General features: G+C 40.3%; 1 protein-coding gene across 2 annotated transcripts; it reads right to left on the reverse strand.

Annotated features, from left to right (window-relative positions):
* Window positions 1-18,719: 18,719 nt before the first annotated feature.
* LOC131234310 (probable sodium/metabolite cotransporter BASS4, chloroplastic) lies at window positions 18,720-89,117 on the reverse strand. Of its 2 annotated transcripts, XM_058231094.1 has the most exons (14): window positions 88,851-89,113; window positions 86,140-86,245; window positions 58,916-59,023; window positions 58,757-58,824; window positions 54,388-54,466; window positions 53,959-54,017; window positions 53,803-53,871; window positions 52,695-52,808; window positions 39,663-39,684; window positions 38,542-38,609; window positions 37,013-37,098; window positions 23,111-23,240; window positions 19,135-19,236; window positions 18,720-19,052 (listed from the first exon to the last, which is right to left on the reverse strand). In XM_058231094.1, exons 1-14 carry the CDS (start codon window positions 89,028-89,030, stop codon window positions 18,978-18,980), a joined length of 1,266 nt encoding a protein of 421 aa, XP_058087077.1. In that variant the 5' UTR covers window positions 89,031-89,113; the 3' UTR covers window positions 18,720-18,977. The 2 variants fall into 2 exon arrangements, with proteins under 2 accessions (XP_058087077.1, XP_058087078.1); XM_058231095.1 differs by lacking the exons at window positions 18,720-19,052; window positions 19,135-19,236 and adding an exon at window positions 35,371-35,413 and having other exon boundaries at window positions 88,851-89,117.
* Window positions 89,118-144,179: the final 55,062 nt, after the last annotated feature.

Consider the following 144,179-nt stretch of genomic DNA (forward strand, 5'->3'; position numbering starts at 1 on the left):
CCAGACATGTTTGACTCAATTTCGAGCCATTCTCGTCCAACGAGTTGTGTTCTGATCGCAAATGCTCCAATGATTGTGTGTCTTCAGTAAGTTGTGGAGAAACTTGACTTAGAATCGAGTTAGGTTCAAAACTCAATCGGTCGGGGCACTCCACGCTTTGCCGAGTTGACTCACTATATTCCATTGAGTCTATGTTGGGGCTAGGGCGTTATGCAGGTCGTGTGCTAGTGGAGTTCGGTCCAAGCATCTAAACTTTCTTCCGGATTTGGGAGCTTCAATACATGAAGAATGTAGACTTCATTTGATCTGAGTTAGATTTATTTTAGTTGTTTTATTCTAAGTTGACTCAGTGAGCGGTTGAGTTATCACTTGATTTGGAATCTGATTTCAGTTGATCTTGGTCCAACAAGCAACGGCAGGTCCATAGTTCTCATATTGTCACTAAGTTGATTCCGAGTTAAGTTCAGGTTAAATCAAGCCAACTCAAGTTGGGAAATCAGGTCAATTGAGGTATGTATTCTATCTAATCTCCTATGGGATTCAAATTAAAGATTAACTTAGGTTTAATAAGCTTTAATTTTCTGATTGTATGTAGGAATTAGGATCCCCAAAATTACCACCTTAGAATTCACCTATTCAATCTAGTTCGAATCAATTTCATAAAGGTAAATGAATTTATCTGAGGTGTGTTTATGTGTAAAGCCTCTTATTGAGCCCTAATTAGAGTTCAATCATGTTTTAATGAATTTTAATTTAATGTATTAAATAGAAATTTCCAAATTATGATGTTAAAGATGTAAGTGCATATGTTTGTCAATCACGTAGGGAAGTGTGTCTGTGGGTCGGTTGAGCCCTTTGGAAGCTAAAGACCGAAGACACATAATTGAAGCATTAAGGAGCGAAGAAATATATAAATTGAGATGTCTTAGCATAACCTAACTCTTACAACCATTTAGTTCAAAAACAACCTACCATTAGATAGCTTGATCTAAATAGGAAAACCTTAAGTCATCAGGTTAGTGCCTGCTAAATCATGTGCAAAATACTTAGAAAGAAAGAAAAATGTACTGCACGAGTTCGATTGGTCTTCAATCCAATCGAGCAACCTTCAATCAGTCTCGATCGATTGAAGGTGTGCAAAGACATCAAGCAACATTTTGCCCCTAAATCAATCGATTAATACTAGTCGTTATATGACCGTTGGAGGTTTTTCTCTATAAAATCAGTATTCGATCATTTGTGCAAATGATAATTTTGGTAGAATTAGAGCTTAAGTGATTCCCTACTCTTTATCCCTCTTCTAGACTCACAACCAATGAGATTCATACTCCCTTCTTATGATTAACACTCTAATGAGCATTCCAAGCTTCATTATGAAGGTGTTCTTGAACTCTTCCTTTTTTTTAGAGATTAGACACTAAATCTATAGGTAAATCTTTGTCTACATCATTTCGAATACCTATCTACGTGAATCCCCATTTGGAACCAACTAACACCATTAGTTATAGGAGATTTAACCAAACTCTAGTTACCTTGCCATTTCAATAGGAAGATCATTACCGGTAACCGATTCAAGTAAGTGAAAGAAGATCAACTTCAAATATTGGGGGAGCACAAGAGAAGCATATTTAAAATTGAAGACGTATCTCAAAGGCACTACAAAGGGGATCATCCAATTAAGGGTTATTGGTTAGAGTTTACAACTCATTGTATACTATTTTTCTATGAGGATTTGAATATAGAGTTTTTAACCCAAACTCGAATTCACCAGACACATGTATGTATGTGTTAGTCTCAGTGAGAACCTCTAGTGGTAGTGTATGTAGGTCCTTGGATTAGTATCGTTGAGGTTATTGTTTAGCTTCTAAAAAACTATTTAAGTCTCTAAGGGAGCTACCAACACGGATGTATACGTATTCCACCAACACGTGTGAGTACGTGTAGGTCTTTGTGTGTGACCATCACTGACATCGGAGTGTACATAGTCCATCGACACGAGTGAGTATATATAGGTTTGTGGTGAAACTATTGAAAACTATTATAAAGGTTTTTGGTGAACCTATAGAAAATCAATTAAGATAGTGAAATTCGGTACACTCGAGTTTGAGCGCATCCATTGGGAGTGAAGTAGGTACTTAACTAAACCATTATACATCATTGTGTTTACTATTGCTTATGTGAATGCATTTCTATTCTTGCTTGTGATTAAATTTGTTTAATTCATATAGATGCATGATTAGAGTGTATGCTAGACATTTAATTTGTAGCACATAATTGATATTTCATATCTCACCCCTTAGACTATTAATTGTATCTCTTATAGTTTATGTACTTGGATTCACTTCATTGAATTAATTAATAAATAATTTTAAGTGGTCCTCCCCCCCCCCCTTCAAGACTTAACCATAATTTTAAGAAGCTCCACAAGCCTCAAGTCTTCTTTTAGATTTGAATTTGGGTCTAGTCAATTCTAATTTCAAGTTATAATCTTGTGGATTTGATTTTTTTTTTTCCTAAATCCCTTACTAGGTCCACTTCATTTGTATTGAGTTGGAGACCGAGTTAGAAATTGGGTTGAATTGAATCAAACACCCAACATAACCTAACTTGAAAGATGAGGATTTACCTTCAAGCTTTCCATGTAAGAATTAGTTTAGTTTTAGTTTCTCTTTGAATTGTAATTGTAGTCAGATCCCATGTTTACACCTCTTAGTTCTTATAAGCTTCATATGTGAACTTTCCAATGTTAATCTTGTATGTGTAATTTCCACATGTACACATCTTGCATCTCAAATTCACATGATTAAGTCACATGAATTGAGTAATTGTTAAACATTCATACTCTAATTGTTAATGGTATTATGATGAGATCTTTGATTAAAACAGTATTTATATTTATACATGTTCATATATTTAGGATTCACATGGATAGTTTCTTTTTATTTGAATGTTTTAGTGCTTATGAATGCTAGCATGTTTAAATCCATTAAATGTAGAATTGATGTTTGTTTTAATACAAATGTGGAATTAATACATTACTTGGATATTGGCTTTGTTACTTGGATATTGGTTTTGATGAGGTATGTAGAAGGAAGAGATTTGTTATATATAAGTTGGAGGATGTGGATTTGATGTGTGTGGCTTGAATTGCCACAATGTGGATTTGATGTGTGTGGCCTGGAATGCCACATTAATGAAGTACTTTGTGTGGTTTGGATTGTCATATTAGATTTCAAGAGGAGATATATCCCATAAATGAGAACTATTGTTGTATGGTTGTAGACATACACCTTGGAATTATACCCTCAACTAGTGGCCCCTATTGTGTAAAAATTATATAAATTGGATTAATGATTTATCATCTTGTGATACATTTTTTCCCAACTGATTTGTGGGTTGAACCCTTTGTCATGCCCTTGAATGGACTTGTGATGGAAAGGATTACTTGATTGATCATGATTTGAAAAGGCCAATAGTTGTAGAGGTTTTACATAATTGGAATGTTTGTAAATTGAGCTAATAAATATTGGGCTAATCATGCATACATGGCATGTGGATTTTATTAAGTGGTTAGTCATTGTGTGGCCGTATCGTATGGTATTTTACCGGATGACTAGCCATTGTGCAGTCGTCCACCTTTTAGGATTTTACCTATTGAGCATCACTTGTGATTTCTGATTTTGGATATTGTTTTATGTCACTTTGTGATTTCTAGATCTTGATAATGTTATACATCATTTTGTGATTTCCAAGTCATTTTTATTGAACTGACCAAATGATATCGTTGTATGTTACTTGTGATTTTCGGATTATGTTATCATTGCATGTCACTTTGTGATTTTCGAATTATGATACCGTTGCACATCACTTACTAATTTCTGAATCATTGCAGGATTGTTCTTTTGCATTGTGGATTCACTTTCGCATTCATGCATCTATTCATTAAATCAGATTATTAATTATGAATTGTATTTATATTCGTTGTCTTTCATTGAAAACTATAATTGACTAATATGTCATGTGTGTAATCTTGGAGGATATCTCAATGAGATGGCCACTCATATTTGTTATGTGCAATTGCACCAACCAAATGATGGAGTAGTAGAGGATGATGGCACGCTCAAGGGTGCCTATGTGGAGCCTAGTGAGAATCATAGAGATGAGAAGCCTTATAAGAGTGTGGCCAAGCTCTACGAGCTTAACCAATAGTTAATAGTTCTCCATTTCAGTAGCGTTGGAACATTTGAACATTTGTCTACATTTGGTTTGTATTAGTCCGCAATTGAGTGGACATGTAGATATTTATGGTGTTGATTTGGAACATTATATCTCAATGCATGATTTCCTTTGATTGTCTTTCAATGCCCACTAAATGAATGATAATGTCTATGTGGAAATATTGGAAAATATACTTACATGTGTTTTTCTCTAAGTTTAATACACGGGTTTTTGTTACAAGAGTCCTATAATCAAGCTATGAAAATCAGGGTATTACAAATTGGTATCAGAGCAGAGTTTTGGACAAACCGAGTCTTGGGATTGGGACTTATACAAGCTTCTTGTAACATAAAACTTGGACATTCAAACTAGAGATTTGTACTTAACTAAAATTTCCTTTGAAGTAGGGTATTTTGTGATCATACAAACAAAAGTTATAAGCTCCCTTGGAAATATTTCCAATAGTCATTTGAACCTAGATACAATACTTAGGTACCGTGGGAAATAATTGCCCACCATGTTTGCACATTAGATCAAACTAGAAACTCCTGTGAACTTGAATTCCGAAGAAAATTTTGGAAAATTGAAATCTAAGATTTTCCAAGGTCTTAGTCAGGTTAGGGGTAACATTTTCCCCAAGCAAGTAGAAATGTTTAGAAGTGGAGTTTTCCATTTTTTTCTAAGAATTTTCAAGTTGTAGGTTAAATTTCAGAAGCAGATTGATATGTGGTCTTGCAAAACAGATGGGCAGAGTGGATTTGGCACTGAAATCTCAGTGGCCCCACACAGCCCTCAGGCACAGGAATTTCTCTGTGCCCAGGGTCATAGGCCATCCGCTTCCGAGCCTCATGTACCAGCCTAGCCCATCACAAGTCCTATTCCTCTTCATTTCTACTGTTAGGAACCACTGCAGGAACACCTAAAATGGTAGTACAGTGGAGCATCATTCTCACTTTCAGATCTTTAGGTACTTAAAAACCATCATTTTCAATTGCACGCGTGATGGAGTACAATCCATGCTCTAGGCCTACTCTACTCTGCATTGCTATACGTTCCGGCTCTACGAACCTACCTATGCGCATACTGTAAATTCCACCTGAATTCAATCGGGAAAATTAATGTCCACAAGCACTCCATCCGTGTTTGACGGATTGTTCATCTGACGGATCACTGTGAGTGGACTGTATTAAAACCTCAACCATACACGTGGCATAATTGTAGGGAATCCAGACGATCCAAATCACCAGATCCATTGTGGAATCACAATGACCAAATAATTGCGCAAAAATCTGATTTTGCCCAATGAATTGGACTATAGTTAGCAAAACTCCACTTCGAACGCCACATTTACAATAATAAATAAATAAATAAATAAAATCTGATTTTTTTTTTAAGGGGTGAGAAATGATTTTTTTTTTTTTAATAAAAAAAACACATGTATTTAGAGCTGTACACAAACTGAGTTAGCTCGGTTAACTCGCCGAACTCGACTCGAAAAAGCTCGATTCAACTCGGTTCAAAACTGAGTTCATGCTAAGTTGAGCTGATTTTTTAAGGTCAAAAAAATTTCGAGCCGAGTTCAAGCTTGACCGAGCTCAACTCTATTCGAATCGAACCTCAACTCGAATCGACTCGGATTGAATCGGCTCGGTGACTCGATTATTTTGATATTGATGCTACTTACCACGTGTTTGATGAAATAACTCAATAAAGCGTTGTTTCGGTGCATACATTCTCTGTGGGATTGGCTAGTGGCGAGGAAGGAATGGATACAAAATAAATTACTACAAAAAAAAAAAAAAAAAATCACATTATAAAACTGCCCTCAAATTATGATTTTGATGTTGCCCGCTGAGTGTTTAATGAAATACATATACTACTATTACTATTTTGCATTCTGTGAAAAATTGAAAATGTGCTCTATGTGTCGAGAAAATATCGCATATGCTCAAATTCAACTCGAACTACCCTGAGCTGCTGACCGAACGAAGCGGAGCTGGCAAGTCAAGCTTGAGAACCGAGCTGAGCTGAGTTTGAGCTGGGGTTAGCCGAGCCAAGCTTGACTCAGTTGAACTTGTGTACAACTCTACATGTTTTGTTTAAAGAGGACAAGTAAAGGCAATTTAAAAAATAGATATTGGTGATAACCGTCCATTGACATGAGTGAGTAGCAGTGTATACAGGGATTTGGGAGAGTGAAAGAATGATATTAACCAGCTATTCCATTAAATATATTTATTATTGCTTGTAAAACTTTTTAATCATTTTCATTCAAGTCCTCCAATTCAACATTATTGGTATGAGTATTCACACACGCATGAACACGCACACAACTAGTTGGAAATCCATGCACGCACGCACGCACAACTGGTTGGACGTCCAACTAGTTGGCATGTGGGCCTCAACATGGTGTTTGTATGACATTTTCCCCGTTCACCATGGTGGTCCCACAATGAAAATGGGATGCTTCAACAATCAGCTCAATCCAACTATTAGGTGGGGGCACATCGTAGAAAACTATGGACAACCATCCAAAGAAAACTCTGTATTCATGTGCGATGTATCTAGTGGTTGGATCGACCTGATTTTTAGGGCATACTGTTTTCACGACAGGATAACCATGCTAGACTGGCAAGATGTCATACAAACACCATGATGGCCCCACATGTCAACTATTTGGACGTCCAATGCATGAGCGTGTGTATATATATATATATATAGAGAGAGAGAGAGAGAGAGAGAGAGAGAGAGGGGAATGAATGACCTGCACACTTGTTCGCAGGAATGATGACATGCGCACCTGTTTGCATGGCCTTAAGTACGAACCTTGACGTCAAATGCAGATGGCATATTTACAGTGTTGATAGCAAGGTGGTTACTGACCATGCTATCTGGGCTCCATCATGATGTATGTATTCTATTCATGCCTTCCATCTATTTTCCAAACTATTTTATGGCATGAGCTCCAAAAATGAGTAATATCCAAATCTCATATGGACCACACCACAGAAAAGAGTGGTGATTGAACACTTGCCATTAAAAACTTCTTATGGTCCACACAAGGTTTGAATTAAGTTGATATGCATGACTTAATCAACAAGTTGGATGACAAATAAATATTTAAGTGAATCTTAGGAAGTTTTTAATGGTGGGCATTCAATCGCGACTATTTTCTTGTGGTGTGGTCCACTCGAGATCTGGATTTCCCTCAATTTTCGGGACAGCTTCGATAAAACACATATATATCATGTGAGGCCAACAGAGCACTCTCAATAACCACCTGGCAACAGACATTGTCAATGCAATCCGCCAGATTCTTTGGGCCAAAACGAATTGCCACTGGCCAATGGCTAGTGGTCGGTGTTGTATGGGCCTCACCATAATGTACATGTTTCATCCATGTCATCCACCCATCCTTCGTATCATTTTATGGTATGAGCCCAAAAATGAGGTTGATCCAAACCTCAAGTTATGCGCACGGTGTTGATTGAACACCCACTATTAAAAACTTATTGGGGACCACAAAAGTCTATATGACCTAATCAATAGGTTATACGTCTAATAACCAGTAAAGTGGGCCCTAGGAAGTTTATAATGGTAGACATTCAATTGCTACTATTTTCCCATAGTGTGGTCCACTTGAGATTTAGATCTACCTCATTTTTGTGACAAAGCCTAAAATTATCTTTCAAAATAGATGGATGGCATGGATAAAACACATACATCATGGTGGGGTCCACATAGCACCGACCACTAGCCACCAGGTTCGTGGCCGCATCGCTGGCCAAACCACGTCCCTCTGGACACCAAGAGGAAGTTCCTGTACCGGAAACTTAGGTGGGGCCAACCATGATGTTTGTGTGAAATCCAACCTGTCCATCCGTTTTGTGAGCTCATTTCAGGACATGGGTCCAAAAACGAACTGTATGGATGGCATGTAAACATCACTGTTGACTGTAGGGAGGTTTCAACGGTAGGAATTTCCCTACCCATCTTTTCCCTTAGTGCGGCCCACTTGAATATTGTATCTGTATCCTGCTCACTTTTGATCTCAAGTCCTAAAATGAGCTTAAAAAACGGATGAATGGGGTTGATTTCTCACAACATCGTGGTGGCCCCACCTAAGTTTCCACTGCTGCAACTTCCTGCTAAAGTCTTTGACAGGAAATCCACGTCTAGAGGGACGTGCCGACGTGGCCTCTCAACGCGGTTTGGCCAGTGACGCTGCCACCTGCCAGGTAGCTAGGGGTGAGTGCTATGCGGACCCCACCATAATATAGTTTTATCCATGTCGTCCATCCATTTTGAAAGATAATTTTAGTGCTTGATCTCAAGAATGAGGTAGATCTAAACCTCAGGTGGACCACACCATGGAAAACAGTAGTGATTGAATGTCCACCATTAAAAACTTCCTAGGGCCCACTGTAATGGTTATTTGACATCTAACCTATTGATTAGGTCATATAGACTTGGATGAAGGGAAAAAATACATATCAGGTTGATCCAAAACTTTTGTGGTTCCCAATAAGTTTTTAATAGTGTGTTCAATCAACACTGTGCGGTCCACTTGAGATTTGGATTAACCTCATTTTTGGGATTATACCATAAAATGATATGGAAGTATGGGTGGATGGAATGGATGAAACACATACATCATGGTGGGGCCCACAAAGTACCAATCACTAGCCCATGGCTAGTGGCAATCCGTATCCGTCCAAAGAATTCCATAGGCGGTCTGCGGTCCGTGTATAGGCGGATTGTGTGACAGCCTCGGTTGCGAGGTGGCTAATGAGAGTGGTCTGTTGGCCTCGCATGATATATACGTGTTTTATCGAAGCGTCTATCTATTTTTTATTCAGATTATTATAGAGTACTGGCCGGAAAACGAGGGAGATCCAGATCTCAAGTGGACCACACCACAAGAAAATAGCGGCAATTGAATGCCCACCATTAAAAATTTCTTAAGACTCACTGTAATGTTTATTTGTCATCCAACCTCTTGATTAAGTCACGCACAATGGATGAAGAGAAAAATGCAAATATCAACTTAATCCAAAACTTGTGTGGACATTAAGTAGTTTTTAATGGTAAGTGCTCAATCAACACTCTTTCCTTTGGTGCGGTCCATATGAGATTTGGATCTTACTCATTTTTGGGGCTCATGCTATAAAATAGTTTGGAAAATGGATGGATGGGCCCACAGGACTTTGGGTAGCCACTTCGTCTGCCAATCCGTGTCCATATGTAATCCGGTCTCACATCAAGGTTCACACTTAAGACCGTGTGAACGGTGCGCAGGTGATCACACACACACACACACACACACACACACATATGGAAATGGTACTATGAAGTCGCCCTCATGGGAACTTTCCATGAGGTTGAGCTGTGTGGACCCCACCGTGATGTATGTTGAACATCAACACCGTGCACTTGATGGGTCCCCTTTAGTTTATGGGATATCCCAAAAATCAGCCATTCATTGAACTCATGTAAGTCATACCATCTAAAACCATGTGAAGACTAAAAGCACTTAGTGGGGCCCACCTGAGTTTTGGATGTGGCTGAAACTTGGTCTGACCCCTAATCCAAATGGAACACATACAATCGATGGGCTGGATTTATGAACCACATCTCGGTGGGCCTAATAAATGATTATGAATGTTTTAATGGGAGGGTAACCCCTCTCAACTTTTGTATGTGGTGGGGCCCACATAAGTCATGGATTGACTTATATATGTGTGTGTGTGGTGGGGGGGGGGGGGGGGGGGGGGAGAATGGTACAACGAGGTCAAGTCATGGGAACTTCCCATGAGATCCAGCTGTGTGGGCCTCACCGTGATGAGTGTCGAACATCTACCCCATCAGCCAGATGGACCATTCCATGATGGGCCATGAACTTAAAAATCAAGTCAATCCATGAATTGGGTGGGCCACACCACATACAATAGTTGATAAGGGTTACCCTCCCATTAAAACATTCATAATCATTTATTGGGCCCACTGAGATGTGGTTCACAAATCTAACCCATCCATTGTGTACCACTTGGATGAGGGGTCAGACCAAGTTTCAACCGTAACTAAAACTCAGGTGGGCCCCACCAAGTGCTTTTATATGTCTTAGGCATGTCTTCACATGGTTTTAGATGGTATGGCCCACCTGAGTTCCGTATACAGCTGATTTTTGAAATATCCTATAACCCAAAGGGGACCCATCAAATGCACCGTGTTGATGTTCAACACACATCACAGTGGGGCCCACACAGCTCGACCTCATAGTACAAACTTTTTCAAAACTCATCTCCTGTAATATAAGCCCAAAACCTTAACCGTCCATGTGATGCTAGTCCCCATGAAACTCCCAAAGCGCAACTTTTACCTTGATCCAAAACTTTGGTGGGCCATGGCAAAAGGAAACTGTTTCCTCCTTTGATTTGTCCTACCGAAGTTTTGGACAAGGGTAAAAATTGGGCCACGGGGGTTTCACGGTGCTGCATCACATGAATCGTTCAAATTTTAGACACATATCATGGGAGATGAGTTTTGAAAAAGTTCTCACAATAACTAGTAAGAATGGAGCATTCATATATATACATACATACATACATATATACATAGAGAGAGAGAGAGAGAGAGAGAGAGAGCTGTACGCAAGCTGAACCAAGCCAAGCTTGGCCTAGCTCAGTCCTCGAGCCTGACCGACCAACTTGGCTCAGCCTAGTCGGCAGGCCAGCTCGAGTCTAATTCGAGCCGAGCTTGAGCTCGATCTTTCGAGCCAAGTTTGAGTTCAAGAGCTCGTAGTTTGAGTTTTAGGGGTTTTTAATATATATAATATATAATTTATTTAAATATATATATTTATATTAAGTGAACTCGATCCGAGTCGAATCGAATCTGCGCACCTTTTCACAGTGTCATGGGCCGAAAACCTAAACAATCCATGTGATGCGACACCCCATGATACCCCAAGGGACCAATTTTTCACCCTGATCCAAAACTCTAGTGGACTATAGCATAAGAAATGCAAATTGGAAAAAAATTGTTATCTTTTCTCATGGCCCATCAAAGTTTTGGATAAGGGTAAAAGTTGAGCACTGGGGGTTTGATAGGGTGCTACGTCACTTGGACCGATCAGATTTTGGGCTCACATCATGTGTTAAAACCATATTAAACCCAAAAAATTTGGGATTCTAATTCTTTTGCTTAAGTTTTTATTGTATTTTTAACAAATGGGACACAATCCTTCTTACTTTTTTTTCTTTCTTTTCTTATTTATTTATTTTACTATATGGCATTTTGCTAAATATGTTATACTTTTGCTAACTATGGTTAGGACCATTCATGTTTTACTTTAACCATCTATTGGGCAGCCACCAATTCGATGGTTAGGATTGCTTGATTGGTGTTTTTTCCAAGCAACTATCCATCGCCACAATTTGGATGGTCATAAATGTATTCCACACATCACAAGATTCGAGCCCTAATATCATCCACCAGTACTACTACCGTTGCTCTAGATCTCAACTGCCTTGAAAACCTTGGAGATCAGAAACACTCAGTCAATGACCCACAAAACAACAGGTGAAGGAGATCATCCATGTCCAAAATAAAAGAGTTAAAATGATCTACAGATAGAAATATGGAAGTTATATTTTGGGTATCCCCATCGACGGTTAAACAGACTAATCGCATGTGTGATATCGATCATTCCAGCATGGCCCACATCCACTGGGGGCCTATTTAGCAAAATAGGTTTTGACTCAGACAACTGCTCATTTTTTGCTAATCCAGATCATTGTTTGGTGGAATCCAGAGCCAGAGACAAACAAGCATCTCCTAGACTGGAATATCCAAGCAACAGTATTAGAACTGTTTCAAGGTGTGTGGACCAATGATCCTACTGAGCTGTCTAGGCCACAAATCCAAAGGCTAGAACCATCCGATTAAAGAGATTTTTGAAGGATTGTTTGTACCTGTGGGACACAATAGATCAATGGTGTGAATTATCAAACCACGGGCGCACTTGTCAGAAGTCAAAGCTCTTGTAATTGTGCAATTAAGCAGATCATGTGGGGCCTTAGTTCAATTTTGGATAGATAATGACCCCAAAATCTCGCAGATTGAATGATCCAAACAACAGTCAGGGATGATTTAAATGCATGGAATGCGATGGCAGACAGTGAACAAACAGGATTGTAGCATTCAGATGAATCGCTACCATTTAAAAGATGACGTTGGCCCTTTTAAGCAATGATATCATGCAAGTTTATAGGAGAAACCCTGTCCAAGCTGTTGATTTGGCCAATAGCCTTCAGATTAGCCTTGCTAGTGAGTGGATCATCCATTTGATCGAGAAATCCTGGTGGTTCATCCAATTTTGTTTTTTTTTTTTTTCCTTCTTCTCTTTCTCAGATTCTCTTTGTAGGCAACTCTTTTTTCTTTCAACGGGTTCACCAACCCACAAAATAAAAAAATAATAATAAATAAATAAAAATTATTGATGAACCACTTCCAAGGGAAAAACCTCTTGATATTTATACATAAACTCATTTTATAGGCGGTGATTTGATACTCTAGCGGAGTGTGATGGTTGATATGCCGGCATTCAGAAATTGCTGATGTAACTAAACCATCCAAATAGCAAAGCGCACTGTATATACAGTATCAAACAAAATTCAGTTTGATTGAAAGATTATAAACTCTTATTAATGAGCATTTGTTTGTTGAAATCTGACCATAGAGTATTTTTCATTCTGACAGTCCATTAAATGTGCACCAACTGTTCATGAAGTAAATCAAACCACTGTAATATTCAGTTTACAAGCCATCGAAGTTGAGACCCACCATTTGGATGGTTTAATTTTATATTAAATGTACACCACTCAGTGCAATTTCTCGGTGCCTGCATTTCAACCATCACAGTGTCTCAGAGTACCAAAGTTTTTCTATTCTTTGATTATTCCTCCGACTCTGTTATTTACAATAAGCCACCAATACCAAACCAAAAACAGAGGAGAAAATGATCAATTGTATTCATCGCCATCTACAGCTAATTGTTATCTCCTGATGTGAAAGTGAAAGATGATGCCAAGGAGCAGATCAAGGAGGAAGACAGGACTTCGAAGTGGGGCTGACTCGATCACAAAATGGGCCTGGAAGTTGCCACAATAGCAGCCATAGTCATAGTGGCAAACATGTGACTGTACTACATCGTTTGAGCTGTAGTCATAGTGGCAAACATGTGACTGTAATAAATAGTTCGAGCCATAGTCATAGTGGCAAACATGGCACTGTACTGTTGGTTTGGAAGCCAAAAAGGACGGACAGCATGCTGACATTAGCTCCACTGTTTAACATCACCATGACATCTTCACCCTCTTTTGCGAATTGCATAGTTCTAAGACTTAGTCAACTCGTACCTCAGATGAGTCAACTCAACTCAAGCCAGATTTCGAGCCAAGTTTCATGGAAACTTGCTGACTAGCCTGACTTGGTTGGATGCAAGGTATTTTGTAACGGTAACGGTGGCCGTAACGGCCACCACCGTTACCTTTACAATATGGGTCATAACGGCTGTTATGGCCCCCGTAACAGCCATTACGGTCTTTTTTCTTATTATTGAAAAAAAAAATTCACGAAAAACCTGTATCTGCCCTGTAATGTTGATTAAAAAGTATGGAAAACCTGTATATTACCCATAACAAACAATTACAGGGCTGTTATGGCCTCTATAGGAGACGTAACGTGCTGTTAACGGTAATTACAGGTCATTTTTTTTACCATAGTGGCTGTTATGGCCGTTACGACCCTGTAACGTATAACGGTTGCCACCGTTACCTTTACGTAACAGCCTTTACGGCATACCATGGTTGCATGTTGATGGGACTCGTTGAGTCGGCTCAAAACTCGTCTGGCTTGATGCCAATCGGCATAACTCAGCTGACTCACTAGGTAGCTCAAGTATCTTTTCAATAACATAAAGTCAAAAAGGAGTGGAGTCTGAACAGACAACCTCAAGCAAGAGTGTCAAACCACACTACCAACGGACTGACATTGTGAATCTGATTGATTTGCCCATTTTATATACTTATCCTTGTTTGTGTTATTAATTTAAACATCAGTTAATTAATTTACTGAATATCTGAGTTGAGTCTTCAAGTCCATGGTGAATACTGCATGCATCCAACTTGAATTTTAGGAGCCTGGGGAGATTTCCCATTGGCCCACATATGGATCCCACCTATTCCCTTCTATAAAATTCTACCTAGGGTTTTATTTCCTACTTAATAGGGTTGGTTGTTAGGGATTTTGTAGAGTAACAGAGGCAATTTTGCAGCCATATGGATGGATAGTTCAGTAGTTTAATATTTTCTTTTGGATCCAAATAGAAATGTGTTTCTGGAATTTTTTATGTTGAGAAATGCTCCAGTGCTCTCCGTAGCATTGGGATACTCAGACAGTCCAATCGATTGATCTGAACTATTCATTAGGTTTAGAGCACATTTTATTAGCCGCCATGCAAAATATTACACCGATCTGACATATGAACCATTTGATCAATGGTTCATGGAGAGTGGAGAGATTGAGAAGGATGTTGCCTATAAAATTCAAGTAGCGTGGCAGAAACAGAAATGTACCTCTAGAGTTAGATGTGATTGTCATGTACCACTCGAACTAAAAGGAAAATTTTATATGATAGCTATAAGACCGACCATGTGTTACGGGATGTTGATATGGAATTATGGATTGAGTGGCAAGACAAGGATACAATTAGAAAAGAAAGCATTTGAGGGAATTTAGATTAGCACCAATAGGTAATAAGATGAGGGTAAGTAGACTTAGATGGTTTGGCCATGTGCCAAGAACTATGCCAGTAATAAGGAGAGAGTGAGTACAAGTTGAAGGACACGGATTGCATTATGACTCGGCCAGTATGGACATCGCTATTGGTCGGTACTTTGTGGACATTACAATGATGTATATGTTTTATCCACACTATCCAACCATTTTGCTAGCTCATTTTAGGGCATGAACCAAAAAATGAGGCAAATCCAAATCTCAAGTGGACCACACCATAGGAAAACAGTAGTGATTGAACACCCACAATTAAAACCTTCCTATGGCCCTCTGTAATGTTTATTTATTATTCAACCTGCTGATTAGGTCACACAGATCTGGATGAAGGGATAACACATATATCAACCTGATTCAAAACTTGTGGCCACCAAGAAGTTATTAATGGAGGGTGTTCAATCACCACTGTTTCCTATGGTGTGGTCCGCCTGAGGTTGGATCTGCCTCATTGTTGGTCTCATGCCCTAAAATGAGCTGGCAAAATGGATGGGTCAACGCATACATCATTGTAGGGCCCGGTAGTGACTCCTTATTGGCAAGGTCAGTATGCAATCCACATCCCAAGTTGAAGGCTCTAAAAGGACAAAAGGAAGGCTCTGAAAAGGCCATGGGTAGAAGTAGTAAAAAAAGACTTGATGACCGATGGTCTAACTGAAGTTATGGCCATTGATAGAGTGGAATGACAGGAAATGATTCATGTGGCACTATGTCAATTCCATCAGAAGGCTACACCTATGTAGATTCCCTCTCCCAGTAATCAGGTTGGTCCACTAGTCAGGGTGGGCCGCAATTAAATGACAAATTTATATTTGTCAAAAAAAAAAACAGAGACCAAGGATTTCCAACTCATTCACTTATTCCTAATGCCATGGCACACCTACATAGTGGGCCACCTTTATCTTCCAGAAGTAGCATCTACATGATGAGGTCCTGGCTTGGATATTGCAACTGTGTGCCACACTGGCATATTTGGTGGCGTGTGAATTAGCTGATTGTATACGTGTGTGGGCTTTGCAAACTCTAAACATGAGTGTGGTAGTGCTCGCCTAAAATCCTATCCTTACTGAAGGGATTTCTGATTATTCGCTGGAAATTGTGTTTGGATTATGGGAATTTGATTAAAGTCACTGGAAATTAATTCATGGCAACTTGGAAATTGTTTGTTATGGCTGAAATTTTTCAGTTCAACGGCTGTTTGATTAAATAAGAGATTTGCTAATTCCACATGCAGCTACATGTGCCAATATGGAACACGTGTGAAAGCAGATCTTTCCATCAGGTCGCCCACTCTTTGGATCTTGTTTCTTAAAAATCAGGCCATTCAACCACACGGTTGGGCCACAGCATCAAAAGACGGATAGACAAACGATTTTTATTTTTTTTAACCATAAGCGTACTTTGTACATTGTGGCCCACCTGAGCAACGTATTCTGTATCGGTAACAGTGGCCATAATGGCCACCACTGTTATCTATCCAAATATCGGTTGTAACAGCTAATACGAGAGCGTAACAACTATTATGACCCCCATAACAGTTGAAAAGAAAATTTTGCCTAAAAAGTTCTAAAAAAATATTTAGAAAACTTAGAATAATGTAAATATTTTACATATGTATTCATTTTTATTTTTTATTTTTTGAACATATTTATAGTAGTGTAACGGTCCACTATTTAGTGAGTGTTGTGTTTGGTTGTCTGATGAATTTATGACCATTTTACGTGTCTCTAATAGTTACATATCACAATCAAGCATTAGAATTTGAAATCCAAAAAAAAAAAAGAAGGCATAAATACTACTCTCTCTCTCTCTTTCTCATATCACAATCAAGCATTAGAATTTGAAATCCAAAAAAAAAAAAAAAAAAAAAAGGCATAAATACTACTCTCTCTCTCTCTCTCTCTCTCTCTCTCTCTCTCTCTGTTTTTTTTTTTTTTTTTGGAACCTCAGAGCTTCTATTTGCCCAAATTGCTTCAATATACAGTTTTAATCCTAAAAACTACAGTATGAGTGGTTGAAATCTGTCGTAGAATAATCTAGAAAATTTTTTGGAATAAGAAAAGTGAAAAAAATTAGGAGAAAATGTATTTAAATCGAAGGAAAAAAAGAGAGAGAAAAAAAAAAAAAAAAGTGGTTTTTTTTACCATTACGAGGGTAACGATCGTTATGCCGAGTAACAGCTATTACGGCCCCTGTAACGGCCGATATGATCCCAAAAAACCACCTACCCCATTTCACCCCTTAATGCGGGGGCATTTTCACACCGAGCAAGAGTGGGGTGGCCTATGGGATGCAGGGGCACACTCGGGGTGGGCGGCTCGCAGAACCCATAGATTTGGGGGTTGTGTGAGGCAGGTGGCTCGTGTGATATGGAACCCATGGATTTGGGGTCCACGAGGAGGGTTCGGTCGAGGACCTAACCCATGGATTTGGGGCTTGGGTTATATGAGATAAATGGATTAATTTGCCATGCTCTATCAGTTCGAGCTTTTAGAGCAAGTGGTTAATTGTCCTGCATCAAATTGGTATCAGAGCGGGAGATCCCGTGTTCAAGACTCATGGGGGTGATTAATGCGGGGGCATTTTCACATTGAGCTCAAGTGGGGTGGCCTATGGGATGCAGGGGCATTTTCACACTATGCTCAAGTGGGGTGGCCTGTGGGATGCAGGGGCACACTCAGGGTGAGCGGCCTGCGGAACCCATGGATTTGAGGCCCACGAGGAGGGTTCGGCAAAGGACCTAACCCATGGATTTGGGGCCTGGGCTATGAGATAAAGGGATTAATTCGTCATGCTCTATCAATTCGAGCTTTTAGAGCAAGTGATTACTTGTCCTACATCACCTCTGTATCGCATAATGGTCACAGTTATTATCTACACGTATCGGCCTTTATGACCGTATCGTAATGGATACGGAACACCTTGCACCTGAGGAATGGAACTACTTGATTTTTTAAGCAGAAGATCTAAGCATTATTTCCAATTAGATGGAAAGCTCACATGTTAAGCACAAGTTTCAAATTGGCATGTGAACTTGTACGTTAATGGATAGGGCTCTGCAAGCGAACCCCTTATTAATAACTTCCTGAAAAGTTTTATATTCAGCATAAGAAATTTATCATAAGCCTATCAAATAATGTTGAGATTGTTTATTTCAGGATTCAATTTCCATTGACAACAACTAGATCTTTGAATATCCAGATATACCAACTTATTTCTCCAAACTAGAAATAGTAATCCTCATACTAAAATTCTAGAGAAAAACAATGAAAATAGATAGTCACGACCACAACACAGAGAATCTGATTGTTAGAAAAGGTTAAAACAAAAACAAACAGCCAGAACACCTAAAAGAGGAATTTATATGATGCTCAACTCAAAGATAAACACAACATACCAGGGTTATCAGTTTGTACGAGTGGACTGATGATTCAGTTATGCACACCTCATTCAGCTGGGCCCCCACCATGCCATGCAAATCTCCTCAAGATAATCCAACCTTCCGATTTGGGGCCTACAAATCGATGGTCAATAACCTGCAAAGGAACAGCCAAATATATGCCCTAAACTAATGCATGCTTCTTATCCGTATATCAACAGAGATGTGCTCCAAGGGTACTGGTATCACTATACCAGCAAGATGTGGAAAATGATCAGCCAGCTTAGCCCATTAGCATCTGTAATTCCTCATTATAAATAACCTTGCATTTTACAGCAGCATCTTATCAAGCAATGGGCATGCATCTATAATACAAGCCAAAAGTGAACATGAAAACTACTAATCTGATAATCTCTTTCAGAGAGAGCGGCCTTCCAAATATAAATACCATACAAGTCAGCTCAGGATTTTGGTAGGATGATGGTCATAGATATTAGGTTTTTAGTCCCAGAAATCCTGCCATGAGCTTTCACGCAACCTTAGCAGGGTTGGATAATTGATCCTTCCGAGACCAAAAGTTAACCAAGAAAGAATCGATGATTATCTGCACCAAACATCAAGGCACATGAGCAGAGCGAGTGACAAGTGAAAGGAGAGAGGTGGAAATCAGGAACAGGATGTGTAACCTGGTTAATGTGTGCAGCTACACATGGAAGAACCAACAGCCCAGATTCGCCGAGTGCTCCACCTAGCTGCTCCACAACAGCTACCATTACAGGCAGAGTTTTCTGTGATACATTGCAAAACTATTAAGCCTTGAAGATTGCATCATTTTTGTCCCCACATATAAACTAGGAAAGTTAGATCCAGCTGCCCCATCTTCAAGCACCAAATGCAAATGCCCCACACATGCCAACATGTCACGTCTGTGGGTTCAGAGACGTACATCAGGCTGCCCCCTCAGACCAATCCACTCATTAGGTGAGAAGCACATGCACGATGAGTGCAGACCATCAGCTAGCATTATCTAACCATCCATTTCTTCATGATAAATGGACATGCTGGAGTTTTGCCAAAGGAACGTTCACCATAGGAACCACCCCATGAACATTCTGGACCCTGCATACATGCCAAAAGGGCATCTCTGGGACATTTTCATTTGGTACTTGAAGCTGAGGCTTCTGGAATTAGCACTTCTCAAACAGAAAAGGTTTTGGCCTCAACAGCATTTCCGCAAATGATACGGAAAATGAGCAAATCAATTGAAAAAACAAAAATTACATCTCTAAGGAAATCCCTGAAAATAAAATTTATGTCAAGACAGATAAAAGTAAACATATTTTCCTGAAGATCAATACAATCTTTCTTTTTTTTTTTTTAGAGAGAGAGAGAGAGAACTGAAAACTTATTAAAGAAGCCAAAAGAAAACTACAAGGGAGGGAAGCCAAGAGGGCGGCCCGAGCCTAAGCAAGGAAATCAATACAACAATCCCCCAAGAAATTAGAGCAGGAGACCCAATCGAGAATAAGTGCTCTCGCCCTAGAAGATACAACATCCACCGATTTGGAGTTATTGTTGAAAGATCTGGCATTCCTTTCTTCCCACAAAGCCCACCAACCCGCAATTAAAGCCATCCTCCAAAGCCTTGTCTTGCCCTTCCCTACCCACATTCCAAGACAAGCCAATAAAGATGAATCAACAGATCCCGGAAATGACCACCGAACACCAAAATAAGAAAGGACGTCCACCCATATCGACTCCACAAAAGGCAATGCACAAAAAGATGGTCCACCATTTCCTCGTCATGCATACATAAAATGCAAATATCGGGCAACAAAATACTCCTCTTGTGAAGATTATCGATAGTTAGAACTTTCTTCCTACCAACAAGCCAACCGAAAGCCGCAAACTTAGGATGGACATCATAGTGCCACACATTGTTGGTCGGCCCCATCTCAAGAAGGGAATCGCGGGCGAGAATGAGGCCATAAAATGATCTAACCAAGAAAAGCCCCGAGCTCCCAGCCTTCCAAAAGAGCTTATCCACGTCATCATCAAGAGCAAAGAGGTGAATCCAGTCCAAAAGGCCAGCAAATTCAGAAACTTCGTCATCCTGGAGGAACTGCCTACAAGGGGAATCCCACGAGGAAGAATCTCCAAAACGGGAGAAGCACTCCGCCACCATCACGGAAAGATTCGGTGCCAAGCGAAAAATCGGAGGAAAATCCAACTTCAAAGGGGATTCTTCGGCCCAAGCATCTTCCCAGAATCTAATTTTGTTTCTGTTTCCCAAGGAGAAGGCCACTCCCCTCATAAAAGCCTCCTTCACAGAGAGAACCTCTTTCCATAATGCAGAGGCTCTATACAACGAGGAGTCCCTAGTGCACCAATCCCGCTCCAAGCAATCATACTCGCTCTTAATAACATTCTTCCAAAGCGCATCCCCTCCCTCACCAAATTTCCACAACCATTTATCGAGAAGCACTTGGTTCAAAGATTTAAGCTCCTTTATACCTGCGCCTCCTTCATAAGGCTTGCACACAATCCCACTTAATCATGTGGAATTTATTATTCGCTTCCACCCCTTGCCATAAGAAATCCCGTCTCAACTTCTCGAGTCGATCAAGCACCGAAGCCAGGCATTTGAAAAAAGACATGAAATACACCGGGAGATTGGACAAAGCTAATTTAATAAGAGTTATACGCCCTCCAAGAGACAAATATCTTGTTTGCCAATTCGCGAGCGTCCTTTCAAACCTTTCAACAACCTTGTCCCAAAGGTGCTTAGCCAATTTACCCACACAGAGGGGAAGCCCCATAAACATAGCTGGGAGAGACCTAGCCACACACCCAAAGGACCGTGTCAGTTGTTCCACTTCCTCAAAGTCCATCCGAACCCCATACATCTTACTCTTGGCAATATTCACCTTTGAGGCTTGATACCACTTCAAAACAACGAATAATAGTTCTCACCCTATCCACCATTTCGAGAGAGGCATCGCAAAAGAGGATAGTGTCATCCGCAAATTGCAAATGCAATATGGAACGAGAGATGCTTCCCTCCACCCTGAAACTGTTAAAGAATCCCTCCTAACCCTTGGCTAGCATCACCCCCAGGGCTTCCACAACCAAAAGGAAAAGAAAATGGGACAATGGGTCTCCTTGACGCTGACTTGAAATATCCTTTTGGGGACCCATTGAGAAGAATCGAGAAATGAGCTAATCCAACACCAGTGTTTTAAATAGCGGTAGCATGATGCGTAGTGCTCAGCCCTCTATAGCGTGTAGCGTAAATACGTAGCATGTAGCGTAAGCTACACGATACTTCTATTTTTTAATTTAAAAATAGGACAAATATAATAGATAGTGAATATATATATATATATATATGCCAAAAAGATGATTCATTTTTATCAATTATAAGCATGGTCAAAAAAGTTATTAGTTATCATTTATCAAAAGCCAATCCACATATATAAGCCAAATCAAATAATTATCACATCAACAACTTTCTAATCAAACCACTTTAATTAATAATGTCTAATTGAAACCACAAGTCATAATTATGAAAAGAAATAAAAATCCCATAGGTTAAAAGTATCAAGTATAATACAAGTGTCACATTCTTCAACATTAGAAACAAAGAAAATGTGAAAAAAATAACAAAAAAATAAAATAGTAAAAAAATACATTGTAGCTTACGCTACGGACGCTACGCACTATGTAGCTGTAGCATACGCTACAGGGGATTTACGCTATTTAGGACACTATGTAGCGCTATGGCCACGCTACGCTATGTAGCGTACGCTACGGGCGCTATTTGAAACACTGTCCAACACATTCCCGAATCCAAGAGCACCACTTTGCACCACACCCCAACCGTTGCATCTTATAACTAATAAAGTCTCAGTCAACGTGATCATAAGCTTTCTCGATATCCAATTTACAAACTACTCCTTCCACGACCCTCGTTCATGGGCAATAAAAGCATTATCCAAGATTTGCCTGCCCGGATATCAATACATTCATATCCCAGGCTTCAATATTTAATAAAGTGAAAAGCACTGTATCCAAGATGAACCTATGCCTGGCTTTCAAGAAGACAGTTTCTGAAGAGAGATGGTTTTACAAAGCATGCTTCAAAGTGCTATGAAGTGCCATAGGGCCCATACCATGTGTGGTGATAGGAACCACTAATCTGGTCTGGTGAGCTACTACATGGATGAGTCATTAACCAAACTCATAGTAATTGAACAACTCATGACCATCTGATTGTTGTGAGTTTTTCCCCTTCAAGTGGACCATTGCTCAGTTTTTAGTGAACCATCCCCGTGCTGAGGCCACTAATTTCATGGCTACCTGTCCGAATGGATCACTTTTTGGGATATGACCCATCACATGGAGCGTCAGAGTAAAATAGAAGTTCCTTTTATTCTCAAACATGTAGTGGCCCTCCAAATCAACAGCCCTGAATCTCCTGATCACTACACAAGGCCACAGTAAAATAGCAATATTCTAATGTGCGCTTCATCAAACTTCATGAAGAGTGTGTCATAGTAGGAATACTCAATCCCTAATCGATTGGGATAAGTACTAGGTAACTAAAAACGATAGAACTTATTGCTAAAGGTATTGAAATCATAAAGAAATTTACATACAGACCTGGCTAGCAACGATTATGAGGGCACGTGCATTTTCCTTCTTGGCAAAAACTGCTTTCGGACTGCCAGAAACAGCTGACAAGCTCCATACTGCAATGGTGTTCAATGCTAATAAAATGAGATGCAGGAGCCTGCAATAAGCAAAAACATTGATCACCATCAGGTTGTGAGATGTGAAAACTATAGTAACGGGATGTCGTAAAATTAAGACACACTACTTTGATGACACGAGTCCCATGAAGTGCACACACCCAAACATCTTCATGGTAAAGTGAATCATGATCAGGACAATTAGTTTCCTGGAACATCATGTAGATAGCATGGCCCAAAAATCATGGCAATCAGACCATGTCGCCATCCCACACAGGCTTGAAAATGGATGATCAACTCAAAGTTGAGTTTAGATGAGCAGCGGTCCAATATTCAACAAGCAAAGCGCAGGGAAGTCCGATGGTCAGGATTGTCCAACCACAGCACGTTCTGGCTTGTCCACATTCACTAATCCGCAGGTGGCTCACTGGACCAATCTTCCTGATTGCCATTCATGTCTTCCATATGTATTGTGCGACTACACTTCAAAGAACTATCATCATGAAACACACTTGCCATATCATTTCTTCTAGGAAAAAAAAAAAAAAAGAAGAAGAAGTTGAACCAAAACAATCTCACAGAACATGAGAATATAGGGAATGACCCATATCTATGTAACAAGTACACCCATTGATGGGGACATCATGTGCACACACGCGCACACGCATGCCGCCCCCTATGCACGTACGCAAGGAGAGGGAGGGCCTTGTCGATCTGGCTCGATGACGACGTCCAGGGAGGGCCTCCTAATTAAAAGACAGAGTTTTGGTTCATTAGAGTGGGCCCGATAATCAAGTAAAGCCCATCATGGGATCTCATGATCGGGGCCCACTAGTCAGATTGATTTCATTTTTTAGGTTTTGATTATTTATGTTATTTAGAATATCATGAATACTTTAGATTTCTTTAATTAGTTTTTATTTTGGTTTACTTCATCGCTAAGTAATAGGTTACGCACATGGTGCGAGTTTTAAGGTATAGGGTTTTCTTATAAATAGGCACCCCTTGTAGGTTTTTTTTTTATTCAATAAAGATTAATAAAAATTACTGTGTTTTCCTGCTCCTTTCCAAGTTATGAAAACTTAATTAGGTGCGAAGCCCTCCCTTCTTCGAAGGGCTAACTACCGTAGTGCGAAGCCACACCCACCCGATTTGCCCCCACCTTCTTCCATTCATATTTCTCTTCTCCTACAAGCATTTCATCTGCAAATTCATCAATATTTGCAGGCGTTTCTCCATCTACAATAGATTTCCAGAATCTAGCCCTGTAAGAGGGCTGAAACTTCGGCGGAGCACCACCCACAAACCGTGCATCGGATCAAGCTGAGATTTGGGAGTTTTGGAGTCCATCCCTGGCCGACTAGGGCCAAGGTGGCCTTTTTCTAAATAGTGGGCCCCACACACATGCGGTAGGGATCACACGCAAGTGCGTCTGGGCCATTACTACTGTCCACACGTGCGGTACTTCTCTGATTCGTCTCTCCTCTTTTTCACCCCAAATCCTTAAACCTAACCCTAAATTACTCCAATCCCTAATTTTATGCCCTTTCCTCAACTTTAGGGCTTCCCGAATTGAAATATGTGAACCCCTTGGATTGGGGAATTATTTCTATACATGGGTGGATGAATTTACCCTCCTTTGATTCTTATTTGGTCTATAATTTTGATTAATCCAGCCCTAGCATGTGTAGGCCTAGATCCGCATAAGATTCCCCTTGATTGAGTGTTTGAACTTTTGTGTGGGATGTAGAATTTTGTGGAATTGTTTTTGAACTAGTGTGATCTAAAGCCTGAAAATCTTACACATGATACTTGAATTTCATGTCCTGCATCAAATTTAGTATCAGAGCCTAGGGTTCTTATAGGGGAATGCATTACGTTTTAGGGTTTAGTTGTTTATGTCCATTACGCATCAATTCTCATCATATATGGCTGTTTAGAGGTCCATAAACCCTGACATAAGCTGCTGAAATTTTCTGTTATCCCCTGATTTGAATTATTTTAGAAATTAACTTAGCTTCTATTTCTAGGTTTAGAAACTTTTTTAATCTGTTTTTAGAAACTAATTTCCTTTCTTTTTTCTTTTTTAGAAACTAACATACTTTCTATTTTTAGAAACTTCCCTTTTTCTTTTTTTAGAAACTAGGTTGTTTTTTTTTTTTAGAAACTTTCCTAATTTGTTTTTAGAACTTTCCTTTTTCGTTTTTAGAAACTAGGTTGTTTGTTTTTTTTTTTCTAGAAACTTTCCTAATTTGTTTTTTTTTAGAAACTTTCCTTATTTGTTTTTTTAGAAACTTTCCTAATTTGTTTTTAGAAACTTTCCCTTTTCATTTTTAGAAACTAGGTTGTTTCTTAAAATAAAAATTTTAATAATAATAAATAAATAAAACTTTCTTATATTTTGACAACTGTATCGTTGAATTTTAGTAACACTGCGTAATTTCCCTCCTATAGTCTCATAGGATCATTTAGTCCCATTTAGTTACATATAGTCGTCATACAAAGTCCTTAGGTGGAGTTAGCAGTCGTATGCCCCACGTATGGGTCGTGGTTGGTTTGCACCCTACACTAAATATGAAACGATTGCAAGAGTCACTAAATAAACTGTCCCAGCAGATTGAGTCTTTGGGTAAGTGCTTGGATATGGACTAATGTTTTGCACAACTTGATGTGCGCATTTCCCAACTAAAGGCCTCCATAAGGACAAACCCCACCATTGGGGTGGATGTCCAATCTCAGGCAAGTGGCCAGGAGGATAGACCAATGAATAGAGTTGACCGAGGAATCAGTTATGGGCATGCACCCGTGCACCCACCCCATGAGGGACATCAAGACCACTATTTTGAGGGGAACAACATGTGCGGCCTTGTGGCTGGAGAGAGTGCACCAGAGGCTAGTGTAGAGTTACCCACTGAAGCCATTCCGGTAGTGGATGAGTTTCGTGATGTCTATCTTGATGATCTACCGGATGAGTCTCCCCCTATGAGGGATATAGAGCACACCAGAACATGAGACACTGTAATACCTACAGCCAAGTTTGCGTTTAATAGTTCTGTCGATAGATCCACAGGTCTCAGTCCTTATGTAGTTGTTACTGGTTATAAACCTGAGAAACCTATTGATCTTGTCCCTATGTCACTGTCCCATAGGCCGTCAGAGCCTGCAGAGTCTTTTGTGCATCACATTCATTCATGGCATTAAGAAATCAGGCAGAAGATCACTACTAGTAATGAACATTACAAATTTTCTACAAACCAGCATAAATGTTTCAAGGAATTCAATGTAAGGGGACTCTGTGATGATCCGCATCAGGCCCGAGCGGTATCCTCCGAGGGTCGTTCGTAAGTTACATGCGCGTAGCGTTGGACCCTTCAAAATTATAAAACGAAACGGTCTCAATGTGTATGAGGTAAATCTTCCACGTTCCATGGGAATTAGTTCCGCATTCAATGTGGATGATCTAGTTACTTTTCAGGGGGCCACTAATACTTTGTCCGGCCCTTCACCCACCCATCTTGATTCTCCAGATTTATCCCTTGACCCATGGCCCCCTCTAGATCCATCTTCCCAACCTCTACCTCCCATACCTATCCTTCTTGATCCATTTTCCCAGCCTCTACGTCCCATACCTACCCGTCCCGACCTTTCTTCCCAACCTCTACCTCTCATACTTAGCCTTTACACACCCAAAGAGGAAATAAAGGATATCCTGGGTCACCAAATAGTTTCAACGTCGGACGATGGGTTTCAGAAGTACCTGGTTAAATGGAAGTCACGTCCAGCTTCAGACAGCACGTAGCTTACTGAGGAAGAGCTTCAGAGACTTGATCCTGACATCCTAGAGCGGTTCAGGAGTTTTATTTCACCAGTGGCTAAATCTTCGCAGCCGGGGAGAATTGATAGGGACATCATGTGCACGCACGCCGCCCCCCTACGCACGTACGCAAGGAGAGGGAGGGCCCCACCATCAATCTCGCTCGATGACGACGTCCAGGGAGGGCCTCTTAGTTAGAAGACGGAGTTTTGGTTCATTAGAGTGGGCCCGATAATCAAGTAAAGCCCATCATGGGATCTAATGATCGGGGCCCACTAGTCGGATTGATTTCATATCTTAGGTTTTGATTATTTATGTTATTTAGAATATCATGAACGCTTTAGATTTCTTTGATCAGTTTTTATTTTGGTTTACTTCATCACCAAGTAATAGGTTGCGCACATGGCGCAAGTCTTGAGGTATAGGGTTTTCTTATAAATAGGCAACCCTTGTAGTTTTTTTTTTTTATTCAATGAAGATTAATAAAAATTGCTGCGTTTTTCTGCTCCTTTCCGAGTTATGAAAACTTAATTGGGTGGGAAGCCCTCCTTTCTTCGAAGGGTTAACTATCGTGGTGCAAAGCCACACCCATCCCGATTCGCCCCCACCTTCTTTCATCCATATTTCTCCTCCTACAAGCATTTCATCTGCAAATTCATCAATATTTGTAAGCATTTCTCTATCTACAGCAAATTTCCAGAATCTGGCCCTGTAGGAGGGCTGAAACTTCGGCCGAGCACCCCGCATAAACCATGCATCGGATCGATCTGAGATTTGGGGGTTTCGGAGACCATCCCTGGCCGAACAAGGCCAAGGTGGCCTTTTTCTGAATAGTGGGTCCCACACACGTGCAGCCGGGATCACACGTACGTGCGTCTAGGCCATTACTGTTGTCCACACGTGCGATACTTCTCTGGCTCGTCTCTCTCCTCTATTTCACTCCTTTTTCACCCCAAATCCCTAAACCTAACCCTAAATTACTCCAATCCCCAATTTTATGCCCTTTCTTCAAACTTACGATTTCCCGAATTGAAATCTCTGAACCCCTTAGATTGGGAAATTATTTCTGTGCATATGTGGATGAATTTACCCTCTTTTAATTCTTGTTTGGTCAGGCCAGAGCGGTACCCTCAGGGAACCATTAGAAAATTACACGCACATAGCACTAGACCATTCAAAATTATAAAACGAAAGTCTCAATGTGTATGTGGCAAATCTTCCACCATCCATGGGAATTAGTTCCACATTTAATGTGGAGGACCTAGTTGCATTTCAAGGGGCCGTTAATGCATTGTCCAGCTTTTTGCCTAACCATCCTGATTCCCCAAACCTTTCCCATGATCCATGGCCCCCTCCCGATCCCCTCCCGACCCACCTTCCCAACCTCTACGTCCCATACCTACCCTTCCCAACCCATTTTCCCAGCCTCTAGCTCCCATACCTAATCTTCTCGACCTTTCTTCCCAATCTCTACCTCCCATACCCAGCCTTCACACACCCAGAGAGGAACTAGAGGATATCCTGAACCATTAAATAGTTTCATCGTCGGACGTCGGGTTTTAGAAGTACCTGATTAAATGGAAGTCACGCCTAGCTTCCGACAGCACGTGGCTCACTGAGTAGGAGCTTCAGAGACTTGATCCTGACATCTTGGAGCGGTTCAGGAGTTTTATTTCACCAGTGACAAAATCTTCGCAGCTGGGGAAAATTGATGGGGACATCACGCGCACACCGCACGCACGCCGCCCTCTACGCACGGAGGGCCTCACCGTCGATCTGGCTCAATGACGACGTCTAGGGAGGGCCTCCTAGTTAGAAGACGGAGTTTTGATTCAAAAAGTGGGCCCGATAATCACAAAAAGCCCATCATGGGATCTCATGATCGTGGCCCACTAGTCGAATTAAGTTCATACTTTAGATTTTGCTTATTTATATTATTTAGAACATCATGAATGCTTTAGATTTCTTTGATTGGTTTTTGTTTTGGTTTACTTCATCGCCAAGTAATAGGTTGCGCACATGGCGCGAGTTTTAAGGTATAGAGTTCTCCCTATAAATAGGCACCCCTTATAGTTCTTTTGATTCATTCAAGTTTAATAAAAATTCCTGCAACTTTTTTTCTACTCTCTGAGTTTCTGAGTTGTGGAAAAATTCAAGTGGGTGCGAAGCCATCCCTTTTCGAAGGGCTAACTACTGTAGTGCGAATCCACATTTATCCCCATCCACCCCTACCCTCTCCCATCAATATCTCTCACCTTCTACTATCATCCTTGCTTTGAATCCCTCAGTTTTGTAGCTGTTTATCCCCCCTACAGCCAGTTTCCAGAATCTGAACCTACAGGAAGGCTGAAACTTCGACGGATCACCACACCCTGACTGCACATTGGATTGCCACAATATTTGGAGGGTTGAAAGTCCCCCCTTGGCCGACCAGGGCCAAGGAGTCAATTTGAGGATTCGGCCCCCCCACCACAAGTGCAGCCAACCTCGAGCACATGTGCGTCCGCACCTAGCCCGCTGTCCACACACAAGGGCTGTCTTAGGTTCAGGTTTCTTCCTATGTTTCTCTTTTTATACCTAATTTCATAAACCCTAACCCTAGATCACATTATCCCTAATTGATTTGTCCCTTTCTCACCCTAGGGTTCCTTAAATTGAAATTGGGGAATCCCTTGGATTAGGGACTGATTCTTATGCATATGTGGTTGATTTCTATTTCCCTTTGAGCATCATTTGGTCCATAATTTTATTGATCTAGTCCTAGCCTGTGTAGGCCTGGACCTGTGCAGATTCCCCTTTAATTGAATGTTTGGACTTTTATGTGGGATATGGAATTTGTGTAATTGTTTCTGAACTAACGTGATCTTAAGCCTGAAATCTTGCACATCATATTTGAATTTCATGTCCTGCATCAATGTTTGGATAATCTTTTCCTATACTTAATGTACCATGCAACTTAGTCATGGAGACGCGTGCACATGATTTCGATACCTCTAGCAATAAATTCAATCATTTTGGCCAATATGTTTTTCCCAAATGTGTCTAACTCTAACGTGTGTCCTGTGTGTGATTTTTCATTCATATGAGTGATGCAGGACATGAAATTCAAGTATGATGTGCAAGATTTTCAGGCTTTAGATCACACTAGTTCAAAAACAATTACACAAAATTCCACATCCCACACAAAAGTTCAAACACTCAATTAAGGGGAATCTTATGTGGATCCGGGCCTACACATGCTAGGGCCGAATCAAATTTGATGCAGGACAATTAACCACAAAGCTCGAACTGTTAGAGTATGGTGAATGGTGAGGAGTATCAAACACGAGACCTCCTCCGTGGGCCCCAAATCACATGGGTCACCCACCCCGAGTGTGCCCCTGCATCCCACAGGCAACCCCACTCGAGCCCAGTGTGAAAATACCCCTGCATTAACCCGCATCCCACAGCTATCCCACTCAACCCTGGTGTGAAATGCGCATTAATCACCCCCGGTGAGGAGTCTTGAACATGAGACTTCCCCCGTGGGCCTCGCCCACCCCGAGTGTGCCCCTGCATCCCACAGGTGACCCCACTAGAGCCCGGTGTGAAAATGCCCCTACATTAGTCACCCCCGGTGAGGAGTCTCGAACACAAGACCTCCCGCTCTGCGTCGAGAGGGGACCATGGATCAAGGAAAAGGCTTGGGGAATCAGGATAGTTAGGCAAAAGGCTGGACAATGCATCAATGGCCCCTTGAAACAGGGTGTCACGTATCCGTTATGATACGGCCGAGCCGTATCGGCCGATACGTAAGAGTAACGGCCAACACCGTTACGCGATACGGGTCAAAACGGGCGCACCTCCCCCCCCCCCCCCCCCCCCCCCAATTCTGTGACCGTAACAACCATTACGGCCTCATAACGACTGTTACGGGCCTAAATAAAAAAAAAAAAAAAGGGAAAAAAAAACATACCTTTTTTTTCTTTCTTTTCTTCTTCTTCTTCTCCTTCTTCTTCTTCTTCTTCTTCCTCTTCTTCTTCTTTTTGGATTGCTGCTACTGTGGCCCTGCTACGGCTACGACTGCGGCTGCGGGCCTTCTTCTTCTTCTTCTTCTTCTTCTCTCTCTCTCTCTCTCTCTCTCTCTCTCTCTCTTCTTTCCCTCTTTTTCTTTTCAGTTTCCCTCTCTGGTTTCGGAAAAAGAAATCGGAAGCGGATTAGCTGGTGTACCACACACCAACTATATAGCTGCTATAGGTACGTGTCATGCTAAGACGAGCGCTGACACTCCTCGAGCTCCGAGTTGCACGAACGGTTCAAAGGAGATCAAAGTTACATGGGCTCCATAGTGATGTATTTATTATATCTACACCGTTCATCTATTTTTAGAGATCATTTCAGAGCATTACCCAAAAAATGAATTATATCCAAAGATCATCTGGACCACACCAAAAATAACAGCGGAGATAATGATTTTCACCGTTAAACAATTCGTAGGGCCCACCATAACATTTATTTTCCATCCAATCCGTTCATAAGGTCAAAAAGACTTGAATGAAGAGGAAAAACAAATTTCATATTGATCCAAAACTTCTGTGATCCCAAAAAGGGTTTCAATGGTAGACGTTTAATCCCCCACTGGTTTTTGCGGTGTGGTCCACTTGATAATTAGATCTGTATTATTTTTCGTGTCAAGCCTTGAGACGAGCTCATCAAATGAATGGACAGTTTGGATATAACACATACCTCATTATCAGACCCACAGGACTTGCTGATGTCAATACAGCAACTATATAGGTGTAGTACAAGTTACGCAGTACGCTTTTATCGCTCCACGTGCCGCATGGACCCCACCATGATGTATGTATTTTATCCATGTCGCCCATCCATTTTGCCACATCATTTTAGGTCATGATCCAAAAAATTAGTAAGATCCAAATCTCAGGTGAACCACACCATAGGAAACAGTGGTTATAGAATGCTCACCATTAAAATTTTCAAAATTTCTTTGGGTCCACTGTAATGTTTATTTCCATATAACCTGTTAATTGGGTCACACTAACATGGATGAAGGGAAAACACACATGTCAGCTTGATCTAAAACTTTTGTAGCCCCCAATCAATTTTTAATGGTAGACGTTTAATTATTGTTGTTTCTTATGGTGCAGTCCACCTGAGCTTTGGATTTGCCTCATTTTTGGGCTCATGCCCTAAAATTATTTGGCAAAATGGATGGACGGTGTGGATATAACACATTCATCACGGGTGGGGCCCAAAAAACTTTGACACTCGTGTGCTACACTTCACAATCCAAATCCCGCCTAATTCGAGCCCTTAAAAAATTGTACACGAGACATATATTAACTTAAAATTTACCAATTAAATTATGGACTATACTTGCTAACTCACAATGCCAAAATCAAATTGTTTGAATAATTTTAATTGTTAATTTGTGGACGCTTATTTTTTAAAATAGGGCCTTTTGATTTTTTTCATGATTCACTATCCAATAAATGTCCACCAGTTCATAAGTGGGATAATGCTAATAAATTGCATGAATTTGAGGCTGATTTGGGGCATGGATTGGTCCTCCAAGTCAGCCCCAAATTGGCAACGCTATCTACCTGAATTTAATTTCATTTTTTTAAAGAACTATTGGGAGAATGATATTAAATTGTTAAGTATATAAATTAGATATTTAGAAAATTAAATATATATAAATTTTGTAGTCAAATTCAGGTTATCTAGTTCGTAAATTCATCAGACAGTCCGATACAACTTCTCACCAAAGAGTGGACCGTTACACCACCATAAACATATTCCAATTTATAAATGAATGCATATTTGGAATGCTTAGAATATTCCGGATTTAATCCATATTTTTTTATATTTTTTCAGTAAAAAAAATTTTATACCGTTACGGGCCGTTACGCCCCCGTATCGCTGTTACACCCCTGGTATCCGTATCGGTATCGGAGGGCACCGTTACGCCAACTGATACCGATATGGGATACCTTGCCTTGAAATGCTACTAGATCCTCCACACTGAATGTGGAACTAATTCTCATGGCTGGTGGAAGATTTGCCACATACGCATTGAGACCGTTTCGTTTTATAATTTTGAATGGTCCAGCGCTATGCGCCTGTAATTTTCGAACGGTTCCCTGAGAGTACCGCTCTGGCCTGACGCGGACCATCACAGAGTCCCTTACATTGAATTCATTGAAACGTTTATGTTGATCTACAGAAAGTAAATAATTTTCATTACTAGTCATGATCTTCTGCCTGATTTCTTGATGCCATGAATGAATGGGATGCGCAAAAGACTCTGCAGACTCTGATGGTCTATCGGGCAATGACATAGGGACAAGATCAACCTGTGGACCTATCGACAGAACTATTAAACGCAAACTCGGCTGTAAGTATTATGGTGTCCCATGTTCTAGTGTGCTCTATACCCCTCCTAAGGGGAGACTCATCCGGTAGATCATCAGGAAAGACATCACGAAACTCTTCCACTACCGAAATGGCTTCAGTGGGTAACTCTACACTATCCTCTGGTGCACTCTCTCCAGCCACAAGGCTGCACATGTTGTACCCCTCAAAATAGTGGTCTTGCTGTCTCTCATGGGGTAGGTGCACGGGTGCACACTCATAACTGATTACTTGGCCAACTCCATTCATTGGTCTATCCTCCTGGCCACCTACCTGAGATTGGACATCCACTCCAATGGTGGAGTTTGTCCTGGCGGAGGTCCCAAGTTGAGTAATGTGCACATCAAGTTGTTCAAAGCATTGGTCCATATCCAAGCGCTTACCCAAAGACTCAATCTGCTGGGACAGTTTGTTTACTGACTCTAGCAATTGCTCCATGTTTAGTGTAGGATGTAAGCCAAAACCATGACCTGTACGTGTGGACATACACTTGCTAACTCCACCTAAGGACTTTTAGGACGACTATATGTAACTAAATAAGACTAAATGATCATATGAGACTCTATATGAGGGAACTACGCAGTGTTACTAAAATTCAACAATATATTTGACAAAATAAGGGACTATGGACTCCTAAAAGCCACATGTGATGGACTGGATGCATGAAGGACTCAAACACCCTAACCCTAAACAAGTAATGTATTCTCCTATAAGAACCCTAAGCTCTGATACCAAATTTGATGCAGGACATGAAATTCAAATATGATGTGCAAGATTTCAGGCTTAAGATCACGTTAGTTCAAAAACAATTACACAAATTTCATATCCCACATAAAAGTCCAAACATTCAATTAAAGGGGAATCTGCACGGGTTCAGGCCTACACAGGTTAGGACTAGATCAATAAAATTATAGACCAAACGATGCTCAAAGGGAAATAGAAATCAACCACACATGCATAAGAATTAGTCCCTAATCCAAGGGATTCCCCAATTTCAATTCAAGGAACCCTAGGGTGAGAAAAGGGACAAATCAATTAGGGATAATGTAATTTAGGGTTAGGGTTTATGAAATTAGGTATAAAAAGAGGAAAATGGGAAGAAACTTGAACCTGAGATAGCCCTTGCGGTAGACAGCGGGCCAGGTGCGGACGCGCGTGCGCTCGAGGCTGGCCGCACGTGGGGGGGGGATCCCGAAACTGACTCCTTGGCTCTGGTCGGCCAGGGGGGGCTTCCAACCCTCCAAATATTGTGGCGATCCGACGTGCGGTCAGGGCGTGGTGCGCCGTCGAAGTTTCAGCCTTCCTGCAGGTCCAGATTTTGAAAACTGGCTGTAGGGGGGATGAACAGCTGCAAAACTGAGGTATTCAAAGCAAGGATGATAGTAGAAGGTGAGAGATATTGATAGGAGAGGGTAGGGGCGGATGGGGATAGATGTGGCTTCACACCACCATAGTTAGCCCTTCGAAAAGGGAGGGCTTCGCACCCACTCGAATTTTTCCACAGCTCAGAAACTTAGAGAGTAGAAAAAAACTTGTACAAATTTTTATTAAACTTGAATGAATCAAAAGAACTACAAGAGGTGCCTATTTATAGGGAAAACCCTATACCCCAAAACTCGCGCCATGTGCGCAACCTATTACTTGGCGATGAAGTAAACCAAAACAAAAATCAATCAAAGAAATCTAAAGCATTCATGATGTTCTAAATAATATAAATAAGCAAAACCTAAAGTATGAACTTAATCCGACTAGTGGGCCACGATCATAAGATCCCATGATGGGCTTTTCGTGACTATCGGGCCCACTCTTTGAATCAAAACTTCGTCTTCTAACTAGGAGGCCCTCCCTGGACGTCGTCATCGAGCTAGATCGACGGTAGGGCCCTCCGTGCGTACATGCGTAGAGGGCGGCGTGCGTGCACGTGATGTCCCCATCAAACATACCCAGGTGCATTTGCTCCATCCATAAGAAAAACATGCAGCAAATCTGAAATTTAAACTTTCAGTTCAATTTCAAAAAATCATGAAATGATATGTCAATATAAAGACCCAACATAGAGCACAACTTCAAAGTTTTTAGAAATTCTACTTAATATAATTCCAACTCAGAGTATTTTCTCCACTCCTAAAATGGCCACAAAACAAATGTAGCCTTAAGTATTGTTGGTTCCAAAATTAATTTCTTTTTAATGGCCAATTTCACTCCTTCCTATAGGCACATGCTTTTCCTTTTTAAGGCCAATTATTTTCCTTCATGGATGATGTTAATTTATAAAAGAATGAGAAGGAAACAAAATAGGACTGCACTGCATAATTACAGCCAGAGAAATTTCCCAACAATCAGCAAAGAGCATGCAATTGATTCTTGGGCTTCTGGCCCTTTGGCAGTAATAAAATTTTGCCGATCCTCCAAAAAAAAAAAAGAGCATGGCATCCCAGGATTGCTGAGAAACTGCCTTATGATAACTAAAAGAAACAAGTTTTGAGAGAGAAAAAGGGAAAGTTAAAAAGATCCACCAATGAATCAAATTCAATTGACAGAACTCATTTACTCAAACAGTTACAGTCATCCAATGGGCATGATTTTTGGGATACAGCCCATCTATTGCAGCACACAATAAATGAACATCAGTATTTCATACACATGTGCACCACATTTTCATTCCTCTCCCTATCATGGTATTAAAAAATGGTTACGTTAAGGCCATAGAGGCCGTTACGTAAATGTGATAAAGGGTAAATCAGTCCGTTATGAAAAAATGGGTCGTATAGGCCTGAATCAGATGATACCCCCTGTATCGGCATTGTTACAGGGATGAAAACAGACCAATACGACCATAAAGGGCCCATTTTGAAAAAAAAAAATTATTCCAAATTTTCTCTCTTTTTCCACTTCATTATTCATGTCAAACATGAAGTTTAGAAACTAAGTTTAAACTAGATGTAGGATTATATTAAGGATCAAAATATAAAACTGAGTGAGATTCGATTAACTGAAGCAGAGAGGACCATATTGGGAGATATTAGAAAGGGTAAGCTATCACTTTTTTCCTTCGTTATTTCCATCTTTGATTTTGTTGTACTTGTATATAACAAGCCTTAATCCACCAAATCATGCTTGACTTGTGTTCAGAACCTAAATAGTGCTTGCATAACTAACCTATAACTGTGTCATCAACTCACTAATTACTCAGACAATCTTTATTATATATTAATACTAGATACTTAGAAGCCTAAAATATAGGAGTTTAACTATTTTAGAGTCAAACTCAAGTTAATAGTATTAGGCAACCTAAGACAACATTCTTAGCAAAGAATGGCCCGTTACACCATCAAATACATGTTCAAAACCAAAAAAGAGTACATATACTGGATCCTCATATATTTTCTGAAAATTTCCAATATCTTTTTACATTTTTTCCTTCTAAAAACATTTTGGCTGTTGTTGGGCCGTCATGGCCCGTATCATAATGGTCACACGGCTGACTGTAATGTTACCATTACCAAATACCATGCGCCCTAGTAATATCGGAATAAGGTAATGAAGCCCAACAAAATGCCTAGGTAGTGAAACTGAAACACGTACGTTCCCATCGCAATAGCTACAAGAAATACTGCTGGCTTAACCATTAAAAGCAGGGGCCTCGACCTGCTCACTTGTATCCACGGAACCTGCAATGCAACACAGAAAATTTAAATGAGAGAATAATTAATTAACCATAAAAAAGAGAGGGTATCTAGTACATTCAACATCTTCCTTAGTTATCAACCATTAAGTATACATATACACAATATAAATATAAGATATTGGTACATTTCATCTAATATTCAGAAAATGGATAGGGAAATTACAGCAATCGGGTGATCCTAGAAACCAATAGGAGGATTCTTAATTATTACAAATGGCAGTCATGATAAAATCCAACCAACTGTCGACATTCAATGTGCAACAATCATTTGACTGGCGTGATTCTTTTGTGTACGAACTATCAACAAAAGGGAAAACAGTCTAGATCTCAATTAATAGGTTTTTGGTTCACAAAATCAATTGCAGCCAATGCTTGTCAAAAAGTGTTTGTAACTAATCACGTAGGGCATTTTGGTTTATTATTAGCAATCTTAAGTTTTTATTGGATTAGTGCATAGTATTGTAACTAAGTAATATTTTACCAGTCTCCCGCTCGTTAGATGAGCTGACAGAGACAGTATAGTGTGTGAGTGATCCAAAGTTCAATCCCTGATAGTGTTACCTTTCACACGCAAAATGTGTGTGTGTGTGTGTGTGTGTGTGTGTGTTACTAAGTAAGATAGTAATGCATAGTATTGGAGACATAGAAGAAGTTCTCTGACAGCCTGTTTGGATGGTGAGAGAAGAAGACAAAGAAGTTCCCTAAGGGCCTGTTTGGATTGTGGGAGAAGAATATTAGTTAATTCCCTAAGGGCCCATTTGGATGGTGGGAGAAGAAGATTAGTTAATTCCCTAAAAGCTTGTTTGGACGGTGGAAAAGAAATGAAAAGAAAATGGACAAGTTTTCTCGTGATGGGACGTTTCGGATGGTGAAAAGAAAAAAAAAAAATGGATGACTTTTCTCATGATGGGACGTTTCAAATGACATTTTTCATTATGGGACGGTTCACCATGTTTGGATAAGATGACTTGATGGGACAGTTCACTATGTTTAGATAGCAAAGGAAACAATGGATTTCATAATGCAATCATTACCCAAACACCATAGTCATATTCTCATGCACAAAATACAAGGTGACATTTGTGAGAGCTTTACTTAGATTTCCACTTGTTATCCAAACAAGACCCCCAAAATGGAATCCATGGGAATCCATGTCATTGGGAAATCTTGGGTAATCATCATCATTGGATAATAGTTACATTTTTCTTTTCTTTTCTTTTCTTTTCCCACCATCCAAATAGACCATAAAAGATGATGTAGAAGAAGAGGCATCACTCTCTTGTCAGAATAAAAGAAATGATATTGCAACATGCAAGATAGTTGCTATTGTTCTGCCAAACATAAGCATAGCATTTATCCTACATTGAATGTAGTGCACTAAAGTATAAATCATCAAACAATTTGAATTAGGAGAACAAATCCGTACCAGACTAAGGAAGATGGCACTAATCATTGAGAAAAGTTGACGATTCTGATCAAGATACTTTGCCACACCTGCAATACAAAGTTGGTCATATATCACAATCCATAAATAAGCACGCCAAGGACATTCAAGCATAATCAGCTAGTTATTTGACACTATTAGATTTTATTTTTTTTAATGGAAAACTTTATATAAGTAGCCAAAAGATACAATAGAGGCATTGCAGAAGAAGCAGCAAGCTCCAAGACATAAGACCCTATGTCTTAGTTGGTGCATATCAAACAAAATGATACTGGAATCTTTAACGTTGCTAGTAATTCTATATTTAATCTATAAAATGCCACCAACCCTTGGAATGCTCTTATCAAGATGATCAGCATGTGAAACATCATCATCATCATGATCGTCATCATTGTAATTACTATCTTCATTATCATCATAGCCTTTGAGTTGGCTTTGAATCTTATATCGGCAAAAGTTTTAACATCAGCCACCCAACACCAACCTTTATCTTTTACCCATGCTCTTCGAAGTGACAATGGAAAAGACGCACATTGACATCGGTCACATGCCAGCATGGTCCCACTCACAATGACCCTTAGCCTAACTATTACACGCACAACCCAAAGGGCGAGCAGGCAAAGTAGGGTTGTCCGGCATACCTCTAAGCAAAACACCCCCACAAACATGCCAAAGGCTGTGAACAGGTAGTTGGCTACACTAAATAGCACGGAAGCTTTTGATTCAAGATAATTACCTGACTTGAAGAGCCTGTTATTTTTGTTTACAATTACATGTGACACATATGGGCACAAGCAGGAGCAATCAATGCATGGAGCATTTAATGGTGATGCTAGCATAAACAGAATTAACAAATAGGTTACAACTTACAGGTCTCACTGGTAATTATTCTTTTAGGGAAGCACTGTTATGGCTGTGATTTTAATACACACATGCATATGCTGGTGCACCATGTCAATCTTTTCTTTTCTTTTCTCTTATTTTCTTCTTCGTTCTTCCTTTTTTTTTTCTTTTTTTTGGTTTTTTTTTTTTTCAGGATGGGTAAGTTTCTTTGAATAGTTAAGTGACAGAAGAAAATAGATATCAAGTAAAATAGCACTTACTACGGACAGAGTTTCGGAAAACCTGCAAATAAGAAAGCATGAATGAGGCCTCTGAACTATAAAGAAAAATCCATACATGAAAGTAATGATTAAATAGAATAACTAACAACCACCTTATCCAATATTTTCTAGAACAAGTTTTATAGCATAGCTATAAGACCAGCCATGCTTCACGGGACAGAATGTTGGGCAATTAAGGAACAACACGTTCATGAGATGTGTAGCTGAAATGAGGATGTTGAGATGGATGAGTGCAAAGACAAGGATAGAATTAGAATGAATGCATTCAAGGCAACTTCGAAGGAGCACCCCAACCATTAGACATTCATTTTTCACAAAAATCTTGCCAGAATTTTCCCTTGGAGTTTCACTGGTTTGATTTGAGTATGTAATAGCTCTATACTGGCAGACAGGAAGAAAGTTGTCATTTCAATGAGAACAATTTCATATAGAGCATAGCAGCTTGTTTACATAATCTTTTTTATATGGTATTGAGATAGAAATCGATGTTCTTTTAAAAAGGGGTAGGTATAATGCATGCAGGCAAATCTTCTAAGTGAAAGGAGTTCCTTATCTTTCATAGTAGTCTTAATGACTAGTAGTTTGAGGCCTTAAGAAACCTGTGTTTTTTTTTTTTTTTTTTTTTAAATGGCTTATGTAATATGTAATATGAGGAGGGTAAGTAGATTTAGATGGTCCATGCAGTGTTCGAAATATCGGTATCGCGCTATGTATCGCACCCTTGGGATACAGATACGTATCGGTTATCGCACGGGATATATCGTTTGTATCGCATAATGTATCGCACTTTTTGGGAAACATGGGGAAACATTGAGAAAATGGTTGAATTTCTCAATGAAACTTCATGGATTGTTAAAAAGGACCTTAATACACACTTTTAAATCATAACATCTCAAAAAAAAAGGTGCACATAATAAATTTTCTTTGTATAAGGTCCTAAGTTATGTGATGTTTAATTGAACTAATGCAACTATATTTAAATTGAATGCATGACATTTATAAATGTATCGAAGACATGTATGAAAACACAACCAATTTATTGAAAAACAAAAGAAATAAAAATGGATAAATATACATATAAATGATAGGGACATATTGTGGCCTATACCGTTTCATGCGCTAGAAACTTAGATAGGGCCCACCATGATGTTTGTGAGAAATCCATCCTACCCATTTGTTTTGGGAGCTCATTTTAGGACATGGTACCAAAAATGAGCCGATCAAATACTCAAGTGTGCTAAAAATGTGAAGATTGAACGTACACAATTGAAATATTCGTGGGGCCACAGAAGTTTTAAATCAGGTAATATTTGTCTTCTCAGTTCATCTCAGTAGGAATGACATTATAAACGGTATGGATGGCATTTAAACATCACCGTCGACCCAGGGAGGTTTTAACAGTAGGAATTTCCCTACCCACCTTTTCTTTTAGTGCGGCCCACTCGAGTCCTGGAACTTGCTCACTTTTGGTCCCAAGTCCTAAAATGAGCTCACAAAAAGGATGGACGGGGTAGATTTCTTACAAACATTATGGTGGGCCCACCTAGGTTTCCAATGCGAATTTCCTGCCAAAGGCTTTCCAGGAAATCCGCATAAGTGGATCGGCTTGTGTACCACACATCACCTTGGTGTGTTGATGTCAACAAGTTTTGTGGGTCCCATCATGAGGTATATTTTATATCCAAACTGGCTGTCCATTTGGCAAGCTAGTTGTAACACTTGAGCTAAAAAATAAGTCAAATCCAATTATCAAGTGGACCACACTGCAAAATGTAGTGGAGGAATGAACGTCTACCATTGAAACCATTTTGGGGTCGCAAAAGATTTGGATCAATATGATATTTTTTTTTCCTCTTCATCCTGGTATGTGTGACCTCATGAACAGATTGAATGGAAAATAAATGTTATGGTGGGTCCTACAAACATTTTAATGGTGAGAATCATTGTTTCCACAGCTATTTGTGGTGTGGTCCTCTTAAGCTTTGGATATGACTTATTTTTAGGGTCATGATCTAAAAAGATCTCGCCAAATAGATGAACGGAGTGGATATAATAATACATCATTATGTGCCCATGTAACTTTGATCTCATTTGAACCATTTGTATAACTCGGAGCGTCAGCGCTCGTCTTCTTACAACACAACCTGTGTGGTACATCAGCCAGTCTCGTGGGGTCCACCTTGCTGTATATATATTTTATCCAGGCCGTCCATTTATTTTTTCATATAATTTAAGAATATTATTCCAAAAATTAAGCAGATATAAATTTTGGGTGGGCCACACCAGAAAAATTAAGCAGATGCATATCATTTAATGGTAAGTGTTCATTAATCACTGTTTGATGTGGTGCGGTCCACCTGATATTTTAGTGTGTTTGATTTTTTGGATGACATCATAAAATGGGCTATAAAAACGAATGAACAGAGTGGATCTACAACATCTCATCGACGTGGTCCCTGTATCAAGCGTAACACCCAATAAGTTAGTTTCTCATGTAGCACCAATCCACCAAGTGCATTTACGGGTGCATTTTATTTTATGCACTTAGTAAAAACCGTGGGACCCACTGTGATTTATATATTTTATCCACTCCTTCAATCCATTTTAATAGATAATTTTTGGGCTTGATCCCAAAATTGAAGCACATTTAAAGCTCAAATGGACCGCACCATGGGTAACAGTGTCAATTGAATATATACCATTGAAAAATTCCTGAGGGCCACTGAAGTTTGGGATCAAGCTTATATTTATGTTTTCCCTTCATCCTTATTTCTGTGATCTAATGAACAGGTTGGATGACAAATAAACATCACTGTGGGGCCTGGAAAGCTTTCAACGGTTGAAATCATTATTCCCACTGTTTCATATGGTGTGGTCCACTTCAGCTTGGATATGCTTAAAATTTGGGATCAACCCCTTAAATGATCTGTAAAAACAGTTGGACGGCGTGGATAAACCACATACATTAACAGTGGGCCCCACGGAGTTTCATCAGTACATTAAAGCGTACGAGTAACTCAGTACGCAATCGGATTTCTGAAGGGATTTCAGCGGAGGAAGCCGCATTTCGAAAGAGGGAAGAGGGTTCCGGAGATTCCGAACCCTAAAAATCTCAAATCTTGTCTTCAATACGCGCGATTTCTCGTCGAAATCTCGGTTGCAGAAATCCCTTTGCCGAAATCTTCGTTTTGATGCGAAGTCTCCGTTGGATTCAAAGAAAAAATAAAGAGGGAAATCGAAATTACCGCCGTTGATGGAGTGGCCCATCAAATTCAACCTCCGATCATGCAATCTGAGTCTACAGGTACTAAAATCCTCCGTCCAACTTTTCCTCTATTTTTTTTTTTAAATATTTTTTTTATGATTTTTTGGTAATTACGAACCCCACAGATCCAACGATGAGTGATGGTATCGATGATATCCACGATATCGATCATAATGGGGCGATATCCTACAATATATCGCACGATAAAATCATTTTTTCTCTTTTTTGGAACTTCCGAGTGGTTTCGTGCGGGTTTCGTCTCGCTGGACAGCGATAACGATAATATCGGCCGATATATCGGCCGATAGTATCGATATTGCGTACACTGGGTCCATGTGCAATGGAGACAAAGAACTGCCTAGGAGAGTTGGTGCAAGTTGAAGGCTCTAAAAGGGCCAGGGGAAAGTCGAAAAGGATAGTAGTAAGAAAAGACTTGATGACATATGGTCTAACTAAAGGTATGGCCCTTGATAGCGTGGTTTACTCCAAGTGAACTGGGAGTCTAGGACAACATGAATACACATCATCAACTAGGTATGCAAGTGGACATGTCAAAGGATTACATGTAATGGAATGTTTTCTTCTTCTTTGATGATGATGATGATGATGTCTACGATAGTGACGCCGAATAGAACTCCTAAAGTGACTAAAGGTACACTGGGACAAGCATAAATACACATGCAGACCAGGGACCAGGTATGCTTCTGCTTCTTCTTTTGTCCTAGCTATTAGGGTTCGTTTTACGTATCTGCTTTTACCAATCAATCTTAATTAAGGCTCTATACTCGATAAGCAAACAAACCTTTCTACCCTTCTCACCACTACAATGCAAATCCTTTTAGGGCAATACAATTGAGCACAGACTACATGTGTGGATCATGAAGACCAAAGTAGGCCCCATCCGATCACATACATAACATATTGGACAGAGAGAAGTTTGTGAAAAGTCTTATGCATATGTTATCATATAGTTATATACAGCTGCATGAAAGAACCAGTCCATAATTTCAAAAGAAAACCAAAATCCTGCCGTTAAACTCAACAACACCCAAATCAAGGTCCACCACATAAAACAGTCCCTGAACTGTACCAAAACTGCCTTTAAATGTCCCCTCTCAGACAACCCAATTTTGACCCAAATTAGAGTAGAAAGTGGAGAGATTGAAGGGAAGAGAAGCAAGAAGGAAAGAAGAAAGGGGCAAGGAAAGAGAAAGTGTTAGGGAAACAAGAGAAGTGTTAGCCCACATACACATATTGATAATTGAGAGACATTTAGTGCTCTGCAGGAGCACACAGATAACACACATAGTCACACACACACAAGTACATATATTTTCCCACACTTTCCCTCAGGCTGGAGCATGGATAATGATCATGCCAAGGTCAGAACACATAAAATTGATCAGCATGGGCCACCATGACTCCGCCTCAAATACAACATGGTGGGATACAAGATCTTCAATCACTACTTGTTTTTAGATTGTGCTTTCGTCGCCCGTTGAATCTTCTCTTCAAATAGTAGGCCATCCAAACTCAACAACCATCAAGCCACTAAACCACCATTTACATGCAAAATCCTTTCAAAGAGATGCAATATTGCACAACAGGTGAGTGAACTGCACCCATAGTGGTTGAGAGGGGAGACTATACTCACAACGGCATGTGAAGACATGCAACATTGCACAAAGACAAAAGCCTAAAAAATGAAGAAACAAGGAATGGAAAAGGAAGCTCCAATATTTATATAAATCCTCCACATCAAATTGAGTTGAGCATTAAGTCAGAGTTTGTGTGTTATACCACAAAGCCAAAAGGAGAACAACTACAAAATCACCATCCTCAACACGAATCCACACGCACACACACACAAGTTTGCATGTTATATCACAAAGCCAAAAGGAGAACAACTACAAAATCACCATCCTCAACATGAATCCACACACACACACACGCAAGCATCCACGCACGCACACACGCACACAAACAAGGGTCGTAGGGGACACAAACACACACACCAAGACCCCATGTAACTTCACAAAAGCACTAGGAAAACCAACACAAGCAATAAACACTTATAAAAAAAAAAATTAAAAAAAAAAAACATAGAAAATTTCCAAAAAATGCATTATAAGTCCTCGAAAATCATCCTCTTCTAGATCTCATACTTTTCTGCTTCAAATGACCACTGGATTGTACCCTACTGACGTCATTTGTACAGTTAGATGACATCAACAGTGGGCCTCACTATTGTAGATTGAGATCAGGTAAGAAACCTGCTTTGATAGCAAGTAGAAAGTGTAAAGATTGAAGGGAAGAGAAGAGGTGAGAGAGGGGGGGGGGGTGGTGTAACTAGAGAAGTGTTAGCCTAAAAGACTAACACACACACACACACACACACACACACACACATATGAGAGAAAAATATAGTGCTGCATAGGAGTACACAAATAACATACATACACAGACAACTACATACTTCCTACAATAAGGTTATAACATCCCTGCTAACCCAAAATTTGACCTAAATTTTGTTCATAGATTTATCCAGAAATTGCCAGCTTACACTTTGCTCCAAGCAGCCAATTACTCTCTCTCAAACCCAAATCAGCCACCATCTCGGTCCTAAACTCATACCCAAAAAGTTCCTGATTCTGCCCATCATCTTCTACCCTCAATTCCAGCCTAAGAGCAGTCTGATGACACACAAACTGGCCATTATAACAAGCCCTTAGTTGTCCATCTTCATGCCTTTGTGGTTCCCAAAACAGCCTCTTTCACCTAAATTTGTCCCTACCATGCATTCCCAATCACTCCAACCTCTTCATCCCAAGTGATACCATCCGTTTATGCATTGGGAAACAGGACTTTCTACAATCCTAAGATGGTAGGAAAAACTAGTGTGGTGGTATCAATGCGATAGAGCAGTTGGCAGAATAGATGAGAGGGATTAAGAGGTTGAAAGGGGGGACTACATTCACAACGGCATGTGAAGACACACAACATTACACAAACATGTTAGTAGAGTCAGTAGACTACACCCTCAATAACAAAAGCCAGATAAATGAAGCAACGAGGAATGGAAAAGGAAGCTCCAATATTTGTATAAATCCTCCACGTCAAATTGGGTTGAGCATTAAGTTGAACAGTTTGTGTGTTATACCTCAAAGCCAAAAGGAAAACACCAACTACAAAATCACCATCCTCAACATCAATCCAAACTCATTTCATAGACTCACAACATTAGAACATGAATACACAAGCAAAATTTCAGAAAAAGGACCTAAAACAATGGTCGTACGACACTTGTTCCTAAAAAACAATCATCACCAAGACCCTCAAATCTCAACAAAATTCCACGATTCTTTTTTCTGGTGATTCCCGATGACCAGCCACATTTAATCCATGTAACTTCACGAAAAAAAAAAAAATGTGGGAAAACTAACACAAGCAAAAAACCAAAAAGGTACTTTTTCTAAACTTTTTGTATTTTGAGCAAACATCCCTAAAAACCCACTGAAATTTAATATACATACATACATATATATATATATATATATATATATATATATATATATATATATCACTATAAGTACTCGAAAATCATCCTCTTCCAGATCTCATACTTTTCTGCTTCAGATGACCACTAGATTTTACCCTGCTAACGTCATCTATAGCGTTGGATGACGTCAACAATGGGCCCCACTATTGTACAATGAGGTCAGGTAAGAAACCTACTTTGATACCAAGTAGTAAGTGGAAAGATTGAAGGGAAGAGAAGAGGAGAAAAAAGGAGAGAGAGAGAGAGAGAGAGAGAGAGAGAGAGAGAGAGAGAGAGAGGGAGAGGGAGGGGTTGCAAACGGACAAGTGTTAGCCTAAAAGACTAACACACATATAAATAAGAGAGACATATAGTGCTCCACAGGAGTACACAAATAACATACATACACGGACAATCACATATATTTTCCTACATTAAGGTTATAAAATACCATGCTAACCCAAAATTTGACCTGAAATCTGTTCATAAATTTGTCCCCGAATTGTCAGCTTACACTTGGACCCAAGCAGCCAATTACTCTCTTGTGAATCCAGATTAGCCACCATCACAGTCCTAAACTCATACCCAAAAAGTTCCTGATTCTGCCCATCATCTTCAACCCTTATTTCCAGACTAAAAGCAGTCTGATGGCCCACAAACTGCCCATCATAACAAGCCCTTAGTTGTCCAACTTCATGCCTTTGTGGTTCCCAAACAGTCTCTTTCACCTAAATTTGTCCCTACTACGCATTCCCAATCACTCCAACCTCTTCATCCCAAGTGATACCATCTGTTTATGCCTATGGAAAGCAGTACTTTCTACAATCCTAAGATGGTAGAAAAACCAGAGCGGTGATATTAACACCATACAGCAGTTGGCATAATAGAAGAGAGGTATTAAGAGTGATCTCAAAGGGATGGAAGGTAGGTTGTCCAACCTAGAGGAGAACAAATTATAGAAGCGTGCAGACCAACGGTCAAACCATTTTCAAGGTCGGGTAATGCCCCTTCTCGGCAACACAACAGGTTGACATGATGCTAGTTTTGAGTATGAGCACAAGATCTACCTAGGTATCAGCAACCACGATACCCTAGGACAGTCACTATCACCCATAGTCCCCAGTCATGGACATCTGAATTACATTGAAGCCACTCAACCCCATTCCACTGAAGATCCAACAAGACATGAAGTTGGAAATTGCTGGCTACAGTGATAGTCTATACCCTATCTAAGCTTATTGGCTGGTGGGAATCAACAGAAATTTATTTTGAGTAGTTTCATATGGCCGTGGATGTCAAATTAAGTGTTATAATATTGGCATCATAAAGACCAGCCCTGAGGTGGTGGAGCACATTTGTGAGAGACCTGCAGTGCAGAGGCCTTTAACCTATCTCAAACTGGGACAAGATTAAGGCTAAGATGAAACTCCGATTCCTACTAGCAAATTACAACCATTCAGAGAAATTTGAGATCTGCGACCAGAGAGTCTAACCATCAACGAATACACCCAAAAGTACTATAATCTAACATCGAGATGTGATCTGATGGAGTCAGAAGTGCAGCAGGGAGCACGGTACATTAAGGACTCTGGAGAGACATTCCGAGGGAGATGAGAGAGGTTCGACCAGAAACTATAGATGAAGCATATCACATTGCACTGGGGACAAGAGAAGCACAAGTAGACTACTACCAAGTGCAGCATTTTTCATGCAGGGAACATCTGCCATCCTGTACTACAAGTAGTTCCCCACCTTGCACGGCTACACCACATGTTGAGGATTGCCTACATGTCCCTAAGAACGCCAACAGTGACAGTTAAAAGACCATGCTGACTCTGGCCTTGAAGCAAATTAAGAAACCCAAGTGACACAAAAAGAAAGGCAATGCTCTTACATGCTTATGAATCTGGAGGTATAGGATATGGTTTCGTTGTTTACCTGTCTAAATAACGGCTGTGGGAGTTTTGTACTCTCATTGCCAGTCACCAAGCCTGGATAAAGGAGGCTTCATCACATTGGCAACCAGCATGAAGCTTTTGCACAACTTTTATTATGAATCCTAATAATATTGGCAAAACAAGATTCATGTAATTGACCTCAATTAGCTGGTATAAGGCTTAGATGATGATGATCATGATCTATCTAAACTTCTCACCTACTTTGATGGACCTCTCGAAAATTACTAGTTAGATGATGAAGAGTAGGAAGAGAATTACCATGAAAAATGAACATAAAGGGACAAATGGTATCAAAGATAAAAGAATTTCTCTCTTCCTTATGGTTAAGTGAATCCAAACTACTCCTGAGAAAGAAGCAGACAACAACTGGTACCACAAACGTGTTTTGCATATTTAGGTGTTAGGGTTAGGAAAAATTATTGGAGTTATTATTGAAAACTACAGTAGTGTGAACATGGTGTTAAAGAATATGGTTGTTCAACAGGGGACTCGAACAGACTAATGCCAGTTTCAACTCACATATGGGTGTCAAACAACCATTTACTCTAAAATCTTAAGCTGTCAGAGTGTGGTGTATCAATGTATATCAAGGGACTTTATCACTTCAACAACGAGTTCTTCGAAGCTAGGGAGAACTGATACAATAGATTAATAGACAACACGTGTGAACCAGAAAGATGTGAGGCTTCACCAATTGAGAACATAGCCCCCCGGTGATTGAGGGGGTTAGGAAGAGTAAAATAGAAACTCAAGTAGACCCAAGTGGGTCCCATCTAATCACAGTATCACACAATGACATAGTTGAATTTTATCGCAGTGCAAAGTATGTGAAGTGTATCATATGATGTTATACAGTTGTATATGGTTGTGTATACAACTCCATAGTCCATACATGTGACATATTTAGAAGTCTATTAATAGTTGTTCCTTATTTTTAGTACTTAAGTAGTGGCAGGAGTCTTTCATTTACTTCTGCTATTTTATTTGGGAAAGTTCAGATTCACATAACAGTTGGAAAATCGACTTAGATTTGAGAGAAGAAACTTTGTGAATAGCTTATAAGATGATAAATGGCCCACACGTATGAACAATGTTATCTCTATGAAATTTGAATTGACAAAGTGCATGTGTTCCTGTGTGTGGCTGTTATTTTTATGTTTGGTGAATTCTCTTATGCAAATCTGGTACGTTGATCTTCTCCTCTACTACTAGTTTCTGTGAATCCTAGTTTGCATTAGACTTCTCTCATCCTCTTTTCAAGCCCGTCACCCTGATCAATGTTTCTCTCCTTACTGAACCCATCCCTGGTCTTCTTTGCGCATGATTGAACTATCTCGCTCTGTAATACATTGTTTCATCTCTTACTGGAACTACTCCTGGGCTGCACCAGAAAACCACATTCTAAACTCTATCCTTCCTAGTCTCCCATCAATTCATCTCAACATCCCCATCTCTACAACAATCTCTACCTCATCTTACGCAATGATAATGAAAATGAACTAAAATCTAGAGAGAGAAGTCCTTATGATTAGTTTTCAACAAGAAAAGAATGAAGGCAAGTTGAGGCTAGGAGTGAGAGCACTTCCGTTTTTTTTTTTTTTTTTTTTTTTTTGAAGTTATAATTTTATTAATCAAGAAGGCCAAATTAGCCAAAAGAATTACACCTCAACCCAGGACACGGAAGATAGAACACAATCATCAAAAGCAATTAAGTACGAAACCTAATCCGTTGCATCCAATTTAGCCCATCTAAAAACCTCCAACACTACCCCACTAAGATTGCGGAAGCACTGGTTGTTCCTCTCTCCCCATAAGGCCCATAACCCAGCAAATAAAACCAGCCTCCATTCCTTTCTTTCCAACCCCACCCCCAATGCCAGGAGAGAAGGAAGCCCTTGATTGACATAGGCATCACCCGCACCACCATGTAGAGGATATTCCAACCTACCAACCAGGGTGGTGCAGTAACCTTGGGAGGGGCCTAATAGAACCAAAGGAAAGAAGTTCGGCTACTACCTTCCCTGAAGAAGACCTAAAAAGCAAGTTGTTGAAGGTTCAAACTGAGAGTTACCCTGACTTATCCTTGAGACAAACCATCAAATCCGTAGCTGTCACAATGCTAATGACAAGAAGCCACTTTGACAAGATAATGAGGGGGGAATCACATTGGAGCCGGACACCAAATAGCAAAGAGCAACAGGAACATCCATATCTGGAGGCAAACTAGCCAACCTCGGGCAGTCTTCACATGGAGTTCTATCGCCAAGCCAAACATCCTCCCAAACCCTGATCCTTTTTCCATCACCCAAAGAGAATCCAATCCCCTCGGCACTTCTACTTGACAAAAGGAACTTACACAAGGAAAAAAAAAAATCGAGAAAAATGGAAGGAAATATTTGCAGAGAATATGTTTGGACCGATGTTACCTGGACACTTCTAATTTCTAGGATTTTTCATACCGACACTAGGGACACTTGGACACTCCGAGACATGACAAGATACTTCAAAATATGTATGGGCAAAGTGTTGTAGTGATGTCTTTGGAAAGTTCCACGTGTTGGGCATTTCAACTGATGGGTCCGAGCATATTCTCCGTCCGAGCATATTCTCCACAATGCATGTTCTTTCATCACTTTTTATTATGTGTAATTTTATTTTTTATTTTTTTTGACAAGTCCAATATATCTCACCCATGGTCATGCTTGCATCTACTCTCTTATTTTTGAAGAAACTAGTCATAAGGACTTCATCTCATGATCTAAGTTTTAGTTCATTTTCATTATAGGTACCCCAACCCATATAGCAAAAAGCACAAGCTTTGTTGTTCTTTTGTAAGATTTTTCTAATTTTTTGAGAGAATGGGTGATTTCCATGTGCCCCCATGCCCACCCCCAAAAAAAAAAAAAAAAAAACACTTTCTTGAGATGATTATGCATGATATTTGATATTTTGTTAGTCGATTATTTCATAGCTTAGATACCTATCACAAAAAATTACTCCTTATTTTAGATTTCCAGTAATTGGTTTTTGTTAGGATTATGTGAATATTAGTTTCTAATTTCCTTTGCTTATAATGTTTTCATTGTTTTATTTTATTTTAATATTTCATTTATTCAATTAAATATTATTTCTTTGTGTACAGAAAGTGCCCCTATGCCTAGGATTTTAAAGTTTTCCATGCCGGTTCTTTAGGACACTTTGACACTCAGCACCCATGCCATGTGTCCAATTAACATTGGTTCAGCAAACTCAAAGGGTCCAAAAAATGGAACTCCTCGATGACATCACTAAGACACCATCAGATACAATTAACGTTGGTTTGTTGTGTCATGTCCAAGAGTATCCAAGTGCCCCCAAGTGCCGGAAGAACCAAAATCCAGAAAGTAGAAGTGTCTGGTAAACATTGTTTCTCCTCTATAATTGTTCCTAGTTGGAATTCTGGATACTCCATCTATGAAGAGTAAAACTATTTAAATGTTTCTTTACAGCCTCCACAGTGGATTTCCTGGAGAAAGGACTATCTATTTCACCACATAAAACACTGTGCTGGAAGGACAGTTGGGGTTATTTTAGGTCCAATTGGGAAGATGGACTCTAATGGGGTGGAGGTGATGGCCCTTCTTTATGGGATAAAAGTTTGTTGCTCATTGCATGAGTCAGCTTGCTGTGGAAGGCAACTTGTTTATGTAACTCAGTGGGCGCATAAGAAAGAGGTTCCTCCTTGACACCTTTTTGATTGTGAATTATATTGAAGGAATGCAGATTTATTTGATAGGACAAAATTTACTTTCCATCACGTGTCCCTGGAAGATAACTCGGAGGCCAAAGTTTTAGCCAATGAACGAGTTTCTCAAACAAAACTTGTGGAGACCTCTCCCTCTATTGTAATATAGCCTTCTTGTTTGTCTCTTTATTTCATTGTAGCTTTCTGTCTTCTAAATATATGTATATGTATATATATATATCTATATATATAAAATCCTATAGACCAAAAAAAGAACAGGTATTCTAATTTATCTCAAAGTTCCTATTAATATAGTGACGTCTACTAATATGTTACATACCGGCACCCAGTAGCAACCATCAAGATATAAACTGAGTAACTTTCCATCATGAGAACCATTCATAAACAGAAAATGAAAAAAAAAAAAAAGCAGTTCCATCTAACGGAGGAGAACACAACACTATCAGACTTTCGCCATTCAAAGGCATCAATATTGTCTTGGAAAAAGCAATGCCAGTAAGAATACCTTGCCCACAATTAAAGGAACCAAAAGTGTTGTGACGAGGCTTCCAAACAATTGCTTTGTCGGAATGGACACCCCAACTCCTCCAGCTATAAACTTTGAGAGAGAGAAAGGCACCTAAAATATCACACAACTTATTAATACACCCTTTTCGGCTAAAATTTATTAGGTGCCAAAATCAGTATATTTAAAATGAGTAATTAACAAATAATCTTAGTGGAATTATCAAGTCCCAGTGCCTCCAGACATGAATAATGTCTGATGCACCCCCTGTAGACCTGGGTCCATGTTCGTCACCTAGAATGTTGATCTGACAGGCCCCACAATGGATGGGACATTCTCAAAAGTCTTCTGGACTGGAACTACCCAACTATCCATCCAATCTTTGGTCTTTCACCACATGGGTTGCTGAATTTCTTCTTAAACATCTTCTTGTGAGGATCTCTTAACCTGGAAGAATTCTGGAATGTTCCCCATCCGCTGTGTGAGATATCAGATCAACAACCAAGAGCAATGAAACATGGGCATCACCTGTATGGGATGCACCCATCAGGAAACTGAAACATGGGCCACACATCCTGATGCATTAGCACCAAATAATTCCTCTCTAATGTATCAAAGTGAATGAGCATTCTGTCAGTCTCTCATGGAAAGCAGTCATGATTCTGCTGAGGAAATTTACCTTAATGCTGAGAATTGTTTGTACTGTTCACTCAAATGTGTGGGGCCAACTGTGCAATCTGTGTGTGTGTGTGTGTGTGTGTGTGTTTGGGGCGGCATCCAAACCCAACATCAGTGCACCCAAAATCAGCCTGATCCAAAACTCAGGTAGTCCATACCACAGGGAATAATGCAAAATCATAACTAAAATCTCTAAATCACATGGTGTGGCACCTGAGTTTTAGAATGGCCCAATATGTGGGTTATCTCTTGACATAGACCAATAATAAATTATATAAGAAATGAATGTTTAAATCAAAATAATTCAGAAGCTATTGCCAGAGCCTCCAATTGGTGGTATGGAATTCAACTACTCAAGAACATGCAACAGCTCCAAGTTGAAGATCCAAAGTATACAAAATACACTGTCATCTAGGAAAGCTTAACTTACAATCAAAATACCCAACAGATTAGATACCACAGTCATTGCAAGAGCCAGGGCAGAGTTCCCCCCAACAAGCTGCATCAATGCATTCAGTGTGTTTGCTCTGTTAGACAGACTCCAATATATGATAAAACACAATTAGGGACTGAAACAATAATTTACCTGTGTCAATGCCACTCCACTTGATAAGGTTGTTGGCATGCAGCAAAAAACTGCTAGTCCTGTCACATATAATCATGAAAGTCAGAAACTTGAAAACTTAAAAATTGTCTACAACTAACGTCAAAATGGGCTCGGACCAATTTCAATGTACTTCCAGAATGAGAACAGAATGGAATGAGACCAGCCCCATTCATATTTTGAGAAAAAGGTGCCCTTTGGCACATCCACATAATGCCAATAGCAAGTTGTGTTACTGTCCGCGAAATCCACTTGAAGTCGAGAACATTATGGTATGGATTGGCCCCTGTTCTCATTCTGGGTAGTTGGTACATGGTTCCACCGAGATTCTTAGGTATGTCCAAACAGTCCCTTAATCTCCCAACTGATCAACAAACACTGAAGTGCTAATGAGTTATTTTCCATCAGTACCCGTGACAAATTCTTGAGGCACCAACTGAAGTTTCAAAATCAGCGTCGAAAGGAAGGGACTAAAGAACAAAATTGAGCCCTGAAAAGACAAGGAAAGTTAACGGCATGGCAGCAACTTGTTGCCAAGAAATATATGAACACAAAATAATTGCTGGCATTAGTGGCAAATATTTGAAACATTAAAAAATACTAGGAGATATGGCACGTGGAACACGCCATGGAGAGAGTAAGGGAGAGAGAAGAAAGAGACGGGGGGAAGAAATGGTGCAGCTACAAGCAAGTGCATGCTACACGTAGAGAGGAAAGGAGAGAATGGCACTAGAATGCTTTCAACGGTGTACAACTCATCCCCACATTTTTGCCAGTACTGTGGCACGCTTGAGTTTTAGATCCGCCCCACTTGTGGGTTGATGTCCTAACATGAGCCAGCTCAACAAATGTATGGAGTGGATGGTCGCACGGTAATCACATAAGCCCCATAGAGCCTTTGTTGCACAGGCTCTCTAATGCTACATCACCAGTGCAGGCTACACGCAAGGAGACATGGGAGCAGGCTACTTACATGAAAGAATCGAAATGACAAAAATGCCCTTGGCTAAGGGCCAAACACATCCCATTTCCCTTTTAAAGTCAAAAGTTTATGCCCCTCCCTGTGACTAGTGTTCAAAGTATTGGTATCGCTACAAGTTTCGTTAACTGGGGATATGGAAACAATATCGATATCGCTGATAATATATCCGATACCCGGAAATGAGGGGAAACATGCGGAAAACTGTGGAATTTTATAGTGAAACTTCAGGAGATGCTAAAATACACGTATTTGCATATTTAGGAATAAACAAAATTTTAAAAAATGCATACATAATAAGTTTCCATTTAATGGGGGCGTAAAAGCATGTGTTGTTGTAAGAAATCAGTTAAATAGTAACCAAAATGAGTTTATATAATACAAATGCGAGTACCATACAATAACTAAGTCATGTAAAAGTAAATGAACTCAAAAAACATACCTATCTAGACATCTATCCACCCATCTAACTATCCATCCATCCCACCATCCATCATCCCAAAATATAAATACATCCATCAATCCATCCATCTGTACATATGCACACATACAAACATGCATTTCATCATACAACATGTGCCCATTAAAAAAATTGAATGGAAATATTTTTAACAAACATATTTTTGGCGAAATTGTTACATAATTTGCGATATTATCGAAATATTGCTGATACACTGGCAATACAAGTGACACCTAGAATTTACATAGTTGAAAATATTGGCGATATCAATAAATTGGTGATACAAGCAACACCTAGAATTTACACGGTTGAAAATATTGGCGATATCGATCCATCAGAGATGCTAGTGAAATATCGCTGATACCTAGAATTTTTCATACTATAGTGTTATCGGTATCGCTACCAATGTTATTTATGTCGCAGAGCTTGAGCTATGGATAATATCGGGGATATTATCATAATATCGAGGATACTCTAAACAATGAGTGTGACTAATTGCGGGGTTAAATTGGCTAAACGGTACGCGCATTATATATTGAGATTTCTATGGATGAACAATAACTAAGAAGTATTGAGAGAGAGAGAGAGAGAGAGAGAGAGAGAGAGAGAGAGAGAGAGAGAGAGAGAGATATCTTAGCCACATTAGGAACATTTCTAGATGACCATTGTAATGTTTAATCCTAAATCCAACGGCAACAAGCACTGCTTGTTTGATCCAGATTAAAAGCAGACGACATCACTAATACACAACATTTAAATTAGATGCAACATATCAGGAATGGGATATTAGGATACATCTAGATAATCAATATTGACGTCTAAAATAACACAATACAGTATGTGGCACCAATCACACTGGATGCAATACCAGCTTCCATGAGAGGAATTTTGATTCCAGACACCATATATTCAAGCACCAAGGCGCATGGCATCACAGGTTCCAACAAGGCACCAAGGTAGTAAAAATTTGAGTGGAGTTTGACTGATTCAGTGACGTAATGGCAATGCATGTTCATCAAATCAGCCAATGTTTTGAAGCATGGATGCCACATGCATATGGGATGCAGGACATTCATTGGGTGAATCCCAAGGTTATTGTTCTTTCTTTTCTTTTCTTTTTCTTTTTGTTTTTTTCTCTTTTTTTCTTTTTTCCCAAGACAAATATTCCTTGGCCCCAAATCCCAGCTGGTCCATTTAGCAGGTGGTACAAATATTTAAGAAATGGCCTGTTATAAAAACAATAATGAATGTCCCACATTGAATGTCGTCTTGGTCAACTGTAGAGTGATCCAGCCTGTTTTTTTGGATAGGATAGGAGGATGATGCAGGCCAGACTAGACGGTCCCACAGAACATGTATAGGGTGTTGATGGTACAGAATGCCATGGGCCTGTTGAGGAGTTGCAGATGTAGACACCATCAAATGAAGTGCAGGCAGCTGGAGTAAGGCAGTAACTTGAAGCACACCTACCTACAGCAACTAGACCTGATTAGAAGGAAAGGGTCAGCTGCTGAGGAAAGGTGCACCAAACAGACTAACAGATCAAGAGGAGACCCCGGCAGCCCATGAATGATGGATAATTCCAGTATCCCAACCCTACATAATCTCTGGGCCTTTTCTCATACAAGTACATAAGGGAGGTCATGGGATATTTGTACAATTGTACAACTCCCTAGGGCTGTATGGTTGTATATAGAACAGTTAAGGAGGCTTTAGACTCTTTGTTTAAAGTTTCCCGTATTTACTTCTTTCCTTTATTACCAGTTAAATTTGGCCAAATATCTAGGCAAATGGGATTTAGGGCTTCATTCTAGAATATTCTTGAATTGTAATTCAGGCTATATATACACAAAAGGCCACACCCACACACACACTTTCAGAAAAATGATTCTTCTATATTGTTCTTGTGGAAATACTAAAAAGCTGTTGCGATTTATCTCAAGTCCAAATTTTGGGCTAAGTATCAATTTTGTGGCAATGGTAAGAGGGTTCGATCATCCAGAAGTGCTACGTATTTGACTTCTTTCAATTTAAGTTCAATTCTTCAATCATGCTAAATTAGGTTCAGCAAAGTCAAGCCACCACCTCATGTAAACTTTTACATAATAGAAGAGTTAACAGCTAAAGATTAAGGTTAATGTACCTAAAATCTTTACAGTATTTAGGAACTGCCTTTCTTCCTATTTTGTACCAATAAAAAACATAAAGGAATCTTGATCTAAAAAACAAGTGAAATTCAATGAACAAAGAAAAAAGAAAGTTTCCTGTTCTTTGAGGTGAAGATAGTATTTATAGATTATAGCGTTGCAAAAAGTCAATTGCAAATCGATCAAAAAGAAAATGTAAATATGGGATCAATGTCATTGTATAAAGTGAAGCATGATTTTCTTTTTCTTCTTTTTCTTTTTTTCTGTTTTTTTTTTTTTTTTCGGGGAGATAAGTAATTTTATTAATCCCAAAGGGCGAGAATACAAGACCAGAGACATTGGAAACCCACAACCCAGCCAGGGAACAAAGGAAAGGAAACCCACACCCCACTGGATACGATACCAGCTTCCATGAGATTTAACACTGTTGGCCACAAAAAAAAAGGAAAGGAGATGCAAGAGGGATTCCACACTGAATCTCACATCTCGACACTATCACAATGTAATTTAAAAAAAAAGGTTGCTAATTTGCCTAAACACTGTTCATGGTATTATTTAATTTTTTTGTTGTGGCAGACAAAAAGAAAAGGCAAGATTTTATTCCTTGAGAGAAAAAAAAAAAATGGAAGAATGAATGAGAAAGAGGTTTGCATTTTGTAACAACTGCATTTGAGGATTGCCCTCCTGACAATTTGGTGATCTGTCTGGGAAGAAAGGAACGGTAGATGCTTCAGCGATATCTCTAACTCACCTGATATCGTCGCAATCAGAGCCAAGAACTCAATCTCCAAATGGGTTTCTTATGTTGATTACTTGAGGGGTTGTAATCTTCTTTTTTTGGGCCTTTAAGGGCCAGCCTATATTTTCCTTTTCCTTTTTTTGTTTGTTCTTTCTTTTCTTTTTGGGGTTGCTGTTCTGCTACCTCAGCGGATCAGCTCCTTCCCCTTCTTTTGTCTCTCCTTTTTGCTTTCAATGAATTTGCGTTATCTCTCAAAAAAAAAAAAAAACCCACAACACCAAATAAATAATGATAACAACGATATTCTCCTTGAAGTAATCATCTTTAAGTAGATATTTCTAAACGCTAGTAGAGCTGGCTACTAGAAAAAAAAAAATTTGATTTGAAAGAGACAAGAAACTTGTGGAAGAAAACATACTACATAGAGAAGGCACATAAGAAAGTCGAGGTCATACTAGCCCAAACATTCCAGCAGGCCATGCTTCTACAGCTGCACCAATTTCCCCACCCCGCAATGTGAGCCCTACATCATGTAAAAGAATGCAACATTATAAAAAGTATGGCTTAATCAAAGAACCAGGTGAAACGAAGTAGGTAATACTTCCAAACTGTACCTGAGATGAGAAAAATGCCGAATGTGCTGAACTTTGACAATCCATAGCTGTGGGCAAGACAACCAAGACTTGGATTTGCAAGTCCTAAAATAATTGCTGTGACAAGAGCTACGCAAAATATTTTGCAATGAAGCCACACTTCTGATGAAAACTTTAAAAATGACTTATCATACATATGTAAACAAATTTTTATAAATTAAGTGCATAAAATCCCAATATATATATATATATATATATATATATATATATATATATATTTAGCAGCACTTTGGATGAAGACAGAATAACATGTCAAAAGCAAAGATTAACATGAGAGATCTAGATTCTTATATAATAATCCAGATTTGAAATTGCATAAATCAAGGGAGGACACTGACTTGTCGAATGTGAAATGTAACGTGATTTTTTATCCAATAAAGTGCAAAATAAGTATATTGTAACGCAAACTTATCATACCTAACTTTTATGTAGTACAACTGTAATAACCCTAGTAAATTTTAGGGCTAGAAAATTTTTTTCAAAACAATCCGAACCGTTCATCTTTGCATCTATCCATCCGTTAAATTTGGAAAACGTGCATTTTTACATCGATCAGATTGACCAGTTGCATTGTACATGTATACATCTAGTCATCAAAACCTGTCATTTAGTTATTCATCAATGCATTGAATATCTAACCATTCACTTACCGATCTACGCATCCACCTATTCACCTATATATTCTTTTTTCTGTTAAAATCAAACATTCATCTACTAGATTACGTAATTACCCGTTTAACTCACAATCCGAACGATAACTATAAATTTCAGCCACACATGTACATAGACAAGTAATTTTGATTATGATCAACCATTTATCTTATAATTATGACCACACACTCCTTGCCACAAGAAATGCATGGATCACCACACATCTGTATGCACACATTATTTGCACAACACACTTACACTATTCACATTTTTTACACACACACTACACGCCATGCATGCTCCGAATGCACACACCTCACATGTGTACATGCCACACGTGCGAACACCACGTGTGCGCACACTACATGTATGCACCACATGTGTGTCTTGACTCGAGGAAACTCGAGGAAATTTCCATTTGGACAGCTTTTTGAACACTTTAACCCATCAAAATTGGACCTCTGAATTAGGCGCTAAATCTGCCCTAAAATGAAACAATAGGAGGGTTGCACGTTGCCCCGTTTGGATCCAAATTTGGACAACCAAACTGACCAGTTTGGACACACCCATTGGGCACAACAATTTGCTCAAATGTAGGCCGTCCATTTGGTGAGTGGGGATGCCCAAATGTGATCAATAACAGACATCTAAGGACGCCCAAATTTGAGAGATGAAAAGACTTTCAAAACCCGTCCCTATTTTTCCATCAGATGGAAAGCTATCCAAAAGGTACGAGTAAAGATGGCCCAAAATGTGAACAGATTTAAACAAATTTGATGTCCAATTTTTGTAGTAAAAAAATTGTGAGTTGTAGTAGGCTTTCAAACGTATACAAGTCTGGGCAGATTTGGGTATCCTAAATCCTATAAAAATCGGTGGAAATTTGTGCCATCGATTATGGACAAATTCGGGTCAGTTTGACAGCCTAAATTATGTAAAACTTATGTGTGCTAATTTTTACTTCAAGGGTAGACAGATTCAGAACATTTTGATCATTCAAAATAAGTAGCCAGTTTTGAATATAAAACAGACAGATTTGTTATATATCATTGTCCAAATCCTGGACCCTCAGACTGTCCAAAAATTTGAATTTATTGGTTGGCCCCTAAAGCAGTCCGAGAATGGACCATCAAGTAGTCCATAAATCGCACTAATAATGGACCATCAATTCGCCTTTAAAACTGTCCATTTAAGGGTTGTATTGAGGGCCAACAATAAATTCTAAGATTGGACCCCTTATATGTAATGGTTAGTATGTGACCTTGTACAATAGCAACCACAATTTGGTTATGCACAGTTTGGTACTAGCTGAGTTCAAGGCTGCTCATGGATTAGGTTTTGTTGTAGCATGGGATTCCCAAACATATCAAATTTAGAATTATCAAGTAGCAACTCTTTACTTCTTCATACTTATTGTTTTGAAAAAATCATGCCCATTCATGACCTCCATAGAAGCATTTTTATTTATTTATTTATTTATTGTGATAGCTTGGTTTTGGTTTAATTTGGAGAATCGAGACTTGTCATGAAATAAAGCTTTAAATGGGAAATTTTATTTTCATGTTCATAGAACCAAGAACCCGAATATTAAAACACCAGAAGATAAGTGGAGAGATCAAGTCCCCTGGGTTAAAAGTACCTAAAGCGTAAAATGTGGGGCAACTTAGACCCCTGAGTTGAAAGTCACTAAACCCTAAATTGGTACCATTTGGACATCCATTGATCGAGGCCGATTGGGTGAGCATATTGGAAAGCGCAACAGACCAGCTACGCAGGTTGGGTGGAGAAGTAGTCTAACTAACTAACGTATAAATGGTCCCTTCATTGATCGAGGCCAATTGAATGAGCATATTGGTAAGTGCAACAAACCGGCTACACAGGCAGGGTGAGGTGTAAGGAAAGTTAAGGCCAGATGTAGTAAAGTGGCCCTGGCGTTCAATGAAAATCAATCATACCGATTATTGTGGCGAACCCTATATATTCCATCATGCATCTATGCATTGGTTTTACTAAGCTAATGCATTTTCATAAATTCCTTTAAAATTCTTTATCGTGGTTTTTTTTTTTTTTTTTTAAAAAAAAAAAGCAACGAGAGAATATATTAAAACGAAAAGAAAAAGCAAAGCAGAGGGCAACTGCTGAGGTAGCAGAAGCCGACTGTACAAGCCAAGAAACAGAAAATTAAAGTCTTTATCGTGGTTTATCGCTTGATATTTTGGGAAATAGAGTAAAGGCTTACTCATTGGGTTGTTAGCTCATTTTATTATTATGTTGATAAATTACAAGTTCAAATTAGAGCTACAATGCATGGTCTATATCTCCTTATTTGAGGTTTTTGTTTGAGACTTCGAATAATTATAATAATTGAAGTAGCCAAATGAACAATGTACTTTTGTGAGATTATGTTATAATAATTATGAGAGGCGGATGACAATGCTCGAATGAGAAGAGGATGAGAAGCGGATGACAATGCTCGGATGAGAAGAGGATGAGAAGCGGATGACGACATGAAGTGGATGACGACGAGAAGCGGTCATCTTCCACGTCATTGAGGGGACTCCTCCACTGACGACTGCTCCAACAGGAGACTCTGCACGGGTTGAGGCGGATTCTGCAACCCAGGGTGATAAAGGTTAGTAGGTGGTTTCTCGTCGGAAAGTATCTACGGAACCTCCTTCTGCTAGGAATCGAGTTCCCCATCCTACCTTGTTTGTCAAAGGATCCCGAAGGGGTGGCTCTCGATCAATACTGAACAAATTTTAGGCGCGCCGAAGCAGTAATGGACGTCGTTATGCCACGCGATCGGGGATCCGGAGCGTATAGAGGATTTGCACTGGTTCGAATGTCATCCGAGGAGTTAGCTAGAGCTGTCGAAATGCTGCATGGTGTCAAGTTCGCTGGATGTCCGTTGATGGTTCAAAGGGCGAGGTTCGGCCCTGCTTATGCCCACATCCAGAAGCCCCGACCAGCTGCCATCAAGGCTTATCAGCCGAAACCTCCCAACCTCCCCCCTCCCCCCACAACCCCACCCTCATCTTCCCCAACTTTACCTCACTCGTCGGAGGTCCCTACGTTTAAGGAGGCCCTCCTCCATCAGAACCCTAACCTGCCTTTACCATGTTGTCCAACCTGCCCCCCATTCCTCCCAGCTTGAGTCCTCAGCCAGTTCTACCCGACTCCCCCTTTTCCAAACTTGACGTGCCCATTGCTGTTAATATGGTGAATTTCCTCAGGGCCAGCGAAAATCTCAAGGATTCCATTGTCATTCTGTGTAAGGAAGGGGCCTCTATTTCTCAGGTGAGAGACTGGATAGCAGAAACAACGGGCTTCCGGCCGAGCAATTACCAAATCAAACCTCTGGGTTTCAACGAGCTATGGGTAAAGGTTTACCCGGGTGTCAACCCGGAGATGTTGTTGATGGCTGGTCACCTTCATTTAGGAGGACCGGTGGCTAGAGTCATGAAGTGGGAAGACTTCTCCATCTTTGGTATGGAGAACGTTTGGTTCTAGATTTGGGGACTCCCATTGGAGCTTTGGTTCAACGATTTCTTCATTTCAGTGGCGGCTTACCTCGGCTCCTATCTCGAATTGGACCCGAAGACGAAGTTGGGGGAGGAGATTGGAGTCATCAGAATCAGAGTTCGAAGGAAGAAAGGAGTCCTACCGCCCTCCTCGGTGAAGGTCATTGTTGAGGATCAGTCTCTCAAGTTCCCGGTGATCAAGGAATCGCAGGACGACCAGTTTCCTAGGTGGGGCAACCTTTGGCGAACTAGAGAATGCCCTCCGCCAATGCCGTCGAAGACCCACCCGTCCTCCATTGATGAGCGAGCACAAGCCCCATACTCCCGCGGACCTCCTCTGCGAGAACATGTCAGTGGTGCAGTTGAAAGTCGTCATCAAGCCTGCAGTTTTGATCACTCGGAGACACGTGGAGCGCTGGAACCATCGCGGCCGTCTTCTTCAGTAGACGCATCGTCTCGAGCACCACGCGCGCTAATCTCAACTCACCCGCTGGAGACGCGTGGCAAGCGGGCTCGGACCTCGGGGTCGAAGTACAGTAAGAGACCCGTTTATCCAGGGGATAAGTCGGCGAGTCCTCCGGTCCGTGCGGCTATCAGCAGTATCCCGTCAGAGCCTTTTAATTTTCAGCATACGTCTCTCTCTCCCTCATGTTACGTTGGACACGTGTCGTCCTCCGCTAGAAGTCGGGCGTCTCCCTCACACAATGTAAGACGCATGTCGTCCTCCGCTGGACATCTGGCAACACAGGTGGGACATATGGCAGAGCACCTAAATTCCCCTACCCCCTCTCGTCACATGTGCAATCCCAGTTCGGGTCTAGACCCAACCCCCTCACAAATATCCTTGACCGTTAATCTCCCTACTCAAACTGATGCACGGCCCATATCCATTTCCTCATCTTTTCCCGCCCTCACTCCCAACATCTCTCACCCTACCTTTTCTGACCCTATCTATCACCCCGAATCCCCCGCTCCTATTTGGAAAACTCCAAACCTTACCCTATCTCCTCTCCTCTCGTCTCATCTTAATCCTTTCTCGGACCCTGAAGACGATTCAGGAGGGAGAGATACATCCAACTGCAGTCTATCTGAGTATCAGTCTCATCCGTCATCTCCTATCTCCCCTTCCCTCTCTTGCTCCCCCTCAGCCGACGCCATGGAATTGGGTCCAATTACGTTATTCGATGAAAACATCTCAGGCGAAGTTCTAATGGCGGAACCTCTCCAGATGATAGCCAATCCTCAGCTCGAGTCCTCGCCCTTCGGAAGGGAAAGAGCGGATCTAATATCCAAGTTGCAAAACAAACGATGGATTAAAGAGGCCATTGGGAAGGTTGGGAGGTCTCTAGTTTTGTCCTTTGGGGATCGGCTGGAAGATTATGTAGCTTTATTCCAATGCATAGAAAATAGAGGCAGGCCGATCGAAAGGTGCAGATTGCCAGTCAAACACCTACCCAAATTATCCAGCAGTCGTGAGCTCCAACGTCTTGAAGCTAGCCCTGGGTTCATTTCAGCTTCTAAAGTCTCCTCCAGGAGGCAGGGCAACTAGGGAAGTATGGTCGTCCAATGAAGATAGTCTCTTGGAATGTTAGGGGGGTTGGCTCCAAGCACAAAAGGAGTCTGATCAAAGCAACAATATCTAGGAAAAATCTTAATGTAGTGTGCTTCCAGGAGACCAAGGTCTCTAGCTTTAAGGACAGCCTGCTAGCCACGTTGTGGGGTGCGAATGATGCAAAGTGGATTTCCTTGGATGCGGTGGGATCATCGAGAGGGATCCTGGTTGCTTGGAAATCATCCAACTAGGATCTCCTAGCCTCGTCTAGAGGGACTTATTCAGTGACAGTGAAACTTCAAGATAAGTCTTCTCCTTTCCAGTGTCTTCTTTCAGTTGTTTACGGGCCCAACACCGACTCTACCAGACCTCTGTTCTGGGAGGAGTTAACCCAGGCTAGACTTTCCTTTTCAGGGCCTTCTTGTGTGGTTGGAGATTTCAACGCCACTTGCCATGCAGAAGACCTCTCCAAAAGTAGAAGACCGTCTCCCGCTATGTTGCAGTTCTCGGAGTGGATCCAGCTTCAACAACTCATTGACCTGCCGCTTTAGGGAGCTAGGTTCACCTGGACCAATGGCCGCGCGTCTCCTATTCAATCCTTGTTGGATAGATTTCTCGTTTCCCCCGAATGGGTCGAGGCCTTCCCGTCTGTCCAGCGAGCTGCTTTGCCAAGAACTACATCCGATCATTGTCCGATCTTCCTCTCGGTGGAGGATGATAACTGGGGGCCCGAAACCTTTCAGGTTTAACTCCTCGTGGCTCCAGTCCGATAGTTTGCAGCAGAAGATTAAAGTGTGGTGGTCCGGTTTCCAGGTTGAGGGCTTTGCTGGTCACAAAATTATGTGTAAACTCAGACTCCTTAAATCCAAAATTAAGGAGTGGCGACAACAGGAGGTTATGAAATGGGAAGTTGAAGTTGAAGCTCTGCAGAAGGAACTCTAGATCATTGATTCAGCGGCGGAAGTCAGTCCTTTGTCGCCTGATTCTCTCTCCAGGCGAATCGCCATAATACAGATTCTTTCGAACAGAGCCCTGGAAGAAGAAGCTTCATGGAGAATTAAGTCCAGAGTGAGTGGATTGTTGAGGGCGATAAGAATACGAAGTTCTTCCATAACATGGCTAACATGCACGCTCACTCGAAGGCCATCCTCAGCATCTTCGATAAAGGGAGCAGAATTGACGATAAAAGGGAGATCGAAGATCTTGCCATTGCCCATTTCAAAGATCTTCTATCGACTAAGAATTGGGTGAGACCACGCTTGGACAACGCTCCCTTCCCTACCCTGAACTCTGCCGATGTTGAGATGCTGGAAGCCCAGTTCACTGAGGAGGAGATCAAAGCTGTTGTTGATGCTTTGGGAGGGGACAAGTCGCCAGGCTCAGACGGCTTCCCGATTAGCTTCTTTCAGATCTTCTAAGAGTCGGTTCGCCATGACCTCCTCCTTTTCGTTCAGGAATTTCATAACCGAGGAAAATTATCGAAGGGGCTCGGAGCGTTGTTTATCTCCCTCATTCCCAAGGTGGTTGGAGCCAGTTCTTTCTCCGAGTTCAGACTTATCAGTCTGATTGGGAGCCTCTACAAAATTCTAGCCAAAATTCTTTCTTCTCGGCTCTCGAAAGTCATCGACAATCTGATCTCGAGCAATCAGAATGCTTTTATAAAGGGTAGACAGATTACGAATAGAGCGCTGATCGCGAATGAAGTCCTCCATTCCTGTCACAGGGCTAAATCTAAAGGCATTTTTTGTAAGCTGGATGTGGCCAAGCCTATGATCATGTCGACTGGGATTTCCTGCACTACATGCTTCTCTGGATGGGCTTCGTAGCCAAGTGGAGAAAGTGGATTGCCGCCTGCATCGGTTCCACTCACTTCTCAATAATTCTCAACGGATCCCCCAAAGGATTCTTTAAAAGTTCGAGAGGCTTGCGACAGGGCGATCCCCTTTCTCCTTTCCTTTGTTGCTGAGGCGCTGTCAGTTATGCTATCCAGTGGGCAGGAGCATGGTCTCCTGCGTGGAATTGCAATGCCCGGTCTCCCCAATCCCCTTACTCACATCCAGTTTGCGGACGACACTCTCATCTTCTCGGAAGCCTCAGCGGATTGCATCGACAACCTCCTTACTGCCCTGTGCTACTTCGAAGCGATCTCTGGTTTGAGGATTAACATGTCCAAATCTAAGTTGCTAGGTATCAATGTTCCCTCTCCTTCGCTACAGGCCTACGCTGATTCTCTTGGCTGTCAGGTAGGCTCTTTCCCAACCTCCTTTGTGGGTCTTCCTCTCTCTGTGGGTCGGCCGCCTAATTACATGTGGAACAAGATTATTTCCAAGTTCCTCGCCTCTTGGAAATGCCGGTACTTATCCATGGGCGGTCGCCTAACGCTCATTAAAGCTACTGTCTAGCCTCCCCCTCTATTTCATGTCGCTATTCAGGTGTCCCGGGTAGGTGCTTAAGGGTATCGATAAAATCAGAAGAGATTTTCTGTGGTTCGGTACAGAAAACCAAAAGAAGTTTCACTTACTAGACTAGAACGAAGTTTGTAAAATATTCAAGGAAGGTGGGGCTAATGTGAAGAACCTAAAATCAATGAACTCTACATTGTTAGGGAAATGGGTCTGGAGACTAGCTACTGAAAAGGAGGCTCTGTGGGCGTTGATCATCAAAGGAAAGTATGGCTCTTCTTATGGGGATTGGTGGCCTAAAGATTCGTGGTACTATAAGGCATCCCATATTTGGAAAGGGATCCTTAAAGTGAAAGATCTAGTCATTCAGAATACTTGTTTCGAGTTGGGCAATGGTGCTTTAATTCGATTCTGGGAACACCCGTGGATTGGGGAGAGGCCCCTTAAGTTTCAATTTCCGCAAATCTACCGGCTATCCCCCAAGAAAGATATTCCCATCATCAACTGCTACTACTCGTCTACCCAAATTGTCTGGGACATCAGAACCTCCAGAAACCTCGACGACAGCGAAGCCATGGAGTTTAAAGCCCTCATGGAGTGCATCCTTAGATCTGCTCCCCACAGTCATCATCCTGATAGGCTTGTTTTGTTGTTAGAGAAATTGGGCCTTTTTTCCGTTAAGTCTCTCTATGTTGCATCGCGCCCACTGCTTCATCACGTGCAAGGGGCGTCTCCGTTCATTTGGAAGTACCCGATCCCTCCCAAGTTTATCTGCGTCACTTGGCTAGCAGATCGCAACAGAATTCTTACAGTTGATAATCTGATCAAGCGAAGCATGCAGATAGTGAACATGTGTCTGTGCTGTATGCGAGAAGCTAAATCGGTCAACCATCTGTTGATTCACTGCTTGTTTATGTCTAAGATTCGGGCCGACTTCTGTCAGATTTTTTCCATGTTCTGGTGTGATCCTGGATCGGCCGCTAGTTTGCTCTCTTCTTGGAATGGGCTCAAATTAGGGAAGGTCAAGTCTATCATTTGGCGCATGGCCATTATTGCAATCTGGTGGGCCGTTTGGGAGGAAAGGAACGATCGCTGTTTTAATGATGTCTCCTCGTCTATTTCAGTGGTCAGATCTAGGGCTAAAAAGTTGGTGATTGAATGGCCTTCTAATGTTAAGGATTTAAGATTTTTTTATTTTAGTTTTCTAGGCTATTAGGGGCTGTCTGCTATCTCAGCAGTGTTGCCCTTCTTTCCTTTGTTTTGTTGTTGTTCCCTTTGTTTCTTTCGCCTTTGTTGTTTTCTCCTCTCTTCTTTTAATGAAGTTTCAGGTGCTTTAAAAAAAAAAAAAATTTATGATATCTTTATGTGAAATGGTTATATGTGATGATTAAATCCTTAGAATGATGATCTTGTAACTTAGAATACTTAGTCTCGCTTACAATGCAGCATTAGGGTCAAGTATATACTCGAGTGGCGAAATCGGGGCGTGACTATGTTTTCCCCCCACATTGGTTGAACTATTTTCATGCACCGATATCCTCCACAAGACAACTGAACATATTCAAGATGCAAAAATAGTTGAACATTAAAATCTTCACACCAAGATACCCTAACAGTCAATGAAGGGAACAATGCATTGCCTTCTTTTAACCGATAAATTGATGGAAACTTGTAATTATTCAATGCCCTTGCATTTAGATGCCTCCTGCTACATGATACTGCCAATAATCCCCTAAATTCTGAAAAAGGACCATCTTTTGATCTTCTATGTCAAAATCACTAGTACTGCCTAGAACTTTGAAGTTGGGTACATTTTTGCACACAACAACAAGAGAAACCAAATGATTGCATTTAGTTTAAGAGATTGTCCAATAGCCTTCCTATGCCTCGCCTGCTGGGTTTTGCTCTTGAACAGGGTCCATCTCGCACTTTCTTTGGTACGGGGTCTCGATGTACTGGATCTATTATATTCCACTGCTGTTACACTTACACCAGAAATCCCAAAAAGGTAGAAATAGAATTTCATCAATCGGGCTGTCTCAAGCGAGGCCAAGTATGGAAGGAAGAGCATTATCTATTTGACTACCAGCCTGCTTAGCTGATGACGTTAGAATTCAGAGACAATGTCCAACCCACATCTATGGAGTTCTCAATACAAGATTAGACAGCTCTTAACAGTAAGATGTGTGAAGCTTCCAATGCTGGAAACGGCATTCTATGTCGGACCAAGGTTGGCTGACTCAGCGAGTTGACTTGGGACTTGCCCGAGTTGACATAATTTCTATACTACCTACTGAGTCAAAATATATGCAAACTTGTTTGGTTTGAAAATCGGATATGACCTAGAAGAGTTTCCCCGAGTCTTCCTCTTGACTTGGTGACTCATAGATGTCATAAAACCTGGGTTGTACTCTTCTTATTATCCCCTTTTTCCTTCTTCCTTCTTCCTTCTCCTACTTCCAATTCTGTGGTGGCAGTGGCATGTAGTTGTTGTTGTTGCGGCAGCTCAGGTTCTTTTTTCTTTTCTTTTTTTTTTTTTTTTTTTTAAGGAACAAACAACTCAAATTTAACCCTAAAAGAGAGAGAGACTTTGGTGCTCTCTAGAAGCGTGATGGATGATACTCTGGCATTAAGAAATTCCATGCATGGCATATAAGTCCCCCCTCACTATAAATACGCTTTGGGCTTTTATTTCCACGACTTATACCATTTATTGTTCCTGAGATTGCTAAAGAGCTCCTTGGATTCTTTACAAAGCCCATCTCTTCCTTCTCCTCGTACCAACACTCAAGGCAAGGTGAGAGTGAGAGTCTAAGGATTCATATTTATGAAATGTTGCTTCGCATTAACTTTCGGAACCCCAACAGTGGCTCCATGGCAATTGTCAGAGTACCAGTAGTCTGGCCCAACACAGACTATCTGAGAGACCTGAGTAGTGGCTTAGTGCTAACTATTCAGAGCTTTGGTGGTGGCCCCAAGCTAGACTTATTATCTGAACTCCCTAGGTGGTCCCGCGCCAGCTATTAAGGCAATCTAGGCTGACTCTTGGTTTCTCCAACAGAGTAGCCCTGAGCCCAATGATATTTCTGTCAAAGGTCTTTTGAATGCCTCAGGGCAAGGTAGACATGCTGCCAGAACTTCTGAAGTTCCTGAAGCTATACAAGACATGAACATTAAGGCTACTTGAGTCCTTGAAGCATCAGAATTCTCTGCCTAATAGATGATCTGGACACTCTAATGACAAAGGACCATAGATTAGGACTTCATACATCATTTGCATTACAATACTCTCTACCCTGTAACAGATTTGTTCTCTCTGGTTTTTACCTATTAAGGGATTTTTTTTCCCTAGAGAATGTAACTTATGGACCTATGTCGGATGACAGCATAGAATGTATTTTGTTTCCCAGATAAATGGAAGTGTCTCGACAAGGCATATTTTGGTGCATATCGTTTGCAATGGAGTTAATAATCAAACTAATATCGAACCTTATTAAACATAGACATTTGTTATGAACACCAACATACCCCCAAACAAGGTCAACAAGTATATTGACCTCCTAAAGGAAATCAGGGACGTCCTCGCCCAGACATACTTAGAGATGTTGGGCAAGGATCTAACGGTGGCCATGCATAGGCTCAACATCTCAAGGAGAAGAAGCCTATCATGCAAGCGCAAAGGAACTTTCACCCAAAGTTGGCCTCGCAAATCAAATTAAGAAAGAATAAGCTTCTCTCAGCCAGATTCACTCGAGAATCGAGAGATCAAGTGCCCTCAATGGATCTCCAATATCTTCCTCATGAAAAAGAAGAGTAGGCAAATCAATGTCTACGTGGATTTCCACAACCTAAAGGAGGCCCAACTGAATGTCGACTTTCTGCAACCAAACGAAGCTACTCATTGATAGCACCTTCAGCTATTTCAGAATGTCATTCATGGATGGCTATTCGAGATTACGATCGAATCCAGTGGCCCCAAGGAACGAAGAGGTTCCAAACTCTAATCAATATCTTCTACTATAAGATCATCCTCTTGGCTAGAAGAACGCCAACACTACTAATCAACGCACCATGCAGGTCATTTTCTACGATATGATTCACAAACACACCAAGTGCTACGTGGATGACCTAGTGATACACTCTGATGGACAAAAGGAACATTGGCAATATCTCCCCCTCATCTTAAATAGACTCCATAAGAAGCAGTTGCAAATGAACATGCTCAAGTAAGCATTTGGTGTTTCTTCAGGGAAATTCCTTAACTTTATTGTCCATCATCACATAATCGAAATCAACCTGATGAAGTTGAAAGCAATCCAACAAATGTCATCGCCTTAAAATCTTAAAGAGCTCAAGAACCTCCAACGAAAACTTGCTTACATACTGATTCATTTCAAACCTTGGCTGCCGTTGTCAGCCTGTCTCATACCTGATGAAGAAAGGTGTCCCATTCAAGTGGGATGATGCATGCCAAAATGCCTTTAACGCCATCAAGAAGATGCTTGGACAGACTCCAATCCTAGCAACCCTAATGAGGGGTAAGCTCCTCATCCTCTACATTGTGGCATGTGGGCATTATTTGGAAATATCCCCAATATTATTTGCATCTCCAGCTCGGCAATACCGATAACAATCGTAGTGATACTGATAATACTGATAGTATCAGAAATTCCAGGTATTGGCGATGTATCACTAAGTTTTGGCAATATCAAGATTGCCAATGTATCGCCAATATTTTTTACTATGTAAATTCCAGGTGTCGCTTGTATTGCCAATATTTTCAACTGTGTAAATTCCAGATGTTGCTTGTATCGTCAATGTATCAGAAATACTTCAATAATATCACACAAAAAAAAAAAAAAAAAATTGTTTATTAAACAAATGTCCGTTTGAAGGTGCATGTGCTCCATTTGATAATGGTATCGAAAACATGGTTTCTGATTCTTAATCAACAAAACCATATTTGAAGGTGTATGAAAGAATGAATGTTCAGACATCTATCTTCCCACAGTCCACCACAAAGCAGGCTTTCCTTTGAACTCAAGTATTGATCTTATTCTCACTTGTTTACCCATTTATTCTGAAACATATTAGATCCATCCCTGGATCTGTATATTGCTATCAAAAAAGCTAAAAGACAATGTATTGCACATCATATTCAAAATTTTGTTGCCTATTATTCCTTGTCTCTTCTAAACATGGGTCCGTTGTTTCTACACTTGAGTGTTCTTCTTCTACTATACTAAAAAAATTATTAGGAGGCTCTTACTTCTCCTCTAGGGCATCAAGCCACTGAGGAGATGGCTGCTCTTAAGAAGAATCATACATGGAAAATTATTTGAAAGACTCCAGTGGGTTGTTTGTCGTTAGGTATATGCCCTTAAATACCATCCTGACATAGTATAGCCAAATATAAAGCTTGCTTGGGTGCTAAAGGCTTTACACAGACATATGGTGAGAATTACTACGAGACATTTGCTCCTTTTGCTAAGATGAACCAAGTTTGTGTTATTATTCTCTTGATGTTAATCTAAATTGACTATTGCACTAGTTTGATATTAAGAATGCTTTCTTAAATAGTAATTGAATGAGGAAATTTATTGATACAAGATAAATGGTCTGGACTAAATATGATGCAAAGAAATTATAAACGAATTAAAGAGCAATTCAAAGCATAAAATATACTAACCTCCCACAAATCTAAGAAATCAAATAAACAATAAATTTTAGATTTCAAGCTAAATCACAATCTTACAATAAATTAAATCATATAAAACATGAATTTCAAAGGATCAATGGAAGGTAGAACTTCCACTTTAGCATAGGCTTGGACCTAATTCAAATGGGCTAATTTAGCCTCTCTAGGGTAAGGATATGAGATTATAGGGTTAGGGTTTGAATAATGTAAGGTTAGAGATTTCAAAAGAATTAGGGTTTTGAAAGGATTTGGGAATTTAGGATCTTATAGGAAATAGGAAATTAGGGTTTCATAGGGAACTGGGGATTAGGGCTTGGGAAATTTATAAATAAATAAATAAATAATAAAAACTAACATTTATAGGTGAATAGGAACTAGGGTTTAAGGGATAGGAAGAAGAATCGAAGAGAGGGAAGAAAAGAAGTTAGGTGGTTGGTCATATGGTTGTATAGCCCTATCCGTACAATCATACAGACTTACTTGTACAGACAAACAGTCCCATATGTGTGGGACTTGATAGAGATAAGATGGGCTTTCGTGGAGGGAGGGATAAGAGAAGATGGGTTTGGGTTTTGGTACAGAGAAAAGTAGAGGGATTTAGGTTTGGAGAAGAAAAGTAGAAGAAAAGAGTGATTTGAGAAGAAGATGAGAAAAACAAGAGAGAATTACCTTCTTAAAGAGAGATGAGAGAGGAAAGATTAGGCTTCACACCTTGGCATCATACCATCAATCTTCAATCCATTCACCAGAGATTCTATTCACGAGAAGAGAGAGCTTCAGGGGAAGTAAAGAAATTTCATTCAAAAAACATCCAAAGGACTGCCCGTCTCTTTGCTTCCCTCGAATGAAATTTCTTTGCTTCCCTTGAAGCTTTTTCTTCCTGTTAATGGATTCTTTGGTGAATGGAGATTAATGGTGTGGTGCCAAGGTAAAAAGCCTAATATTTCCTCTTATCTCTCTTTAAAAAGGTATTTCTCTCTTATCTTTCTCATCTTCTTCTCAAATCCCTCTTTTCCTCTACTTTTCTTCTCCAAACCTGTCACTCTACTCTTCTCTCCACCAAAACCCAAGCCCATCTTCTCTCATCCCTCCCTCCACTAAAACCCAACCCATCTCATCTCTATCAAGCCCTGCACGTACGGACTGCATGTCCGTACAAGTCAATCCGTATGGCTATACGGGTAGGGCGGTACAACCGTACAGCCAGCCACCTAACTTCCTTTCTTTCCTCTCTTCGATTCTTCTTCCTATCCCTTAAACCCTAGCCTAAAACCCTAGTTCTCATTCACCTATAAACCAGTTTTTCCCAAGCCTCAATCCCCAATTCCCTATAAGATCTTAAATTCCCAAATCCTTCCAAAATGCTAATTCATTTCAAATCCCTAACCTTACATACTTAAACCCTAACCCTAGATTCTCATATCCTTAACCCTAAAGAGACCAAATCAGCCCATTTGAATTAGGATTAAGCATATGCTAAAGTGTAAGCTCTACCTTCCACTGATCCTTTGAAATTCATGTTTTATATGGTTCAGTTTATTGTATGATTGTGATTTGACTTGAAATTTGAATTTATTATTTATTTGATTTCTTATATTTGTGGTAGGTTAGTAACTTAGTATATTTTATGCTTTGAATTGCTCTTTAATCAGTTTATAATTTCTTTGAATCATATTTAGTCTAGACCATTCGTCCTGCATCATTTATATGCTTCCTCCTCTTGATTTTGCTTGAACGAGAGAGGATAGATGGTTTGTTGTCTTAAAGAAACGATAGATGGCCTAAAGCAGACTCCTCACATCTCGTTTGAGAAATTTACCGGGGCCTTGATTGGCATTGGATTTACTCCTACTTAGTCAGACCACTTAGTGTTTGTTAAGCGGTATGTCCAATGCATTATCGTTGTAAGTATTTATGGGGATGATATTATTGTTACAGGTGATGATGTTGTGGGATCTCTGAATTGATGATCTATATGAGCAAAGTTTTTCACATCAAAGATTTCAGTCTGTTAAAAAATTTTCCTCACATTGAAGTTTCTCGTTCAAAGAAGGGTATTGGTTTGTTTCAGCAAAAATATGCTCTTGATATTTTAACTTCTACCGATAATCTTAGTGTCAAATCTCTTGATTCCTCCTTAGAGCTTAATAAGAAGCTCTGGCTGATGATGGGGAGTTTGTTAATGATCCTCACATATACCAACGCCTGGTTAGTCAGTTGATATATTTGACTATTACTCGTCATAACTCATCTGATGCAAGTATAGTGAGTCAATTTATCCATGCTCCTCGCTCCAGCCATCTTGAAGTTATTCTTTGCATCCTTCGCTTCATCAAATCTTCTCCATGTCGTGGCATCCTATTAGTTGACAGTCCTCCCTTTTGGCCTAAAAAATGCTCCTTCAGTTTTCCAAAAGGCCATGATTATCATTTTCTCGCCAATTCTCTCTAACACACTGGTGTACATTGATGATTTGCTCCTTTTCTCCCCAGCAACGGAAAATCATCTCAACCTTCTCCAGCAATTCTATTCCATGTTCAGCAGTATGTTATCATGCTCTCAGAATTGAAAATGGTTGTCACAAACAAATATAGAATTCCTTGGCATGCACCTTTCGAAAAGAAAAAACTACCCGCAAACTCATATCGCCACCAATATTCAGAACTTCCCAAACCAAATCCCTCATACAAAGCAGCTACAAAAAATTTTAGGCCTCGTCAATTATGTTGTTGAGTTTGTTCCTTACATATCTCAATAGAAGAGTGTTCTTTCTGTGCTCTTGAAGAAGGATCCTCCTTGATCTGACAAGCATACAAGAGATGTTCAAGAACTCAAGAGACTTGTCCAACATCTTCCTCCTTTGTAAATCCCTAGCCAACATGGCAGAGGAATATTGCAAACTGATGCAAGTAATATGTACTGGGGAGCAATTCTTTATGAAGAAGAAAAAAAAGTTGATGAGAACTTTGTGGCTACAAAAGTGGTGTGTTCAAGCCCTTTGAGCAACACTATCACTCTACTTATAAAGAAATTTTGGCAGTAAAAAACGGAATCACAAAATTCCAATGTCATCTCATTGGCCATATCTTTCACATTGAGATGGAAATGTCTCTTCCTTCCCTAAGATGTTGCAGTTCAAGCAAAAGACAGTGCCTCAAGCCCAACTTCTCATATGTACAGAATGGTTCTCAAGATGGACATTTGAGGTCATTCCGATCAAAGACAAAGACAACATTCTAGCAAACTTACTATCCAAATACCCTAAGAAAAAGCATGTTCCTCGCCTACTCCAGACCATCCAATCCTTTCCTATCCCTCTTTGTGTCTACCCCTTCTCACCTGTTACGTCCCTTTCCTCAGAAGTCATTGAATCCATTGCTTCTCTCCGTCAAAAGAAAAACAATTCTCATAACTTCCAAAATTTTCTGGCCATCCACCTCTTCCGAAACACCCCTGTCTTCTACTAAATTCCTCATCCTAATTACCATTTCTCACCCCTTTCTCATTCACTGATCTTTAGTACTGTCCCAAGGAAATTTTGTCTCTTATGATATCTACTTGAATCTTACACAAATGCCTTTGTATTTGATGCCCCCAAGCTTTATGCTTGCTTTTTCCAGTGTGAGATCGACGTTGAACTGCACCCAGAACAAGACATACCCTCAAATGGTTTCAGTGGTTCCATCCCCTTGAAGAATGGAGGTAGATGCTCCGCGCGCATTTCTCAAGATATGTCAATATTACGCCCCATCGTCCTACTGATTTCATCATGACCACAAATAGTAATTACATTGCTCCAAACCCCAAAGTTGAAATTCAAGCATGGCAACCCTATAATCTTGCCTGCCAATATCTCCAGTATCCTCAAGCATGGGAAGTCTTCAAACATCGTATGTGCAATTTCAACAGTTGTGACACACACTCTATTCCTCCAGCAATCATGGCTTTCCCTTTTGCGAACACAAGGCATCCTCTCTTTGGACGACTGATGGAGCATCTTACAGCCTATCTTAAAGCACATGGGCATATGAGTACGGGTCAAGATTCCCTAGCATCCCCCTTTGTAGATCTCGACACAACCACCACTGACTCAGAATAGTTAGTATGACTCGCCATCTCGCCCACCGGCTCATAAAGTGTGTGGTGAAATGTATCAGGCATCTTTTAAGATGGATGGTTCCCTCTTATTTGTTATAAGTATGGATTGTATAATGGTTTGAAGTCCGGACCCCCAAGAGGTCTATGTAAGCTTGTAAGAGCTCATGCTCATGGCAAAGTGAGTCCAGAGCGAGCTTAGTGGTATGTTTCTTTGTTTAATGGTGTGTAACCTCTTTGTGCTCTTGTAATCTCTTATCTCTTTGTAGCCTCTTATCTCTTGTGTTCTAGTAATCTCTTTTCTCTTTGTAACCTCTTTGGTATCAAAACCATGTTTTGCTAATAACCTCTCTACTTCCCTTACAAGTCCCAAATGATCATTTGATTCTTTGCCAAGCCTTTTTTTTTTTAAGGCAACAAAAAGAAAATTCATTAAACAGCCAAAAGGATACAGGAAACAGAGAAAAAACAAAGGAAAAGGAAAAGGAGAAAAGGCGAGACTGTTGAGGTAGCAGAAGCGCCCTAAGAACCTAGAAAGCTAAAATCAAAACCGATCAGATCCCGGACATTAGTAGCCCATTCAATAATCATCTTTTTCGCCCTATAACCCACTGAAGCCGCAGAAGAAGAGTTGTCGTTAAAACATCTGTTATTTCTTTCAGTCCAAATGGCCCACCAAATGGCGAGGCTAGCCATGCGCCAGACGATGGAAGGTTCCCAAAATTAAGACCATGCCAAGAAGCAAGAAGATCAGCAGCAGAATCGGGGATACACCAAGAGATCGAGAAACGGTGGTAGAAATCTGTCCAAAGAGGAGAAGAACGGGTAGTGGACTAACAAATGATTAACAGATTCAGCCTCCCGCATACAGCACAGGCATATATTAACGATGTTCATGCCTCTCTTAGCCAGATTGTCGACCGTGAGAATTTTGTTGCGACCAGCAAGCCATCAGAAACAAATGATTTTAGGAGGAGCTGGGTATTTCCAAATAAAGGGATTGGCATCACAACGAGCATGCGTCGCAGGGAGAATGGCTAAATACAGGGATCTCATAGAGAAGATGCCAGTTTTATCCAAATTCCAGCCAATAGAATCGGGATTATCAAAGAGAGGCATGGTCTTTGAAATGCAGTCGTAGAGATTCGTAAATTCCTCGATTTCTTCTTCCTTCGGGTTCCTGGTACATCTGATATCCTAGACAATTTGTGTCGAGTGAGTGGAGTAACAGCTGTTAACCCATATATCTGTCTGGGGAAAGGCGGTAAATCTGAGGGAATTGGAGTTTCAGCAGTTTTTCCCCCAGCCAAAGGTCTTGCCAGAAGCGAATAGAGGAGCCGTTACCCAGAGAGTAGCTGCAGTTATCCATCACCGACTTTTTAGCGGACAAAATGCCTCTCCAAATATACGACGCCTTGTAGTAGGAAGAGTCTTTTGGCCACCATCCGCCAGGAGAAGATCCATATTTCCCTTTAACGATCGAGATCCACAGGGCCTCCTTTTCAGTTGCAAATCTCCAAGCCCATTTCCCAAGCAGAGCAGCATTCATGAATTTCAGATTTTTTACATTAGCCCCGCTCTCCGTGAATAGTTTACAAACTTCTTTCCAGTCTAAGAGATGAAATTTACTTTGGTTGTGCTTGCCAAACCATAGGAAATCCCTTCGAATTTTATCGATCATCTTCGTAACAGTAGGCAGACACCTGAATAGGGACATGAAATATAGGGGAAGGTTTGAAAGGGTCGCTTTAATGAGAGTCAGGCGCCCGCCCAAAGAAAGATAACGACACTTCCACGTAGCCAGATTTTTGTGAAACTTGTTGATTACTCTTTCCCACATAGCCTTCAGGGGGGGGGGGAGGCCGACAAACGAAGTCAAGGAGTCTACCTGGCACCCCATTGTCTCGGCAAAAGATTGGAGCATTGGAGGACGTTAATACCTAGGATCTTAGATTTACTCATGTTAATTCGAAGGCCCGAGACTGCTTCAAAACAATGCAAAGTTAGAAGAAGATTACTGATGCAGTCCGAGGAGGCGTCAGAGAAAATGAGAGTATCATCAGCAAACTGAGTATGCGTAATGGGGTTCATCAGACCAGGCATCGCAATTCCTTGCAGGAGGCCTCTGGGATAAAGCCTCGCCGACTATAAGGAAGAGGAGGGGATAACGAATCCCCTGACGCAGACCCCTCGTGCTCTTAAAGAAGCCCTTAGGAGATCCATTTAGGATAATGGAAAAGTGAGCTGAGGAGATGCAAGCCATGATCCATCTAATCCATCTGATACCGAAGCCCATACGAGCCATCAGGTAGAGGAGAAATTGCCAATCGACATGGTCGTAAGCTTTTGCAACATCTAACTTGCAGAAAATCCCTTGAGACTTAGATTGCTGACATGAGTGGAGAACTTCGTTCGCAATAAGAGCTCCGTCCAAAATCTGTCTGCCTTTAATAAACACGTTCTGATGAGGCGAGATGAGTTTACCGATAACCTTGGAGAGACGAGAGTAAAGGGTTTTAGCGAGGATTTTATAAGGGCTCCCGATGAGGCTAATCGGACGAAATTGAGAGAAGGAATTGGCCCCTGACACCTAGGGGATGAGAGAAATGAAGGAGGCACCAATACCTTTCGAAAGTCTGCCTCTGGCGTGGAATTCATTGACAAAAAGCATAACATCTTGACGAACCAAATCCCAGAAAGTCTGATAGAAGCTCATCGGGAATCCATCTGGCCCTAGGGATTTGTCCCCTCCTAATGCATCAACAGCAGCTTTAACCTCAGCTTCAGAGAAAGGGGCTTCTAGTAATTCGGCTTTTGTCTTCTCCAAAGAATTGAAGGATAAATTGTCTAAGCCTGGCCTTGACCAATTTTCCCCTGTAAGAAGTTGTTAGAAGTGAGATATGGCCAGGCGCTCAATCTCCGCTTTATCTTCGATAGTGTTCCCATTATCAGAAATGTTGAGAATAGACTTAGACCTGGCCTGCATGTTGACCATGTTGTGGAAGAACTTTGTATTTTTGTCCCCATCAGCAATCCAACGAAGCCTGGATTTGATCCTCCAGGAAGCTTCATCTTCCAGAGCAATATTGGATAATTCCTGAATAATACTAATACGCCTGCTCAGAGATTCACCCGATAAAGGAGCATCCTCAGATTCGGCGTCTATCTGTTGAAGGTTGGACAGGAGAGTTTTGATTTCGGCCTCTCTCTTTTGGATAATCTGGTGTCTCCATTCCTTGATTTTGAGTTTGAGAAGTCTAAGTTTACCGAGCAGCTTGTGGCCCGCGTAGCCCTCAACCTTGAAGGTCAACCACCAATCAGCAATATTTTGACGAAGGTCCTCCGAATGAAGCCACATGGAGTAGAACTTGAAAGGCTTTGGGCCCCAATTGTCTTCTTCCACAGATAATAGAATCGGACAGTGATCGGAAGTCGTTCTCGGGAGAGCTCTTTGTTGAAGATGCGAGAAAGCCTCCATCCAATCAGGCGAGATGAGAAATCTGTCTAGACATGATTGAATAGGATTAGCCCGGCAATTGGACCAAGTGAATCTGGCTCCTATTAACGGAAGATCAATTAGTTGTTGTTGTTGGATCCACTCAGAGAAGTGGAGCATAGCAGAAGACAGGCGTCGCTTCCTAGAGTGATCTTCAGAAAAACGAGTGATGTTAAAATCCCCGACCACACGACGGACCTGAAAAACATTGCCTGACCCTATTTAGCTCTTCCCAGAAATCATCCCTGATTGAGTCAGTAATAGGCCCATTAACAGCAGTTAGAAGGCAAGAGAAGGTGGAAGACTTATCTTGCAGGATGATCGAAACCGACCACGTGCCGCATGAAGAGGATATAATATCCCATTTGGAGGATTCCAGGCGATCAGAATAGCTCCTGAAGAATTCTCCGCATCTAAAACGACCCGCTTAGCATCATTCGCCGTCCATAGAGAAGAGAGCAAATAATCTTTAAAGAGAGGCACTTTTGTCTCCTGGAGACAAATCATATCTGGATTGCACCTGTTAATGGAAGCTTTGATCAGGCTCCTCTTATGTTTGGAGCCAATACCCCTGACGTTCCAAGAGAGGATCTTCATTGACAAACTGAACTTCCACGGTTACCTTGTCGCTTGGATTTGTAGGCGGAGGCTGACATAAACCCCGGGCTAGCTTCCAGGAGCTGCAACTCGCGACTGGAAGAGATTTTGGCTAACTGCTTACCACTCGAAGAGCGCTTGACCACAGGTCTCCCTCTACTTTCAATACATTGAAAGAGAGTAACATAATCGTCCAGTCGATCTCCGAAAGACAGACCGAGAGATCTCCTAACCTCCCCAATAGCATCTCTGATCCATTTCTTCTTGTGGATCTTAGCCAGTAGCTCGGCCCTATTCGACCCAAGGGAGCCAACGTCCGCCTGAGAATCTGCTATCATCTGTAAGGGTTCCGCCATTAGTATGTAGTAGAAAGGTCGTCCTGAAATAACGTGATCGGGCCCAACTCAGATGCGCCGACAGAAGGGGGAGAGCACACGGACGGAGAAGAAGGATGGGCTTGAAAATCAGAGCAACTATCTCTATCCGTAGAATCGAGATCAAGCTCAACGGAAGGGCTTGGGTTAGAGGACAGAGAAAGGAGAAGGTCAGGAGTTTTCCAACCGAGCGCTGGAGAATCCGGAAGATTCGCGGGGGTCGACATGGATGGTAATTGGATGATAGATCGAGAAGGCTTCGTGTTCGGGTCAGGATCCGAAAGAAAATTGACGTTCGATTTTAAAAGATGGGCCCGATAAGTAGACTCCCGTCCACGTGTAGGGCTCAGAAGTGAAGGAAGCGCGTGGCGCCCAAGGCAAGAAGGGGCACGTGGCGGAGCATTAAGTGAAGGTAGAGGGCGCGCTGTTTTAACCGACCGACCAAGAGGAGATTCTGACACAGATAGAGGGTGAGCAAAAATAACCAGCGGAATTACGAGATCCTCTCCCGGATAAAAGATAGTCTGCTCGTTCTTCGAAGCACCGATGACGTCGGCATCAACACGCGTCTCACGATCCACGGAAACCGAAGGATACGCGGACGGATGAGAGGGATATGCTATAAGCGAGGACGGCCGAATTGACAAGGGGTCACCACGTGTCTCCCGATGAGCTAGGGAGGAGTCTTCTTCGCCGCGGACGTCAGAAGGAGTGGCAGACCTTTGCGATGGTGCTCCACGGGAGTATCGATATTGTGATCCGTCTGCCTGATTGTGGTGGTTCTTCGTCGACTCCGGTGCAGGGTCCTCACGGATGTGCCACAGGTCACCCCAACGGGGAAGAGGATCATCCTGCCCTTCCCTCACGATCGAAAATTCAAGATCACAATCGGCAACCGTTACTTTGACAGTAGGTGGAGATGTGGTACCCTTCTTCCTCTGAACACGCACCCTGATGACGCCGAGCTCCCCCCTGAGTCTCGTCTTGGCATCCAGCTCAAGATAATCTCCTAAGTATGCTGATACGGATATGAAAAATTCATCAAACCACAGTTCCAGAGGGATGCCCTAAATTTGAAACCAAACATTTTCAAAACCAAAACTAGGAAAATCTTCCCATCGCATCACCCTGGCCACCGGACCTCCGGAGTGGAGGTGTCCAGCCATTAACAACATGTCAGGATTAATACCCGGACACATCTTAATCCATAGCTCGTTGTAGCCCAGCGGTTTAATCTTATAGTTACCCGACCGAAAATCCGTAGTCTCCGCAATCTAGTCTTTCACCTGAGAAAGAGAAGCGCCTTCCTTACAGATGATGACGAACGTCTCCTTGAGATCGTCAGACGCCCTATGAAAATGTTGCATGTTAACCGCGATGGGGACACCGACCTTGGGGGAGGATGAGGAAGCAGGACTGATAGCAGAAGAGAGCACTGCATCAGTTGGAGGGGAATGAATGTTGTGCAAGAGGGCGTCCTTGAAAGAGGAAGGTCCAGACGATGTCGGATGAGGTCCCGGATTGGAAGAGGGAGGGGAGGGAATGGGAGGAGGGTTAGTGGGTTTGGGATGATAGATCTTATAGTTAGACGGTAGAGGTTTGGGACGAGGAAGGGTGTTGGGTCCATATCTCGCCCTTTGAACCAATAATGGGCAGCCGGCGAATTTGACGCTGTGAAGCATACCCACCACTCTAGCCAGCTTAGCTTCAAAGGACATACAAACCAGAGTGAAGCCTCGATAGGCGCCAGTATTCCGATCCCTCGGCATCACCACATCCATAACCGCTCCGGCATGGCCAAAAATCCACTCGGTATTGAGAGGAAACCAACCTCTAGGAAACCCTTTAACGAAGAGGGTAGGATAGGTTGTATGATTCCTAGCCAGAGGACCCTCCATTCTAGATTTCCGACTGGAAACCATCTGCCAGTCGTGATCATCCCGTCCAGCTGCTACTTTGTCCCGCTTTATAGGATTTATGTTCTCGGTAGTGTTCAAATCTCGCTCCTAGAATGAGTTTCTGCTCGTATTTCCGGAGTTAATGGTGGAACACTCTCCCCATTGTCGTACGTCGTCTTCATTCCGCGTCGTCGTCACGGTCCTCGTCGTCGTCATCTCACAGCGTCATCATCTATTATTTGAAGTTGGAGATTCAGTGACAGCTCCTGAGTGTTAAGCAAGATTCTTTGCCAAGCCTTTGGCAAACTTAAAATCTGATTAGTAAGTTTTATTTAGTTCTATGATTAGTATGCTTTGTAGTTCCGCTTGATGGATCTTCTACAACAGAACATGTACAAATATTGAACAACTGAACGTTGAGTTCAATATTGCCTAGATATAATTTGATATCTTTTAAGCCGGAAAACCAGCTTTCTTCTTGCCCTGTGTAGCCTAACTATAAGCAGAAGCACTCCCAAGCCAAGAGTTTGGCGATACTGGTGCTTATTCATAGTATGCTATTCCAGTATATTCTCCACCATCAAGATTAATTAGTTTATATGAAAAATCTATCATCACTTGGGTTTTCAACATCTCTCTCAAAGACGCATGTGTTTGAGACTCAAAGTCCAAGTCCAGATAACTGGTGCTGCCCAACTTGAAAATTACATAGCCACCACATGGCATTATCAAGTGGCTTTCCTAGTCCAAAATCATGCCTTGGATCTTTCGTTACCAAGCTTGCAGCCAAATCAAGAGGCATTGCTAATCTCTATTGAGAATAGTGTTGTTCCCCTTACACTTTTGTCCCGTGACAGCTTACCAATGATCAACTCACACAAATTCTTCCTACTTCTTGGGTTACAAAATACGAACAATGGTACCCAGAACCAAATTATCCAGAATGATCACCCACTTTTCATCAAGAAGAAGGATTGCCCTGTTGAAACACGATTTCTTCCTAATGCTTCTTCCTCTTCTCCCGTATTTATTGCTCCTCACGCTTTTGGCATCTCCACTGGCACTCCAAAATTCCTTTACTACAATTTAGATGGCTTCCTAGTTTACCAAGCCAAGGACGAAAAGGGACATATTTGATATGATGGATGTGATTGTGAGGCATGCATTGAAGATATGTTTGATGATGATAACGATTGGAGAACTCGTTCACAAGGAAAAAGGAAGACTTCCTTCCGCACTAAGCAAGCTCGTCTTGCCCAACGATATGATGTTGGTGATCCAAAGGTTGGTCATTTGGGTTAACCCTCAGGGAAATTTGACTATTATGTCCTTTACCCTCAAACACCTGCTTTAAAGCTCCAGCCATCCACTTTACCATGCCCTAACCAACTACCCTCTAAGCCCAAATCACCTCTTCAGCCATACCACCAAAAGGCTCTTCCTTATCTTTCTCAGGCTTCTTGTTCCCCACCTTTCTCGCTCGCCTACTCATAAAGTGTGTGGTTTAATTTCCCAGGCATCTTCTGACATGAATGACTCCCTCTTATCAGCATGTGAAATCTTATAGCTGAAAAGTTGTCGCTAAGTTAGGATTTTCAATGAATACCCCTGTGCCCATGTATTGTGACAATCAAGCCGCCATTCATATTGATTCCAATCCCTTTTTTCATGAACATAAAAAATATCAAAACTGATTGCCATTTTATTCGTGAGAAGCTTGCTGGGGCCTAATTTCTATTCCCTTTGTCCCTTCTACTGAACAAGTTGCTAATATCTTTACTGAGGCTCTTTCAGTTGAAGTGGGACAATGTATTCAAGGCAAGTTGCGCAGATTGATATCTATGCTCAGCTTGAGGGGGAGTGTTGACATAATTGGTTCATTCATATCCGCCATGGGCTATTTCCTTTACTTGGGCCTTACTTCGGTTATGGGCCTCTTATTTCCCCTTTATTATTTCTCTTTTATTTTTGTACCTTTTTTACCTTTTTTTCTAATAGTAGTTTATGTAATTTTGCTATTCACTTAATATATAAAGAGAAAAGGCGAGACATCCAAGCCTTTCTGAGTTTCTTTTCTTCCCAAGTTCTTTCTTTCCTCTGTCACATGACAAGCCCAAGCCCAGCCCACGGGCCAAGCTAATAGGTCTAAGCCCGCTCCAAAGTCGGGTCGGGCTCGTCAAGCCAGGAGGGTCGCCTGGCCTATTAACACCCTTACTCATAATCCTCCAATCAAACCTTCTAACCCATCAGTAAGTCCATACACATGCATGAAAAGAGAACAAAACAATATGCATGCATGCATTGTGTCATGGAAAAGAAAATGTCTTATAAACAAATTCTACATAAAGTCTTTAGAAAAATGAAAAATATGACCTACTGAAAGAGAACTACAAAATGTAGTCTACATTCTGCAAGTGAAGGGTGACTAGCTATGTAACTTGGACACTGGCATGTGTCATTTTCATTCTTGAACATGGAGTGGGGTGTCAAGCATGGTTGCATTTAAAAATCAGATTCGTCAATGCATGCGTACAAGTATTTCAAAATATTATCTAATCTATTTAATAGTAGATTGTAATTGTTTAATTATTAGAAGAATCCCAAAGTTTTTTATTAAAAAAAAAATGATAATAAACCTAAAAATCAATGATTTGTATGTAAAAAGTATTCCAAAAATAAAATATTATAATAACTAAACATAAAACTAAGAGTTTATCGGCGTGTATGTGCTGGAGTATGCCAACTAGGCACAATTTCTAAAATGCATTGCGTTCTTGTTACATTGGTGACCCACATATAGGAAGTTAACCTGAGAGGGAAATTTTCTTTAATCAAGATAGAATGAGATCACATGTAGCTTGAAACAAAGATCAACCACCCTACCAAGATAGAATCAATTACCTAATGGAAGGAAGTTAGTTATGGTGAAATCCAACAATGGTTGTGTCCAATTTACCACTTTTGCCCGATTCCAATCCCTAGAGTCTTGATTCCCATAACCATCCACCTGAAATATCTTTATTCAGACAAAACAATACCCAAATTGCAACAGAATGAAAATAACTTCAAACCATTTAAAAAGTCCTACTTGAAAAGCCTTGAGATGCTTATAACGATTTAAATTTACTACAGAATGAAACTGGAAATAGTAGCATGGATTGTGAGCAAACTAACGGTACTTTCTTTTATGCTTAGCAATACCCTGTATCCTCTCCCCATTCCCAAAATATACCACAAGAAATCAGATCTAGCATAAATTACATAATAGAAAACCAAATAATTATAATAATAACTATAACAATGTGCAGAGACACTCAAGCAGTAAAGGTAAATGAAAACATGTGTTATCACTAACAAATTTTCAAATGCAAGGGATGTCTAGAAACTTAGATCTAGATTTTGAAAAAGGATATTCCAATTTTGTAAAAGAATGACCTAGATGGTCTCAAACCAAAGATTCCATAGAAGAACGTTGTGGTGGCAAAGGAGATGTTAGGCACCCTTCCCCACCAATGCACAGACACAATGATTCTCAAGCCAAAAGACTAATAGCCTGTTTGGATACGTGTTTTGGGATGTATTGTATCGTATTAGAAGTTATGATTTGACGTTTACCGTGTTTGGATTGGAGTGAATAGGAGTTGAATCCTATGCGTGCGAATACAAACTCCAACCAAATTTTCGAACCGACGGTAGAGTATTGTCAGTGGGTTCTGTTACCGTCAATACTTCGTATTCATTGCGCTGTATTCAGCAACGGATGAAAGTTTGAAATTTGTACGATTACAAGATATCTGGTACCTATGCAGTGTACGATCGGGACCGTTCATTTGGTACATTTCAACGTGAAAATCATTTGGCCTAGAAATCAAAAAGTTCCATACGTCAAACAGGCCACCCGACCCAATTAAGATTGTACAATACGCAGACATAATACATCATATCCAAACATTGATCTGTATAACGTATTGTATGCTATGCTAAACATTACCTCCTATCCAAACATTGATTAGTATCTAATTGATTTGGATGTATTCTGAAAACCGTCCAATGTATACATGAACAGGGCTCAAATACAATACAATAGAATACTATACGCGAATCCAAACAGGCCCTAAAGGAATTGTAGGAAACAAAATTCCTTAAAAAGAATTTCAATATACCTATAACACTTGAAGTATAAGAATGAAATTAAAAGAGTAGCAGGAAGAATTATAAGAATTTTAGCGGATTGGTCACCCAAGTCTCCATCTTAGAGCCATGATTTGTTAGATGCAGCAGGAATTTGGATAGAATAAGAGAGGATGTGTTTGGATACGAGGAATCCAGGGCATGGGTATGGAAATTGTAATGATTATATGATTATTTCCAACTTTATTATAGAAAGTTGGATTCCTAATTTGGGGTCCTCTTTGGATAGAAGAAGAAACCCTAGTTTTACAAGACAACAATCACCATGTGTCTTGTGCCAGGGATAAGCCATTGTGTATAAGGCTAATAATTGTTTTGCAGAATCAAAAGTTTTCTGTCTAGCCAAACAGCAACTATTGTTTGGTAATACAATTTCTTTTCTTTTCTTTTTTCCCTTGGATTCCTCATATCCAAACGCGCCCTCAGGGAATACCCTTCCCCAAAGGGTTTTGAAAGCCGATTGAAAGATTGGGATTGCCCAGCCAAGGAGAAGCTTGGCACATGGTCCATCCATGGTGGTACATGACATACTAATGGTCTGGATTACAAACCATGGACACAAGTGCTCAAAAGTGAAACTTGAGCATAGTGTTTAGAGCCTCGGCTCAAGGATCCAATGATTCATCATTTTGTTATGTAACAATGACACCACTGCCTTCCATACAACAATTAAGTAAATGCACATCTAAATAATAAAATAACTTCATTAAAAAAGAAAATTAGAGTAAATTCTCTATCCTACTCACACAAAAAATAAATAAATAAATAAATAATGACTGGTATCGATTGGTGATGGGAGCATTTCTGCAATGGGCCCCACCAATGATTAGCCACATCCAAAACCACAAACCATCAAATGATCCCTCTGTTCTGTCATTGGTCCACGAATGGACGGATAGAAACGCTTGATCCACAGTCCACATTTTGCAAGCAAATGTACTTCCATCCATTGGTTACGATGGTTTTATACAAGCAAATTTCGAGCTACCACCAATCATCAGTGGGGCCCAGAATATAAACAGTCCAGATGAAATAAATCCTAATATAAGATATGAAATGCTTGAACAATCAATGAGAGTTTAAGTAAATTGTCAAGCAAAAGGCTTTCAGCTGCTGCTTCTCTAATATCGGGTCCAGATTACAAAAACAAGGTACTATTTTTGCCCAACCTTCTTGACAGATACACCTTTTCTATCAACTTCTAGCAATAGAATAGTACAAATGTGTATTATACGACTACCAAAAGTAGAAATAAAGGGTCTATTGTCAGCCAGGGTGGGTGTGAGTATCAACTACAGAGAAAAAAAAGAAATCGAGAGCAAAAACAGCGATCCGACGACTTCAAGCTCACAAAATCTGCAAATTTCGAAAGAAAAAAAAATTTTGAATTTTTCAAAAATTGGAAGAACATGAGGGAAAACCTGATCGGATCTGCTTCCGCTGGCTCTTGGAATTGGTGAAATCGATATAGATGTTTTCAGGAGCGAATGGCCGGAGAAACGGATGGGGCTTGCCGGAAAATAGAGATCCGGTCGCCGGAAAACTCCATTTCCGAGCGACGAAGGTCTGAGGATTGGGGTTTGGAGGATTCCCGCCATCATTTCAAGCTGTGGAAAGAAAAGAGAGAGACGCAGAATAACAGAGAGAGATAGAGAGATAGAGAGAGCGTTGTGCTGACCAAAACATGGATTTTTAGGCTTAACGCGACGTAGCGGACGGAGTGAATTAGGTGTTACCGGGTAACACCTTAGTGGGTGTACCGTTACTGTAGTGCCCACCTTGATGATATTTCGTATATCCACTCCGTCCGTACGTTTTTAAATCTTATTTTAGAACTAATTGCTAAAAATTAAGAAGATTCAAATCTCATGTGGACCACACAATAGGAAACAGTGGTGATTGAACCCTCGCCATTAAAAACTTCATAGGCCCCACCATAATTTTCATTTGCCATCCAACCCGTTGATAAGATCAACCAGACTTGGATGGAAGGAAAATACAAAGATCGGCTTGATTCATAACTTTTGTGGCCCGCAAAAAGCCTTTAATGGTCATTCATCACTGTTTCTAGTGTTGTGGTCCACCTGAGATTTGGATCTTCTCAAGTTTTGGGATCAAGTTTTAAAATGATCTGAAAAAATGGATGGACAACGTGGATATACATCATATTCATTAAAGTGGCCCCACACGGTAAGGGTAACAGACCTTAGTTACCCACTAAGGTCTTATCCGGTAATACCTAATACACCTTCCATGTAGGCCCTCCATCGTCCAGAGCCCACCTTGGATATGGGCATTGCCACTTTTGATGTGGACGCCCATTATGTGTAGGCCCACCTTGATGTGGGTCACCCATCATGTGGGGTCTACCATCAAAATAAATTATTCATTATGTAGGGCCACCTTCAATATCCACCACTCATCATGTGGAACCCACTTTTGATGTGGACCGTTTATCTTGTAGGCCCACTTTTAATGTTGGCAATCCATCATTAGGGCCCAACCCTTGATGTGGACCATCCATTATGTGAGGCCCACCTTGATGTGGAACATCCATCATGTGGGGCCCACCTTCAATGTTATTGTCCATTATGTGATTGCACCCCCCCCCCCCCCCCCCCCTTCTCATGTAGAGCCCACTCTTAATATGGACCATCCATTGTGTGGGCCCCCCTCAATGTGGGTTGTCCATCATGTGGAGCCCACTTTGGATGTGAACCATTCATCATTAGATCTTACCTTTGATGTGAACAATTCATTATGTGGGTCATTTACAATGTAGGGCCCACCTTTGATGTGGTTCATCCATCGTGTTGATCCCACCTTCAATGTGGGTCGTCCACCATGTGGGGCCCACTTTAGATGTTGGCCATTCATCATGAGGGGCTAACTTTGATGTGGACAATCCGTTGTATGAGCTCACCTTAATGTGGGTCATCCACAATGTGGGGCCCACCTTTGATGTACATAGTTGATCATGTGGGCCCCACCTTTGATTTGGATTGTCCATCGTGTGGGCCCACCATTGATGTGGACTAACCATCATGTGGGCCCTCCTTTACCATGGGCATCCATCACATTGAGTGCTTGTTTGGATACCACCAAATTAATTACTTATCTACATTGTGAGTATATAAGTAATTAATTTAAAATAAGTTTGGTTTAAGATCAATAACAAGTAACTTTTTTACTCAAAGTTAATCACTTCACCTTGATAAGTATAAACTAATATAAGTTATTAAGGTATAAGTGGCTTATGTAACCGCCTTTGATGTGGGCCACTCATCACTAGGTCGACTTTGATGTGGACCGTCCATCATGTGGAGTCCACCTCAATGCAAGTATCCATCATGTGGGGCCTACCATTTTTAGTATCACATCATGTGGAGCCCACCTTTGATATGGATTGTCCATCGTGTGGGCTGGCTAGCATGTGGGGCTCACCTTGGCTATGGACCATTCATCATAGGACTGACCTTTGATGTGGATCATCCATCATGTAGGGACACCTCAATATGGATCATCCATCATGTGGGGCTAGCTTCAATGTCTACTGCCCATCATGTAGAGCCCACCTTTGATGTGGACCATCATCTGTAAGCCCTACCTTTGAAGTAGCTCATTCATCATACTAATCCTCTTTGAATATGGGCTATTTATTATTATGGGTTGACCATTAATGCAGATCATTCATTATGTGGGCCCACACTAACATGGGGTCATTGATCATGTGGGGCTCATCTTTGATGTAGATCATCCATCTTGTGAACCCCACCTTTAATGTGGACAATCCTTCAAAATGGACAGTCCATCACATGGGCTCTCCTTTGATATGGATAGTGAGAGACCGCATGTCCTTTGACATGGACCATGAGAGAGAAGGTCCCTTGACATACACTTGAGAGAGAGATATACGTAGAAAAGTAGTAAGTTAAGATGTTAGGAGAGTTTGGATCATAAGTTACTTAAGATAAGCTATTTATACAGGAAGTTATCATGATTTTTACTTATTTAATCAGAAGTGATTAAATAACTTTAAGTAAAAAAAAGTTATTTATAATTGATGATAACCAAACTTATTTCAAATAAATTACTTATTTACCATTGTAGGAGAAAAGTGATTTACTTGGTGGTATCCAAATGAGCTTTAAAAAAAACTCATTAAGATGAGTAGCTTTTAACATATAAGTTACTTATTTCATGATTCTTACCCAACTAACTTAAATGAAAAACCTAACTCATCTCTTAACATAATTTAAAAAGTAACTTATTTAGTGGAATCCAAATAGGCCATTAATGACTTTCTATCAAATTTAAAAAATAGACGTTAGCTTTTTTTTTATTGATGGAAATGATGAAATTATCCTTAAGGAAGATGATACCTTTACATATGTTAACAGAATTCTTAGTCCATATCATCATCCATTATCTTGAAATAATTTAAATCCCTATCTGCCTACTTTTAAACCGTTTAGATAGTTGCTCCCATCTTAAAATGGTCCATACGACTATCCATACTCATTTTGAATTGGTAATATATTCACCCACTTTTGAAGAATTTAAATCAATAAGCGTGCACGATTAAATGGCCTAGAACGACATTAACCATCTTGGAATGATCAAATTCACTATTCACATACTTTTGAACGGTCCAAATTAATGTCCATGAATATTACTTATTTAGGTTATTTTTATCACTTTCAAAAGGGGTAGCACCATTTTGAAAATGATTGCGACTCATCATCCTCGTCGGACATTCATTTAAAGATTTCCAGACCATCCAAATTGTTGAAAACATAGTCAATGGATGGAATATCTAAAATTGAACTGATTTAGCAATCCTAATTATTCAATTGATGGACATCAAATGTATGGTCAAAAGTAAAATGATGAATGGTCCAAATTTCAAAAGGAAAATAAATGATGATTATATATATATATATATATATATATATATATATATATATATATATATATATATATATATATATATAGAAAAGGTTCTATTCGGTCGAATATCAACATAGTGCATTTGATGGGTCCCCTTGAAATTACGAGATATCCCAAAAATCAGCCATATACATAACTCAGGTAGGCCATACCATCTAAAATCATGTGAAGACAAGCCTAAAACATATAAAAGCACTTGGTGGGGCCCACTTGAAAGTTGAATGCATCTGAAACTTGGTCTGACCCCTCATCCAAGTGGGACACACATAATGGATGGCTGGATTTGTGAAGCACATCTCGGTGGGCCCAAAAAATAATCATGAATGTTTTAATGGAGGGTAACCCCTCTCAACTTTTGTACGTGGTGTGGCCCAACAAGTCATGGATTGACTTGATTTTTAAGCCCTAGGCCCACCATGGAATGGTGCATTTGACTAATGGGGCATATGTTCGACACGCATCACGGTGCGCCCACAAAACTTGACCTCATGGGAAGTTCCCATGAGCTTGACCGCATAGAACCCCCCCCCCCCCCAAACACACACACACACACACATATAGTCATGCTCACTTATACATGTGCGCACCCTTGCACACATGTCATGGATGTCTAATCCGAACAGTCCATGTGATGTGGAATCCCATGAAACCTCAAGGGACAAAATTTCACACTAATCTAAAATTCTGTGGGCCATAGCAAAGAGAAATGCAAATCGAGGGATGAAACTGTTTTCATTTTTCATGGCCCACTAAAGTTTTGGATCAATCTAAAAATTGGGCCTATGGGATTTCATGAGGTGCTGCTTCACGTGGACTGTTCGGATTTTGGAGTCACATCACGAATGATAGAGTTCTTAAAAAGCTTGCACGAGTTCGGTGCAAACTAATGCACGGTTGAGCATTATATATATATATATATATATATATATATATATATATATATATATATATATATATATATATATATATATATATATATATATATTCGGTGTAATGGGGCCGGTATTTTGGAGAGCTTGGATTTTCTTATAACTTTCCCATGTGCATGTTTGAAGAGTCACTATCATTTATTAAATGGTGCTAAAACCTACGTATGATTTTAACTGATATAATAGATATTTTAATGCCCGACTAGCCTGAAGCTGAAAATTTTTCTCTTACAATCGGCTGCACGCTAACTTATCGTGCAGCCTCATTCCTGCCAACATGTCACTTAAGTGAAGGGGATTAGATTAGGTATTACTCCGGTATCGAGCTGTACATGAGTTGAACTGAGTCAAGCTTGGCATAACTCAGCCGAGCTTGGCTAACAGCCAAACCCAACTAGAACTCAACTTGACTCGGTCATCAAGCCTAACTGCCTAACTTGGCTTGGTTCGATCAACGGCTCGGGCCAGCTCGAGTATGTGCGACATTTTCTCAAACATATAAACTGCATCTTTAATATCTCACCCTTCAAATGTAAATCAATAAAATTGTTTTGTGGGCATTTCATCAAACACTCAACGAACAACATCAAGATCAAGAGATGTTGATAGTCTTATAATGTAAAGTTTTTATTTTTATTTTTTTTTGTGAGAATTTGTATATTCAATCTTCTCTTAAATATCTATTTTGAGAATATCTCGATATGAGGGCAGTCTAAGAAACAATACTTCATTGAGGCATTTCATTAAACACTTGGCAAGTAACATTAAGATTAAAATAACCAAGTCACTGAACTGATTTGATCCAAGTCGAGTCGAGCTTGAGCAAGTTCAAACTTGACTTAAAATTTTTTTGAGCTCCAAAAACTAGCTCAACTCAATTCAAATCCAGTTTTGAGCCAAGGTGGGCTGAGATTTTCTAAGTGAGTTGAGCAAACTCATCGAGCTAACCCCACTCGCGTGCAACTCTACCCGGATAATACCTTAGTAGGTGATAGCCTTGTTGTGGGGCTCGCCTGGATGATGTGTTGTACATCCATACAATCAATCCATTTCTACAGCCAATTTTATAACATGGTCCAAAAATATTAAGCAGACATGAGAAGTGGTTATTGGATGCCTACCATTAAAAACTTCCTAGGCCTACAGTAACAAGATCTGTAATGTTTATTTACCATCCAACCCCTTAATAAGGTTAACCAGACATGGACAAAGGGAAATTACAACAATTATCTTGATACAAAACTTTTGTAGCCTGCAAAAGCTTTTAATGGTCATTTATCACTTCTTTTTTTTTTTCCAGCTGTGTGATCCCTTGAGATTTGGAATTGCTTAAATTTTTTTTTTGGATAAAGTCCTAAAATGAGCTTAAAAAACAGATGGGCAGCATGGATATATAAAAAAAATTAATCAAGGTGGGCCCACACAGTAATGGTAGCACCTACTAAGGTGTTATCCGCTCCATGTGTGAAGACCCTCAAGGTAGGCCACGTCATAAATATCACCGTCTCGAAAATCAAGCTGATCAGTTATAAGGTGGGTCACAACTGTTAGACCATCGTTGGCCATTGATTCAAATCAATGTCATGTCCCGCCTGATGAGAAGACTCGCCTGATCTTTGTTCGTGGCTTACCATTTTCATGGTAAATGCCGGCGGCGAAAGATGGGACAGGATGAGAAGCAAGTGTAGAGTGGCTACATGTGTGATCGGTTCTCTCAAAGGGCTGCAACACGTGTCACTTATGCAGGACATCAAAGCCATTGAAACGGTGGGCCACACACGAAGATCACTTGCCGTCAAATATCAAGTTGGTCCACTCACCAAGTGGGTCACACCATCAAAATAAATGGACATAGGTGGACGATCAAACTCAGAGCTAGAAGTGAGGCCCAACTGATGAACGGAGCGGCCTGAATTTTGTGATCTTCATGGTGGGGCCAGTCTTTCGGAGGGTCTGTGTCTTATGCACATCAAACATGTTGGAAGGAGCAACAGGGCTGCATGCTAAGTTAGCATACATCGGGCTGTAGGTGGTCTGGATCGGGTATTAAATAGACCGGGATTGGGTCGAGGCCAACGCTCTTCCATGCAATGGACCAGATCACTCCAATCTCGTTTATGCACGTTGAAGCCACAGCCACGATTGACCTGTAAATGAGGCCAAAAATCATCACGGGTCCAGACCATTGATCCATTATACTGAGCCAGTTTCAGCTGAAAGGCAATGGGTCTGGGTTGGGATGGGCCATGGATGCGAAGGCCTACTTGTTACTGTGATGGGCCAAAAATCATCACGGGTCCAGACCATTGATCCATTAAAAACTTCTTGGGGCCACCAGAATGTTTATTCCCAATCCCACCTGTTGATAAGGTCAAAAAGACCCAGATGAAGGGCCCACACAAATATCAGCTTGATCCAAAACTTTTACGGACCACAAGAAGTTTTTAATGGTCAATCTCCACTGTTTCACCTAAGATTTTGAATCTGCTTCATTTTTGGATAAAGCCCTAAAATGAGCTGTCAAAACGGATGGACGGCGTGGATGTAAGGCACATACATCACGGTGGGCCCCACAGTCAGGGATCGGCCGAAGGCGCCTCCCATGTACACGTGTAAAGCATAGCGAAGCTCATAACTAAATCCCGATTATATTAGTCTTAAAAAAAGAATTCTATCAGTATAATATATTCAAATTTCGTTACGTGGTACCATCAAATGACAGCCGTTGATTTGTACCTGAGAGGCTAGCCTGTGCCACGTCCAATTCTAGCTTCCAGCAAGTCCTGTCCGGAATAGCTTTGCATTCGGACCCTATTTTATCAGCCAGTACAGGGCTAGAGTCCTAAGGTAGGTCTTCACCGGATCAGATTGGTGCCAGATCAGGTGTACCCGGACCCGACGCCAAATCCGGCCTGGACCCAAGCCAAGGTCCAAACACCTGATGTCTACCCAAACCCCAGGTGGGTCTGGAATCTAAAACACGGAAGCGGATTGCGTGGTCTGTCACACACCACTGATATCGGTGGTGTGTTCACACCACCAAGTTCTGTAAACCCCCCCATCGCGGTCCATAGCTCAAGTGGCAGACTGAGTGAAGATACCTCGTTTGAACACGGAGGTATTGGTATCGACTCCCTAGTGGGGGGTGGCTAACACTGAAGTGTGTATTAACAAGCTTATAACCCAAAAACCCAAAAAACAAAAAAGGGTTCCCTAGTCCTGGCGATGATGTATGGACAATATTTGAGATCATTTTAGATCATGGGCTCAAAATTGAGGCACATCCAAAGCTAAATTGGACCACAGCAAAAGCAATAGGGACAATGACTCCCACCATTGAAACCTTTCCAAAGCCCACCATGATGTTTATTAGCCATCCAATCTTCACCAGTATCATTTTGTTCCAAGCATCGAGTAATCTATCACCTTTGCATGGTCATATGAATCTACTCTAATCCAAGCAGTTTGATTTTCTTTTGGAAAATGAAAGAATACAAACTCTTCTATGTCAAATACCTCATTTGTATAAAAATACAATGCAAAACAATACCATACGTAAATTTGAACAAGCCCTGAAAAATTTCAATAGTAGGTATACTCAACCCCACTGCTTTATGTGGTGTAGTCCACGTTGAGCTTGGGACCTACTTCATTTTTTAGATCAATCTCTAAAATGATCTTAGAAAATAGATGGACAATATGAATATAAAATATACATCTTGGTGGGAACTACAGAACTTAGTGATGTCAACATACCATCATTGTCAGGTGGTGGCACACCACACAATGTGGACCCAGCCGGTAGGACCCAGTGCCCAAAGGGTGCGTGGTGCCCCCACACACCTGTGTTGACATCATCAAGTTCCGTGAGCTCCACCATGTCGTATGTGTTATGGTTATACGGGCCCTCCTTTTTGTGAGATTATTTTGGCACGGGCTCAAACATAAAGCAGATCCAAAGCTCATGTGAACCATATCACATAAAGCAGTGGCGATTTAACACCTACCATAGAAAACTTCCAGGGCTATAGAGGTTTTGGCCAAGCTGATATTAGTGTTTCTCTTCGTCCAGGTCCCGTGTGACCTTATGAACTTGGTCACTGAACTGATTTGATCCAAGTCGAGTCGAGCTTGAGCAAGTTCAAACTTGACTTAAAATTTTTTTGAGCTCCAAAAACTAGCTCAACTCAATTCAAATCCAGTTTTGAGCCAAGGTGGACCGAGATTTTCTAAGTGAGTTGAGCAAACTCATCGAGCTAACCCCACTCGCGTGCAACTCTACCCGGATAATACCTTAGTGGGTGATAGCCTTGTTGTGGGGCTCGCCTGGATGATGTGTTGTACATCCATACAATCAATCCATTTCTACAGCCAATTTTATAACATGGTCCAAAAATATTAAGCAGACATGAGAAGTGGTTATTGGATGCCTACCATTAAAAACTTCCTAGGCCTACAGTAACAAGATCTGTAATGTTTATTTACCATCCAACCCCTTAATAAGGTTAACCAGACATGGACAAAGGGAAATTACAACAATTATCTTGATACAAAACTTTTGTAGCCTGCAAAAGCTTTTAATGGTCATTTATCACTTCTTTTTTTTTTTTCCAGCTGTGTGATCCCTTGAGATTTGGAATTGCTTAAATTTTTTTTTGGATAAAGTCCTAAAATGAGCTTAAAAAACAGATGGGCAGCATGGATATAAAAAAAAAATTAATCAAGGTGGGCCCACACAGTAATGGTAGCACCTACTAAGGTGTTATCCGCTCCATGTGCGAAGACCCTCAAGGTAGGCCACGTCATAAATATCACCGTCTCGAAAATCAAGCTGATCAGTTATAAGGTGGGTCACAACTGTTAGACCATCGTTGGCCATTGATTCAAATCAATGTCATGTCCCGCCTGATGAGAAGACTCGCCTGATCTTTGTTCGTGGCTTACCATTTTCATGGTAAATGCCGGCGGCGAAAGATGGGACAGGATGAGAAGCAAGTGTAGAGTGGCTACATGTGTGATCGGTTCTCTCAAAGGGCTGCAACACGTGTCACTTATGCAGGACATCAAAGCCATTGAAACGGTGGGCCACACACGAAGATCACTTGCCGTCAAATATCAAGTTGGTCCACTCACCAAGTGGGTCACACCATCAAAATAAATGGACATAGGTGGACGATCAAACTCAGAGCTAGAAGTGAGGCCCAACTGATGAACGGAGCGGCCTGAATTTTGTGATCTTCATGGTGGGGCCAGTCTTTCGGAGGGTCTGTGTCTTATGCACATCAAACATGTTGGAAGGAGCAACAGGGCTGCATGCTAAGTTAGCATACATCGGGCTGTAGGTGGTCTGGATCGGGTATTAAATAGACCGGGATTGGGTCGAGGCCAACGCTCTTCCATGCAATGGACCAGATCACTCCAATCTCGTTTATGCCCGTTGAAGGGCCCACACAAATATCAGCTTGATCCAAAACTTTTACGGACCACAAGAAGTTTTTAATGGTCAATCTCCACTGTTTCACCTAAGATTTTGAATCTGCTTCATTTTTGGATAAAGCCCTAAAATGAGCTGTCAAAACGGATGGACGGCGTGGATGTAAGGCACATACATCACGGTGGGCCCCACAGTCAGGGATCGGCCGAAGGCGCTTCCCATGTACACGTGTGCAGCATAGCGAAGCTCATAACTAAATCCCGATTATATTAGTCTTAAAAAAATAATTCTATCAGTATAATATATTCAAATTTCGTTACGTGGTACCATCAAATGACAGCCGTTGATTTGTACCTGAGAGGCTAGCCTGTGCCACGTCCAATTCTAGCTTCCAGCAAGTCCTGTCCGGAATAGCTTTGCATTCGGACCCTATTTTATCAGCCAGTACAGGGCTAGAGTCCTAAGGTAGGTCTTCACCGGATCAGATTGGTGCCAGATCAGGTGTACCCGGACCCGACGCCAAATCCGGCCTGGACCCAAGCCAAGGTCCAAACACCTGATGTCTACCCAAACCCCAGGTGGGTCTGGAATCTAAAACACGGAAGCGGATTGCGTGGTCTGTCACACACTACTGATATCGGTGGTGTGTTCACACCACCAAGTTCTATAAACCCCCGCATCGCGGTCCATAGCTCAAGTGGCAGACTGAGTGAAGATACCTCGTTTGAACATGGAAGTATTGGTATCGACTCCCTAGTGGGGGGTGGCTAACACTGAAGTGTGTATTAACAAGCTTATAACCCAAAAACCCAAAAAACAAAAAAGGGTTCCCTAGGCCTGGCGATGATGTATGGACAATATTTGAGATCATTTTAGATCATGGGCTCAAAATTGAGGCACATCCAAAGCTAAATTGGACCACAGCAAAAGCAATAGGGACAATGACTCCCACCATTGAAACCTTTCCAAAGCCCACCATGATGTTTATTAGCCATCCAATCTTCACCAGTATCATTTTGTTCCAAGCATCGAGTAATCTATCACCTTTGCATGGTCATATGAATCTACTCTAATCCAAGCAGTTTGATTTTCTTTTGGAAAATGAAAGAATACAAACTCTTCTATGTCAAATACCTCAGCTGTATAAAAATACAATGCAAAACAATACCATACGTTAATTTAAACAAGCCTTGAAAAATTTCAATAGTAGGTATACTCAACCCCACTGCTTTACGTGGTGTAGTCCACGTTGAGCTTGGGACCTACTTCATTTTTCAGATCAATCTCTAAAATGATCTTAGAAAATAGATGAACGGTGTGAATATAAAATATACATCTTGGTGGGAACTACAGAACTTAGTGATGTCAACATACCATCATTGTCAGGTGGTGGCACACCACACAATGTGGACCCAACCGGTAGGATCCAGTGCCCAAAGGGTGCGTGGTGCCCCACACACCTGTGTTGACATCATCAAGTTCTGTGAGCTCCACCATGCCGTATGTGTTATGGTTATACGGGCCCTCCATTTTGTGAGATTATTTTGGCACGGGCTCAAAAATAAAGCAGGTCCAAAGCTCATGTGAACCATATCACATGAAGCAGTGGGGATTTAACACCTACCATGGAAAACTTCCAGGGCTATAGAGGTTTTGGTCAAGCTGATATTAGTGTTTCTCTTCTTCCAGGTCCGCGTGACCTTATGAACATGGTGGGTGCCAAATAAACATTTCAGTGGCCCTTGGAAAGGTTTCAACGGTGGCCATAATTGCTTCCACTGCTTTCTATGGTTTGCGCCCCTTGAGCTTTTGAAGTGCTTCATTCTCAGCACATGCCACAAAATGATCTCTCAAAATGGGTGGACGGTGTAGATATGACACATATATCATGGTAGGGCCCACAGAACTTGGTGACGTCAACCCACCATGGAGGTGGTGTGCCACTTAATTGGCTTCCCCGAAGGGCTGGGTAGTGGTACACCTGAACCTGACCCGTTTACAGCCCTATTCTTGAACGATGGACCCAATTTATGATTAGCTTAAGTTCCGTAGGGTCAAATATAGCCTACATGTGCTACCGTTTGCAAACAGGTTTGGGTTAACCGTATTGTTCACCATCATTAATGCCGGGTTGTATTGCACCATACCACCCCGCCGCCGGCTGTTTCGGGCTGATATATTGTTCGTGCATGGGAGATACTGGCACCTGTAGGCACATGGTCTAATGAACGTGGTTTGGCTGATGATCCCAAACCAGTCAAAGTGCTGTGGGCCCCACCGTGATGTATGTGTTTCATCCATTTTTCCAGCTCAGTTTAATGCAGGAGCCCTAAAATGAAGCATATCCGAATGACCACACCACAGGTAAACAGTGTTGATTTAACGTCCACCAGTAAAACTTTTCAGGACATGTTGTGGTGCAATTTTAAATTTGATCACATGATTAGTGCCGGCATGCCATAATTAAATGTGTGGCTCAATTCAAACAAAAAAACTATGAACCCAGGCATCAAGATAGGCAAATTCCTCTGAAATCGGCGGCATGTGACCGAGTTCTAATAAGATTTGTCGCTTATTCAGCCATTTACACAACGTTGCTTAATATGATCAGATGATAGTCAGAGGATAGGGTTCGTCCTTTGAAAATGGGTCATACCTCTGCTTTTCGTACAAAAAGACTTTTCTCTTCAATATAAATAAAATAAAAAGGAAATTCTTACAATTGGCAGCAACCCGACATGGGTTGGTTGGCTAAAGTAGCTTGTTTTACCCCAAAATCATATATTTTACGTCGATAACTCATTGGATTGTGAGATACGCCCTATCTAAGGTTCGACGGTCCAGATCACTTCTATCATCGACGGGACTTTCCTCGATCCATCTTGGCCATGAAATTGTCTCGGACCCGCTCTACATCAGTCTCCTTCACTTCAAAAGAACTCGTCCTCAAGTTCTCATCTTACTTTGGTTCATGATACTCGTTCGCGACATTGAAAGTCCATGAGATCGTCATGTCATCGGAAGATCAACAACATAAGCGTTGTCATTGATCTTTTGGATGATTGGTACTGTCAATCTTTTTATTCTTCAACTTGTTGTACGTTCCGGTCGGAAATCGTTCTTTGCGCAGATGGACCATTATTTAGTCGCCCACCTCGAACACTTTTTGTCACCGATGCTTGTTCGCTTGTTCCTTATACTTTTCGTTCGAGACATATAACTTGGTTTGTACCTTCGCATGAATGCCTATGATCTTGTCAGCCATATGTTCTGTTGCAATGCTCATGCTTGAGAGCTTAGGCAGAGGGACCAAGTCAAGTGTGTGGCGAGGTACTCATCCGTAAATAACCTGGAATGGTGAATTTCCTGTCGATCTGTTCACTATATTGTTGAATGCAAACTCCGTTTGAGACAAGACCAAATCCCATTGCTTCGGTTTTTCTCCTGAAATACATTAAAGGAGGTTTCCCAACTTGCGATTCACAACTTCAGTTTCACCATCAGTCTATGGGTGGTAGGCGCTGCTGAACTGAAGTCGTGTATCGAATCGATTCTACAAAGTCCGCCAAAAGTGGCTTATGAACTTCGTGTCACGGTTAGAAGTAATAGTCTTGGGAACCTTGTGCAGCCGCACAATTTCTCTAAAGAATAGATTCGCCACGTGTGTTGTATCGAGAGTCTTCTTGCATAGAATAAAGTGTGTCATCTTGGAGAAACGATCTACTACCACGAACACCGAATCCATGCCGCGTTGTGTTTGTAGGAGACCAAGCATGAAGTCCATAGATAAATCCTCCCAAGGGCCGTCAGGCACGGGTAATGGGGTATAGAGGCTCGTATTATAAGATTGCCCCTTCGAGGTCTAACAAATGTAACAACGTTAGACTGCCTTTCCCACATGACGTACCAATTACGGCTAATAATATTACTCTTCCACAAGAGCTCGCATCTTATCTCGCCCAAGGTGTCCACTAAGGCCACCTCCATGTAGCTCTTGGATTATCTGTTCCTTTAGTGAACTGTTGGGGATGCATAATCGAGGGTCAAATATTGCATATTAGACCCAGTTATTGCCTGCATTTATGAACATGATACTATTTAACAAACTATTTTAATCGTATTTGTGTTGCAAGGTGACTTTAGGAGCTTGGGCTGAAAAAGGATGCTAAAAGCATGGAATTGACGCTCAGAATGCACCAAGGCAAGGGATGGACCCCAGGGGACCAAGATCAATGGATTTACATGCCAGAGATCCGAGAAAACTGAGAAACTGAAGCTCAAGTAGCCCAAAAATCAGCCAGAATGCAAGATCACAGGGTTCTAACCATCTTCTCGGCTCGAAACTTCATTCATGGCCTGAAGAACATAAAGTAACCGTACATGTCGAATTTTGGCCGTTGGATCCTTGTAAGAGTATCCCAACGGACAGATCAGCCACTAAAATCATGATTTGGGGCCCACCAGATCTTTGGATATGTCTCAATTTTAGTCTCAACCCCTTAAATGAGGTTCTAAAGAGGATGGACGAAGCAGATTTATCACAAACATCTCCATGGGACCTACATGTACAATACGTGTGCATGTACATAAGTGCACCGGACGTACACTAATTCACCTTAAGTCGGTCAGCGTGTGCTGACCGACTCATCTTCTCAAATCAAGAATAAGCTTCCAGTGGACGCTCCAGCGTCCACCGGTTCCTCTCAGTGGGGCCCACTCCTCATCCAAATTATCAATCGGGACCGTCCATTATGTGCATAGGTGGGGTATTTACCTCACCAAGGTGGCCTCTTGAGACCATGTAAGATGTTGCAGAATCTTAACCGTTAAATGCAGGATGAACGGCGGAGTAGAAGATATTGTGGGCCACACGAAATTCAATCCAAAAACCACCATTCCCGAATGGTTTTTCGAGTAGATTTCAATGGACGGCTTGGATTTCTCAAGAAACAGGGAGTGTGGGCCCCATAGGTTACGCACTCATGAATTTCCGCCACAAGCACAAGAACAGGGGCTGCGGATGGGTTGCAGTGGGCCATCAAGATCGCTTCGAACAGATGATCTGGTCCGTTCATTGGGTTCGTGTGATAAAACTGATCAAACCCATGTCAAGCATGTGGACCTGTACAGACATTCGAGAACGCAGCAGTGAGGAAAAGCCACCACGTCGATTAGTGGTGTGGTCCACCCAGAGCTCGAATCCATTTCAATCTTGGATAGGTAGCCTAAATCGACACCAGAAATCCAGTGGACAGATCTGATTCTTCAACAATCATAGAATATGGGCCCCACCAGGTATCAACGCAGGAAGGGTCCTCTTCTTACGCATGGTGTGACTTTCACGCTGCTCGGCCGCGTAAACAGAGTCCGAAGCAGTGTATAACTCGACTCCAGCCAACCTCTTTGTGCACTGACCGACCCTGGCAGCTATAAAGGGAAGAGAGAAAGAGAAGGGAAGGGATCGGTTTTTGGGCTTCAACGTGGATACCAAAGAGTGAGAGAAGTAGTTTAGATTTTTTTCTTTCTTTGATTTCTTTATTTCCTGTTTTCTTTAACATTTAGTTAATCATGCCCATGGTTAGCTAAACCTCTTAGCTAGGGCTAAGAGGTGAAGCTTGTAGCGAGATGGGAGACTCCATTTTATGCTGGTAATTTAATTTAAATTTATTGAACTGATATTGATTTTAGTTTAATTAAGGAAATGTTTTTAGTTTTTAATGGTCTGTTGTGATTGAAATTACAATGGGTCTGTGATGGCTTTGAGTATTTCTTTTTCCTTATTGTGATTATGACGTCAGGAAGTCCTGTTGTTCGCCATCGTCTCCTGGGCATGGTTGGATGACGGTACCCTTCCTAACCTTCATAGCATGTTGATTGGTTGGTAATTAGTTTCATTGCGAGATACGCCCGATCTAAGGTCCGACGGTCCGGATCACTTCTATTGTCGACCGAGCCTTTTCTGATCCATCTTGGCCATGAAACTGTCCGCGACCCGCTCTACATCAGTCCCCTCCACTTCAAAAGAACTCGTCCTCGAGTTCTCATCATGTGCTGGTTCATGATACTCGGTCAGGTCCGCGACGTTAAAAGTCATGAGATCGCCATTTCATCTGGAAGATCAACAACATAAGCGTTATCATTGATCTTTCGGATGATTGGTATCGGTTCAATCTTTTTATTCTTCAACTTGTACGTTTTGGTCGGAAATCGTTCTTTGCGCAGATGGACCATTACTTGGTCACCTACCTCGAACACTTTTTGTCGCTGATGCTTGTCCGCTTGCTCCTTGGACTTTTTGTTCGAGGCATGTAACTTGGTTTGTACCTCTACACGAATGCCCATGATCTTGTCAGCCATATGTTCTGCTGCAATGCTCATGCTTGGGAGCTTGGGCAGAGGGACCAAGTCTAGTGTGTGGCGAGGTACTCGTCCATAAATAACCTGAAACGGGAATTTCTCTGTCGAGCGGTTCACTATATTGTTGAATGCAAACTCCGCTTGAGACAAGGCCAAATCCCATTGCTTCGGTTTTTCTCCTGAAATATATCGAATGAGGTTTCCCAACGTGCGACTCACAACCTCAGTTTGACCATCAGTCTGTGGGTGGTAGGCGCTGCTAAACTGAAGTCGTGTATCGAATCGAGTCCACAAAGTCCGCCAAAAGTGGCTTATGAACTTCATGTCACGGTCAGAAGTAATAGTCTTGGGAACCCCGTGTAGCTGCATAATTTCTCTGAAGAATAGATTCGCCACGTGTGTTGCATCGAGAGTCTTCTTGCATGGAATAAAATGCACTATCTTGGAGAAACGATCTACTACCACGTACACCGAATCCATGCCGCGTTGTGTTCGTGGGAGACCAAGCATGAAGTCCATACATAAATCTTTCCAAGGGCCGTCAGGTACGGGTAACGGGGTGTAGAGGCCTGTATTATGAGATTGTTCCTTGGAGGTTTGACAAATATAACAACGTTGGATTGCCTTTCCCACATCATGTACCAATTGCGGCTAGTAATACTGTTCTTCCACAAGAGCTTGCGTCTTGTCTCGCTCAAGGTGTTCATTGAAGCCACCTCCATGTAGCTCTTGGATTATCTGTTCCCTTAGCTAACTGTTCGGGATGCACAGTCAATTTTTCTTGAAAAGGAACCCGTCTTGCATATATAAGTCGCCGGGGTGACCTTCTTGGTACCTAACCCATGCGTCCTTAAAGTTATCGTCATCGGCATATATGTCTTTGAGGCGCTCGAACCCGACAACCTCATTACTCATAGTAACTAACAAAGTCGCATGGTGACTCAGTGCATCAGCTACTTTGTTCTGTGCCCTGACTTGTGTTTTAGTACGAACATAAATTCCTACAAAAATGAGATCCATCTAGTATGCACACGGTTAATATTAGCTTGACTATTAATGAATTTGAGAGCTTGATGGTCCGTGTAAAGTATGAATTCCCTTTGAATCAAATAATGTCGCCAGTGTTGCAGTGCTTGGACCACCGCGTATAACTCGATCTCGTATGTAGACCTCTTCTTACGTGCATCGCTAAGTTTCTCACTATAGAAGGCTACCGACCTACCTTCTTGAGACAAAACTCCCCCAATTTCGACATATAAGGTATCACATTTGACTTCAAACAGTTTGTCGAAATTGAGAAGTATAAGAACCGGGGTCATGGATAATCTGTGCTTGATTTCGGTAAAGCTCCTGTCGGCTTCGTCAGTCCACTGAAACTGCCCTTTCTTCATGCAATCTGTGATTGGTGACACAATGGTACTGAAATTTTTCACGAACTGACGATAGAATGTCGTTAGTTTATGAAAACTTCGCACTTCGTGAATATTTGTGAGAACCGACCATTTTCTGATTCCCTTTACCTTTTCCTCATCCACTCGAATGCCCATGGATGTTACGACAAAACCCAGGAACAATAGGCTATCAGTCATGAAGCTGTACTTTTTCAATACAGTTTATTTTTAGTGAGCACTTGAAGGACCTTCTTGAGGTGTTCCATATGGGTGGTTTCGTCTTGACTGTATATCAAAATATCATCGAAATAAACCACAACGAACCGCCCAATGAAGGTTTCAGAACTTAGTTCATCAATTTCATAAATGTGCTAGGCGCATTCGAAAGACCGAAGGGTATGACCATCCATTCGTATAATCCTTCCTTGGTCTTAAAGGCCGTTTTTCACTCATCACCCGGCCGTATTCGAATCTGATGGTAGCCGCTCCTTAGATCTATTTTAAAGAATATTTTTGCACCCTCTAGCATGTCCAACATATCGTCTAACTGTGGTATAGAAAACCTGTATTTTATGGTGATTTTGTTGATAACTCTGGCTGTCGACACACATGTATCAATTCTCATATTTCTTTGGCGTTAATAGAACTGGTACAACACATGGACTCATGCTTTCTCGAATAAGACCCTTACAGATCAACTTCTCTACTTGTCCCTGCAGAATCTCGCACTTATGCAGACTCATTCGATAATGAGGCCGATTAGGTAAACTGGACCCAGGGATAAAGTCGATATGATGTTGGATATCCCGCATGGGGGGTAACTCATCAGGAAGATCATCGGGCCAGATTTCTTTGAATTCATGTAGCAGGGGCCTTAGTCTTTCAGGGATGATGGTAGGCTCGAGTTCTTCCCCTTTTACAATTAATGCATAGGTCTGTCCTGTTTCTTTGGATTCTTCCACGAAGTCCCGTATGGTTAAGAGAAAATGGCCCTCCACTTTAGAAGTTTCAGGTGGTCCCTCTGGATCCATAGGGGCCAATATGGTCTTCCGGCCGTCCTTGACGAAGATATATATGTTATCTCGCCCTTTATGAGTGGCGTCACGGTCAGATTGCTAGGGCCGACCGAGTAGTATGTGACATGCTTCCATGTCAACCACATCGCATACTACTTCATCCTTATAATGTTTGCTAATTGAAAAGGATATGGTGCACCGTTCAGTTACTTTTGTTTCACTGACCTTCTTGATCCAACTGATTGTATATGGAGAGGGATGACGCTCTGTTTTCAATTGTAATTTTTCCACCATGACCTTGAAGACGATGTTCTCACTACTCCTGCTGTCAATGATCACGTCACAAACCTTTCGATTCACCGTACACCTTGTGCGGAAGATGGTATGCCACTGTAAATGCACTTTTTTTCTTGGTGCATATAATAGTTGCCTCACGACGAGCAACTCACCGTGATCTTGCTGAACCCAACCTGAATCTTCTGCATCGTCCTCGGTGGTATGCTTCTGTTCTTCAATATCTGGATCTTCATAAGCGTTATTAGCACTACCATCATTGATGGCGAGGTTTGTCACTTTTCGCTGGGGACAAGTATTTGATAGGTGGCCCGGTTGGACATAACGATAGCAGTTATCGGGTCTTGGTCGAGCATAGGGGTTCGGGATTCTACTTGAACCAGCAATAGTCGATTCGCCCCTTTGGGGTCTAGCTTGCTCTCTTCTCTGATCTCGGTTCTCAGACATAGAAGGTTGAGCGCGTGCTCCTACGGGCTCCTTCCCCTTAGGCTGTGCAGTTCCCTGGGTTGGACCTACCACAGGGATCCTTGCAGTAGGATAGGTCCATGTGTTAGGACATTCAAGTTGCACTTCTGCCCGACTAGCCAACTTGATCGTGTCATTCATCGTCTAGACGGACTGCATCTGGACCCGATCCTGGATAGCTATACGCAATCCACCGTTGAATCGGGCGACTCGCTACAATTTAGTCTCGAAATCATTACGCGCCGCCAGGCGGTAAAATTCTTCTGCGTATTCTCTCACCGACCGACTACCCTATCGATAATTTTGATATTGTTGGAATAATACCTGATCGTAATCGCTAGGGAGGAATCGGGCACGTAGTAGCTACTTCATCTGCTGCCAGGTGCGGATTGGTGCTTTCATCTGCCTGGTTCGCGCGAGTTGCAGTTGTTCCCACCAAGCTGAAGCTCCTCCTTTCAACTTGTAGGCCACAAGCTTGACCTTCTTTGCTTCAGGGATATCCATATAATCAAAAAATCGTTCAACTTCAGAAAGGCAATCGAGGAAATCCTCAATGTGTAGTTGGCTATTGAAGCTAGGAATATCAACCCGCATCTTGAATTCTCGATCCGTTCGATCTACTCGATTGCCGCCATGTCTAGGGTGCTGGAAGATGATGTCGTCAATTTCCTCATCACTGGAGCCCCCTTCCTCAGGAATGACCCTTGGATGCACTGCTGGTACTATCCTCCGATCAGGGCGATTACGAGTTTCAGCAATTGGCGGTGGAGGATTACCATCAGGAATACGGAGTTGCGTTAGGTTTTCTGCCAAAAGATCTGCTATGCGGTCGATGGAAGCCTACAACCCTTGCATGGCTTGCTGATTCTCTCGTTGCGCTACTTCGAAAGCTGCCGCCATTAAAGGTAAATTCCCTAGAGCACCGCCCATGGGATTGTTGCCCGACCTCTCGTTAGAAGCCATCAATCCGAGGAGAAACCTCGTTTTGATACCAAACTGACGCAGAGGAGGACGTGAGGTTGAGCACCGTTTCCCTCAAGAGGATAACTATTCTGAATCCATGGAACTTCTCTGGACCCCTCACAGAGACTCCTCGAATCCACGAGGAAAAGAACCAAAAAATAGAAAATAATTTTTATAAAATTTGAAATTAATTGATGAATGAAATAAACAAGTTCACAGCCCTTTAAATAGAGATACCACATAATGAGAGAGAGATTAGAATCAAACTATAACTAAAACTCCTAGAATTCGTAACTTACTATAAACAGAAAACTTACTATTTAAAGACGATCGTGATGTCTACTAGTGCACAAGGTTTTCAGCCAAAAATAGTAAGTGTCCTATTTGGCTTCACCAAGTTGTTCTCCTAATTATTCTAAGCTCCTTTTACATTGGGCGCAACTCCTAAAGCCCAATGGATGAAGAGTTATAATCAAATTAAAACTTACAATTTATAGTAAAAGCGGAATTAAAATAGGGAAACGATCGTCGATCCAGGGGTTTTTCGCAATTCCGGGTTGCGTAACCCGGCATAGCAGGGTTGACTGGCTAAAGTAGCTCGTTCTACCCCAAAATCATATATTTTACGTCAGATAACTCATTCCGGATTGTGAGATACGCCCGATCTAAGGTCCGACGGTCCGGATCACTTCTATCGTCGACCGGGCCTTTTCTGATCCATCTTGGCCATGAAACTGTTCCCGACCTGCTCTACATCAACACCTCTTTGGATGGAGAATTTTTGTTGATACTCAAACTGAATCAGCGTATGAGTGTAGACTTGAATTATAGCTAAAGTTAACAACTACTTGATTACTACTAGGGATTATACTAATGAATGTAAATAACATGTAAAAGGTAAAGATTATACTAAGTAATGTAAATAACTGATAAATATAAGGATTACACTAAAGAATGTAAATGACTGATAATTAAAAGATAAATTTATTTTGGTTTGGTTGGTATAAGACGATTTCTTCTACTGCATTCCTTCATTATTTGTAGCATTAAATCCATCATCTAGATGCTTCCCACGTATTGACGATTGCTATAACTGTTTTAACACTACTTGCTTTTCTTGCTTCTAAATCTGTCATATGTCTTGACAACCACTTCAGCACGACTGCTTTTCGCTCAACCACTTTCTCTTAATGGATGATATGGTGCCGCTCGAGAAACACCAGTTGTATTACGACAAAATCCTATCCGTATACCTCTGAAGATCTTCAAATACACCATGCAACTCCCTCCTGATTTTATGCAACTTTTCCTTATTAGCTATTGTAGGAATTGATAGAAATAGGGATAAACAAGGCTAATTGTAATATTTATTTTCCATTCAACCTATAAAGATATACATACTTACATGAAGGAAAAACACAAATATTAGCTTGATTCAAAACTTCTATATATGGTCGTAAGAAACTTTCAATGATAAGCATTCAATCTCTGTTATTTCATGCATTATGGCCACTGGCCACTTGAGGTTTGAATCTGCCTTACTTTAGGCTCATGCCCTAAAATGAGTTGAAAAAATGAATAGACAACATGGATAAAACACACACATCATGGTGGAGCCGACAAAGCTTTCACACCAGCTAGCTGGTTGGTGTTGGGGTCACCAGCCAAACTGCATCCCAATCAAACCATGATATATTGTAACACCCCGTACTTTCCAGTACTCGGGTGTTACTATTATAATCTAAATAAGCATAGTTGTGTGAAGGTTCACACATAAACTATACTGTCCACCACCATTAATGTTGAACCTTAGATCATCTAACCTGCCCATCATCAGGCCACAATACTCGAAAGTTAGAAATCACACTTGATTGTCATTTATGTAAGGTAAACCATCCGATTCTAAATCAACTGCAAAACCAAAACCCAACCTAGATTAAACTAGAAAACTCCACTATTAATAATCAAATCGTGAAGTAGTCCAACGATTTGATCGCATAACATCATTACTTAAAACCAAATTTTCGTACCATAAGGACCCTTGAACGAATGTAATTAAAGATTCTTCATGAATTTTGGTGGCATAGATCATTAAGTTCACTTATTGTTAGGTTAACAACACTCAATGTAGGGATCTAACATCGACCATCTTAATTAAATCATCTAATCATTAAACCCACTGCTAAATAGCCTTAAACAAGTCCATAAACTTTATATTTTAGTGTTGTTCTGATTTGGAAAATATTTGACCATTGAGTTATAAAGAAACATCAGTAGACGAAAAATCAGAGAGTTTTGACCCACCTAAGACTTGGATCTGCCTCCTCCTTTAGGATGGGTCTTAAACCAAGCTGACAAGCGAATGAACAGACCAGATTTGTCAAGACCATCTTTATGGGCCCCACCATTGATGCACGTGCACATCGAGTGCGTGCACTCGCTATGCACCTGACCAGGGAGCCCGGTCAACAAGGGCTGACCTGATCACTCCCCAAACAAGGGAGCCCAGTCAAATCTCTCTTTTTCCCGTTTTTCTCGCCGAAAGGGGCATTCGAACGAATGACCTCTCTCTAGCATCATTTGTGGCCCACCATGAACCCCAACTAGATGATCCGAACCATTTATCAAGTGTGGGACTGACGTCCGACCAAAACCTCGGCCGCTCACACGTTTATGCACGTGTGCATACTCACAATAGCTGACACAAATCAGATGGTGCATGCGATGGTTTTTGAAAATGGAAACTCTCTATTACTGACGTGATCTGTGGCCCATCTTCATGATCGGCTCACCCGATCTAAACCACCCATCTAATCCGGATGGGAATTTGACCAAAACCTGGGCCGTTTCACATGAAGATGTGCACAACGTGGGGTGCAAATAGAGCTATGCTGAGAGTTTTACCGAAAACGAAAATCATATCCGTTGATTTGCCAACTTGGCGATCTAAGTCAGCTTGGTTCTGCTCATTTAAACCTACCGTTCCAAGTCATCTCACCCCTCCATTTCCACCCTATTTTAGAATTTCCTTACAACTAGCAAAAAGGTGGAAGGAATCTTTCCTCTTTAAGCATGGCTCCATCTCAGCCATTCAAGAGCTTCCAGAAGCTTTCCCAATCCATCATAAGCGTTGAATATAGGGCTTCAGGAGCCTCCATCACTTTGGCTATGAATTCTTGTGCGAGAATCTCGTCGGCGCAAGATATCGGGGCGGAACTAGAAGAATTCTTGCACCATCAAGAAATCGTGATTGTTCGTTCGAAATATGGACCCCACAGTGCCCAGTGGACTCATCTATACCGCCCATATGCCTCGGATCACAGGTAAACCCATCGTCCAAAATCTGTCATGGATGATGGGTCATCTTCCTCAATAAACTGGGAAAACCGCACATTAGCCTTGGGCCATCAAAACCGAACCTTATGTGGGCCAAAATCTCAGGAAGTCATAAATGGAAGTGGATTAAGGGTATGCAAGTTAATCAAGGTGAAATCAATGGTTGTAGTTAAAAAAGAGTTACCGATTAGTGTGGATTAGAAACCTGTAACTAATCTCCAGATTAGTTCTGTTTGACGATTCTAGAAGTAGGTTTAGAGGTACTATAAATAACCCTTCTTTTAGGGCAACCCATCCCCAAAATTGAAAAATACAAAAGAATGTGGGGGCGGGTAACGTTTTCTTACTACTTTGGGTGACTTGGAATGAGTCTCGTGTTTGGACCGAGTCACGAGCTAGGACCAAATTTCAGAGTTGGTTACGGGAGAGCGTGGGTTGGTCCAGACTCCATGGCTGTCTAGGAAGAGGAGAAACAAAGAAGAAGAGGAGAAAATGTGAGAGAGAGAGAGAGAGAGAGAGAGAGAGAGAGAGAGAGGAGGAGGAGGAGGAGTGTGGTCCAGGTTGCTGCCGAGTCGAGTAAATCCGACTCGCTATGATCGAGTCGAGTCAGTTCGAGTCATAGTCCAGATCTAGATTGAGTCCAGATCTTTCTAGTTGAGATGGAGAGAAAGGGAAGGAAGCATGAAGAAAGAAGAAAAAGAGGAAGACCGGCGAGGGAGGACGAGCTTGACTCAGTTCAAGTTGCGGTTTGCTGGCTCGACCCATTTCACTGAGTCAAGCTGAGTTGAGTTAGGTGAGTCTGGTTTGACCCAACCATCCTACTGGACATGGGGTTGAAAGAGGTAAGCAAGAAGAGAAAAGAAAGAGAGACAGAAAGAAGAAATAGGGCGAATCGCTGAGTCGACTCGGTTCAAAACCGAATCGGGTCTTTGACTCACTATCTGGTTGGGTCTAAACCCTGTTAGAAGTTCTCAACAAAGGAAGAAAAGAAGAAAATAATAAGGGAATGAAGAAGGGAGAGAAAAGAGAGCGAATGAAGACCGTGCGACTCGCCTGAGTCTAGTCACCGAGTCAGCAATCAAGTTTGGCGAGTTTTGATTTCATGAATTTAAATTAAATCTTGTTTTTAATTTGAGAAAAGCTAATCTGGACCTTTATTTGAAATGTATGAAATGTTGACTCTTAAACGCCTCTTTAGATTTGGAAATAGGTCCGAGTTGTGTTGGAAACCAACTCAAGTGAACCATCATGCTTAGGATGCAATATAAGTTAGTAAATTCGACTTGAAAGGTGATGATTACCTTTAAGCTTTTTCTACATCACGATAGTTAGCTTGTTTATTCATCTTTGTTCATGTATCTTATTAATTGGTTAATGTGGTTCGTTGCTTTTATTGATTTTGATCCCTTATAATCGATTGATGAATTAGATTTAACTCATATATCTGAAATGCTATAGATTTCAAACATTTATATTATAGTACCTTAAACGTGTAATTGCCATTGATGTTTGTTCGTGACTTATTTTGCCACGTAAGGTTACTTGATGATGTTTTAGAAAAATATCGAACTAGTGACCACCTGTGTAATGAATTAAATAAATTTATGTCATGGACTTACTACCTTGTGGATCATTTGTGCCCATGTGGCTTTTGGGGAGTAACCCCTTTTTTTAATCACACCATTAGGCGGAATATTTGGCTCTTACGACTTTTATGGAATACTTGTCCCATGTGGCTTTAATGGATTATTTTATATAACTTTGTGGTGATAAGTTTCACTTATTGAACAATAATGGGCCACTAATTGGAGAGGTTACCCTTAAAATATTATATTTATTAGTCTCATGAGGCAGGGATGGTGGAATGGGACATTATGCTTGAGCTGTCGGCATATGCTGGGTGACAAACCCCCCATGGTGACCTTTAAGCTTTCATAAAATGGCTATTTGAAATTAGAATAATAATGATTAGCCTAATCATACATCATCATAACATTCGAACTTTACTGGGTGGTCGATACAAGACACGGAGTTTTCTTGGGTCATTACAGGCTGTATCGTTGAGTATTTTACTTGGTGATCCTAAGTTTTCATTGTGTGCATTCAACTACCATGGGTTGTCCTTTTTGCATGGACTTTTCCAAGTGTCTAGTCTTCCTTGAATGTACATAAATTACTCTTCCAGGAAGCTAGGCCACCTTGGGTGCCCTCTTTGCATGGTCTTTTCCGGGTGGCTAGTCCTCCTTAATGCATACCTTTGTGTACTTTTCTGGGTGACTAGTTCTCCTTGGATGACTTTTTACCAGCTGGATGTGCATCCCCAAGTATGTGAGCATATGCATGCATCCATACATTTAAATAAGATTATCTTTGTGAAATTTATTTAATGAATGCGTATCTGATGAACCTTATTTGATTACGATGATAATCATTGTGAAATATTTGTTATACACTTCTTGACAACTATGCTTAATTATCTTGATGATATGATAAATCTTAGGGGTATACTTCATTGGGATAGCAATTGACGTTATCAAATCGTATTCAGTGTGCAAGAGATGCAGATGATGCGCATGTTGGTGTTCATGTGGAATAGGAGGAGCCAGATGATCTTGTGACTCTCTATTCGTAACTTCATTTGTATTTAATTTGTACTGTCATGTTTTGTAAAAAGTCGAGACATTGGTTTCTATAAGTTTTTTTATAACCACTTGAAATATTTGGTTTTGTATATTTGGACTCCCTCTTATACTTGATTTGTTCCTATTCTGCTAAATTTCTAACTTTGATAAATAAAGAAAAAAAAATGTATGTGAAATTTGAGCCATTGTTAAAGGTTAACACTCGGGTTTTTGGAAAATGAGTAGTGTACTCGGGTTTTGAGAACCTGAGTGTTACATATATACTTAAGATTTTTGTCCTTTTTTTTTTTTTTTTTTTTTCTTTTGTTCATGGCAATTAAAATTGTTAAAGTGAAAAATCCCAATAATAAATATGGTCCACAATCTTAAATATCTCCTACAGAATAATCTCAATAATTTAGGTGGGCATCTTATTTAATATTCTTTATTTTACCATCTTTTTAAACCTCAATCACAAGCCACTAGTCAAATGGCTAGGTTGGTTCCATGATATATGTTCCATCCACATTCCCCCTTGATATGGACATCCCGGACTGGTGTGCATGTATGCATGATTGGACAATGGATGAATGGCTTAATCCGCAATAGAGAAATCACCTTGATTGTTTGCCATACAATATCCGCAATAGAGAAATCACCCTGATTGTCTGCCATACAATAATAACATGCACATCTCTATCATATGTGCATGCAATCACCATACATGTGCCCAGTAAGCTATTGCATGTACTTGTGTCATTGTCAGTTTTGTAGGCTACCAGATGCTTGGCCCACTTGATAGACCTTTAAGTGATAGATCAATACAGAAAAAAGAACATGTCATTGCTATAGTTCCGTATACACATGCATGTCCAAGCCCATGAATATTACCAGAGTATATGTTATATATATATATATATATATATAGTACCTGTAGATAAATTTACTTATTTTTGTTAAGATCTCCTACTTCTTTTAGCCATTCTTCTCAATGAAAAAAATGTATATAGTTTTCCACAACATTGTCTTTGGTGTATAACATAGCATGATAGGCGAATCAGGCCTTTGATTATTGCGACCATTATTGCATCCTGATCTTCACCATCTATCCGCTTGCCAGCTTGCCTTTAGGTTGTCCATTCTCCAAAACCAGCAGCACTTACTACCATTTGTTGTAACTTGCATATCGCTACTATGACTTGTTGCTCTCAGCCCACAGCTTATTGGCTTTGTCTGTAGCAACACTAACACTTGTCACCCACATAAGTCCCAAAACCAACCATTGATTATTTATGAACAACCACCATTATTGAAGTACATCTCCGAATATCCCTTATAATTCACAACGGTCACTGAACCTTGCCGAAACCTAGCGCAACTATTAATCTTCTCTACTTTCAATTCCGGTGACCAAGCCTAACCTTAGATATTTTTCATCTCCTAAGAAGCTTGTTATCTGTTTTTGCATTATCACTAATCTGACAAAGAAAATCCTGCTACCACTGCTACATCGACATTGTTGTAACTTCTCTTTACTAGCTGTTTTTGTCATGTTTGCATTGTCATCTCTCTCCCCCCTTCTCTCTCTTATCCCATTTGTTGGTGAGACAATTATTTATAAGTTCGTCTCCAAATCCTTTCTGTTTCAAGTAGATCTCTGTATCTTCACCAACATGACACCTAAATTGGCCGCTCATGTCACACTCCAAAAACGAAGTCTGACCCTTAACTTTTCTCGAGTTACAACTCGGGGGATTCTTCACACCACCAAAACCATGATACTGAATATCAAAATCAAGATATAATAACAACTCAAAAATGTGATATCATATCTCTCTAAAATATACATATTTTTATTATATTGTTATATTTTAAAAAGAAAGACTAGGTTAAATGGAATGAAATTTCTCTTCTTGGTCAGCTATTTTGACTGGCCAGAGCTCCTTAAAAAGTTAAACAACAACTCGAATAAGTTTTATAAGCCCAGGTGATATATCTTTAAACCGATGTAAGATAAAACTACATTATAAATACAATAATCAAGATGTACAAGTGCATTGTAATTGGTTGTTCGATGCATGGTTTTATTGGAGGGTTTGAGAGCCACTGGATGTGTAACACTACGAATAATTTTGAACGGTTGAGATTGTGCGAAGACGCTTCACATGGATGTCGACATGAAATATCGTGTGTGGTTTTGTTGCTTCAAGAAAATGAAAAGTCCTATGGTATTGCTACGTTGATCTGAGATGTTGGGATGAGATGGGGTCTACCGTTCCTTCTGCTAGAAGAAATCCATACCATTCAAAACATTTGACAGGTCTGGGTTGATCGATGTTTTAAAAATAAATCAGATCTACCGTTCATGTATCAAAAGGTCTCGGGCTGGGGATGATTTCCATTGGAGGTTACACAAGGATTCGATCTTGATGAATGGTTTAGATCGGGTAATTGGGTGGGGTCTCTCCTAGTTTCTAAACAAAGAAGAGGAAAGAGTATTCGGGACTCCCTATTATCGGGGCATGGTTAGTGGTGGTCAAAGCAGCGCTGGCTACTTTTATTTATTTGTTTTTGTCTATAAATGCAGGGTTCGTGGGCCTAACTAGATTTGATCTATGGCATCCAATCGCTTCTATAGGTCGTGATAGGGAAAGGGCTACCAGATGGGTTAGATCCAAGGCTTAGGTGGGCTGCATGCTAGAGAACAATTTAAAAGGGTCACTGGCCATTGAAATTGTCTAAGTAATTGGAGGAATGGTCTAGATAAGAATTAGGTGGTTAGATAGCTTGATAGGCACATGCGAAATTTATTGGGCGGTTCAGATAAATGGTAGATCAGATATGTATGGTTAGATAGGGCTCGCAATGCATGGAAAGGTGAGTATGTTCGTGTACTTGGAAGTAGGGGTTGTTGGGTCGCGAATCCAATGGTTAACTAGGTTTATACATGGATAGGAGATGAGATAAACAAAACAGATTTAAAGATGGCCATGTCTACAAGTGGATTGGATGATTTCGAAGTTGTTTTAACATGATCAGGCATTTCGATGTGAAGTAGACAATCAGATGCTTAAGTCTAATGATAAATGGGATTTTTAATGGTCGATTAGATGGTTGGTCGAGTATGCGAGGTTATATTGGGTATTGATGGCTGTTACAAGGTATATGCAAGTCTAAATGCCTGTATGGGGGCGCAATTATACAAGTGTCATCCTCCGACAAATATGCGTTCAAAGAGGGGATGTATATGTATTTAAGCACTCGTGTACATACATGAGCACAAAGTTTTTGGGGTATCACACATATGTTGCCCGAAATGACTAGTGACTAACAATCCGATTCAATACGGTATTTAATTGCAAACTATCTTTTATCCACCATTAAGCACCATCTCTAGCATTGCACCTCTTTCTTATAGTATTCCTGAGAAAAAACTTAAAATTTACTTTTCCGTTCATCATCACTTTCTTATTAGGTCGTTATAATCAATTGTGAGTCTAGTTTACTCACATGCTATGTAGTGTAGTACATGCACCTTCACATGCCATTGTAGGTGTAGCACTTCAACTGTTATGAGTGTAGTCCATTCACCTGTTGTTCATTATTACACATTTTTTGAAAAAGTATTTTGCATATGAATGGTTATGTGACCACTAGATAATTATCAAATTTGAAGAGTTTATCATTTGAGGAGAATATTCAACAATTAAAGAATCTCAATCTATCAACAAGTAATAATTGAAGATCTTGCATCAAAACATTTTGTACGTGTTTGAGGGGGAATGGTGGGACATGCTAATCATCATCTCCTTCTTTATCTATGTTCTAAGTTGGGCATGGTTAACATCCATGCTCCAACTTGAAAGAGAGTGGTAGTGTATATCATATTTTTATACAACTCACACACACACACACACACACACACAGAGATGAATTCATTTATATCTATAAAGATTTTCTATAGATTTTTATAGATTTCGCACCTTTTCTAGTTATTCTTTTGACTATTAATGAAATAAATATATAATATAGTTTTTCACAATGTAGTCTCTACTACATAACACACAAATCATTTGCTTCTTGCATACTTTGTAAACAAAATATAAAAAGGACTTTATCTACCTGGAAACCACTCAATCACTTAGGACTCCAAATCAAACATAAAAAATGTCACCTACATCAAATATGCAACTCTAAAGATTTAGAATAGACATGAGTCACTGTTTCAGGGGTGAAACTTAGGTGAGTTAGGTCAGGTTGAGGGTCAACCTGAGGCCAATTGAAAGCCAACCCAAATTCTTCTATAATCCATCCTAATTTGACCAAACCCAACTTGATCCAAGTCACATACATGTAACCATTCCCCAACCCGGCCTAAATTTGCTCAACCTTAACCCAACCTAATTTAATATGGGTTGGAATTTTCCAACTGTAACATGACCCAAGGACCTTGATAACCGAACCCAACTTGACCCCAATTCAAGTTGGGTCAGTCAGGCTCGGGTTACCTCGTATCCAATTTACAACCCTAGTTTATTGGTCCTTTTTCTAAAGTATCATATAATTCCTCATCTATTATAACCATGTGATATGGTCACTACTTGATAATAGAGATAATGCAAGTTTGAAAATTCACAACTTTTAATGTAGTTATAGTATGTTTGGGGGATTTGAAAAATAAAAGGAAAAAAAGTAATATTCTCCCTCCTCTCTCATTATTTCCAAAGTGCCTACTCTCTCCGCATGCCTTGCATGTATCACTTATGTTATTTAAGTTATAGATTAATTTTTCATTAATGAAGGGCTTGCTTCATTGTAAGCATAATGTTCCAAATAGACAATTTAGGTCATGTTGTCTTACTAAGCTATTTAAATAATTTTGTTTTAATTTGCTTTCTTTTGCACGTTGTTTTCAACGGTAGTTCATGTAAAACTTGTAGTGAGTGTGTGCATTGAAAAATGTGGCACATAAAAGTTGATTAAAGATTAATGGTGTCGCCTGTGGCATTTTTTGAGGTGCTTTTGCAATGCCGGTAGCACAAGCGACACATAAGCACCAAAACTGTATTTCTACATGTAACGGACTAATGATAAGCTTTACTCATCTTTATCTCTCTCTCTCTCTCTCTCTCTCTCTCTCTCTTTTTTTTTTCAAGAGATGTATTACTATTACTGAAAATAAAATTTTGAGGCAAATTGTTTGTATTTTTTTTCATTTTTATGCATAAATAGGTTAGACAAACCATAAATAAAATGTTTGCCTCAGACAACATGTGTTGGATATAACCTTTTACCATCCAAATGGCCTTGAGAATGTTGATCTAGTAATTTGGATGCACAAAAGGAGTTAATAGGCCTCTTGTAATATTTCCCATAGAAATGGCATAAATGAGTATGGTGTTATTCACCCATGGGCTCCACACCCAATGAGCCGCTAACTAAAAATTGCTTTCATCAAACAATCTGGGCCTTCTAATTACATGGGGTGTTTGGATTATAAGTTACTTTAAATAAGCTACTTTGTCATAAATAACTCATCTTGATTTCTACTTATTCAATAGATTAGGATATTTGGTTAACAACATACTTATTAATTAACCAAAAAGTAGAAAAGTATGTTTAGTTTCCAACATCATGAGTAATTATCCCTCAGGTCTGTTTGGTCCCCTTTACATCCACCATCCATCATGTGGGGCCAACCTTTGATGTGACCGTTCATTGTGTAAGCCCTACCTTTGATGTGGGCTGTCCATAATGCGGGGCTCAGCTTGGATGTGGGGCATTCATCATTAAGAGACGACTTTTAATGTGCATTGTTCATTATGTAAGACCCACCTTTGATGTTAGTCATCCATCATGTGGGGCCCACTATTAATGTTATTGTCCATCATACGGGGCCCACCTTCAATATCAACCACACATCATGTTAGCCCAGTGGACCATCCATCATGTGGGCCTCACCTTTAATGTAGGCTGTCCGTCATGTGGGGCCTACCTTAGATATAGGCCACTCATTATTAGGGCCTACCTTTGATGTGGACCCTCTATCATGTGGACCCCACCTTGATGTGGAGCATCCATCATGTGGGGCCCACCATTATTAATTGGCCATCACGTGGAGCCCATCGTTGATGGCAGTCCATCATATACGCCCCACCTTCAATGTGAGTTTTCAGTTATGCAGGGCTTGCCTTGGAAGTAGACCATTCAATATCATTAGGGACCAACCTTTGATGTGGACAATCTATCATGTGGGGCCACCTCAATATGGGCCATCCATCATGTAGGGCCACCTCAATATCAGCCATCCATCATGTGAGCTCGACCTCGTCATCCACTACCCATCATGTGGAGGCCACTATTGATGGGAACTGTACATCATGTAGGCCTCACCTTTGAAGTGTTGCCCATCATACCAGCTCGCTTTGGATGCATGCTATTTATGATTATGGGTTGACATTTGATGTTGACCATCCATTATGTTAGCCCCCATTAATATAGGGTCATCTATCATGAGGGGCTCACCTTTGATGTGGACTGTTAATCATGTGAGCCATACTTTCAATGTGGACGATTCATCATATGAGCCTCCTTTGCGGTGCAAGGAGGGATAGAGAGAGCCTCCTTTGACATGGATGCGTGAGTCTCATTTGACATGACCTTAGGATAAAAAGTAGAAAAGTAGTTGGTTGAAAAGGTAAAAAGAAAAACTCATTAAAATAAGTCACTTTTAGCCATAAAGAACTTTTACAATAATGCTTTCAAATTAGCTTGTGCGAAAAAAGTAACTTAATTACTTAATTTAAATTAAAAAGTAACTTTTTTGGTGGTATCCAAATAGGCCATAGAATTATTCTCATTGAGTGGGACTGTTTGTTAACTTTTGTCTCTTGGGAGGTGTTTGGATCGTACTTACTTCATATAAGTTACTTATGCCTCGTATGAAGTGTGGAGTGTGTACTAACATGGAGTGCTTACCTAACAGTGTGGAGTGTGTAATGACACGGGGGGTGTACTAACAAGCTAAACAAAAAAAAGTTACTTATGCATTAAGTAGCTTATATCTTAATTTCTACTTATTAAACTGAAATAATTAAATAAATTTAAATAAAAAAATTATTTATAATTGATATGAACCAAACTTACTTATCTCAAATAAGATACTTATCTACTGCCGTAAGTAGAAAAAATAGCTTATTTAGTGGTATCCAAACGGGCCCAGTGTCCATTTGTAAAACTCTGGAATAGTCAGGATTTCTGGATCAGGTGTAAGCTTTTGTTTGTGGTTCACTCACTGTGGCCCTTACTGTAAATGGTCCCTATCGCCTACGCACAGAATACGTGAGCAGGAAACGACGTGGAGGCACATGACTTTCTTACTTCCATAACCACCGGATTAGCCGGGACTCCCTATTATCGGGGCATGGTTAGTGGTGGTCAAAGCAGCGCTGGCTACTTTTATTTATTTGTTTTTGTCTATAAATGCAGGGTTCGTGGGCCTAACTAGATTTGATCTATGGCATCCAATCGCTTCTATAGGTCGTGATAGGGAAAGGGCTACCAGATGGGTTAGATCCAAGGCTTAGGTGGGCTGCATGCTAGAGAACAATTTAAAAGGGTCACTGGCCATTGAAATTGTCTAAGTAATTGGAGGAATGGTCTAGATAAGAATTAGGTGGTTAGATAGCTTGATAGGCACATGCGAAATTTATTGGGCGGTTCAGATAAATGGTAGATCAGATATGTATGGTTAGATAGGGCTCGCAATGCATGGAAAGGTGAGTATGTTCGTGTACTTGGAAGTAGGGGTTGTTGGGTCGCGAATCCAATGGTTAACTAGGTTTATACATGGATAGGAGATGAGATAAACAAAACAGATTTAAAGATGGCCATGTCTACAAGTGGATTGGATGATTTCGAAGTTGTTTTAACATGATCAGGCATTTCGATGTGAAGTAGACAATCAGATGCTTAAGTCTAATGATAAATGGGATTTTTAATGGTCGATTAGATGGTTGGTCGAGTATGCGAGGTTATATTGGGTATTGATGGCTGTTACAAGGTATATGCAAGTCTAAATGCCTGTATGGGGGCGCAATTATACAAGTGTCATCCTCCGACAAATATGCGTTCAAAGAGGGGATGTATATGTATTTAAGCACTCGTGTACATACATGAGCACAAAGTTTTTGGGGTATCACACATATGTTGCCCGAAATGACTAGTGACTAACAATCCGATTCAATACGGTATTTAATTGCAAACTATCTTTTATCCACCATTAAGCACCATCTCTAGCATTGCACCTCTTTCTTATAGTATTCCTGAGAAAAAACTTAAAATTTACTTTTCCGTTCATCATCACTTTCTTATTAGGTCGTTATAATCAATTGTGAGTCTAGTTTACTCACATGCTATGTAGTGTAGTACATGCACCTTCACATGCCATTGTAGGTGTAGCACTTCAACTGTTATGAGTGTAGTCCATTCACCTGTTGTTCATTATTACACATTTTTTGAAAAAGTATTTTGCATATGAATGGTTATGTGACCACTAGATAATTATCAAATTTGAAGAGTTTATCATTTGAGGAGAATATTCAACAATTAAAGAATCTCAATCTATCAACAAGTAATAATTGAAGATCTTGCATCAAAACATTTTGTACGTGTTTGAGGGGGAATGGTGGGACATGCTAATCATCATCTCCTTCTTTATCTATGTTCTAAGTTGGGCATGGTTAACATCCATGCTCCAACTTGAAAGAGAGTGGTAGTGTATATCATATTTTTATACAACTCACACACACACACACACACACACACACAGATGAATTCATTTATATCTATAAAGATTTTCTATAGATTTTTATAGATTTCGCACCTTTTCTAGTTATTCTTTTAACTATTAATGAAATAAATATATAATATAGTTTTTCACAATGTAGTCTCTAGTACATAACACACAAATCATTTGCTTCTTGCACACTTTGTAAAGAAAATATAAAAAGGACTTTATCTACCTGGAAACCACTCAATCACTTAGGACTCCAAATCAAACATAAAAAATGTCACCTACATCAAATATGCAACTCTAAAGACTTAGAATAGACAAGAGTCACTGTTTCAGGGGTGAAACTTAGGTGAGTTGGGTCAGGTTGAGGGTCAACCTGAGGCCAATTGAAAGCCAACCCAAGTTCTTCTATAATCCATCCTAATTTGACCAAACCCAACTTGATCCAAGTCACATACATGTAACCATTCCCCAACCCGGCCTAAATTTGCTCAACCTTAACCCAACCTAATTTAATATGGGTTGGAATTTTCCAACTGTAACATGACCCAAGGACCTTGATAACCGAACCCAACTTGACCCCAATTCAAGTTGGGTCAGTCGGGCTCGGGTTACCTCGTATCCAATTTACAACCCTAGTTTATTAGTCCTTTTTCTAAAGTATCATATAATTCCTCATCTATTATAACCATGTGATATGGTCACTACTTGATAATAGAGATAATGCAACAACTTTTAATGTAGTTATAGTATGTTTGGGGGATTTGAAAAATAAAAGGAAAAAAAGTAATATTCTCCCTCCTCTCTCATTATTTCCAGAGTGCCTACTCTCTCCGCATGCCTTGCATGTATCACTTATGTTATTTAAGTTATAGATTAATTTTTCATTAATGAAGGGCTTGCTTCATTGTAAGCATAATGTTCCAAATAGACAATTTAGGTCATGTTGTCTTACTAAGAAGCTATTTAATTAAATAATTTTGTTTTAATTTGCTTTCTTTTGCACGTTGTTTTCAACGGTAGTTCATGTAAAACTTGTAGTGAGTGTGTGCATTGAAAAATGTGGCACATAAAAGTTGATTAAAGATTAATGGTGTCGCCTGTGGCATTTTTTGAGGTGCTTTTGCAATGCCGGTAGCACAAGCGACACATAAGCACAAAAACTGTATTTCTACATGTAACGGACTAATGATAAGCTTTACTCATCTTTATTTCTCTCTCTCTCTCTCTCTTTTTTTTTTTTTTCAAGAGATGTATTACTATTAATGAAAATAAAATTTTGACGCAAATTGTTTGTATTTTTCTTCATTTTTATGCATAAATAGGTTATACAAACCATAAATAAAATGTCTGCCTCAGACAACATTTGTTGGATATAACCTTTTGCCATCCAAATGGCCTTGAGAATGTTGGTCTAGTAATTTGGATGCACAAAAGGAGTTAATAGGCCTCTTGTAATATTTCCCATATAAATGGCATAAATGAGTATGGTGTTATTCACCCATGGGCTCCACACCCAATGAGCCGCTAACTAAAAATTGCTTTCATCAAACAATCTGGGCCTTATAATTACATGGGGTGTTTGGATTATAAGTTACTTTAAATAAGCTACTTTGTCATAAATAGCTCATCTTGATTTCTACTTATTCAATAGATAAGGATATTTGGTTAACAACAAACTTATTAATTAACCAAAAAGTAAAAAAGTATGTTTGGTCAACATCATGAGTAATTATCCCTCGGGTCTGTTTGGTCCCCTTTACATCCACCATCCATCATGTGGGCCAACCTTTGATGTGACCGTTCATTGTGTAAGCCCTACCTTTGATGTGGGCTGTCCATAATGCGGGGCTCAGCTTGGATGTGGGGCATTCATCATTAAGAGACGACTTTTAATGTGCATTGTTCATTATGTAGGACCCACATTTGATGTTAGTCATCCATCATGTGGGGCCCACTATTATTGTTATTGTCCATCATACGGGGGCCACCTTCAATATCAACCGCACATCATGTAAGCCCAGTGGACCATCCATCATGTGGGCCTCACCTTTAATGTAGGCTGTCCATCATGCGGGGCCTACCTTGGATATAGGTCACTCATTATTAGGGCCTACCTTTGATGTGGACCCTCTATCATGTGGACCCCACCTTGATGTGGAGCATCCATCATGTGGGGCCCACCATTATTAATTGGCCATCATGTGGAGCCCATCGTTGATGGCAGTCCATCATATACGCCCCACCTTCAATGTGAGTTTTCAGTAATGCAGGGCTTGCTTTGGATGTAGACCATTTAATATCATTAGGGACCAACCTTTGATGTGGACAATCTATCATGTGGGGCCACCTCAATATGGGCCATCCATCATGTGAGGCTGCCTCAATATCGGCCATCCATCATGTGAGCTCGACATCATCATCCACTGCCCATCATGTGGAGCCCACTTTTGATGGGAACTGTACATCATGTAGGCTTCACCTTTGAAGTGTGTTGCCCATCATACCAGCTCGCTTTGGATGCGGGCTATTTATGATTATGGGTTGACATTTGATGTTGACCATCCATTATGTATGCCCCCATTAATATAGGGTCATCTATCATGAGGGGCTCACCTTTGATGTGGACTGTTAATCATGTGAGCCATACTTTCAATGTGGACAATTCATCATATGAGCCTCCTTTGACGTGCAAGGAGGGATAGAGAAAGCCTCCTTTGACATGGATGTGTTAGTCTCATTTGACATGACCTTCGGATAAAAAGTAGAAAAGTAGCCGGTTGAAAAGGTAAAAAGAAAAACTCAGTAAAATAAGTCACTTTTAGCACATAAAGTACTTTTACAATAATGCTTTCAAATTAGCTTGTGCGAGAAAAAAGTAACTTAATTACTTAATTTAAATTAAAAGTAACTTTTTTGGTGGTATCCAAATAGGCCATAGAATTATTCTCATTGAGTGGGACTGTTTGTTAACTTTTGTCTCTTGGGAGGTGTTTGGATCGTACTTACTTCATATAAGTTACTTATGCCTCGTATGAAGTGTGGAGTGTGTACTAACATGGAGTGCTTACCTAACAGTGTGGAGTGTGTAATGACACGGGGGGTGTACTAACAAGCTAAACAAAAAAAAGTTACTTATGCATTAAGTAGCTTATATCTTAATTTCTACTTATTAAACTGAAATAATTAAATAAATTTAAATAAAAAAATTACTTTCAATTAATTGATATGAACCAAACTTACTTATCTCAAATAAGATACTTATCTACTGCCGTAGGTAGAAAAAATAACTTATTTGGTGGTATCCAAACGGGCCCAGTGTCCATTTGTAAAACTCTGGAATAGTCAGGATTTCTGGATCAGGTGTAAGCTTTTGTTTGTGGTTCACTCACCATGGCCCTTACTGTAAATGGTCCCTATCGCCTACGCACAGAATACGTGAGCAGGAAACGACGTGGAGGCACACGACTTTCTTACTTCCATAACCACCGGATTAGCCTCCCTCTAATGCCTTCTGATTATTTCTACATTCCATAGAAATGATAACAAAACCAGTTTCTTTCAAACAAGAAACAAGTTCTGATGTGAATAGAAATGCGTTTTGAGAAGTTTCGCTATAAGCCATCTTCCTTGAAAGAGCTGCTTGTTTGGGACATCCAAGGCATGTAACCGGTGGGCCCCACTATGAAGATCTCCTGTCCCAAAAACCAGACTGATTGATTCACTAGGTGGGCCAAACCTGCGCCCCCGAAACCATCGCCATCCTTTGATTTCCACGATGCAGCCTGTCTGATGAGTGAATCAGATTGATCTTTATACTAGGCGATCTTCTTCGTGGGACACTGCACTAACATGGCTCAGATGTCTTACACTAATAAAAATTGGCGGGAAAGATGGGCCTGCGTGCTAACTAGGCACGTAACCAGCTGTAGGTGATCAGTTCTCCGAACCAATTTCCATGCAACGATAGTCAATGCATGCCTGAGAGAGAGAGAGAGAGAGAGAGAGAGAGAGAGAGAGAGAGGTCAATGGCACCAATACGTTATTTCATTGCCAAGAATGTTCTATGGTCGATATGTGACCTAACTCAGCCTCGGATACCAACTAATCACCTTGGTCAATGTCACCACCGGAAGAGTATGATGATCCATACACATGCATATTCAATCATAGTCTGCAGTACACATGTAAGTTAATCAAAACTGTCCAATTCTTAGGGCCCATGATGGATTGCTGTAACCCAAAAATCTACAATGAATGGATTTTAGCGAACTCTTCTATCAGTTGTTGATGAAATGGACAGCTCAAATTCAAGAAACAAATGTCCACTAGTTGAAGGTTATCTCGGTTCAATTATGATTTTGGGGCTATATCCCATCTAGAGCAACCCCACGATTTCGCCATTTTGGATTGGTGCACAAATATGCCACATGTAAATAGGCCGAGTTCACACTTATGGATGGGATGCGGATTGGCTGGTGACCCCTACAACAAAATGTAGGTGTTTTATCCAGGCCGTCTGTCATTTTAGGGCATGAGCTCAAAAATAAGGCAGACCTAAAGCTCAAGTGGATCAGAGGACAGAAAACAATGGAGATTGAATGCCTACCAATGAAAACATCTCTGAGTTAAAAGAAGTTTTGGATCAAGCTGATATTTGTATTTTACTAGATGGCAAATATACATTTTAGCGGGCTCCCAAGAAGTTTTCAACGGTAAGCGTTCTCCCCATTGCTTCCTATGGTGTGATCCACTTGAAATTTAGATTTGCCTCATTTTCAGGCTGTAGGTGCCTTAAAATGAGCTGAAAAATAGATGGACAACGTGGATAGAACACATACATCATGGTACAGCTCACAGAGGTTTTCCACCAACTACGTGGCTGGTGTATAGGGTCACCAGCCCATCCGCGTCCAGATGGATGGATGTCGTACTCTTCTAGAGGACGTTATTTTTTTCCTTGCTATGCAGTCCACATAGAGGAGAAATTTTCACACAACATTTTCCTTACTATAATAGAAAATCTGACCCGTGCAAAAGGTAGGCTGCACCATAAAGATCACATTGCATGAAAATCGGATCAATCTAACCATTAAGTGGGCTCCACCCGGCATTCAATTGGACTCTAACGGTGAAGCCTGCTTGATGAGTTGATCAACCCAAATTTCACCCCAGATGATCATTTATGGTTCATCCAGCCTTTTACATGGCTCAGATGTCCTATATGAGTGACACGTTGGCACTAAAGCAAGATTTGTATGGGAAGTTCAGTACAAACGTTGTATGTGAACATTACTCCACTAAGGAAAGCTGTGTTCTTGTTCTACACGGTTGGTGTGGAAAGAAACATTCCGTAGACGACTGTAAATATATATAGAATAACAACCCAGGTAAAATAAAATCAAGGAGGTAAATTCAAAGTAAGAGAATAACGGGCTGAGAGTCTTTGAACAATGACATTATCATTTATCACTGTCATGTTTGAAATTAAATCCTCCGTATACATTCTCTCAAGATGGGCCTGGAAGTGGAATTCCACGTCGACACCATAATAAAAAAAGAGACATCCTGTACCACATAATTCAAATTCTAGTGTCATTAGAGCCTTTTTTAGAAGACTTTTCTTTGGCTTGTGTTGACAATCATGGATTGGCCGACTCGTCCGAGCCGGATACTACTCATCTGGGTCGACTTGGAGTTGGTTGAGTCAATCTGGTTCGGCCTTAGTTGTCGTCACAGAACATGTGCCCATCTCGGCTTCAGATGAGTCACCCCAACTCAGTTGAGTCCTGACTCGACTTAGGCCCGAATGCGTTACTCCAAGTCGCTATGGCTTTAGTTGATGGCTGCTATCACCAACATGTAGGCCTGCATGCAGCATTTGCTGGGTGATCAAAGCTGTCTATTCTTTCTGGTCACTACTTTCAATCATAGTTCTAAAACTCAATGAGTTGTCTCAAAATTCAGCAGAGTCAACTCAACTCAGCGAGATTTTGACTTAAGTCGCTGGAAAACTTGGTCAAGGACCTGACTCATTCCTAACTAGTGAGGGCTCATCGGGTCGACATGACATGACCACTCGGTCGATTCGACAAGACTCGTAGTGGTCTACGCGTCTGCCAAGATGTGAATAAAACATATATCGGAAAGGAAGTCAGCCCACAACGGCTAACAAAGAAGAAATAAACCTAACCCACAAACTAATAAATGAACTGTACTTTATACTAGAACTTACTTGAATGTTCTTATTTCTATTTTTAATTTAAATTATCAAATATCGGGTTGAGTCCTATCGAGTTTTTGAGTTGACTCAACTGAACATCCACCGAGTCAAGTTTACGGCTTTTCTAATTATGCTTTAAACAAACAATGGTCTTATAATCACGGTGAAAGTGATAGTGGCCTGACCCATGAATTTTCAGCGTTGAATATGAATAGTGATACCAATCCGAATGACAAAACTAACGTACATGCACCAAATGATGATGGCTAGTAAAGGACACCAAGTAGAGAATGATGGCTACTAAAGGATACTGAGCGTAGATTTATTAGGGTTTTAAAGATGGTGGAAGGACTCATGGGAAGATCAAGTGTAACACTCGTATTTTTTTAAAAATAAAGTTTAAATTTGAAAATTTTAAATTTAATTTTGAGTGAGAAAGAGATCCACCGATCTCATCAACCTTTCTCTTATATCTCTTTATTCAAAACTCTCCCTCGTATACTATAATCTCCCAAAGAACCCTCTCTATTAAGAAGGGAGCGTGTGAGAGCAAGAATCCTATTAAAACTCAAAGAAACAAAAAAAGAAACTCGTAGAAAAAAATTAAAGAAAAAGTGGGAATGATGTTTTTTGAAATTTTCCTATTCAGGTTAGCGTAAATTTTTTTTTTTTTTTTTGTTTTCTTTCTACAATGGTTAATTAGACACTGATCTACACATTGGATGGATTGGATAAATCAAACATCCATTTTGTAGGTCTATTTCATCATTGTGGAAATGTACGCTAATGCGCAGAAGGTGGAATTTTTTCATGATGGACAATGATCGATATGATCTATACAGATCATGGGTTTTATAAGACTCAATTATGTAATAATTTTAAGAATTAGACCAATTTGACATCTCAATGGACTGTACCGATCATAGATCTACCAAGATTCTTCCTTAATATAATGAATTTGAATTAATACTGGAAGAGTAATTCTCTGCACAAGCTACAACTTGGCATAGAAAATTATATGATACAATCTGAAATGCATGATTAAATCCTCAACATTCATCAGATTCTTAAAAATAAAATAAATTAAAATCCTAAATTCCAGACCGATCAGACCATTGGATGAGCCGCATCGATCTGAAGAAAGGGTAGATAATGAATCATATGTTGATTCATTATGTGGAACCATTATATGGTACGTTGAGATCTAACTCGATCTGGACCGACTATTAAAATTCGAATATCAGATGATGTTGACATCCAGATTTGATGATCGACCTAACCATCTAGTGGGCTGCATTGATCAATCAATGTGAGTATTAAGAATTGTAATTAATTAAGTTATGGATGATCGGATCAAGATGATCATTACATCTGGTTCGGCTAGCCTAACTGTCTTCAGCTAACCCTACATGTTTCGGGCAAGTTTATAGATTGAACAAGATTTTTCACGGCATGTTTGGCTAGCCCGACCTTAGGTTCGGCCAGTCGAACATGACCATTCGGCCAGCCTGGACTTGTTCGGTCAAGTTTCCAGTAATGACATATTTCAAAGTTTAGAACAAAATCGTTGGAATCCGGCTAGCCGAATCGATACTCAGGCCAGCCGAATTTTCAAATCCTTTAGCTATAAATAGAGGGCTCCTCTCATTCATTTAGACAACAAAAGTTAGTGAGAAAATATATCTTTTTAAGTGAGAAAGCTAGGCTCCTCTTAAGCTTTGTGAGCGTAATTTCAATCTTCTGTTTTAGCTTATTCTTAATTCTCTTTCTCAAGACGCTTTAACTGTTTTTAATAGAGTAATCTAAACTTTACTCTAGATCTAGAGAATTGAATTTGCAGCACCTAGGGTATTTGTTTTATATTGAATACTTTATAGATCCCTATATTCTTTTGGGTTGAACTCATACACAACTTCATCAATATCCCAAGAAGAAGATCATTGCATTCAAGCTACAACTACAACTTCGACTTGCTAATTGAAGATAAGTACTGATTACTTTTATTTCACTTTGGGTTTTTTTGAGATAGCCCAAAAATCTCAGCGGGTTTATTTGTGGTGATCTTGTGAAAATCACAAAGTGGGTTTGTTGTGATAGCCCGTGAAAATCGCAATAACTGTATGAGGTTGTTAAGGTGACCTTGAGAAAACCTGGAGATAATGAAAACCAAAATTGCGAGTGTAGTAATTTTGGGAGTGGAGTAGGTTTGGGTTTATGCACCGAACTATTATAATTTCTTTAAACATTGTGGTGATTGCTTTTATTACTTGTATTCCTATCTTGTGTTTCATTTTCTCTTGCTAAATTTTGATATTTTGATTTCAAAGACGTTGTAAAATAAGGTTGTCCTGCCTCAATCTTTTAGGTGAAAGTTGTCCTACGAACTATTTGATATCAAGAATTCAATAATCTAAGCAAGTGAGTTTATTTACTTCATTATTCTGCATTGTATCAAAATATTTGGCATAGTCCTACTCACCCCCCCTCTAGACATTTATAGCTTATCCTTTCAGGAACTTAGATATATGGTAGAACTACTAGCTAGGTGAATTTATATATAATAGTTCAAGTACACTTAGTTTACAAGTCATGACATAGATCTCGGGTCCGAAGTAAATGCCAAGTACCCAGAATTAGGGTTGTGACATTAAGGGCTTCAACCGTCTCTTACACTCATACAAGGAGTTAAGAAAAGATAATCTTAAAATTATTTTTTCAACATCCACTTCGCATATTTAATTGGTCGGACGAATCCGGTCTTCAAGAGTTGTTCGATCTCCTCCTTGATCTTGAGGGTGACCTCGGCTATTATCTGCTTGGGCGGTTATTTGTACGACCGATATCATTCTTTCATAGGCAATATATGTTCGAATAGGGCTCTATCGAGCCTTGGCATATCATGATAATCTCATGTGAAACTGTTCACAACCCCAAGTGCATGGCTGCGATGAAGTAATAACTTGGTGAGATCGATGTCGAATTAATAGGGAATGGGGAACATAATTTAGAACTAATCTACATCTAACTTGGTTGTTTGAGTTTTTAATAAAGTGATCAAGAAAAATGTTTTAATTAATAAAGATAAAAATACTAAGGATCCAAGAATCCACTTATAACAATCTCAATATTAATATACTGATTCAATGATAACTCTATTGGAATTGAAGCCCTATCCTATCCAATCGGATGATGGAGCAGTTAAAACATAATATCAACTTTCATTAGTTTAGTTCCCTCATAAAGTAACAATGCAATGATCACAAGGAATTCAAGTATCTTTCATGCCCATATACGATGGTGGATCATGAATTTTACATATCACACAATTGTAAAATAGGTAAGAAGATATTTAAAGATTTCCCAACATCTACTGTAATTGTAGTCACAATAAATCATAGAAAACTGAAAATATTCCTTCATTCAAACTAATAATTAAAGGAAGTTCAACATAAACTTGAAAAAAGTAAACTAAACATTAATAATAACTACAAGCTTCAACCATTACCCTTAACTAAGAGACTAACTAGTCATAGGTAATATCTTACAAGAAAAATAAAAGAAAAACTAGAAAGATCTACTAGAACCCATGAAGAAATAGAAGTGGAAGAATATTATCGGTGCTCCACCTAGGCTTTCTCTCCCCTTCCGAACCCTAGAAGATGCTTTGGAATATCCTATGGACTCCTTTAAATATTTATGGAACTCAAACTTTTGCATCACCTCAGAAAAGTTCGCAAACCACCTTAAATTTAAGCACTCCGCGCATCTTGATGTCATAAAAAATCATCCAGAACTATCCAGTGAGTTGTGCCCAAAATTCTTGAATTATCGATGTCATCGAATTGACTTCGATGACATCGAACCTCTCCCTTAGATGGAATTGAAATTCGCACTCTTTTGTCCAACAAGAAACTTGATATTTCACTAAATTCTCGATGTGATCGATCTGCCTTCAATGACATCAAACACTTACTTTGATGTCATTGAAGTGTAGTTGATGTCATCGACAGACAAGTTTTAGTATTCCTAAATTTCTGTACTTTGCAAGCCTATTTTCTTTCTTCTTCACTTGGTTTTCTTGGATCTTGGACTCTTAAAATCTTCAATCTTGGCTTCTAAATATCCAATCCTTGCTTTGGCAATTCTTGAGCATCAAATTCATACTTTTAGCATCCTTTTCACCTTAAGCTCTTGAAATCACCTCGTAAGAGAAACATGCATAAATATATCGATTAAGCATTATCATGTTCATAAAACTAAGATATAAACAAGGGGACATATGCAATATTCGGCACTTAAAAGAAAAAAATCAGCGAATTCCGAGAGCAAATTGATTAACATTTCCCTTTCAGCTAGTTGCAATAAGTTGCTTATGAACGTTGGTTTCAGGTATTGATCCGTCCCCAAATTGATTTCGACCAACGGGTCTTGGACCTGCGACCTGCTATCCTCTTTCTCTTGTGAAAGGTCTGCAAACTTGAAATTGTCTTCTTTGATTGATTCATTTCTCTTAGCAGATTCATAAAACTACCTTCATAGGCTTTTCTTAGGCTTTCTTTAAGCCTCTTTATTCTGGTCGTGAAGTCGGCCCCATGGACTTCATTTTTTAGTGTCTTGATCATGGGATCTCTTCGATGACACAACGAGTGGCCAGCCGATAAGGGACGATGTCCTTCGGCTGGGCATCATTAGCTCGAGCCACTTTCGGCATAGCTTGCGCTATACTATCTGAATTCTTCTTCACTGTGATCCTTGTGGGACGACCAATCTTGTTTCTCCCGATAAATCTGATGGGTCCCACTTCTTCGTTGTAATAATAAGCTTCACTGGCATTTTATGTGGCTAAGAAGTGCTTATTATCGGCGAAAACGAGTTCGGCTTTGTCCTGATTCCAGAAGATCACAAACAGATGAAGGGAAGATGGATTGCACGCAAAGGAATTAATCCAGTCCATTCCCCATAGCACATTATAACTAGATAAAGTGTCTACCATGAAAAATGGTGCCAGAACAGTCTTGGTGCCTACAGTTAAATCGACCGGTAAATCACCATGTGTGTTCCTGACATGGCCAACAAATTTGCTAACAATTACTTCCGATGGGATCAGATCGGCCGTGGTCTTTCCTAACTTAGCCATCATTCTCCATGGCAGCAGATTGACCGTGGCCCCATTATCTACTAAAATCTTGGTAACGGGACATCCTTCTAAGTGGGTCGATATGTACAATGGCGTAAGATGTTGTGTCATATCTTTAGTAGGTTTGTTAATAATTATCCTTTCGGATGCACCGTTGGTTGCAACGGTGACTGTGTTGACTTCTGACATTTTTTCAACCTTGACTTCATCCTCTTTTCCTTCTTCAAATGGGAATGAAGCATGTTGTACGATTATTGGGAGAGTGTATTCTTCCACATCTCATGGCATTGTGTTTGGTTGAGTTGGTCGTGCCTAAAAGTCGGATGGTAGTGTAAAAACCATATTACAATCGAACGTCACTAGTGGCAACAACCCAAACACAATCCTGCCACTCAAACTGTTGAGGGTTAAATATTGCATATTAGACCCCAATTATTACTTGGTTTTACGTACATGATAATGCTTAACAATATATTTTAATCATGTTTTTATTGTAAGGTGAATTTAAGAACTTAGATTGAAAAAAGGTACTAAAAGCATGGATTTGATGCGCAAGAATCACCAAGGCAAGGGACGGATCTTAAGGGACCGAGATCAAAGAATTCACACGCCAAAGATTCGAGAAAATCAAATAATTGAAGACGAAAGAGCCTGAAAATCGTCCTGAATGTAAGATCACAGGATTCCCACCATCCGTTTGGCTCAAAACTTTATATCTGGCCCGAGGACCAAAAAGTAACCGTACACGTAAAATTTCAGCCATTAGATCTTTGTGGAAGTGGCCCAACGGATAGATCAGCCACACAATCACTGATTTGGGGCCCACCTGATATCTGGATATGCTTCAATTTTGGTCTCAACCCCTCAAATTAGATGGTAAAACGGATGGACGGAGCGAATTTATCGAAACATCAAGGTGGGACCCACACGTGCACTGGAGGTGCACCGGACCATGGATCCGGTCAAAGGACATCAGCCCGATCCTCTCCTCTCTTACACAGCAGCGGATGGGCGTCCGCTGTGATGTGTCGTGGCCCACCACCTTTGACCAGATGGACAATCCAAACCGTCCACTGTGTCTGAATGGTGGGGCTGACTAAACCCATGGCCTCCATATACCACCATGCACGTGCACACACGAAAATCACAATCAAACGTAGGATGGACAACGGGAAACAAGACTCCGTGGGCCATACCGAATTCGAGATGTATCACACCATTCCAGACTGAAATTTCGACTAAAATCCAATGGACGGAGTGGATTTATCCGAAAACATCAATGTGGGGCCCACCGAACACCTCAGCGCAGGTTAATACGTAATTACACACATTCGCACGTCCGACCCTTCGTGGGCCATTATGCGATCAAAGGAAGGGTCAGATGCAAGATCCAGACCGTTTACACGCTGCAAAAAGTGGCCATGACTACAGCCATGAAGTCAGAATCGAGGTCAGGCCGTTCACTATTCCAAAACTCCACCAAACGTAGTTGCCTCCACGGTTCTTTCGCTGTTGCTGCGTAAACAACACTTGTGCTAGCATCCACCAACTCCAGTCTCCCAACCGACCTTCCTTGGCTATAAAAGAGAGGGAGAGAAGACGTGGAGATCTATTCTGGGGCGTGGGAGTAAAGGCGAGAGAGAGATAGCGTGGAGCTGACACCGAGAGTTTCTCCTTCTTCTTTCCACTTTATTTTTCTTCCCTTTCCCTGGCTTTGTTTATGTCCTTCCTTTAAGAGATTAGTTTAATCATGATTATGATAGGCTAAACCTCTTAGATAAAGCTAAGAGGTGAAGCTTGTAGCGTGATTGGGATGTTTGCTATGTTTTGATTCATGTTTTATTGAACTCTCTTGGATTATAGTTTGATTATTAAGGAATATTTTTAGTATTTAATAGTTTGTTGTGACTTAAGTTACAATGGATCTGCGATTGCTTTGAATATCTTCTTTTTCCTGAATTGAGATTGTGAAATTAAGCAATCCTATTGTTCACCATCGTCCCTTAGGCATGGCAGGGTGATGGAATCTTCTTAATCTTCTCAATTCTCTTATGATTGGTTGTGGGTTTGGTAAATTGCTGTTGTTTGCTTCGTCTCCTGGGCATGGTTTGGTGACAGAATCACTTCCAAATCTTCACCACTCTCATCCATTGATGATTAGATCCATGAGAAGTTTAGAGATCTGACAAATCTCTTCTTACCAACTGGATAAGATAGGACTCTGATTCCAGTTGTGTCCTTGAATCATGCAAGGTAGCTTCCTAATTGCTACAAGTGGATCCTTGGAAACCCTAGTTTCCCACCTTTGAATTTTATAAGTTTTAGTTTAAATAATTCATCATTATTCTCTTAAATTCTCCTGATTTAGATACATCTTCTTATAGTTCTAGTTCTGGTTACTTTCAGAATACGTACAAGGTTCAGTACCTGTGGATTCAACCTCAGTCTTATCGAGATTTTTACTACATCGCGACCCTATACTTGGGGTGGTGAACACAAACCTTGCCCCTCTAGTGTTTCAGATTTGATTTCTTCGATCTGATTAGGGTGTTCCCCTATCACAAGTTCGGCTAAGAGATCAATAGTTGGGGAATTCTCTCGACCATCCATGGTTGACGAGAGTCCCTGGGCTAACCACTCTTCTGTCGAAAAGTAGTCTTTGCTGAGGTAGTCCGACTGGTTACCGCAACTATCATCCTCTTTGGGATCTTTTAAAGGGGCTATGTTACCGTGTACATTTTGGCTTTGTTGTGCAACAATTGGAATCACAACTTCGACTGCATTTACAACCACTGACTCATCAAGCATGGGGACTTTCCAAAATGTTGCGGAAGCTTAGCTTCCAATTGGAAGATTTTTCCTTCCATTTCTCTCTTTGCTGCAGCTCTCTGCCTTTGCAATCGACACTTCTGAGTCTTTGTAAGAACCTCTAGTATTGCTGAAAATTTTGGGTGAATAACTCTCTTACACACCCCTTCATGTGTGGTGGGAGGCTTAACCATCCTTGTCAGGGGCGTTCCCTAGCATAAGGGGTGATTAGAGGCTGAGGATGTCGACTGTTGTTGCGGTATTCTCTTTCCCTTTCAGGAGACTTTTCTGATCGAAACACCATTTCAAACACACATCGATCACAAATTCGAGAACCTTGGTGCCATTGGTGCCTCCCTCTGATAGTGGTCGATTGATCAGTGTGAGGAATCCAGCTATGTCCTTGCACAGGTTAGTTGGTCATTCCTGGTGGACCACTCGGGTTGAGATTGAACTTTATCTTCAGATGATCCCTCAGATTGGCAGTGACCATGTTTGCCTCCACATTAGCTGGGAATGGGTTGGTATCGATTAACATCGCCTCCTTTTCCTTCTTAGAAAACTTCAACAGCCCACAATTGATGTGGTCTTGAATGACGTTCCTGAAAACAACACATTTGTTAGTGGAATAGGATCGAGACCCATACCATTTACAATATTCAATCTTCTGTAATTCATCGGCCAGAGGTACTTTATGATTTATGGGAACCGAACTTCTCGACCAACAATATATCAAATATTTCTTCAGCTTGTGTTATATTGAAGGTACACCTTATGAGCCTTCTACGTGGTCAGAGTGGTCAATTTCTCTTTGACTAATGCTGAGCATATCAATGGTTTCTTGGCCACTACTTCAGCAATCGTAATTTCATAATTAGGGTTGTTATAATACGTCCCTAATGATGAATTTTCTCGTCTAAATTCTTCTTGGAGCAGTTCCTCACAGTGAGAAACTTTCTTAGTCAGATCATATAAATCTATAAACTCCATTCTAATAAACTTTTTATGGAGCTTGTATTCTACACTGTCTTATGCGAGTTGTACAAATTCAACTGTAGTCATGACTATTTTATAGCGGCTTTTAGCCCACTCGAATCTCATTATATAGCTCTATAAGTGCTTATATGTTTAATACACATATGGTTGTTAAATTTTGTGAGACAAAAGTAATACCAGTTAGATCGCAAGTACGATTAGATCGCAACTAATCTGCATGTCTGAAGATCAGCACAAGATTGGCTTATCATCTCAAGAAGATGTCGCTTAGTTTCAAGAAAAGTTGAACTTTGTATTGGCTAAACAACCGGTGAGGTCGAATCCATAAGGACTGAACTTGTGTGTCTTCTGAATTTAACTAGAGCTAAAGTTAGATGAAGAACTAAAGAAGAAATCTAAATTTAAATGAGTAATTATGAATAACGTTTAAATTATCAATTAAAAGGAACTAGGGTGCCAAGGATCCACTTGTAGCTTCTGAGGATGCTACCTTGCTTGTTTAAGGAAATCCAACTGGAATTAGAGTCCTATCCTATCCAATTAGAAAATAGAGATAATTGAATCTCTGAACTTCTCATGAACCTAGTCTCGATGGATGAGAGTTGTGGGCATTGGAAGTGATTCCATCATCTAACCATGCCCATGGGACGATGGCAAATAACAGGATATACCAACCCCATAACCAATCATAGGAGAATTGTGAAGATTAGGAAGGATTCCATCATCATACCATGCACAAGGGACGATGGTGAACAACGGGAATTATTAATTTCACAATCTCAAATCAGAAAAAGAAGATATTCAAAACTATTGCAGATCTATTGTAATTTGTCACAACAAACCATTAAAAACTAAAAAATATTCCTTAATAAAGAACTAGAATCCATAAGAGTTCAACAAAACATGAATTAAAGCAAAGTAAACATCTCAATCACACTACAAGCTTCACCTCTTAGCCCTAGCTAAGAGACTTACCCAGCCATAGACATGATTAAACTAAGAACTCTTAAACAAAACATAAAGACCAACTAAGAAAGAAAAAGAAAACTATTGGACGGCGGCTTAACCCTTTTACTCGACTCCTTAAACCCTAAAAGATACCTAGGAACATCCTAGGGACTCCTATTTATAGTTGTGAAACTCTGCTTTTCGTACTGACTTAGAATTTCCACAAACCGCCTCAAGTTACGCAATCCGCGTCGTCAATTCTATGCGATTTCGGTGGCACCAAAGTTGGTTTGGTGGCACCAAAATCGAGTATTTGAAATTTATCACAAAATTGGCTTTGGTGGCACCAAATTAAGCTTAGGTGGCACCGAATTAAGTTGTTTTCTTGCTGGACTGTTTCGTGCACTTTCGATGGCACCGAAGTTGGCTTAGGTGGCACTTAAGTGTCCTATTTTTCTACTATTTAACTTGTACTTTTGCCAATCTTTTCTCTATCCTTTGTACTTGGTTTCCTTGGATCTTTGGTATGAGAATTATCCGTTCTTGGCCTCCTAAGATCCCTCCTATGCCTTGGTGATTCTTGAACACTAAATCCATGCTTTTAACATTATTTTCAATCCAAGCTCTCAGATTCACCTTGCAACACAAACATGCATAAAATATAACATTAAGTAGTATCATGTTCATAAAACTAAGATATAAATGGGAGAAAATATGCAATATTTGACACTAACAACTTTAAAAAATCCATTCATCTTGGGTTATTTATAGTGTATTTTCTATGGAGTTCGGCCAGCCTATCTTCCTCGGCTAACCTAATTTCAAGTTCAGGCTAAAAATCAAAATTTATTGAAAATTCGGTCAACCTAACTTGAAATTCGGCCAGCCTGAGTGAAGTTCGGGTACAAATCTAGCAATGCAAACTTTTAAATTTTATGAGAATTCGGCCAGCCTAATTTCACCTTGGGCCAGCGGAATTTTAGATAAATTTTATTCCGCGCAATGCGATAGCCGTTGGAACAAATTCGGTGGAATTCGGCCAATCGAACCTATTCTTAGGGTAGTTGAATTTCCAATCCCTTTGGCTATAAATAGATGCCTTCTCTCATTCTATACTACAACGAAAAATCACTCTAAACATTCTGCAAGTGAGAGAGAAGCTCAGGTCTTTGGCAAGCTAATGTTGTGGTATTTATAAATTCTTTTTAAGCTTATTCAATTTCCTTTCTCAAGATTATTTTAATCTTATTTTAAAGAGTAGTCTATACTCCTCTTGAGATTTAAAAGAATTGAATTATTTACATTTGAGTTTTTCAATTCTAAAATTCTTTAGAACCCTATATACTCTACCTCCTCTACATTCAAGAAAGAAGATCTCTGCTACAAGCTTCTACTACATCTTCAAATAAATGGTTGAAGATAATTATTTTACGTTATTTCATTTTAGGTTATTTTGAGATAGCTTATGAAAATCTCAGTGAGTTGATTTGTGATAGCCCGTGAAAATCACAAAGTGGGTTTTTGTTTGTGATAGCCCGTGAAAATTAGAAAAAGGGTTTTATTGTGGTGAGCTTGTGAAAATCACAAGAAACTGTATAAGGTTGTTAAGGTGAACATGTGAAAACCTTGTTATAGTGGAAGCCAAAATTACGAGGGTAGTAATTTTGAGAGTGGAGTAGATGTGGTTTTTAAAGCACCGAACCACTATAACTCCTTGTGCCTTATGGTGAATGTTTTATGTAAGTGCTTATACTTAAAACACATTTTAGTTTGTCAAATTTCGTAGTCCAGTTACGATACAAGCTCGACTGAAGATAAGCTATCGACTCGATTAAGCATTTAGAAAGAAGACTCAACATCTCAATGCAAGATCATTCATGGTTCGAAGTTCAGAATATTTCGTATGAATCAACCTATAGGTGGTGTAAACCTAGTTTAACCATAGGTTATGTGTATTTCACTCATGCATATTTAGAATTATATTTCTTGTTAAATACACTCAAGTTAGGCCAGTCCGATGTCTGGTTCGGTTAACCTAACTATTTGGACCAACCCTAAAAGATTCAGTAAAAAAGACAGAACTCAAAAGATCCTTTTGTGGTAGGTTCGGATCATTTTGTGGAAAGTTCGGCCAGCCCAAGCCGGGTTCAGTCACATTTCTAGCAATGGAACAAAAATTAGATTTTGGACCAGTTAGGCCAGCTGAACCTCCTGTTCGGCCAGCCCAACTTGGGGTTCGACCAGTCGAACATGTGCTTAAGCCAACCGAACTTTTGAAAGATTTTATCCAGTGATTTTTGATTTCTGATTGGAACGTAATCTTTGAAGTTCGGACAGCTGAACTGAATGTCAGGCCAGCTGAACTACACAGATCCTTGTCTATAAATAGAGGCTTTCTCTTAATCTTTAAACAATGAAAGTTCATAGTCTTATATTGTGTGGTATAGAGAGATACTTTATGCTTCCTTAAGGTAGTTGTGTTGTAATTTTTATTTTTTTTAGCTTTTTGCATTCTCATTCTCAAAGTTATTTTAAACTATTTTTGATAGAGTAATTGTTGAGGGTCAAATATTGCATATTATCCCCCATTTATATCTTGGTTTTATGAACATGATAATGCTTTATGTCCTATTTACTCATGTTTGTGATGCAAGGTGAATTTAAGAGCTTGGATTGAAAAGGGTACTAAAAGCATGGATTTAATGCTCAAGAATCACCAAGGCAAGGGGTGGATCTTGAAGAATTCACATGCCAAAGATCTAAGGAAACCAAGTGATGAATGAAGAGAATTGAATATTTGAAGTGAAGAAAAAGAATCCTGAAAATTGACCTGAAAACAGATTCCGGGACCAGAAAAACAAAGTTCTGAAAAATTACAAAAATAGACTTCGATTCTATTGAAGACACTTAGATGCATCGAATGTTTAATTGAAGGAACTTAGATGCATCGAAGGTTTCAGGCCAAACTCAAGAATTTCAAATTTATGTAGTTTCAATTCTATCGAAGTGTCTTTGATATGTCCTTCGATAGATAGAATCAAAACTGCATAAATTTGAGGCGGTTTCTAGATTTTTTCAAGTCGGTGCGAAAGCAGGTGTTGTACAACTATAAATACGAGTCCCCAGGGATCATCTAGGGTTTGGTGGAGTGAAGTACAAGGGTGGAGAGCCAACGCCAAGCATTTTTCTTCTCTTTCTCCTTAGTTTTTCATGCTTTCTTCTAGGGTTTTAGATCCAATCATGTCTATGGTTGGCCAAACCTCTTAGCTAGGGTTATGAGGTGAAGCTTGTAGCATGATGGGATGTTTCTATTGCTTTGATTCATGTTTATGTTGAACTTACTTTGATTCTACTTTAATATTTAAGGAATAATTTTAGTTTTTAATGGTTTATTGTGACTCAAATTACAGTAGATTTATAATAGCTTTGAGTATCTTCCTTTCATGCTTTGAGATCACAAAATTTGGAAATCCTGTTGTTCACCATCGTCTCTTAGGCATGATTAGATGATGGAATCCCTTCTAATATTCATAATTCTCCTATGTTTGTGAAATTGGTATATCCTGTTGTTTGCCATTTCTCCAGGGCATGGCTAAGTGATGGAATTACTTCCAATCCTCACAACTCTCATCCATTGAGAATTAGGTTAAAGGAAGTTTAGATTTGGTTTTAATGCTATATTTTCCAACTAGATAAGATAGGACTCTGATTCCAGTTGTGTCCTTAAATCAAGCATAGTATCACCCTAATTTTTACAAGTGGATCCTTGGAATCCCTAGTTCCCACCTTTGAATTTCTCAAGTTTCTAATTAAATCTCTCACAATTACTTCCTTTATTTTAGATTTAGATTCACATTTTTTTCTAGTTATACTTCTAGTTGCTTTCAAAATACTCACAAGATTAGTCCTTGTGGATTTCACCTTTGTCTCATCGAAATTATTACTGCATTGCGACTTTACACTTGGGGTTGTGAACAAGTTTTTGATGTCGTTACCGGAGACTACCGGTTGCATTTTTTTGAGATTAACTAGTTTTGAAATTAGTTTAAGATTAGGGTTTTTCTACTTTCTATTTTTAGAAACTTTTC

The sequence above is a fragment of the Magnolia sinica genome, chromosome 19, assembly GCF_029962835.1.
Source record: "Magnolia sinica isolate HGM2019 chromosome 19, MsV1, whole genome shotgun sequence".
NCBI lineage: Eukaryota > Viridiplantae > Streptophyta > Magnoliopsida > Magnoliales > Magnoliaceae > Magnolia > Magnolia sinica.

Excerpts from the sequence above, each read along its gene's own strand:
- LOC131234310 (XM_058231094.1), bottom strand. The coding sequence starts at position 89,030 with ATGATGGCGGGAATCCTCCAAACCCCAATCCTCAGACCTTCGTCGCTC. Across the intron at positions 39,685-52,694 it reads TTCCTTTAATTGTGGGCAAG|GTTTTCCGAAACTCTGTCCG; the intron begins GTATTCTTACTG and ends TCTTATTTGCAG. Across the intron at positions 38,610-39,662 it reads TTTCCGAAACTCTGTCCGTA|GTGTGGCAAAGTATCTTGAT; the intron begins GTAAGTGCTATT and ends TTTGTATTGCAG.